This window comes from Corythoichthys intestinalis, chromosome 17, assembly GCF_030265065.1.
Source record: "Corythoichthys intestinalis isolate RoL2023-P3 chromosome 17, ASM3026506v1, whole genome shotgun sequence".
NCBI lineage: Eukaryota > Metazoa > Chordata > Actinopteri > Syngnathiformes > Syngnathidae > Corythoichthys > Corythoichthys intestinalis.
Genome location: NC_080411.1, coordinates 10213919 through 10358097, shown reverse-complemented (window position 1 = coordinate 10358097; position 144179 = coordinate 10213919). Strand labels below are relative to the sequence as shown.

Genomic DNA, 144179 nt, shown 5'->3' with positions numbered 1-144179 from the left:
GCGGCTTAGAGGAGGAAGGACAGCAGGACTTCCAACATGATTTCACATTAACGTGACTATCATCCGTCACTTTACACAAAATTTAAAGTAAGTAAGCGCTGTCATGAACATTTCGCACCAGCTTTGAGAGTTCACTCCAGCGTGCTTAGTGCGTCTGGAAAAACAAATACTCCAACGGAAGCTTGTTAACTCATTTGCTCCCAAAAACGTATAAATACGTTCTGCTTTTAATTGTTTCAGTGTCTCAAAGACGTTTTACGTTTTTTGTTCTGATACAACGTAGCTCTAAAGCACAATGCTGAAAATCCATTTTAAAGCAATAAAACTGGCCACTGGAGGGCAGTTGCGCATTTGGTAAGACCCGCAACCCGATTCAACGAAATGAACGGCCGGGCCGCACGGCTGGGGCGCCGGCGGAAGACGACCGAATGGACGTCCAGGATGCCAGGCGGCAGACGACCGAGCAGAACAACCGGGACCGCCAGTGCAGCGGACGATGCCGTTGAGTCCGTGCTGCTCGCCGAGCAAAGCCCCCCCCAGGAACACAAGTTCCCGAGGCGAACTCAGCCACGAGGGAGTGGTCACCACAAAAGAAAGACTCAAAAAAATCCATCTTTATGAAACAGACGGCGATGAGGGAAAAGTTTACCCCAGCTGTCGCAGCCACAACAGCGTCATCTCTCAGTTCAAATGTGTAAATAAATTGTTACTTTGCTATCAAAGCTCTATTTTTCTTGTTGTTTATGTCATTTTGTAAAAGGAAAACATTCAGATGTTTGAGATGTCACAAAAGCTAAAAATAGCTTTGTTAAAGTCAAAGTTATGTTTGAAATGTATGCTTTTACAAAAAGCTCAATTTCTCTGTTTTTTTCATCAGAAATTGGAAAATTGCTCAAACTAAGCTATTTTCTAATGCTGATATCTAAAGAATGGAAAAATATATGAACTTACTTTTTTCCTGCTGAAAGAAGAGAGTCTAATCTTTCTTTTGGTGGGTTCCATGTTTATATAGCAATAAAACAGAATTTTCTGTGGGCCTTGCAAAATCAGTCAAAATCCAGTACAACGGCCGGGAGCGAAGGGGGTTGCTCCGGTGAAAATGGCTGGGAGTCAATGAGTTAATGAGGCCGATAACGTTGCTAGTTAGCATGCCAATACTTTTGTAAAGTCTTCCACCATTGTAAACATCTGTTCAAAATAAAATTTCACAATAAAGCCTGTGGTGTTTTTTCTTCTTTGGCAACTTTCTGTGTTACGAGAAGGTGGGTGTGTGAGCATAATGTGTAAATAATAATACGAGTCATACACACGTGCACTGTCTCTTACTCTCGCTCTCCATTAATATTCAACTAATTAATGTTAACAGTAGTAGTGGTATGTGTTTTACATAAACAATATATGATCAAATTGATTTTAAGTTCCAATGTTGAGAAACTTGAGCTGTGGGTAAGTTCTATTTATTTCAATTTTATTTAAAATATGTGTTATTTATTTAACAATGTATTCATGTTGATGTTCCAATTTGCAAATATATTGTGAAAATTTTAAAAAATCCTGTTCAATGGAAAAAAAGTTTTGTTTTTTAACCCGTACATCTCAAAATAACACATTTTAGAGCTATATTTGCAATACCGTGCAACCGCGGTATTTTTGCTTAAGGCTATCAGACCGTCAAAATCTCATACCGGCACATGCCTAGAGTAGACTACGAGTTACACCATCAATGTTCTTGTCATAAGTTGATCCAAACCTCTCCAGATCCACCAAATCTAAAACAACACTTGACACAACACTCGAGGCCAAGACTCAAAGTTTTGGTATTGCACCCTTTGAAGTCTTAGTCTGGATTGGGCTCGAAAGCGCAAATCTTTTTTGACATTCTAGACCAGGGGATGGGAACCTTTCTAACCGAGAGAGCCAAAACACCCAACATGTTTCATCCCAAAGAAACAAGACGACACCTTTTCACCAATGTAGTGTCTTAAAAATTTAAATAGTTGATTGCAGTCAGGTGCTGCTTGTTTTAGCTGAAATCTCATTGGTTAAACTGTCTGTGCTCGATCGTTAAGAACAAAAAAACAGGACCAACATTAGCTTTGAGGACCGGTTTGAAAACCCCTGATCTAGACTATGAGCTACATCATGAATGTTCTTGTCTTTAGTTGGTCGCAACCTGTCGAGGTCCACCAAGTCTAAAACACTTATTCACAACACCTGACACTAGGAGCGGGAACCTCTTGTTACTTCTCGATAAGATACGATTTGCGATACAAAGCTCACGATAACGATGATCTGATGATATGGCGATACAGCGATTGTCGATACATTGGTCAGGAAATCATTCTAGGATATTCTACAAACAACTAATTAACAGAAAAACAAGCTTCTAGTGTGAATTGGAATGAGTTTATCACTAGTAGACGTCCAATCCATTTGAACTGGGAGGGTGGCAGCCAATGAACGAATTCATTCGCTGCCATCCCTCCCATTTCAAACGGAGTGAACGTCTATGGCTGTCAGTGGCAGTCAATGCCAGGCAATTAGGTAATTTTGGACCATTTAAGGTCTCACTGGAACGGCACCAAACAAAATTTCCAGCATCATCACCTTGTCAAAAATCTGCATTGAACAAGGTGATGATGCTGGAACTTTTGTTCGTTCATTAGCTGCCATCCCTCCCATTTCAAACGGATTGAACGTCTATGGCTGTCAGTGGCAGTCAATGCCAGGCAATTAGGTAATTTTGGACCATTTAAGGTCTCACTGGAACGGCACCAAACAAAAGTTCCAGCATCATCACCTTGTCAAAAATCTGCATTGAACAAGGTGATGATGCTGGAACTTTTGTTCGTTCATTAGCTGCCATCCCTCCCATTTCAAACGGATTGAACGTCTATGGCTGTCAGTGGCAGTCAATGCCAGGCAATTAGGTAATTTTGGACCATTTAAGGTCTCACTGGAACATCATCTCATCATCACCTTGTCAAAAATCTGCACTGAACAAGGTAATGATGCTGGAACTTTTGTTTGGTGCTGTTGTCATAATAAACAAATACAGTACTTATGTACTGTATGTTGAATGTATATATTCGTCCAAGTTTTATTCATTTTCTTCTTAATGCATTGCCAAAATGTATATGATCTGGAAAAATTATCGGGAATGATTGGAATTGAATCGGGAGCAAAAAAAAAAGCAATCGGATCGTGAAATATTGGGATCGGCAGATAATCAAAGTAAAACGATCGGGATCGGATCGGGAGCAAAAAACATGATCGAAACAACCCTATTGATAACCTTTTGGGATACAAAGTATCACGATATATCACCATTTCGATATTTTTTCACACCCCTACTGGATACAACATTCAAAGAACAAGACTCAAAGATTTGGTCTTGATACTGGTATTGCACTCTTTGATGTGTCGGTCTAGATTGGGCTAGAAAGCACAAATCTTTCTTGACATTCTTGACGAGGGGTCGGGAATGCACCATCAGCTCATCGCAAGTCATTCATGTCAAACGAGCCGGCTGGTTCCACATTTAAGATTACGGGTTGGCAACGAGCCAGATGCCCTCATCAAAAGAGCCAGATATGGCTCGCAAGAAATAGAATTTCGACCTCTGGTCGAGACTCATGCAATGCCTTGTTTTGGTCTCGCATGGTCCACAATCTTCATAGTCTTCAAACTCCTCAAAGTCTTGGCCTTGACTTGATCTGAACCATTCAAAATCTTGCACTGGAGTTGTTCTCTACTTCGTTAAAGTCTTGCTCTTGACTCAAGTCTCCATTCTTCGACTCTGTCCACAATACCTAGATCCTGTTCTTTCTTCAAAGTCTTGGTCTTGAGTTTAAGGAGCTGCAACCAAACTCTTGATTACTAAACCTGAAACTCCTGATTATAACTTGATCTCAGCTCAAGGTCTGTCTCCTGACATTGTTCTGTCTCTGTTTATGCAGTCTTACTCTTTAAGACAATAAAGAACAGTTTCTCGTTCACTATAACAACTCGACATTGCCCCTTCTGTCATTTCGACACCTTAGTTCAGGACTCGACTCCTGCCCTTACACAACAGGGCAAATAACTCATCCTGTGATAGATTATCTAACGGCATCCTCCCTCGTAATCATAAAGTAGCCAGAGCAACACGCGGCAAACAGCTGGCTGAGCAACTGCTTTAAATATAGCTACTTCTACCCCCTCCTTTCTCCATGTTCTGTTCCCTGTTTTAATCGTATTATGCAATTTTTGTTTCCGCAAATGTTTCCCCACAAACGCACTTTAAGGACAGCTGAGATCTCCCAAAGTTGACATTCACTAAATTAGGTTGACAAGTTAGTGACATTGTTTGTTCATACTTTAAATGGGACTGATGCTAGCATGCATGTAGTTCTCGGGATGACACGTGTGACATTGAGTGTTGCCTATGTAAATGTGATGATTGAAGATGCGATATTTGCCATTCTGATGATGAGCAGGGTAGGCGACAGCACTCGGATTTCGTGCCGTCACTCGGCCCCAGTCCGCAGCCTGGATGCGTTTACAAACCACACCCGGCACACCTGATACTTTGCATGAAATTGTAGATGCCGCTCGCCATGCTTGCAAAGATAGACTAGATTCAAAGGAACTGTAGACCTTAAACAACCTGGCATATTTCATTTTCATTAGAGTGGTGTGGAGTGGCATGACATTTAAATCTGGGGCATAATTCCAGGCCACGGAGTAGAATTTCAAGAGAGGAAAATATGTACATTAGTAGTAATTAGTAAGGCCTGATTGATATATTTTTAGGGCTCGAGCACCAACTGGCGCTAGAGCCCTATTGGAATGCAAAGGATTATTATTATTTTTTTTTTTTACATGGCAAATGAAAGTGGCCAATTTGGAGGACTCAACATGCTCGATAACTCACCAAAATTTGCACAAACATGAGGCTTGGCGTAAATTTTGATAATTTTGCAACCTTGAGAAAAAAAAGCCTCTCCTAGTCCAACGGAGAGCAATGAAATTTGGGGAGTCGATACCTTGTGCAAAAGTGCCCGAAAAAGTCTTCTACACCCAAATTCATAACCCAACAGGAAATCAGGTATTTTGGATTGAATGTGAAATTTATATCGATTTACAAGGGGCATATCTGAGACATTGGCACCAAGGGAGTTAGTTGGATCCTCCTTGAAGTTGGTGGGACTGTTCATGAGACATATGTGATCTTCAGTAATCAAAATGGTGAGTTTTCAGAGTTAGTTTGATGCCCCTCTCAACACTGGTGCGACGGTTCATGACACATATGAGATCTTAAGGTATCAAAATGGTGAATTTTCGTTCACGGGCCTGACCTGGACCTGGTGCCAGAGTTGGACATTTTTTTGGCCAACACTCCAAATTGGGTAAATGACTAATAACTCCCTGATACATGGTTCAGTTTTTTTTTTTTTATATATGTGGCATGTATGAGAGGTCTCCCAGCCTGAACATGACTGCATTGAAATGTTAACCACTAGGCCTAGCGCCCACTGCTGGGAACAGGAAACGCCCTTTTGTACGAGACAGGCTCCTCCTCAAAGAGAAAAAAAATCAATTGACCTCAAACCTAGATCAGGAGAGCCTTAAGACATGTGTTCAGGTGCCTGATGAAAAATACTGAGTTTTCGTTGAAGCAGAGTCGGGGTCCAAACAGGAGAGTGAAAATGACCGTCGCCATTCTGTCTTGCCACAAATTTTAAACAGTCATGACTTGGCAGACATACAACGTATCCGCACCAAACTTCCCATGCTTCGTGAAAGTCGTACCATGAAGGGTCCTATAGGGGTCATTTGCGTCAACCCTACAGCGCCAACCAGTGGCAACAGAAACTCGTTTTAGTTGGTTATACATGCCCAGTTATTTTCAGGTTGGTCATTGAAGGTACAAGACCTTCTGTAATACTACATTTTAAGGCCCATGTCCACATGTCTCTGTCTCTGTTGCCGTGACGACCCTTTGTTCGACATTAAAAGGAAGTAGACTTCTTCAGGGAGCTTATAGAGCACGGAACTTGGCCCACTTGGTCGAATTGGCTCAATTAGAAGATTCATTTTGGTTCAGATTCATTTTGGTTTTGAATAAAGACGTGGCGGCATGGCTCAGTAGCGCCTCCTTTTTTGGAGGACCCTCTTCAAAAGGGATTTTTTTTCTCCTAGGTGTGTGAATGTATTTCTAATCCCAAAATAAGAGGCAAGTTTCGAGCATGTTAGGTTTTCATGAGATGATGAGAGGGGACGATCTGCCACCACTCAAAACTGCGTGCTGTCCGAGTTGCGGCAAACTTCGAGGGCCAGTTCAGACCTGCTTGCAGGCCTAGCTAATATTTTGTTCTCCTCCCCTCCAACAACTCTTTGCATTTTCTGAATAAGCACAATATAAACAACCACAATGGGAGTATGCCAAACCCACATGTGGCACGTTAAAACTGTCTCAACCTTTAAAGACTCTCCCTGTCTAAGCAACAGAACAGGACAAGTTTAGAAAAAAAAAAGTTAATAACCCTTAGAATATACTTTAGTAGCTCTGTGTGCTAAACTATAAAGTCAAATCTTAAAAGAAATACTGCTCAAGACCTATTCTTGAGAATGTCACACCGACAAAATTGTCCGTATTCGTTAATTCGCTGACAATCCCTCACAGTTCAAATGGATTATCGAAGTCAATGGCAGCAGATGAGTTAAACTGCATTAACCAAAAAACTCATGACAACACCAATACCAACATGGGGTGAACATACCTACGCACTAAAGATGGGAGCCTATAGAGTTTTTTTGTAGATTATATGGGAGGCATAGTTCACGCCTTGATTAATGCTGCCGTTAACCATGTAGCGGAAGAATAAATCACGGGCCCCCTGCTTAAAATATAATCTTGGCGGCTTTGTCGTCAGCACGCAGCTGCATACAAGGACTTTTATGTAGGTCAGGTTAACAAATTACACTTCCGTGACTTGCTGTGTAAGGTCACACGAGGACAAATGTAAAGTTTTTTGTTTCATACACGCTAACTTTCTCACTAATCGCTAGCATACCGCTAGCTTCCCCCCAAATTTTTGTCATACATTTTGGTTTTAAAATGGGTCATACAATAACTGGAATTCAGATATTACATTTTTAATGGGTAAAACCAAGTTCAAAAAGGCAATATGTACTTCTCAGTCATAAAACACTGCACCAATTTGCAACTGTATGTGGCATTGCTGGATTTAGTTAATATGCAATGTGGCTTAGGGTTAAAATTGGTTGAATTTGAGGTAAACAGCTGATGAGGTCTCCTGGCACTTATCACCATACACAAATAATTTAGTCAGTGGATATTGCATCAACAGCGCTTACTTGAATGAATCTGCAACCCATCTGGAGCACACTTGTCCACCCACCCTTGAGGCTAATGCAATGCTGCAGAAGCCACTTTTGGATCCGACGAGTTTTGCACGCACTTTGCATTAAAAACATGAACATTTTCAGATTTAGTGCAAACTAATGAGTGTTTTTTTTCTTTTCTACAGGTTTGACTAAAAATAACGAGAATTTACAACCTATGCTAACATTAGCTTAGCCTGAATACTGCAAAGTTATACTCCGCCTTCAATTTTTTTTTTTTTTTTTTTTTTTTTTTTTTTTTTTTAAAATGGCGCCTGTAAAAGAGGCCATATTTGCAAAACATTTATTCCATACCACAGAAGCCTACTTTTGCAGGTATTTGAAGTATGCAAATATACAGCAGGTCCCTTGCCAACACTGCCTGCGTCATCATGCTTCCCTCACCCGACAGCGTGTGGAATGTGGAAGTAGCACAGGTGCAAAAAAATCTTTCTCTCAAGCCTTTTAAAATAAACATCGGAACACACACAAATACAGTAACTACAGCGAAACCACACAAAGTCAAGCACATAATATTCTAGGATCAAGCAATTTTATAATACCTTTTAACGTTATCAACTGTCATACAGATATGATAAAAGAATTACCCTTGAAAGATACTGTACATATCAACGAGATGCTATTTACCAGACTGGAGTCGCAAATTTGATGACTCTCACCTCGACTCAGACTCAGACTTGACTCGCTTGTGCTGGAGACTCAACTCGAGTTGTGAGGCTTGAACTCCAGACTCGACTCAACTCATGAGACAAGAACTCGAAAACTGACAAGCTAACTCGAAAAAATTGAATTGTAGATTGGTTCCCACCTGCTGGCGATCCGCTTGGAACACCTTAATGCTGTTTTATTCCCTGCTGACTATACTGCATATTTAGTTTTTTATTTTATCTTTTACATTGACTCACATTGTGAGGAAGGTTTTCCTCAAAGAAAAAACCTGAGTGCTTTGTGGGTGGGCTAGGGAACAATGGTGAAAGCCTTGACTAACCAGTGACTCGACTCGACATGAGCCCTTGACTCGACTTGACATGACCCCGTGACTCGACTCGACATGACCCCGTGACTCGACATGACCCCGTGACCTGAGTAGACATGACCTTGTGACACGACTAGACATGACATAACCTCATGACTCAACTTGACATGACATAACCTTGTGACTTGACTCAACATGACCCCGTGACCCGACTCGACATGACCACGTGACTCGACTCGACCTCGTGACCTGACTCAACATGACCTCGTGACAAGACTCGACATGACCTTGTGACCAGACTCAACATGACCTCGTGACTCGACTCGACATAACCTCATGACTCAACTCGAAATGACATAACCTTGTGACATGACTCGACATGACCACGTGACTCGACTCGACCTCGTGACCTGACTCAACATGACCTCGTGACCAGACTATATAATCTCGTGACTCAACTCGACATGACATAACCTCGTGACCCGACTCAACTCGACATGACCCCGTGACCCAACTCGATATGGCCCCATGACCCGACTCAACTCGACATGACCCCGTGACTTGACTCGACCTCGTGACCTGACTCAACATGACCTTGTGACCCGACTCGACATGACATAACCTCGTGACTCAACTCCACATAACTCGTGACTTGACTCGACATAACTTCGTGATTTAACTAAACTTCACATAACTTTGTTAATCGACCTGACATAACTCGACATAACTTCGTGACTCGACTCGACATGACCCTGTGACTCGACATGACTCCGTGACCTGACTAGACATGACCTTGTGACCCGACTCGACATGACATAACCTCATGACTCAACTCGACATGACGTAACCTTGTGACTTGACTCGACATAACCTCGTGACTCAACTCCACATAACTCGTGACTTGACTCGACATAACTTCGTGATTTAACTAAACTTCACATAACTTTGTTAATCGACCTGACATAACTCGACATAACTTCGTGACTCGACTCGACATGACCCTGTGACTCGACATGACTCCGTGACCTGACTAGACATGACCTTGTGACCCGACTCGACATGACATAACCTCATGACTCAACTCGACATGACGTAACCTTGTGACTTGACTCGACATAACCTCGTGACTCGACTCAACATGACCCCGTGACCCAACTCGACATGACCACGTGACTCGATTCGACCTCGTGACCTCACTCAACATGACCTTGTGACCAGACTCGACATGACCTCGTGACTCGACTCGACATGACATAACCTCATGACTCAACTCGAAATGACATAACCTTGTGACTTAACTCGGCATGACCACGTGACTCGAATCGACCTCGTGGCCTGACTGAACATGCCCTTGTGACCAGACTCGACATAACCTCGTGACTCAACTCGACATGACATAACCTTGTGACTTGACATAACCTTGTGACTCGACTCGACTCAACTCGACATAACCTCGTGACCCGACTCGATATGGCCCCATGACCCGACTCAACTCGACATGACCCCGTGACTCGACTCGACCTCGTGACCTGACTCAACATGACCTTGTGACCCGACTTGACATAACCTCGTGACTCAACTCCACATAACTCGTGACTTGACTCGACATAACTTTGTGACTAAACTAAACTCTATATAACTTTGTTAATCGACCCGACATAACTCGACATAACTTCGTGATTTGACATGACATAACCTTATGAGTCGACTCGACTTGACTCGACCTGACTTGCCCACAACAGGTAAGACTCGGGAGTTACTGGTGACTCGGATCATACTGAATAGTGCAGGCTAGTGTGCTTCCACATGTTAGAAAAATAATTAGAGGATGTAATTTACATTTTGAGAGCATTTGATAGCAGAAAATGGTCTTAATCACGATCAAATGCAGAAGGGATTGTGTACATATAAAAATAGGAAATAAACTCTTACACCTGTGACCATCATTCAGGTAATTTCATTTCATTAGGTTTATAGTGTTGTGTATTTTTCTTTAAATTTCACGGTTATTTTCTTACTTATTCACCCACCTGGGGGGGTCACACTTTGTTATATTGTTGTTTGGCTTGGTAAGGTGTTGTGTTGTCTACTATGTGGTATCATGATTACTGCACGACCGAAACTCCTAATGGAATAATAAAGTTCTTTGAAGTTGAATTAAACTATCTTTGAATGAATTGAATGAATCAAAACTGGGCTGTTCCGAGTTCTCAGAAGACGTTTGTCCTCTCATCGGAAGCGCTAACTCATCATAGGAAAGCGCCAACTCTCAAAAAAGATCATTGGGTGTAACAAGGGAACAATTCTAAGTCATTGGTAAAGATATATCCAAGCAAACACTGTGAAAAATTCTCGAAATCATTCAGCTATACACATATGCATTGATCGGACTCTGTCCCCTCTGCTTAATGACAGTGAAGCCCATTAAACAACAACATGGACAGATGGTGCACACCAGATGTTTATGATTACTGGGAATAAAAAATGCTTATTCCAGCATCATTAGCAAATAGAAAATGTAAAGGGAGGGGGGAAGAAATTCCTGTTCTTGGCTACCGGTCAAAGTACATAGGAATGCCCTTCATGTTTTCATCCCACTGAGGGTGGGCGGGATTGCTGTTGATGTAATCACGGCTGGTTTAGGAAGGAGGGGGGGACAGTTGTCCCGAAGTCCCTTGTCCAGATGTTGTTGCATAAGAGCTCATTGAAACTGAAAGCTGTGTTGTTTAATATTGGCTTCAATGCTCAGCGGATGTCCACTGCCAGTCGAGGAAGGTAAATCCTTAACCACCACTCCCAAAGAATGGCGTCTGGAAGCAACATGATGGATGTTTACAAGCCTGAGACAAAGACAACTCCGAAAGGACCGCACATGACACGTCATAAATAATCTGCTGTTTCATAAGTTTCTCCATTAACCGTCAAAACTGTCCTATAAAGACTGTGCCTGAACGTGAGAAGACTCTCAAAACCAAAAACTGATTCGTGTAACAACAAAACACCCTGTTGAATCGGCGCTTCAGAGTCACCATCGAAGAGCCAGAATTTACATGCCTTTGTGTGTCAGAGAAACAAGCCATTGCAGGATATTGCCACAACTGTGTAAAACATCCCTCAAAATGCTAATTAAAGATTGTGTCTGATGCAATGCCATGTCCTCTAAACTCTGGAGACTCAGTGCAGTCCGCACTGTTGAAAAAGCCACATCATAATCAGTGATAAGAAGCTAATTTTGGACAAAAGTTGATCGTGTTGTAGCGCATATTTAGTCAATGACACTTACACGCAACATTATACATTTGATCATTATTTTTTGACATTTTGGAGGAAGCTGAGCTTCCCTTGCAGTCTTAGCGCAATCGCCTCTGGTCTGATGTGTCTGGTTTATGGGGAAACAGTAAACATGCAAATATAACAGAAAGAAAATCAATATATTTGACGAGGCCTTCTAAAAGGGTTTTTTAATTGCCTAAACATGCCACAAAATGGTGGCAAGACATCTTACCCCATTGTCAGTCATTGACGACATCAAATTCATTTAAACTGGGAGGATTGACTGTGAATGCCATTGAGTAAAAACCGTGAGGAGTTTTAGAGACCAATTTCAACTAAGTTAGAATACATGTTACTTTATTAGTTACATTCAACAGATGCCAGGAACACTACTGTTTGACAACCGGTTTTGCCAATAATTATATCTGACGTTTTTAATAGCTGTGCATAGTCATCGGTTCTTGCTTGGACACTAGCTTAAAAACACCGGTGCAAAGAGACTAACACGGTCAATACACGAGTCACTATTATTCAAGTCATAAGTAAGTCCCGAGTTGAGTCAAGTCACGAGGTTATGTCAAGTAGAGTCGAGTCTCGAGGTCATATCGAGTCAGCCGACTTACAAGGTTGTTAAGACGAGTCGTGTCAAGTTACGAGGTTATGCCGAGTCGAGTCACGAGGTTATGCCGAGTTTAGTCGAGTCTCGAGGTCATATTGAGTCGAGCAGAGTTACTGTACAAGGTTGTTAAGACAAGTCGAGTACAGAGGTTATGCCGAGTGGAGTCGATTCTCGAGGTTATGACGAGTCGAGTCACAAGGTTATGCCGAGTCGAGTCACGATGTTATGCAGAGTCAAGTCACAAGGTTATGCCGAGTCGAGTCACAAGGTTATGCAGAGTCGAGTCACAAGGTTATGCAGAGTCGAGTCACGAGGTTATGCCGAGTTTAGTCGAGTCTCGAGGTCATATTGAGTCGAGCAGAGTTACTGTACAAGGTTGTTAAGACAAGTCGAGTACAGAGGTTATGCCGAGTGGAGTCGATTCTCGAGGTTATGACGAGTCGAGTCACAAGGTTATGCCGAGTCGAGTCACGATGTTATGCAGAGTCAAGTCACAAGGTTATGCCGAGTCGAGTCACAAGGTTATGCAGAGTCGAGTCACAAGGTTATGTCGAGTCGAGTCACAAGGTTATGTAGAGTCGAGACACAAGGTTATGTCAAGTCGAGTCTGAAGGTCATATCGGGTCGAGCTGAGTTACAAGGTTGTTAAGACGAGTCGAGTCACGAGGTTATGCCGAGTCGAGTCACCAGGTTATGTCAAGTCGAGTCGAGTCTCAAGGTCATAACGAACAAAGCTGAGTTACAAGGTTGTTAAGACGAGTCACAAGGTTTAGCAGAGTCGAGTCACAAGGTTATGCCGAGTCAAGTCACAAGGTTATGCCGAGTCGAGTCACAAGGTTATGCCGAGTCGAGTCGCCATGCTATGCAGTCGAGTCACGAGGTTATGTCGAGTCGAGTCACAAGATTATGTCGAGTCGAGTCACAAGGTTATGTTAAGTCGAGTCTCTAGGTCATATCGGGTCGAGCCGAGTTACAAGGTTGTTAAGACGAGCCGAGTCACGAGGTTATGCCGAGTCGAGTCACGAGGTTATGTCAAGTCGAGTCGAGTCTCAAGGTCATAACGAACCAAGCCGAGTTACAAGGTTGTTAAGACGAGTCACAAGGTTTTGCTGAGTCGAGTCACGAGGTTATGTTGAGTTTAGTCGAGTCTCGTGGTCATATCAAGTCGAGCCGAGTTACTGTACAAGGTTGTTAAGACAAGTCGAGTCGAGTACAAAGGTTATGCCGAGTGGAGTCGAGTCTTGAGGTTATGCCGAGTCGAGTCACAAGGTTATGCAGAGTCGAGTCGAGTCACGATGTTACTCCGAGTCGAGTCACGAGGTTATGTCGAGTCGAGTCACAAGGTTATGTCGAGTCGAGTCACAAGGTTATGTCAAGTCGAGTCTCAAGGTCATATCGAGTCTAGCTGAGTTACAAGGCTGTTAAGACGAGTCGAGTCACGAGGTTATGCCGAGTCGAGTCACGAGGTTATGTCAAGTCGAGTCGAGTCTCAAGGTCATAACGAACCAAGCCGAGTTACAAGGTTGTTAAGACGAGTCACAAGGTTTTGCTGAGTCGAGTCACGAGGTTATGTTGAGTTTAGTCGAGTCTCGTGGTCATATCAAGTCGAGCCGAGTTACTGTACAAGGTTGTTAAGACAAGTCGAGTCGAGTACAAAGGTTATGCCGAGTGGAGTCGAGTCTTGAGGTTATGCCGAGTCGAGTCACAAGGTTATGCAGAGTCGAGTCGAGTCACGATGTTACTCCGAGTCGAGTCACGAGGTTATGTCGAGTCGAGTCACAAGGTTATGTCGAGTCGAGTCACAAGGTTATGTCAAGTCGAGTCTCAAGGTCATATCGAGTCTAGCTGAGTTACAAGGCTGTTAAGACGAGTCGAGTCACGAGGTTATGCCGAGTCGAGTCACGAGGTTATGTCAAGTCGAGTCGAGTCTCAAGGTCATAACGAACCAAGCCGAGTTACAAGGTTGTTAAGACGAGTCACAAGGTTTTGCTGAGTCGAGTCACGAGGTTATGTTGAGTTTAGTCGAGTCTCGTGGTCATATCAAGTCGAGCCGAGTTACTGTACAAGGTTGTTAAGACAAGTCGAGTCGAGTACAAAGGTTATGCCGAGTGGAGTCGAGTCTTGAGGTTATGCCGAGTCGAGTCACAAGGTTATGCAGAGTCGAGTCGAGTCACGATGTTACTCCGAGTCGAGTCACGAGGTTATGTCGAGTCGAGTCACAAGGTTATGTCGAGTCGAGTCACAAGGTTATGTCAAGTCGAGTCTCAAGGTCATATCGAGTCTAGCTGAGTTACAAGGCTGTTAAGACGAGTCGAGTCACGAGGTTATGCCGAGTCGAGTCACGAGGTTATGTCAAGTCGAGTCGAGTCTCAAGGTCATAACGAACCAAGCCGAGTTACAAGGTTGTTAAGACGAGTCGAGTTACAAGGTTTTGCTGAGTCTAGTCACGAGGTTATGCCGAGTGGAGTCCCGAGATTATGCCAAGATGAGTCGAGAGGTTATGCCGAGTCAAGTCACAAGGTAATGCAGAGTTGAGTCGAGTCGCGAGGTTATTTCGAGTCAAGCAGAGTCACAAGGTTGTAAAGACGAGTCTTGTAAAGTCAAAAGGTTGTCGAGTCACAGTTTACTCAAGGCCTTCACCATTGTTCCACAGGACACTCACAAAGCACTGACGTTTATCTTTGAGGGAATCTTTGCTGTCAATGGAAAAATAACAACAACTACGCAGTATAGTCTGCAGGGAATAAATCAGCATTAAGTTGTTCGAAGCAGATCACTGGCAGGTGGGAACCAATCTACGATCCAATTTTTCGAGGCATCTCGTCGAGTCTCGAGTCATTGTCTCATGAGTCGAGTCTAGAGTTATTGGCTCACAAGTCGAGTGGAGTCTCGAACCCTTCCAGCTCAAGTGAGTGAAGTCCCAGTCTAGTTGCGAGTCATCAAATTTGCGACTCGGGTCTGAGTCCCTGTGACTCAAGTCTAATTGTCTGAACTAACCTAATCAAAAGGTATGGAAGAGGCTTTTGTTTTACTGAACAAAGATGTAACCATTGTTGAACATGAACATAATCTTTGAAAACATTTCGAAAGAAATGCTATTTTTATGAGTAGCAGAGTCTGACTGATTGCTGAAGGTCAAAATCAGGTGGCTAAATGCACTATTAAACTACAAATTATGCTCATTTCAATGTATCATCCTGGCATTGCAAGTGCTCTGCAAACATGCTGTTTTATTAGATTGCCACCCATCGTGACAAGTCAGAAAGACCATAAATGTGTCAGCAATGTCGTTATAAGAGTTACATGCATGCCATGTCCTCCCTCGGTCACAGCTATTTTATTTCAAGCATAAAACAGCAAAGCCGGCAGTCTAATAACGGTGACTCGTGGATAGCATGTTTTCCTTACTGTCAAGAGGTTGGACTCGCAGTTTGGCCAAATTCCAGTTCAGCCATAACCCCTATTGAGGACAAGTTCTCTAGAAAAGGGATTAATGGATCATTTAAATCACAAACTCTTTTGGGAATGTTTGGACGTATTTGATGAAAGCAATTTATCAGAATCCTGATGGCATTTGTTTCCTCAGTTAGCACGTTTGTATGTCAAGATAATGCTAAATTGCTAATACATGGAGGCTAATTCCAAAACAATCCTCTTCTCGGAGCAAACATGATGGCAGGAATATAAATCTTCTTCAGGCATTGATTTTGTCTGATGACACTCGTGGGAAATAAGCTTGTGTTAGCAATAATGTATTCTAGCTTATGAGAGCGAGAAGAAGAGCCAGCGCAAGTTTTCTGGTCGCTAATTGCCATCACGTCCCATGCTTAGTCTTAACACAACTTAGCAGCGGCAATTTGAGGTTGACGGATAAAAAATAGGCATGAAATCAATATGGCACACGATCAATAGCGACATTTTTTTAGTCATATAAAATTAACTGGTGCCGCAAATGGCACAGTAACAGATTGACCATTGTTTCAGTGCATCGTGAGACTTGGTGTTATACTTATATAGCGCTTTTCCTCAAGGGAGGTAATCTATGATGAGGAAAGCTCACAGCAATATTGTAGCAATATCTCACTTATGCTGTTTCTGTCTAAATAAAATGAAGCAGATACATACAGTGCGGCAAATAAGTATTTAGTCAACCACCAATTGTGCAAGTTCTCCTACTTGAAAAGATTAGATAGGCCTGTAATTGTCAACATGAGTAAATCTCAACCATGAGAGACAGAATGTGTAAAAAAAAAAAAAAAAAAAAACAGAAAATCACATTGTTTGATTTTTAAAGAATTTATTTCCAAATTAGAGTGGAAAATAAGTATTTGGTCACCTACAAACAAGCAAGATTTCTGGCTGTCAAAGAGGTCTAACTTCTTCTAACGAGGTCTAATGATGCTCCACTCGTTACCTATATTAATGGCACATGTTTGAACTCATTATCGGTATAAAAGACACCTGTCCACAACCTCAGTCAGTCACACTCCAAACTCCACTATGGCCAAGACCAAAGAGCTGTCGAAGGACACCAGAGACAAAATTGTAGACGTGCACCAGGCTGGGAAGACTTAATCTGTAATAGGTAAAACGCTTGGTGTAAAGAAATCAACTGTGGGAGCAATTATTAGAAAATGGAAGACATACAAGACCACTGATAATCTCCCTGGATCTGGGATCCATGCAAGATCTCACCCCGTGGTGTCAAAATAATAACAAGAACGGTGAGCAAAAATCCCATAACCACACGGGGGGACCTAGTGAATGACCTACAGAGAGCTGGGACCACAGTAACAAAGGGTACTATCAGTAACACAATGCGCCGCCAAGGACTCAAATCCTGCACTGCCAGACGTGTCCCCCTGCTAAAGCCAGTACACGTCCAGGCCCATCTGCAGTTCGCTAGAGAGCATTTGGATGATCCAGAAGAGGACTGGGAGAATGTGTTATGGTCAGATGAAACCAAAATAGAACTTTTTGGTAGACACACAGGTTGTCGTGTTTGGAGGAGAAAGAATACTGAATTGCATTCAAAGAACACCATACCCAATGTGAAGGATGGGTGTGGAAACATCATGCTTTGGGGCTGTTCTTCTGCAAAGGGACCAGGACGACTGATCTGTGTAAAGGAAAGAATGAATGAATGGGGCCATGTATCGAGAGATTTTGAGTGAAAATTTCCTTCCATCAGCGAGGGCACTAAAGATGAGATGTGGCTGGGTCTTTCAGCATGACAATGATCCCAAACACACGGCCAGGGCAACAAAGGAGTGGCTTCGTAAGAAGCATTACAAGGTCCTGGGGTGGCCTAGCCAGTCTCCAGATCTCAACCCCATAGAAATTCTGTGGAGGGAGTTGAAAGTCTGTGTTGCCCAACGACAGCCCCAAATCATCACTGCTCTAGAGGAGATTTGCATTGAGGAATGGGCCAAAATACCAGCAACAGTGTGTGGAAAGCTTGTGAAGAGTTACAGAAAATGCTTGGCCTCCGTTATTGCCAACAAAGGGTACATAACAAAGTATTGAGATTAACTTTTGGTATTGACCAAATACTTATTTTCCACCATGATTTGCAAATAAATTCTTTAAAAATCAAACAATGTGATTTTCTGTTTTTTTTTCCACATTCTGTCTCTCATGGTGGAGGTTTACCCATGTTGACAGTTACAGGCCTCTCTAATATTTTCAAGTGGGAGAACTTGCACAATTAGTGATTGACTAAATACTTATTTGCCCCACTGTATGACACATATGAAGTCAAGGGCGTAGGTTTGGTCTCAACATTACTAGGGACCATATAACAGCATAACCTGCACGTACACTTTTTGCTGGGGATGAGACTTTAATAACACCAAACTGAATGGGTGAACAGGTGTAAGGACTACATTTCTCACGAATATGAACCTAATTGATAGGCTGAATGATCGAAAGAAATTCTGTATTGACTTATACTAACTTTCATATGTATTGATTCAGGTGATACACCGTTCGATTCAAACCTACTAAAGAAACATTTTGAAAACTTCTAGAAAAAATATTTTGGATTTTATGAGCAAATTTTAATTGCAATATTTAAACAAAACCCATATTATATTATCATACACAATTAATAGACACTTGCTAATAATCCTATAAATATCCAGGAATGCAAAAAATAAACATTTGTCTTAAGACCACTCAACATTGTCTGTCAAGATAAAGAAATTAAATATACTGTAACTGAAAAATGATAAAATACTACTATTTTTGTCCACAAGCACAGCCAAACCAAAGAAAAATGAAAGCTTCTTTGGGCTGCTTTAAGACCACATAAATAAAATCAAAATGAAAATTGGGGAGAAGGGGGTAAACCTCACTTCACTAAATTTCTCACGGTTGAATTAATGTTAACAGTAGAAAAGGAGGACACGTCTCTCTAAGTAGCTTCCTACTCTAATTTTGTATGTTAGCAAATACACGCAGTTTAACGTTATCCTAACTCTGATGCAGGTCGGACTTTCATTGGAAAATTAGTGGTGTGTTCCCCACCTCCACAACATTGACGTCTTTTTATATTACTTACAGTGGCTGCTGCTGGCTGAAAAAAAAACTTTAATATCCCTTCTCTTCGAAGGGTGCGAAGGAGGCGGCATGTTGTTGACGTGTTGCATTTCTGTCGGGGCTGTGAGTGTGTGTGTGTGTGTGTGTGCGTGTGTGTGTGTGTGTGTGTGGCGGGGGTGTCAAGTCTTCAGCCAATCGAATGTGAGTTTGAGGAAAAATAAAATGGACTGGCATGCTCAGTAAGTGAAAAGGTGTAATGAAAATAATTCACTTAATAATGTTAGGGTCAATTTTATCCTTACAATATATGGGAAGACAATCTAAATGACTTACATAACTGAAGTCATTATACATATAATGCAAATAGGTTGCTTAAAAGTTGGTGGGGACGATTTGAGCGTCCTGAAAACTTGGTTGTTTTATGTCCGTACCGTCCCTATGCAAACTTAGACCCTTGTATGAAGTACATTCGTAGATCTTTTAACAACCACGACAGCTCTAATAAATGGTTGTTTATACACGCGTATATCCAGAAAGCATTTTGCCAGGATATGAAAGAAATAGTTTTGAAATTTGACTTATGCATCTGCTTGCGTTAGCTTGTAATTTTTTTCCTAGGTCCTCGTCCTGTTTGAAAAGTAATAAAGAAAATAAAATAAATAAATAAAAGTTCTTGGATCACCACATGGCTGATTTTGATGTACATTTAAACATGAAGATATGAAACAGTGACCCCCTGTGGCTCCACTGCTATGAAAAAAAGAGTGAATAATTTATTGTTCATTTACTTAATTGATGATTGGGGAAGTGAACTCTAAATTATTGAAGCCTCGGAGAGTGTATTGGTAATCCCAACATGGTAAAAAACGAAGGGGCTTCAAATCTAACAAGTTAAACAGGTGAACCCGATCCAATTGCTCGAGGAAGAAAGGTTCGGTGGTATCTGGGGATTGTCTTCCAGCTTCAGACGCTGCTGCTGCATTATTTATCAGAGCAGTCTCACTGGCTGCCCCCCACAATCACTGAGTGCCTCCTAAATCCCCCTTAAATCTCAAGACACACTTTAACATTTCCCTCCAGGGGGCGATTCAGGGCCAACCTCCACCAGCACTGCGCGTCCAAGAAAGGTCGCTAACTTGGAAGGAGCAGCACGTGCTTTAGTGCAATGTTTTTCAACCACTGTGCCGCGGCGTAATGTCTGGTGTGCAGTGGAAATCATCCACTTTCACCTAATCGATGTTAAAAAAATCAATCCGCAAATGCGCAAAATGTGGTGTCTGTGCTTTCCAATGGTCAGTAATCATGCAATATTCTTTCAAATCAGTAGGTGCCAATAGGAAGCTAATAACTTAGTTTAGTGATGCATGAGAGGTAAGAGTGGCATTGCAGCTAGCCGTAGCGGCTAGCTAGCGAAACTATAATGTGACAGCGATGGTAAGTATCTGTAATAATGTGGTACCTCGACATACGATTGCTTCAACACATGATCTTTTCGACATCCGACGTAAGATTTGACTCACCATTTGTTTCTACAGCCGACGACATGCTTGAAATATGGCATGACAGTATCGCAGACGGACGCACGGCTGATTTTCCTGTGAGAGAAATCAACACAGGTTTCAAAAAGGTTGGTGCAGGTGGTGAAACAAAGAAAAATGTGACGCTTACCATTGAACTTAAGATGCAAATGATGAAAACATACGAGCATGGGGTGTGCATCCGTGAACTGGCTCAACAATACGGCCGAAGAATGCCTACGACAGGGGTCTCAAACAGATTCCACAAGGGGCCGCAGTGGGTCCTGGTCTTTGTTCCAACAGATCCAGCACAGACAGTTTAACCAATAAGGTTTCTGCTAAGATAAGCAACATCTGACTGCAATCAAATGGTGTTATACTTATATAGCGCTTTTCCACCTTTCAAGGCGCTCAAAGCACTTTACACTATCTTGCCATTCACCTACTGGTGACACAGCACCAGGAGCAACGTGGGGTTCAGTATCTTGCTCAAGGATACTTAGGCGAGTTCATCAGGGCGAAGAATCGAACCCACAACCTCTGGGTTGGGGGACAACTACTCTACCACTGAGCCACGCCACCCCACGTAATGTGATCAACTGATTACAATTGCAAGACACCAGATTGGTTTGAAATTCAGTACCCACTGCGGCCCTTTGAGGACCGGTTTGACACCTGTGGTCCACGATCTCCACGGTCCTCCTCCGACCACTGTTCGCCAGTCTTTATAAGTGAAGGTGACAACTGTTAGTGTGGTAACATCGCCAAAAAAATCTCCAGCTTCGTTAGGTTTTATGTATTTCAGAACTTGTCCAACACAAAACGCCTACTGTCCGCCGCAGTTGACGGTGTTCTCAACAAAACTTTAAAAGTGAAAGTAAACTAACCCACATCGCTCCCTCTTTCCATCACGTCAGCCCCGCCGTGTGTTCAGCTATAGCCAAAAACATCCGCCACATGAGAACCCAATTCGTTACATTATTTATTACAGGAATTATTAGTATTATTATAATTCAGATTTTTATTTATAGTTTATTTGTTTTGCTATGTATAATTGATTCGTGATAGTACCAGCAGTATCTACTAAGGATTTAGCTTTGGTTTTTGGGCTGTGGAACGAATTAATGGTATTATAATGTATTCTTATGGAAAAATCCTGCTCGATATACGACCATTTCGACTTACAAACAAGGTCCTGAAATGAATTAACTTTGTATGTAGAGGTACCACTGTATTATATGTGTATGCACTCACCGGTCACTTTATTAGGTATACCATGCTAGTAACTGGTTGGACCCCCTTTTGCCTTCAAAACTGCCTCAATTCTTCGTGGCATAGATGCAACAAGGTGCTGGAAGCATTCCTCAGAGAGTTTGGTCCATATTGACATGATGGAATCACACGGTGCAGATTTGTCGGCTGCACATCCATGATGCGAATCTCCCGTTTCACCACATCATAAAGATGCTCTATTGGATTGAGATCTGGTGACTGTGGAGGCCATTTGAGTACAGTGAACTCATTGTCATGTTCAAGAAACCAGTCTGAGATGATTCCAGCTTTATGACATGGCGCATTATCCTACTGAAAGTAGCCATCAGTAGTTGGGTACATTGTGGTCATAAAGGGATGGACATGGTCAGCAACAATACTCAGGTAGCCTGTGGCGTTCCAACGATGCTCAATTGGTACCAAGGGGCCCAAAGAGTGCCAAGAAAATATTCCCCACACCATTACACCACCACCAGCAGCCTGAACCGTTGATACAAGGCAGGATGGATCCATGCTTTCATGATGTTGACGCCAAATTCTGACCCTACCATCCGAATGTCGCAACAGAAATCGAGACTCATCAGACCAGGCAACGTTTTTCCAATCTTCTATTGTCCAATTTCGATGAGCTTGTGCAAATTGTAGCCTCAGTTTCCTGTTCTTAGCTGAAATGAGTGGCACCCGGCGTGGTCTTCTGCTGCTGTAGCCCATCTGCCTCAAAGTTCGACGTACTGTGCATTCAGAGATGCTCTTCTGCCTACCTTGGTTGTAAAGGGTGGTTATTTGAGTCACTGTTGCCTTTCTATCAGCTCAGACCAATCTGGTCATTCTCCTCTGACCTCTGGCATCAACAAGGCATTTCCGCCCACAGAACTGCCGCTCACTAGATATTTTTTCTTTTTCGGACCATTCTCTGTAAACCCTAGAGATGGTTGTGCGTGAAAATCCCAGTAGATCAGCAGTTTCTGAAATACTCAGACCAGCCCTTCAGGCACCAACAACCATGTCACGTTCAAAGTCACTCAAATCACCTTTCTTCCCCATACTGATGCTCGGTTTGAACTGCAGGAGATTTGTCTTAAACCATGTCTACATGCCTAAATGTACTGAGTTGCCGCCATCTGATTGGCTGATTAGAAATTAAATGTTAACGAGCAGTTGGACAGGTGTACCTAATAAAGTGGGCGGTGAGTGTATATAGATAATACCGTATTGGCCCGAATATAAGAGGGTATTTTTTGCATTCAAATAAGACTAAAAAAGTGGGGGTCATCTTATGTTCGCTTTCTAGACATTATACCCATTCACGACGTTAGATGGCGCCAGATATCATTGAAGCGATGTTCTGTCATGACAGATCTCAGCTACTCTCAAGTTTAACCAGTTTGCATTATTTTTATTGCAATGTTTTTCCTTATTCAGATTTGTTTCAAGACTATAGTTACAGTTAGACTTCACCTTGATGGTTGTTGTTTTATCACAATAGATTGGTTTATTTACATTTCAAAAACCAGAAGCCATTCATTTACGAATGTGATTGCACTTTAGTTTACATATTTAAATGTTCCGATATTAAGATTTGAATGAGGCAAAATAACATGCCTTTTCTCTCAAATATATTGTTATAATCATTTGTTTCAGATGTACTGTAATTATGTTCTGTATAAAAATTAATTTGGTGTTCAAAAAGTCTTTTTTCAAACTTGAGTCTTGAAAAAGAGGGGGTTGTCTTATTATCAGGGCAGTCTTATATTAGGCCAATACTGTATATATGTGTATTATAATAGTACAGCTAAAACCGTTTGACCCACCGATGCCATTTAGTATGTGATGATCAAAACAAGCAAGCCTGGAAAGGACACTGGTGAGTCGGGGGGTGGATTTAGGGGGGCTGGCGCATCATCTCACATGAGTGATACAACCAGACACTGCAACGATGCAGGCTAACTACACATTAAAAACATGTGACGTAAGCTATGGGACATATTCGTCTCATTCTAGTCTCATCAGACGAAAACCGGCATTCATCACGTTCTGCTTTAGTCTCCCAAGACACGTTTAAACTCGTTATCGTCTCGGAAAAAAATTGTTTTTCGAAGAAATTTTTTCGTTATCGTATGTTTTGACATGGTATCCCGTTTTAAAATGTGCACCCTCATCTTATAGAATGAAATATGCCTGCTGCAGAGGAATTCGGCTCTGATAGTTTTTGCAGAAAAAAATATCTATTTTCCCTACAATTCCTATAGAATGTATGTTTCAGTTCTATTTGTTTTTCTTTTTAATTTGAATTGCTGTTGTTCTTTCTTGAATGGCCAATGAGACGAGTGATTCAAAAGTAGTGCAATCCAGCACAGCACAATCGATGAAATTGTTAAAAATGAATTAAAAAGGTTGATGCTTTTCACAATTTATAGTCATTTTAGGCTAACTCGATGTTGTCTAAACTGATTTTGGAGGTTTAAAAAAAATAAATCAAAAACTAAGACCCGGTAAATACTGTCAAATCCTTTCATTAAGTACTGATCTCCTTTCTGTAAGCGTCACAACGTCAGTTGGCAGCAGATGACACCAGCAGCTGAAACTATAGTCTGAAGTCTAAAGTGTCAGCAAGGTGTGATGGTCAACATGCAGTCTGTCCTGTAATCAGAGAAGCGGGAGATGGCAGGCGCGAGGGGTCCGCAGGTTACGCGTCACATTGCCGCATTACCTCAACGACGCATTGACCTGCGAGCCTCGGTTGCCCTTGTTTCGACGAGTTCATCCAATCTCTGACCGGGTCCTCTGATTTTGGGAGGGGGAGAGATCAGGTGACTAGTTACACACCGATTGTGACACTATGTAGGTCGCATCCTCCTTTGACTAATTAAAAATTCAGGATGGAGAGACCTGCTTTGCTTTTTCAGGGGGATGAAAACAAAAGCAAAAGGTTACCTGAAATAAAACATCTCAAGTTGCCAACATTGCTGAGAACAGATTTTGCATTAAGAAATGAACACAGTTAAAACGTTCACGACAAAAGTTCACAGTTCAGTTCACATTGGAACAAAAATGTTATGTAGAGTTGCAACAAACCATTAGTTTAATAATCAAATAATCTGCTGATTATTTTTTTCAATTAAGTGATGAATGAGGTAGAAAAACAGGATTCAAATTTGATTCCTTGATTAAAAAACTGGAGAATATTTGAAATTGACAGGGTTTTGGACTATAAATTATTGGACAAGATGTACAAATTAGGGGAGCACGATATCCATTTTTTTGAAACCGATATCGATAACTTCCTGCTCCTTAAGGCCGATACAGATACGATAACCAATAATATATATAATTTTTCGATGTATATTCACGTGAGTTTTTGAAAATTCAATTCAGCATAGATTTGCCTTGGACCCAACCAGAATTTTCATGATGACATAAACATTATCATAATGAACAAAACAAAGACAAGAACAGTTTTGACTTCAAATTAAGTGCCCATATTAATTTTTTCAAATAAATATGAGTCAATCACAATCAATCAGTCAACATCATTGATGATGTGTTCCCCTGAACAATAAGCACAAAACTAAAACAAACATAAACCCAACAGGTATTGTGCTTTGTCAGCAGATAAAACATTTGGTGCAACAGGGAAGGAGACTTTTGTCGTCTTGGTCCACGAAGCAATTTTCTTAACCTGGCAATTATAGGACAGCAAGCCTATCAATAACCAAAAGACCTCTCAGTAACTTGTAAACGTAACACTGTAAAATGCAAGCATTTGCTAAATGCCATAGTAAGGTTCATCACTCAGTGATGGAAAAATAAGGCCTCTAGAACAGTAACAAATCTTTGCATACTGGCAAAACAGGAGTGAAAACAAACACACACATCCCAATCCACCGACACCGTGCCAAAATTAATATTAATAGGCCCGATAATATATAATGTTATTATATTTATTGGGATGATGTCATAATTCCTATTATTGGATCGATGATTATCGGACCGATAATTATCGTGCACCTCTAGTACAAATAAATGTTGATCATTGATTTCTCAAATGTTTTTTAATGTTATATTTTGATGAAAAATGATCTGTTTGCCTTCATGGAGGTAGACAGAACTCTAAGAATATTTCCTGTTGAGTCATTGAAACTCTGAGGATTGAAAAACAGACTATAGAAAAAAAAATTAAACAATAAAACTGCAATACTTGACTTGGTTGAAGGATGTGGTTTGAAATTTTGGTGTATATTCCAAATGATAACGATGATAATTGTCTACTAGCACCACCTCCGTTAGACATTCCACTTGGGGGTCCCGTTTATGCTCATCGCACCCAGGCCATGTTCACATTTGTTCTGCCACTGCACATTTATATTCATTTTTGAAGAATAGTCAAAACGTGCGAGCTCATTTTATTCTCTTTAGACATTTCTTCCTCTCTTTTGACAAACATTTTGGATTATTCAAAAGCACTATGTTTCTGCAAACCTTTTATTCAACCAAAAATATATGTATAAACTGTAACTTGTATTCTTCCATTGAACTAAATTGAGTATCTTTTCTGTGTTGAGTCACTGCTCTTATCGTTTGCGCAACAACCATACCGCCCCCTTGTGGAATTAAAGTGCAAAACATTCCTGGTATCTTAAAAGAGAATGAAATTCAATAAAATTCACTTCCAACTGATTTATGCTATTTCTGTTTAAATTGCTGTATAATTCACACATGTATACATCCCCATACTACAGAACTAATAATAGCTAGGACGCGCTGGCATTTCCCCAACACTGGCCTTTACCTGTGATAAGTGTAGCCTTGTTAAGATGATGTATGGATGTTATTTTTGTCCCTTCTCTCTGCGAGACTGCTGACTGCAGGTAGAATTCTATACTGCCTGTAGGGGCATAATAATGTTAATCAAATCCTTTCAGCAACACACTAATGGCAGACTAGATACAAACACAAAAAATATATTGTATAAATAGCAAAGGTGGGTAGAGTAGCCAAGAATTTTACTCAAGTAAGAGTAGCGTTAGCGTTCAAAACGATATTACTCAAGTTAAAGTGAAAGCTGTCATCCCAAAAATTTACTCGAGTACAAGTAAAAAAGTATTTGGTGAAAAGAACACATGTACTAAAATAATGAGTAACATTGTGAGGAACTGCTTACACTGCATGAAACTGCATTTTTGTTTTTTTAAATATGGTTTATTATGTCTTTCTAAAGTCAACGTCATGTATATGAATTACTATTATACTGTACTCGCTATAACGTATTGCATGACCATATTAAGCCAAAGAATACAAAAAAAAAATCAACAAATTTTGGCTACAAAATGAAGAGAAATGAAATTTCGAGAGAACGAGTGGCCTCTAGTGGAGAAAATATATTTCCTAAAATGAAATTAAAACGATCATATCTCTGGTTTTCCGTGGTCTATCGGAGCCAAATAAAATCTAGGAGACATGTTGAAATCTGCGCTTTCGAGTAATGTTGACGGCATATAATGCGAGGTATATGTGAAATTGTTTATTTTTAACGGTGCTTTAAAGGCGTAATTAACAGGCTGCGAGTTCCAAATGCAAGCTTGTGTGTGGTCATGTCACGTGATGTTGCGACGTCTCAAAAATACGATTCAATCCAATATGTAGAATTAATAGGGAAATTTTAAAGACTAGTGTAGCTTAGACATGTGCGATTACCAGTTTGAAGGTATACCGTGGTATGAAAATGTCACGGTTTCCAAACCACAAAAAAATGTCTGCCATACCGTCCCTACGGTATGAGCTATTTTTTTATGTCCCAAAAATGCAAGGCAAAATCCCTTGCTTGCAGCTGCAAGGTTCAACCCTCCCCCACTGGTTGTTGCTCAGTGTCATTGATTCAGCTGTGCTACATGATGGCTGGAGGAGGTTAAACTCCTCAACTTTTTGCCCCATCGAAGAAAAATGTTAGGGCTCCTTGATTGCAGGCTGGAAGCCAGATTGGGGGAGCGATCACAGATGCTAGCCATCACAATCCCCTGCCTTCATAAGCCTGCTTGTTGTTGCCGCTCGTCGCCAGACCAACTCTTTCGGCATTCCCGTCAGTCACGTCCAGCACCCACGTATTTCTCGACATATATTCACCCGGCTAATCTGACCTTTGTTCCGTCCCAGGATTCCCCGTGCCTGCTCCCTGACCTGTAAAGTCGCCTGATTGATCTCCTGTCTACGCTTGCCAGCTATGTGCGCTGCTCCGACCCTCGTGCGCGCTTCTGTCAATAAACCTTGCAAACAATTACTGACATTCTCCCTTGTCTGCTTTGGGGTCCTATTCCCAGCACACCCCAACAACAAAATCACTGGTATGGGAATAATTTGACTATGAACATGTTTGCCAATGGTGGCTGCCTAGGAGGCAATACCTCCAATATAATTTTGCATTTATACAAAATTAAAGGTTAGTAGACACTGTCATGAACGTTTCCCACCAGCTACGAGAGTTAACTCCAGCGTGTTTAGTGTGTCGAGCAGTGGTAAAACATTTGTTTTGATCTCTCTGGCAACTGTATGTGTTGAGAAAGAGTGTGTGTATAATGTAAACATGATACAATTCATACACACATGCTTTTTATGAAAAATAATTCAATTATTTTTGTTCTGATGGTAATGTTGAGCTGTAGCTGTGAGTTTAGGCTCACCTCTAGGACTGTATTTATTTTAATATTCTTTAGAATATTTATTTCAGTTAATTTTTGATATTTAAAAAAATATATTTTAAATTTAATGTTATACTTATGATCCAATTTGCTAATATGCGTTGAAAAAAAAAATCCTGTTCATTGGAAAAATTATATATATATATCCTGCTCCATCTGTGTTTTGTTCCAGTAGCCCACTTGACATCAGGTTGTCCTGGTCCCCCAACATCTGACGCAAACTTTGTTAGACCGGGATACGTTCGAGCTGGTATGACCCTATCATTGATTGTTCCGCTCATACTGAGGTATCGGCATACAGCGTGAAGGGCCTTGCCTAAGGACCCACCTGGATGTCACTATGCCCTGACCGGGGTTCGAACCCCCGACCTCACGTACCTTCCTCCAGAAGGACCTTCCTCCAGAACTCAATGTGGCTGTGGAAGACAACTCTAGAAGCCAACTTAAAGCCAGTTGCACATGTGAGCATCAAATGCAGTATCTACCAAAGAGATGCTCTGTCACCTCTGCTGTTCTGCATAGGCATAAACCCCCTCAGCCAGATCATCACCAAGAGTGGTTTCGGGTACCAGTTCCGAAGTGGAACAATCATCAGTCACCTCCTCTACATGGGTGATATCAAGCTGTATGCCAAGAACGAGCGTGACATCGACTCCCCGGTTCACCTCACGAGAATATACAGCAATGACATCAGGATGTCATTCGGATTAGATAAGTGTGGGCGAATGGTATCCAGAAGAAGGAAGGTGATCTCAACTGAAAGGGCTGAACTACCTGAAGCAACATAACAGATGTGCAGGACAGCTACAAATACCTGGGGATCCCACAGGCAAATAGAAACCATGAGGAAGCAACTAGGAGGTCCGCCACAACCAAATACTTACAGAGGGTGAGGCAGGTCCTCAAGAGTCAGCTGAATGGCAAGATCCAGGCCATATACAGCTATGCCCTACCAGTAATTAGATACCCTGCTGGCATCGTATCCTGGCCACTGGAAGAGTTGCAGACTACCGACATCAAGACAAGGAAGCTCCTAACAATGCACGGAGGGTTTCGCCCTAAGTCCAGCATCTTGAGGCTCTACACAAAGCGGAAAGAGGGAGGCCGAGGAATAGTGAGCTTCAGAGCTACTATCCAGGAGGAAACTACATCCCTCCAAGAGTATATCATGAAAATGGCCCCCAGTGATGACCTGCTCGGCGAATGCTTCAGGCAACAGAAGCCCAGTAAGGAGGAGGACCCTGAGGAGCTATCACGGAAGGACAAGCCCCTGCATGGTATGTACCATGTACACATACCAGTGGCTGGAAAAGGCCGAACTGAAAGACAGCACGGAGGCACTGATTATGGCAGCACAAGAACAGGCCCTAAACACAAGATCAATAGAGGCCGGGGTCTATCACACCAGACAGGACCCCAGGTGTATGCTGAGCAAAGAGGCCCCTGAGACAGTCCAGCACATCACAGCTGGGTGTAAGATGCTGGCAGGCAAGGCATATATGGAACGAAATAACCAGGTAGCAGGCATAGTCTACAGCAACATCTGTGCCGAGTACGGACTGGAGACCCCAGAGTCAAGGTGGGCGACACCTCCAAAGGTGGTCAAGAACAACCGAGCCAAGATCCTGTGGGACTTCCAGATCCAGACAGACAAACTGGTGACTGCCAACCAGCCTGACATAGTGGTGGTGGATAAACATCAGAAGACAGCTGTAGTGATAGATGTAGCAATCCCGAGCGATAGCAACATCAGGAAAAAAGAACACGAAAAGCTGGAGAAATATCCAGGGTTGAAGGAAGAGTTGGAGAAAATGTGGGGAGTGAAGGCAACAGTGGTGCCTGTAGTGATCGGGACACTAACCTCGAAGCTGGGTGCATGGCTCCAACAGATACCAGGAACAATGTCCGACATCTCCATTCAGAAGAGCGCAATCCTAGGGACAGCTAAGATCCTGCGCAGAACCCTCAAGCTCCCAGGCCTCTGGTAGAGGACCCGAGCTTGAAAGGAGAGACCATACCGCCCAGGTGGGAGAGACGACAATTTTTTAAAAACCCAGATATCTCAAAGTAACACACTTTAGAGCTGTAATTGCAATACCACGATACTGTGAAATTTTGGCTTAAGGTTATCATACCGTCAGAATCTCATACGGGCACATGCCTAGCGTAGCCCAAAGTAGCGGAGTAAGAGTAGCATTTCTTCATAAACCTACTGAAATAACGTAAAAAGTATGGTGTTGTAAAACTACTCTTAGAAGTACATTTTTCTCAAAAAGTTACTCAAGTTAATTTCATGGAGTAAATGAAATGAATGTGTCAGTACTCACCTCTGATGAATAGTACAGTCAACCCATTTGGGTGACACAGTATGTACCAGGAAGTAAAATACAGTGGTACCTCGACATACGATCACTTCGACACACGATCTTTTCGACATCCGACGTAAAATTTGACTCGCCATTTGTTTCTACATCCGACGACATGCTCGAAATACGACGACATGACAGCACTGCAAACGAACGCACGGTGGATTTTCTTGTGTGAGAAATCAACAGTTTTCAAAAAAAGTTGATACAGTTGGAGAAACAAGGAAAAAAGTGATGCTTACCTTTGAAATGAAGATGCAAGTTATAGAAAAATATGAGCTTGGGGTGCGCGTCCCTGAACTGGCTCAACAATACAGCTCCATGGTCCTCTTCTGACCACCGTTCGCCACTATTTATAAGTTAAGGTGACAATTATTATTGTGGTAACATTGCCAAGGAAATCGCCAGCTTCGTCACGTTTTTATCATTTATTTAAGAACTTATCCAACACAAAACGCCCATTGTCTTAAGCAGTTGACTGCTCTCAAGAAAACGAAAGTATTATCTCTACCGCACCGACCTATCTCACTGAGACGTCAGCTTCGCGGTGCGTTCAGGGACAGTAAAAAGTGTCCGCCATATTAGAATCCGATTCGTTAGATTATTTACAGGAATAATTATTAATTATTCTTCTTCTTATTATATTATTCTGAATTATTTATTTATAACTTATCTGTTTTTCTATGTTTAATTGCCATTTGGAACAGTGCCAGCAGTATTTATTAAGAATTTAGTGTATGTTTTTAGGCTTTGGAACGAATTAATGGAATTATAATGTATTCCTATGGGAAAATCCTGCTCGACATACGACCATTTCGACTTACAAACAAGGTCCTGGGACGAATTAAATTCGTATGTAGAGGTACCACTGTACTTACTTTACAAGTTGGAGCTATCTTGAATCTCCTTCATAGGTTGCATTGGGTCTATTTTTCAATAGCCAAAAATTCAATCTGCAATTCAAGGAAAATGCAATTTAAAAAAAAGATTAAAAATTGTTCAAAAAACACGGGCCAAGTAAGCACTCTTTATTTTATAGTAATACTTACAGATTCCTTGGACTTTTCAAACAAACAGGCACATTGTTTCAGTGGCTTATATGTTAAGAAATAATAGTCTATATTATCCCAGTGGCTTTTCTTTTCAAGCACTACAATAAATACACAACACCTCGCACAAGCGCAAAACAACAACACTCGTCCAGGTTGAAAATACATTAAAAAGTCAGTGCATTACGACGTAGTCACTCTTCAGTGTCAGAGGTCTCCAAGGGCTCCGTGTTGTGCGTCAGCATGTAATTGTCCATGTCGATAGAAGGGCAGTTGTGTATGGAGTAGCGCAGCCGCTCGGCCAGCACCGCCTGGCTCGTGTAAGGCGGAAGGCGCAGAAGAAAGAAGCACGTCTGAGCTGTCGGCAGGCCGTTGATGGGCTGGGGTAGAGGAGATCAAAAATCAAATACATGGGAACGCGTTATATTCTTAGGATGTATTGCAAAAAACAGTCCATTCATTAGGCAATGGTAAAACATTTCAAATTTCCCAAAGGCTACTTTTCCGACATTTTTTGTCAAATTTAATTCACACATCTAAACATTCGCAAAATCAAGGCGTACAAACATTATCAGGAGGTTTTTAGAAAAACCTACCCATACATTTTCAATGCCACATTCCCAGAAAAACATTTACCATTCACTCTTGTGTATTTTTAAGTGCAAAAAATACACATTGGTGGTCATCATTTTTGACACAGAATAAAAACAATCAAATTGCCCAAAATTTAACAGGAAGTGATCCAAAATGTAAACAAAGCGGCGCCTAAATGGCCCAAAACTAACGAATCCAAAACAACAGAAAATGCCCGAAAATCAAAAGGAAATTATCCTTAAGTACTCGTACCATAAAATTAACACGGAACTGACCCAAAATAGGGCGATGGGGCAGTGTAGGGTCGGTCGCCAACGGGCTTACACTCACAAGGGATTCATACGATTACTGGGTTCTAGATCACAGAGCTGATTTGTGTACACTCTACCCCTTTCAATCACTTAGCTTATAGACTCCCCCACCCCCGTCCACCTCTTTCCCTGGTCAACAGGCCTCCCACATGGTGTCAACCGGAAATACATCTAGCTGACGATAGCACCAACATATGAGTAGTTAGTGTAGACGTTCAATGTATTTCTTGTTGTTGTGTTTCTTCTCGTTTTCTTCTCTTGTGTTCCTTTTCTTCTGTTCCCCCATAACCCCTTCCTGTTCGCTGCTTTGTCATAATAAACGAGGTATGTTGAATGATCACAATGGGAGTATGTCATATACTCTCAATGTGAAACAACCGGCCAACCGGACACTTAGACTTCCATTCTCCGTGTCAAACAGCTGAACAGGACAGGTTTACAAAAAAATAAAAAAACAAAAACAAAAAGGAACTGACCCAAAATATACACAAAATGACTCGTAAGTACCCTAAAATCAACAGACAGCGACCCGAAATCAACAGAAGTGACCAATGAACAGGAAGCGACCGAAATTGCCCTAAAATCAACAGGAAATGATCCTTCAGTACCATAAAATTAACAAGGAAGTTACCCAAAATGCACACAAAATGACTTATAAGTGCCCCAAAACCAACAAGAAGTGACGCAAAATCAACAAGAAGTGACTTAGGAATGCCCCGAAATCATCTGGAAGTGACCAATGAACTGAAAGTGACTGAAAATGCCCTAAAATCAACAGGAAATGATCTTAAAGTACCATAAAATTAACACGGAAGTTACCTGAAATGTACACGAAATGACTCGTAAGTCGTAAAGGCCCCAAAACCAAAAAGAAGTGACTCGAAATCAACAGGAAGTGACCTAGGAATGCCCCGAAATCATTCGGAAGTGACCAATTATGTAAAAGTGACCGAAAATGCCTTAAAATTAACAGGAAACAATTTTTAAGTACCATAAAATTGACAAGGAAGTTACCCAAAATGCACACAAAATGACTTGTAGGTGCCCCAAAACCAACAAAAAGTGACCCGACATCAAGAGGAAGTGACATGGGAATACTCCAAAATCATCCATAAGGGACCAATGAACCGAAAGTGACATGGAAATACAGTAAAATCAACATGAAATGATCCTTAAGTATCATAAAATTAACAAGAAAGTGGCGCAACAAATAGTAAAAAATTCCCTGCTTTAACAACAATAGATATACAACTCATTTAAACTGGAAGAACTGGATGTGAATGCTAATCTTTCAGTGCCATTGACGGTGCTAGATGTCCATTTTGACTGGGATGTCAAAATGGTCAAAATAGTCAATGTGCTCCCAGTCAAAATGGATTGGATGTCTAGCACCATCATTGGCAGCCACGAAGTTACTGGTTTTTCCAGAAATGGCATTTTCTACACAATCTGGCTGCCATCTTTTTATAGCCTCCACTCACCCGATCCACCTTGATGATCTGGAACTTCTGCGTCATATCCGCCGGGTTAGACGGCAGCCGTGACCTGCCGGAGACGAATCGGAGGAAGAGAACGCGCTCCTCGTTGGTAAACTCTTCCAAACTCTGCCAGAACCAGGCTACCAACTGGTGGCTCTCGGCGATGTCGCGGTAGCGCACGAGCTTCTTCAGCGTCTCCACCGACACCTCGGGCAGGCCGCACACCAGCTGCTCCAGCTGCTGAGCGGTCAGCAGGGAGAGGAGCGGCACGGGGATGATGGCCGACATGCCCTCTCTGACCGAAGCCACCTGGGCAAACGACTAGGTTAGCTTTGCTCTTGAACGCTAGCGGTGATAAGTAACAAAGAACTCCCTGAACCCCATGAAAGTTCCCTAGGGTGTAAATTTTTGTATAGTTGTATAGCCCCTGAAGGGACATCGACAGAAATAAAATACATTTAAGCAATCTGGTGTGCACCAGAAAGAATCTAGTAAACATTAGCATTATATAGCATTCAAGCTAGCGGACTTTTGCTATGCAAGTTAGCCAATAGCATACTGCACGAATGCTATTTTTAGACCGTGATGTCGTATCGTGAAGCGTAAGTGGGACATTATAGACACGCCCTAGCATACACACCATTATATTTCTGCTAGTTTTCTCCGGTAATCTTTCAAAAACAAACATGCCGATCAAGCACTGCTGATATGAAACTTGTAGAAATGACTCTAGACATTACGACATATGAAGGATGTTTTCTTCATATACTTCCCGAAACCAAAAACTCGGAGGGAAAAAATGTGAAGAATGGATGAGCTTGAGCAGATGTTTAACGGCAGCAAGGTGAAGCAAATTTCATATGCAGTAAACATTTTGTTGAGTTGGCATGGTCCTTCAGAGGACAAAGAGGTAAGCCATTTTTAAATTATTTACTTATTTTTTTAGCCTTGTGCTTTGCCGTGCTGCTTCTGTCAGACAATGAATGACCTGAAAAGAATTAAAATGTTATCCGACTACCACTGTCACCTTTTCTGTTGTAAAAAAATAACTTTAGTAAGGGGGAAGTGTAAATAAATTATAGAATTAAGATTTGTTATTAATGAAAAAATTCAAATGTTCGTTGGCTGTCAAAGAGTAGCATTTGCGATCGCTACACAAAAATAGCAATGTAAATTGCCCAAAAGAACGGTCAGAGACGTAAGACAACAAGACGGGTATAATATATAAGATAGACGGGGCATATGGTGGTAAAGGATAGATTCTTGAAACAGGAGAATGTCATTGTCAAAGTGGCGTAAGAAAAAGGTGTCGATAAAAAAGCTAAGGCTAAGCTTACGTCGGCTCGTTTCTTTTTTCTGTCTTTTTCAGCCCTCGACACTCAAGTCATCTCTTTAACTGAACATTTGTATGCTCTTCCACATCTTTACCTGTGAATTTGGCACCAGGGACATAATTTTCGGACAAAATTAGTAGGTTTAGCTCTGTAAACATCTCCTTCGTACACTATTTCCTTTCATTTACTATTGGGGACAAGCAGGACCTTAACGTCATGAATATTAATGAGCAGAAGTGACGTGTATCGTGCCGTACGCCATTGTTGCATTGTTGCAATTGGCTAACTTATATAGCAAAAGTCTGCTAGCTTTAACGCTACATAAAGCTAATGTTTACAGCAACTGGCTAACTTGCATAGCACAAGGGACACTCTTTGTCACGTATTATCGTGAAACTCAAAAATAGTGTCTTATTTGTAGAACAAATGAATACTTGTATGGTGCTTTACAAGAATATGCAGAAGAACGCATTCCCCCGCTTTTCCTGCTTTTTGACCAATGAGCTGACAAAACAATGACAATACGAAATCCCAGTCATCTCATTGGTCGAGGTACTGTCGCTTGCCATGATTATAACGGAAGACATTAACATGCTGAATGTGAAAAAGTAAGTAAAACAAATTTAATCTTCGACACAGTGGTTAAAATAGTATTTTGTTATTTTTGTTTTCTAACAGATTTTAGATTTTTCAGGTTTTTGGACAAGATAGCAAATTACTACTGTGATTCTAAAGACTTGTATAGCTACACAATTTGTAATGTGCTGGGCTGAATCATCAAATTTGGTTAAAATAACTGTAATAAACTGAAATTTAAGAAGTGGAAGCTCTGCTAACTGTAGAAACACGGTACCATTGTACCAATGTAAGAAAATAGAAGTGCTTAGAATACAAAAAAACGTTGTACTTTGCATTTCTGTAGTTGTCATACAATCTCTGACTTATGCAATCAAACTAGACCTTGAGTATATATTTTATGCTAATGGCACAAACTGAATTAGTTCAAAACTTCATGCAGGTAAAAGGAACAAACAAATAAACATCTAAAATAGCCATGAACAAGCAGACAAGGCAAACAAATCAAACTCAACTGAGAGTTAAACTACAAAATGCCATGAACTTTGAAAAGGAGTGTCACTGGTTCAAACCTGAGAGTCCATTTCATGAAGTCTGTACTGCAGGGCTCTTTCCACGTATTCCGTTCGGTTGGAAAAGTTGAGGGAAATGTTTTGGCCTCCTGGAACCACTGGCACAAGCCTTCCATCTGCACTGTAGGCCACGAAGGAATCCAGGGGGATCATCTTCACAAGGTGACGTGATGCCATTCATTAAATCAAAACAATGGAAAGGAATGAGGTTGAGACAGTTCTGTGCATCATTTGTTGCCCCTATTTTCAATTGGCAATAAAAACTGTTTGATATTATGAAATCAAACTACAAAATGCCATTCATGGAGAAATTGTGATAGTAGCTTTGCTGTGATGGTTAACACATCCGGTCACTTCCTGTTGATTTTGAGGCATTTCAGACTTCCTGTAGGTATTGGGTCACTTCCAGTTGATTTGGGGACAGTTCGGGTTCACTTTCTGTTGATATTGGGTCACTTGGTTTGGAAATCAATAGGAGTGAATGGAAGTTTTTGTGCTATTGATATGATTAGTGATTAGGGCCATTGGAAATCAATGGAACATTTTGGCCATTAGAAATGACTGTATGTCTTCTTCAAATTATTTTCCGAACCGTACATTTTAGGCACAAAACTGTACAGGTAGTCCGACGTACTCAACTTACGCGATTCCGACTTACGAAGCAGTCTCGTCTGCCATTTTGTCTTTTTTTTTTTTTTTGTCTCACAAACAGTACCTAATTGTATCTCCCACTATCTTCTTTTTTACTTTACTTTATGAACATGACTTTCTTTCCTCACTAAACGTGAAGTTGTTCAGCTTGACAGACAGTAAACAAAGCAATTGTGCTTTTAGAAGCTGTAACACGCATATGTACACGTCTGTTCAAAATGACACGCATTATAACAACACTCGTCACAAAACGATTGGTGCTCAAACGTCCGTCTAGTCTGATCAATATGTAAATTTAGTACATTAAATTAGCCTAATTTGCCTAGCAAAATTCCGCTAGCTTAAATGCGAAAGTATTTACAATTCGCATAGCAAATCGCTAACAAGTAACTCAACAAACTGTAGCTGTAAACTTAATTATCAATGCATAACAAACATATATTAGCTGAAACAACTTACAGCTTTATGTGGCCCAAACCAGAGCGCAGCTTTATTTTATCCATGTGACACGTCTGAGTGCTCCTGTTTAGAAGCATTTTTGAACGACAATTCAGCCAAAACCAACGCTGCCACCAGAGGGCACTGTCCCCTCCACCACTAAACAAAATACAATACTTTTGGCCTTTTTGGATAGCTATTTTGACATTTTAAAGGGTTAATTCCGACTTACGCGGAAATTCGGGTTATGTTGGCAGTGTAGGAACTGAACTCGTTCGTAACCCGGGGACTACCTGTGTACAACTTTTGTGCCCCTTAGCATCCTGAATTGTTTATGTATAAATGATGTGATTTTGATAAAAATTGTAGGACAAGTAGTATTTGAAATGTACTTTTTTTTTTTTCAAAAAGCTTGTGTTTTTGGGCTAATGGTCATTTTTGGGGTGTCAAACGATATATAAATGGTAGCTTTGAAAGAATGCCATACTTTTCAGGTCTACACGTAATGGAAAGAACATACTGAATTGAGATATCTTACCACATGGAAATTCTCCTCTGTGATGCCACTATTCTCCAAATGGAGAATGCCATGTAAAGTGCGGTAGGTGAGAAGGTCAACCTCCTCCAGGTCGGGCTCTCCCAGCGGCATGGAACAAAGTTGTTTCCACACCCACGGTGCCAGATGCAAGTCCAGAGGCTTTTTGGTACGGATCGCTACCGCCATGAGGATGCCTAGGAAGCGGAACTGAACCATGTGATCTTTGGAGAGAGCCGCTGGGTTGAGAAGGAACCTGTAGGGAGTGGAACAGAAAGTTAAGAAACTTAAGACTTGGATTTACGGTCAAAGAAATGCACACCTGTCAGTGTGACTGCCCACGTCGGCAAAGCTGTTGGGTGTACGAATCAAAAGATCCACCACAGTCGACTGCAACTCCTGACACATCTCTGTGATGGTGTCATCAAACACTCCACCGGCATCATCCGCTCCCTCTCCAACGAGCTTAACCTTCCAAGCCCGGGATGGTAGTCGCAGCTCCAGAGGGTTCAGGCTCACCACTTGCTTGGCGATTTGCACAAAGATGGGCTTGCTGGAGCGCCCTCTGCAGGTTATTCGGTCCAAAAACAGAAACGTCAAGAAACTTCCCTATTTCAGAGCACTAATAACAATAGTCAGTTAATCACTATTTTCAAATCTCCTGACAATATACATACCTTGTGGAAATTCGTTTCACGGTGATCTGTGGCCCGTACGTTTTTCCTTGGGTCATAGTTCTTCCAATGGAGCGCACCAGTGGCAGCGTGTTGACTTTAGGTGAGAGAAGACCTCTGAGCTCACCCCGGACAATTGCTGTTGTCCCTAAACTGTACCTTGAAGTGGACACCTGAATGGAAAAGAGGTATGGATACAGTATTTTCTGGAATATAAGTCATAGTTGTTTGACAATAGTTTAGCTGGGTATGAGACTTGTACTGGGGCACAATCTGTAGGTTTTTTTTTTTTTTACACTGACTGTGGCGAGATTGCCCTCATTTCCTGTTTCTTAACCCTTTATACTGCCTCATTTAACTCATAGGCTGCCAGTGACGGCACGAGATGTCCAATCCACTTTGAGTGGGAGGGCTGCTGCCAGTTGCGGGGAAGTAGCGTGCTGTGAAAAACGAGAACTTCCACTGAAAAGTGCCTATACTGTACCACTATATTTAGTTTATAATTCATTATTTTTCAGTCATTTATTTTTCATTTAATTTTTGCACCATGAATGCAAATGGTCTGCTGACATAACAAATCACAAGCATCTTAGTTTGGAGACACGTAGTGGTCAATAAGCATAACTGTTGTGCTAAGCTGTGACCAGCCCTTGTACAATTGCAGAAGGCAGAAGGCTTCTACATTCACTTTGAAGGCATAAAGCAAATGGGCCCAAAACCGATAATGACAAACAGAAATCATTTTAAAATGCTAATATGGGGCAACTCTAGTTAAATGTTTGATATATGAAATATGATTACCATGTTCTTGGTGTCAAGGTTCAGCAGCCGCCATGACTTGTACATGAGATCAGAAAAGTGATGCAGTACCCTGAGGCGCATGCTGAGCAGATGAGGGCTGCAGCCTTTCAACGTGTTGTATTGGGGAGGGACAGACTGAGGAAGACCTAGCTGATAACTCCCAGAACCACCTAAAGGAAGATTTTTATATCAATTTCAAAGTTAACCTCTGTGTGAACCATGAAAGCGTGCAAGAACCTGAAGTTTTAACAGAAGGAGAGGGCGTCGTCCATGCAGAGCTGTGGCAGCGACCTGCTGAGATCTGCCGGATGTTCTTCCCCTGGAGGGACGTCACCAGTGTGGGCTCCTTTACTGGGTTTGAATGTCCCAGTCCAAGCTATACAAGGCATCAACGAGAACACAAAAAGCATACCATTTTTCTTTAATACATCCTTTATAAAAAAGGCTCCTCACAGTTTCAGAAATGTTACCTGTCCGTCACTATTGCACCCCCAGGCATAAACGTCTCCAGTGGAGGACAATGCGAGGACGTGCTCACAGCCCAGGGCCACATCCTCTATAAAATGGCCACTCAAAGCCGGAACCACCTGAGGACATGACTTGTTCTTGAGCATAGAATCCGGCAGGCCAATGTGACGCTCTGTTGTGATAACAAATAACAAATAAAACAACAACGACAACAATATTATTTTTATTTTTTATTAGATGTACCTTGTCCAAATGTGTACACATGTCCATCACAAGCCAAGGCCACAGAGAATTGAGTTCCGCAGCTGACCTTCTTTATTCCTTTATTGCACAGCTGCTCCACTTTCTGAAGAAACACACCACAATTAGGGCTGAGTATTGCCAACTAGTCACGATACAGTTTATATGTATTTATAATTTTTTTTAATACATGTGTATTCTGATACATGGACTACAAGGCGATACAAATCCCAATACAAGAACAAAAAATCAGGGTTTTTTGTTTTGTTCTAACGTAATGTGTTACATTTTGTCATTCAAAAGGCCCTTTAGTTATTTTACGAGCATTATGCTACATGATCCAAGTGTACGTCTTCCCCTGCAGACTTTTTACAAACGTGTATGTCTGTTGACAGCTTTGTGCTCGGAGTCCACATGGTTCTTCTTACTCTATGAACACAGTACGTCCCAGAAGAGGCTATTGATTGGCTAACATAGTGCAAGATGTCAGGGTAAGCCAATCAGGAACAGACAGTGTAGCGAGGATCTTACTAGTATGAATGTACTAAAGACAGACACACAAACCAGAGGCGATTGCTCGAAGGCTGCAAGGAAATCTCAGCTTCCCCCAAAATGTCAAAAAATAAGTGATCAAATGTATACCGTTACATACTACAGTGGGGCAAATAAGTACATTTAGTCAAACACTAATTGTGCAAGTGCTCCCACTTGAAAATATTAGAGAGGCCTGTAATTGTCAACATGGGTAAACCTCAACCATGAGAGACAGAATGTGGAAAAAAACCCCAAAAATCACATTGTTTGATTTTTAAAGCATTAATTTGCAAATCATGGTGGAAAATAAGTATTTGGTCCATACCAAAAGTTCATCTCAATACTTTGTTATGTACCCTTTGTTGGCAATAACGGAGGCCAAACGTTTTCTGGAACTCTTTACAAGCTTTTCACACAGTTGCTGGCATTTTGGCCCATTCCTCCATGCAGATCTCCTCTAGACCAGCGATGTTTTGGGGCAGTCGTTGGGCAACATGGACTTTCAACTCCCTCCACAGTTTTTCTATGGGGTTGAGATCTGGAGACTGGCTAGGCCACTCCAGGACCTTGTAATGCTTCTTACGAAGCCACTCCTTTGTTGCTCTGGCTGTGTGTTTGGGATCATTCTCATGCTGAAAGACCCAGCCACGTCTCATCTTCAATGCCCTTGCTGATGGAAGGAGATTTTCACTCAAAATCTGTCAATACACGCCCACATTCAGTCTTTCCTTTACAAAGATCAGTCGTCCTGGTCCCTTTGCAGAAAAACAGCCCCAAAGCATGATGTTCCCACCCCCATGCTTCACAGTGGGTATGGTGTTCTTCTGATGCAATTCAGTATTCTTTCTCCTCCAAACACGAGAACCTGTGTTTCTACCAAAACGTTCTATTTTGGTTTCATCTGACCATAACACATTCTCCCAGTCCTCTTCTGGATCATCATTCACTAGGTCCCCCCGTGTGGTTCTGGGATTTTTGCTTACCGTTCTTGTTATCATTTTGACGCCACGGGGTGAGATCTTGCATGCAGCCCCAGATCGAGGGAGATTATCTGTGGTCTTGTATGTCTTCCATTTTCTAATAATTGCTCCCACAGTTGATTTCTTTCCACCAAGTGTTTTACCTATTGCAGATTCAGACTTCCCAGCCTGGTGCAGGTCTACAATTTTGTCTCTGGTGTCCTTTGACAGCTCTTTGGTCTTGGCTATAGTAGCGTTTGGAGTATGATTGACTGAGCTTGTGGACAGGTGTGTTTTATAACGATAATGAGTTAAAACAGGTGCCATTAATACGGGTAACGAGTGGAGCCTCGTTAGAAGAAGTTAGACCTCTTTGACAGCCAGAAATGTTGCTTGTTTGTAGGTGACCAAATACTTATTTTCTACTCTAATTTAGAAATAAATTCTTTAAAAATCAAACAATGTGATTTTCTGTTTTCTTCACCACATTCTGTCTCTCATGGTTGAGGTTTACCCATGCTGACAATTACAGGCCTCTCTAATATTTTCAAGTGGGAGAACTTGCACAATTAGTGGTTGACTAAATACTTATTTGCCCCACTGTAAATATGCGCTACAATGAGCTCAACTTTTGTTCAGAATTAGTTTATCACTAGTTACGATTAGGTATGTACCCGTTATCGGTTTCAAGGTTTATTGTGGTATGAAAACGTTTCAAAACCACTAAAATTTTCAGTCATAACGTAGTACGGTATTAGCTATTTTTTATGTATATTGTGTTGAGCGATGGTAAAACAAATACTATAACGTAAGCTTGTTAACGAGGCTGTTAACATGGCTAGTTAGCATGCCAAAACGGCGAACTAGTTTCCGCACTATTAGCGTACTTATTTAAGTCTTTGCCATTGTCAACATCCGTTCAAAATAACATTTTAATAATACAGCCCGTAGTGTTTTTTTCTCTCTGGCGACTTTCTGTGTTGAGGGTGTATGTGTGTGCGTATAATGTGTAAATAATGATGCGAATCATACACACATGCTCTATCTCTTGCTCTCACTCTCCATTAATATTCAACTAATTAATAATAATAGCAGTAGTGGTATATTAACCCAGAAAAGGTAAACATACTCACATTCCGTCATCATTACTTGGACTAAAAGAGAAATATGTAGAAAATGTGTCTCTTTTATGTTTATGTTTTATGTTGTTATCTATGTATTTTTTAAATTTTATTTAGAAGTGTTTTTCCTTTATTAAGGAAAATAATTCTTTTTGTTCTAATGTTTAGCAACTTGTTTAGTCTACAAGTTCTATTTATTTAAATTTTATTTAAAAATGTTCCAATTTGAAAATATGTTGTGAAAAATAAAATCCTGTTCCATGGATTTTTTTTTTTTCAATAATTGCAGTACTGTCATACCGTGAAACCACGGTATTTTTGCTTAAGGTTATCATACCGTCAAAATCTCATACCGGCACATGCCTAGTTACGATGCAACTTGCTTTTCTTAATCATCCTAGCGACTTTTGCTTTGTTAAAAATGACTAGCGAAAAATCGAGTTTCTATTTCTGGTGTTTTTTGTATTGTAGCTGCTTGTGTTTGGAAACTTGACATCTGGCACTCTAGTTTCTTATCCTACTGAGTAGTGGGTGCCACTGAGCTCCTCCAACATCACAAAGCACTCACAGGCAGACATACTTTGAGCTTCCACTCATTGAAAGACCAGCATCCGCCATTGACACACACACAAGACTCTAGTTGAACGAACACTAACCCACTGCAATGTCAAATGCGCATGACACTGAGAATGGAGTCATTTTAGGGTGGAAATACATTTTAAAAAAATAAAAATAAGTAAAGTAACTTAATGTACATAATTTCATATTTGAATGACTAGTAAATTAATTTGTAATTTTTTCAGGGAAATAAATATAACTATTTTTCAAAAGAAACGTTGAGCAGAAACAACAAATGTTGTAAACAATTTGCCTGCGAGGTAAATTGTAATGAATGGACTTGAATGGATACAAAATCTTAGTATCAATTTGTATATTGTCAACAGGCCCTTGACAATATATTCTGTCACTGGACACTGTAAATGTAATTTTGTTTAATGGATGAAGAGATTATTCTGAGTAAAAATACACTCCCCCTAATCAACATACCTGAGGGTAATATTTCGCTGTTGCAGAACCAATCCCTAATTTTCCGTAATCTCCGTCTCCGAATGCCCATACAATCGTTCCGTCAGCAGACAAAACCAGAGTGTGGTTGAGACCACACGACACCTGTAAAAATGTCATTTGTGTCATTGAATTAATCTGAAATGGTCAGGAATTGAGCAATAAGTCTTTACCTGTCCTACGTGGTAAGCCTCCAGTGCAGCAACCCTCTCTGGCAGCATCTTGTTGGATGTCGACCGCTGACCCAGACGTCCGGATTCACCACTACCGAAAGTGAACAGTTTGCCGTCGGACGTCACCACGGCGGAATGCCGGAAACCACAGGCGAGCTGTACCAAAGGAAAAAAAAAAAAGATAATCAACCCATTGCCTTCTGTTGACAATGATAGATATCCAGTTCATTTAAACTGGGAAAACTGGCTGTGAATGCTCATGTTTCAATGCCATTAATGGCGCCATAATGTTGTAAAAGTCTAGCACTGTCAGTGGCAGCCAACGAGTTAAAGGCAGAGTTGTTCAATATTATCCGCGGATTAATTTTTAAAAAATGATATTGGATATAATCGACATCGTTTTTTCATTATTGGTTTTGGGCCAATATGCATGTTGCCTTCAGAGTGAATGTAGAAGCCTTCTGCCTTTGTACAAGGTCTGGACAAAGCTGAGATAGCAGTTGTGCTTATTCACCATTAGATGTCTCCCAACTAAAATGCTTGGGATTTGTTATCTGAGTATTAACATTATTCAAGCATCCAGTGGGGCATCACAATACAATTAACCATTATATGTTAAGTCCACGACCGCATATATCGGTATCAGTTTTGATATTGGTATCAGATTTCAATATCTGTAAATTGATGATTGGTTAAAAAGTAATTATCGGACAACTCAAATTAAAGAAACAAAATACAGCAGACATGTAGCTGTAGAACAATGCTCATATTTACCTGAATTACATCTTCCCCTTGCAAAGCCTCAATTTGTTTAGGTCTCCTCTGCCTTTCAGTGTTGCCATGTCCCAGCTTGCCGAAATCACCGTCACCCCAACTGAATACCTCCCCCGTCTCAGTTAGCGCCATGGAGTGTCCATCCGACCCACAGGAAGTCACCAGTTGGGTCACCACGTAACCTGGTTGAAGAGAGAAATGTCCATTTTTTTCTTGTATTGTGGCTATTGTTATTTTTTTCAACTAACTCATGCTGCCTATATTAAGTCAGGTGTGAGGTTTTTTTTCTTTACCTTGAAAAGCACAGATAATAGTAGGGACATATAGATCATCGGAATTTCCTTGTCCCAACCTGCCATACTGTCCCTCTCCAACGGCTAGAACGGTCCCATTGGATTGAACGAGGAAAGTGCAGTTCTGACCACACACCACCTTAAACACAACCAAAGTGAAAAATTAGAAAATGCAGTCTTCGGGGGTTTTAAACTTGGACATACCATACCTGTTGCGTCTGTAACAGAGAAGGCGCTAAAGTAGGTGTCATGGGGTTTGTCCCCATACCCGCCAGCTGTCCGTAGCGGCCATTCCCCCACAGGTACACCTCACTCTTTCCCCCTCGCTGCCAGTCCTGTGGAAAAATGGGGTATGAAATCTCCAATTTCATTTTTATGATGCGTAAAACTAGAGTAAAACAAAAGCCAATTTCAAGGAATTAGGCAAAATATCCATTGTCAGAGGTTTCATATTCCGGTAAAATGTCCTACATCGGCGAAACTAGGGGTGTGACAAAATATCGAAATGGTGATATATCGTGATACTTTGTATCCTTAAAGGTTATTGATATGCTCCTGCAAGAATCGAGATATCATTTTAAAAAGGTGTCAAAAAAAAAAAAAAAAAAAAAAAAAAAAAGGGAACCAACAAGTTGCTTCCAAAATCTTCCACCATAATAGTGTCTCAGTTACTCTAAGGTTGCCTTGACGGTGCTCGACACGCAATCCATTTAGACTGGCAAAGTTCGTTCATTCGAAACCAGAGCAATCACAGTCATTCTGTCAGATTTTCAGGCCATTTATAGGTCACTTGCTGTTCATTTTAGGGCATTTCCAGGTCATTTCCTGTTCTGTAACACAAAATGAACAGGAGGTGACCCATTAAATACCCCAAAATCAACAGGAAGTAACTGAAAATCAACAGGTAAATGACCTTAAATGGCCCAAAATTACCTCATTGCTGGGCATTAGCTGTTACTGACGGCCATAGACGTTCAATCCGTTTGAAGTGGGAGGGATGGCAGCAAATGAACTAATGTTCATTCGCTGCCACCCTGCCAGTTCAAATGGATCGGACATCGACTCGTGACAAACTCATTCCAATTCACAGCAGAAGCTTGTTTTTCTGTTTTTTAGTTGTTTTTAGTATATCGTAGAATGATTTCCTGACCAATGTATTGATAATCGTTGTATCGTCATATCATCGTTATCGTGAGCTTTGTATCGCAAACCGTATCGTATCGTGAGGTACCAAGAGGCTCCCACTCCTAGACGAAACGTCCTACAAGAGGCGAATTTGACACCCAAAGTACTACCGTGCGCTTTCAACTTTTGTTTAGATACATACAAGCAGAACGTACTAAAAATATATTTAAATAGTTATATTCGGGTGACCATATTTTGATTTCCAAAAAAGAGGACACTCAGCCCGGCCTCAAGATACTTGAATTTTACTCGAAGTTCACTCAAAGACGCCCATATCACTTTAATATATTTAAAGTGTGCCCCCTCAGTCTGGATGGAAAAATGCAGTTTGAAAAAAAAAAAAAATAATGTAGTCCAGTCAATACACATACACACAGTAGGCTATGTGCCAACTAAACATTTTTATAAATTACCTAACCCTAACCCTATTCTCATTCAATGTTCTAGATTGCACACAAACAATAACCGAAATAAACTGACAAACTATTCAACCAGCATGTTTCCAAACCTAGCAGTTCAAAACTACGTTTCCCATAATGCCTAGCGTGGTTTAGCTTACTGATAGCTAGCAAAATCTAACTTTGCTATAAAAGTTTACAATCATCAGCAGCGCAACGATGCAACACCAAACGGGATTTTACAGTCAAAGCTCCGACAGAAGTCAACAGTTGCCATTATATACGTATTTATCATTAAAAACTTAACAACTGGGCAGTCGTTGTGGCCAAATCGTCAACCCAGTAGATGGTGGTAATACCTCATGATAGGGGTAAACTGCCAACAAAAACAAGAAGAACTACTCCTTCCCTCCCTTCTAGTAGGAGCCATGCCAACTGCTGCCACCCAGCGGCCGGAGAAATTCTCTTCAAATTGGACCCGTGAAAAATCATAAAAACCGGACATTTTTATGAATTTATAAAACCCGCCCGGACGACGAGGATACTACGTGAAAGTAGGACTTGTCCGGGCAAAAGAGGACGTTTGGTCACCCTAAGTTATATCAAATAAGAATGGTTTAAATACGCTATGTGACTAATGTGGTCAACAGATCAACATTCTGCTTTAAAGCTACCACATGAAAACACAATGGTTAAAAGTATGAAAAGGAAATACATGCAAAAAGTATTTTTGAGGCAATGAAAAGGTAATAAACTCAATAGAAGCAAATATAGTGAGTACTCGCGGCTTTTAACCGATGTGTGTCTCGCTGCGTAGCAAGGAATTGCAGAACACCGGTACTCTTTTATCCAATCAAAGGCAAGGATTTCAGACTGTCCTGCTACAGGGCTATATTATCAAAAACAAACAGACTGAGAGATAGTTTCTTTCCAAGAGCTGTCACCATACTCAAGTTTGCACTGAAATGTCACTATCATTACACTGCTAATGCCACAATATTGTCACATGCATCTCACTAAGTAATATGTTCTCCAACATTTGTCTCAATCTGGGCACTGCATATGCAATTTTTGCACTGTTACATTAACATCTATGCACAAACTGTCATTGTTTTATGTGTTGCACGTTATTGTGAAGCTTTAAATCTTGTTGTACTTTGTAACAGACAATAAAGGCTTTCTATTCTATTATTTTAAGTCATTTACTTTACTAAATAAAGCAAAGTAGTAGCACCTTTTGTGATTTTATGATTATGCATTTACCTCTGGTCGGGTGGTTGCCCAGGACATCAACTGTTCATCCATCTTGTAGCTCCACTTACTGTTGTCCTATAAGGCACAACAAGTGTAACAGCAGCCATGTCAAAGACTCACTTAATAGTATTCTCCTCTTTGTCTTGTAAGTACAGTGATACCTCAACATAATATCGGAGGTATTATGCAATTGTTTTGACACCCGACATAAAATTTGACTCGCCATTTGTTTCTACATCTGACGACATGCTCGAAATACGACGATTTATGACAGCGCTGCAGTTTCTTAGTTTTCCTGCAAGACTGACGCACAGTGGATTTTCTTGTGAGAGAAATCAACACAGATTCCAAGAAGGTTAGTGCAGGTGGTGAAAAGGTGATGTTTCCTATTGAAACGAAGATAGAAATGATTTTTTTTTTTTTTTTAAATGAGCGTTGTGTGCGCATCCGTGAACTGGCTCGACAACACGGCCATACAACGTCTACGATCTCGACGGTCCTCCTCTTACCTCCGTTCGCTAGTCATTATAAATTAAGGTGACAATTATTATTGTGGTAACATCACCAAAGAAATCGTCAGCTTCGTCAGGTTTTTAATCATTTATTTCAGAACTTGTGCAACACAACACGCTTACTGTCCGCCGCAGTTGACGCCAACAACAACAAGAAAAAATTAAAAGACAAAGTAAAATCTCTACCGCACTTTCTGTCACGTCAGCCACGTGGTGCGTTCAGGTAAAGCGCGCAAAACACAACCTCCACATTAGAATTATTAATATTATTATATTGTATTATTATTCCGATTCTATTTATAATTTACTTGTTTTGCCATGTGTAGTTGCCATTTTTAATAGTACCAGCAGTATTTATTAAGGATTTAGTGTAGGTTTTTGGGCTGTGGAATGAATTAATGGTATTATAATTTATGGGAAAATCCTGCTGACCATTTCGACTTACAAACAAGGTCCTGGAACGAATTAACTTCGTATGTAGAGGTACCACTGTATTATAATAAGGTAAATCACTTCCTACCAGGGCCTTTGAAATTTCATCCTCATCCCCCTCTTCTAACTCTGGAACTGCAAAGGACTCTGGGAAGACAATGCCACTGGCGATGGCCTCGGCGCTGCGCACGGTAGTGGCGTAAGTAGCGAGCCATCTCCACTCAGCTGGGCAGGATTGGCTGTCGGGGTCAGCGTGATGTGGCGGGCACGGGTAATGACACAGATGGTCCTCCAGGGACAAACCGACAGCGAGGGAGGCTAGGCTCTGCAGGAAGGCACTGTGGACTAGTTGGTCACCGATGACTACGTGTGCCTGTGTAGAGAAGGGTGGCCAAAATCATCTGGATTGACGAGGCGTGAACATGTATCTAAAGTGTCTTCCATGCCAATTAAATGTTCAGTATAGAGCAAATAATCATTAGTGACCCTCTCATAGGCATACTGCTCCTGCAACAACAAGGGGAGTCTCTCCAGTAGCACTGCCAAACAAGGAGCCCGATGCAAACCCAGGATGCTCTGGCTTCTTAGGACCATGCGGCAAGAGGCCAGCACATGATTCTGAGTGATCCAGTCGGGAGTGCAGCAGATCAACAAGACGTCCTGAGTGGGGAAAAAAAAGGTGATAAACAAGTTAAGACATTAAAATTATGGAAACTCCAATATCGACCTCCACTGAGGTTGTAGAATTCACCATTGCAATGAATTGTTTTCACACAAAAAATACAGTACATCAATCAACTTGTGTATTTTTGGAATGTGGGAGCAAGTACCTCAGGAAAAAAACAGTACAGGGGGAACAAGCCTAAATTTAAATCAAAATATGCTTAAAGATTATCCAAATTACCTTAGACCTTCCAAAACAGGCGACAACACCCATTTTGGGGATCCACGTCGTACTGATGACTGACCCCAAACCTGTAACGGTCTGTAACACTGAACCATCCTGTAAGCAAACAATAAACCGACAATGAGAACTCCAGTATTATAGAACTTTTGTGCCCAGATTTTTATGTGATATTTACTGTTATTATCATTATTCATACATCTCACAGATTTTCAAACTACACTTGGTAACTTTTCAGTTTGAATAGATTTTAGCGATGCCGGTGGACAAACGCGGTAGTGTTTTGCCTTAAAGAATACCGCGTTTCCCATGAGGACCTGTGCACACCTGCGCAGCGTCGTAAAATCATCAATCAATCAAAAATAAAACTCCCGGTCGCCTGTGGATGGATTAAAAAACATTTCTGCTTCTAGCAGCAGTGTGAAGGATGAATAGTAATAGGTAATGAATCCAGTTGTGGCTAAACAATAGCATATGATGATTAGCAACTGTGTGGCTTTGTGTGGCTAATACCCCCTGCCCCACCCGAACTCGTCAGACTGGAGGGAATCATGTCAGCAATTGAAAGCTGGGCCAATGTTTATTCTGTATATCCTGGTAGCCTCTCTTTTTTCCTCCTTAGACAAAACTTTTTGTCTCTTTTGTTGCTCTGCCATCTTTGCAGAATTCGCGTGAACGCGTTCGCACGGACTTCCATCTTTATAATGAATGCGGAAAGGGGGAAGTGACGTAAGCCGTAAAGCATTTGTGGTTCTTTTTGTGTCGCAGGGTTCCTGCCACCCTCTCCAAAATTAATTAGTTCCGGTGAAAGCGATACAGACCCCCTCAATATATAAAAGAGGTGTCATTCAACTAGTTGTCAGCCATATTTTATCACAAATGTTATGAAAATATTTTATAAAGGTTAAAAAAAAGTTACCTAATGTTCCATTAAATGTGTGCCCTCAATATACAGTATATGCATTAATTAACTTCAGTAGTGTCGAATACTCTTTAACCTGTAAGGACCAGATGTTGAGTAGTCCCCCAATTCCTCCAGAAACCAGAGCCAAACCACTGGGGCAAAACGAGAGTGACTTCACTGCTGTGATGTGACCATGAAGGGCAAAGACACACTTTGCACTCTCCTGAAACAAAACAACCGTACTATTAAAATCCTGATTTTAAAACGTATTTATTTAGATCAATGTTGTTTTCGTCAACAATGGCGAAAACGAAAATATTTCGTCAACGAACAATTTTTTCGTGATGATGACGAGCTAAAATTGTGCCTTGCGAGACTAGAAGATAATGAGACGAATGCCAGTTGTCTGACGAGGTGACAACGAGACAGTTTTTGTCATAATTTCACAATGCGTGAGATTTTTATATTGTACGTGGAGTATGTCAGCTTGCATCTTGTCAGTGTTTCGGTTGTGTCACTCATGTAAGATGTGCTTCAGGCTAGGCTGCACTCCATCTTGCTTGTTTGGAAACACATGGTAAGATTTTTTTTCTTATCTTGGGAAGAGAGAATATACTATGTTGCTTTAGCATTTAAAGGTCTGTGCTGAGAGAGCATCACATGCTAAATGTAACTCCTAGCATTAGTGTTAGCATTAGGAGTAGCATCAACTTTGGCGTGGCGAGCATCCTCTTAACTCATTTGCTCCCAGAAACGTATATAAAGGTTCTATTTTTAAATGCTCCACTGGCCCACAAACGTATTTATACGTCTTTTGCGTTAAATTTAAAAAAATTTTTTTTTAATAAGAAGCAAATATAGCTTCCGCTGTATCTGAGAAACTAAGAACAACACTCCAAACCCCTTTTAAAGCAATAAAACTGGCCACTGGAGGGCAGTAGCGCATTTTGGAAGACCAGGCAACCGATTCAACAGCAGTGAACGGCTGGGCAGCTTTGTCAGAGCGCTGGCGGCATGAAGCCAGGCGGCGCTCCGACCGGACAAAACAACGAGAGGACGCCTGGGACGCCAGGCGCTGGACGACCGTGCAAAACGAGTGAAACCCCCCGTGGAGCGGCTCGCCAAGCAGACCCCGCAGAAATGCAAAAATAATCCATCTTTGTGAGACAGACAACGATGAGGGAAAAGTTTACACAGCTGACGTGGCGACAACGACGTCATCTCGGCGACAAACCGTCATCTCTCAGTAGTCGTGTGTGAATAAATTGTTACTTTGCTATCTAAAGCTCTATTTGTCTGGTTGTTCATGGTATTTTGTAAAAGGAAAACATTATTCAGATGTTTGGAATGTAACTCAGGCAAAAAATAGCTTTGTTAAAGTCCAAGTTATGTTTGAAATGTATGCGTTTACAAAAAGCTCATTTTCTCAGTTTTTTCATCAGAAATTGGAAAATTGCTCAAACCAAGCTTTTTTCTAAATGCTGATTTCTAAAGAATGGAAAAAGATACGAACTTACTTTTTTTTTCTGCCGAAAGAAGACAGGCTAATCTTTCTTTTGGTGGGTTCCAAGTTTATATAGCAATAGAACATAATTTTCTGTGGGCCTTGCAAAATCAGTCCAAATTCAGAAAAAACGGCCGGGAGCGAAGGGCCTTGCTCTGGTGAAAATGGCTGGGAGTGAAAGAGTTAAAACCTCAAACATTATTATTATTATTATTTTTTTTTAAATACAGTTCGTGGCTTCTATGTGGTTTTAACCGAAAATAATGTACTGCTTTTTGTGCTGAGTATGCAATATCATCACAAAGTTGTCGTTGTCCTTGTAGACACTACAACATGTGTTCGTCTGTCTATGTTGATTCGAAATTGTTAGAAACCTTTGTTCCATTTTTGGACTGAAACTTTTGAATTTAACAGACGAAAACATTTTAAGTAGCTAAATTTTTTTAAATGAGTAAAAAAAACAACAAAAACAACACTGACTTAGATATAACAAAAAAGCTAGAACTACCATGATATTGGCCCTTCTAGGGCTGTTCAGTATGGGTGACTGCGAAATGCCAGCACTTCCTTGCGGTAACGTCCACACATGCACAGAGCCGTTCTGACAACCTCTGTAAGGGAAAGAATTACATTGAATAACACAGTATTTAGGGAAAAATAATGAAACACTAAAATGCTAAACTGCAGATCTCTGTTAAAGAACTTAAAGAGGCGAAGTAACTCACGTCGCCATCATAAGCATAGGGTCGGGGGTTCGGCCAGTGAGGGGGCACCATTCAGCAACGTTGACCGTGCCGGAGTGCGCAAGCGAGTGAAGAGTCACCCACTTGCCCCCCGAGGGTCCGAGGATTTTCACCACCTCGGACCTGCCCAGACACAGCAGCAGGTTCCCCGTTGGATCCCATTTGAGGGAGCTTACACCATCCTGCATTTGCAATACAGCAAGCGATAAAGTAACACTTTTTCACTTAACTAAAGTAACACTTCATATTTTTTACTTAACTAATTGGCTGCCATTGAAGACAACTGTATTTCTTGGACTAAAAGTCACAGTTTTTTTTGTTTTTTTTCTCCCCAAAGTTTGGCCGGGGGTGCGGCTTATACTCTGGAGCGATTTACGTGTGACATTATTAACACATTATTACATCATTTCACATGTTATTTTCACCCTGAGCCGCAAGATGGCCCTCAAGGCCTGTGTTTCAACATTGGCGGGAACTTATAAAAACAATAGGAATAACTGAGAAGGGCCCAACAAAATGGCACCGAAAAGAAAATCATATTCCCCAGATTACAAGTACTGTAATTTTCGCACTATAAGGTGCACCTGACTATAAGCCGCCACCCACCAAATGTGAAACGAAAATGGCATTTGTTCATAGATACTGTAGGCTGTACTGGACTCCAAGTCGCAGCTCTCCTCACTGTATTATGGGATTTTCACACCAAAAGATATTAACCGGTAACGCTTTATTGGACAGCGGCATCATACAACTGTTATAAGACCAAATGAACCACCACAGAGGTTTGAACCAATTGGCTGCAAAGCTTTATTGCTTCAAAAAGCTTCATTTGGCCATCAATTTTCCCTTGGGGGAGACAGTCAACCTCTTCTGCCACCTGCTGACAACACTGTCGTTGTCCAACATACCTCCTAGCATGCATTGCAGCACTACAGATGGAAATAAATAAAACTTCATGTTCTGTGCTAATTATTTATACAGTTACTGTTCCAGTTGTTTCATTCATAGCTAGTTATGGTATTGGGTAACACTTTATTTGACAGTGGCACCATAAGACTGTCATTAGACAATTATAACTATGACATGACACTGTTATGAGCATAAATGAATGCTTATAACATGTCATTTAGTGTTATCCAGCAAATTGTCTCAATTTTGAATGGATGTAAAAGATCCAAACTGGACATAAATGGAGTTAGTAACATAATTTGCCGGATGACACTTAATGACATCTATCATAAGCATTCAGTAATGCCCATGATAGTGTCATGTCATAAATATGACCGTCTTATGACAGTCTTATGATGCAACTGTCAACTAAAGTGTTACCAAATACCATAACAAGCAATTAATGAAACAAATGGAAAAGTGACTGAATAAACAGTTAGCACAGAACGTTAATTTGGATTGTTACTTACATCTGTAGCACTGCAATGCATACTAGGGGGCACGTGTTGCCTATTAACCCAAATAAATCAACAAATAAGCCGCACTGGACTATAAACCGCAGGATTCAAAATGAAGGGAAAAAGTAGCAGCTTATAGTCCGAATATTACACTAGTAAAATATGCAGCTGAAAACGGTAATCAGCAGAAAGAAAATTTGGAGTTAGCGAGTAACTTGTAAGGGACTAGCAAAATTCAGCCAGTTGCTCTCTGCTCTATTTTTATTTAATTGCCTTTCAAGATGACATGCCTGTTCTAGGTGTTGGATTTTATCAAAGAAATTTCGCCCAAAAATGCGACTTATACTCCAGTGAGACTTATAGTCCAAAAAAAAACGGTAATTTAAATTCAGAGCAGAAGGATTTAAAGAGCCACGAAATGTTTTTCCCATCTGGAGACATTTCAGTTTATAGGAATTCATTGTATTGTTTCCCACCTCTGCATGAAGTTAATTGTTAATTATAGTGAAGTCAGACCTGGTACATGGGCAGCACCGCTAAGGGTTCACTCTCATAGGTCTCAGCTGTCCCCACTAGGATTTTTCCGCTTGGGTAGCCGACTGCAAATGGCTTTTCCTCACTGTGCCACGCCACGCACTGTGGGGCTGGGAAAGACCAGAGGACGAGAACGCCCCGCTAAAGACAATGTAGGAATTTTACACATCAATATATACATAAACTCTGTATTTTGGTGTTTCCTCACCCTCCGTCCTATTGCAGTGGGTTAGCTCTGTGGTCTTCACAAGCAAATCGAGCTCCTGCATGGTGACACGAAGCCAGCACAGAGAGCCGTCCAGCCGTCCCACTAGCAAACTCTCGGTGGGTCGGATTTTGTACGCCTCAGGCTGATCAAGAAGCCATAAACTAAAGGCTGCGGCCCAACACAATGCTGTAACCCGGGACGTCTGAGCTTCTGTGTGACAGTGAGAGCCTGCAGGCAATGGGAAATACATACAAGGCAACAAGTGATCAAAGTCTCCACTAGGGTTGCAATGATTAATCGATTAACTCGCGTAATTCGATGAGAGAAAAGCTTCGAATTAAATTTTGCTGGTTCGAGGATTCATATAATTAGACTATAGTTGCAATGGTTTATTTTGAAAGTGTTTGGATTTAGTTTTATTGATTTGGGTGGATACACGGCCTCTAGTGGCAACAGTGAATATGACATAACTCATTTAACTGAATCCAGCTGCTCCCTGTTAAGACCAACAAAAGGTATTTGAATGAATGAATCGATTTTTTGTATGTATTCGTAATTTATTTAATAAGTATATATAGCAGGTTTTTTTTGGGAATGTGTTTGAACAATTTGTTAAGAGCATTGCAAAAAAAAAAAAAAAAAAAAAAAAAAAGCATTTTATAGCATTAAAGCTAGTGGACTTTTGCTATGCAAGTTAGCCCATTGTTCTCTTGTTGTACCTGGATTCTCATTGATTTTTTTCTACCGTTTAAAGCTAAGCTTAGGTGTTTTAAATTATTTTTGAATGAAAATGCAATGCTGCATAGTATGGAGGAACACTCGCATTTAATGCTCTTTTGAAAATGCAATCTTAACAAGCCTTTGTTTTATATTTCCTAAAATTTATTCTGCAACACATTAAATGTTTCTAATCAAATTGCTCGATTATTTTAACTAACTAGTTGATAGATCAATAGACAACAAAAATAACCGATAGCTGCAGCCCGAGTCTTTCCATATTCATTCATTTGAGCTATTCTTCTGCACGGATATTACAAGCCCACATTCTGTATTTCAGGTCCAGTCGAACTAACTTTATTATTCCATGAAGCAAAACTATAAGCTGACGCCTGTCAACACTATGTAATATTGCCATTGAAGGGTACACATAAGCTAACCATATTTTTAATTCTATTTAAAATCAATTTTATTCTTTGCATTTATTTAATAATTTATTTTGTATCACGTACGTATTATATTTTGAGGTTCATATGTAGTGATGCAAAACACATTAAATATACAGTATAGGCTACCTGATGTAAGTAGCGTTCTTGTCTCGATATGACTACTCTTATCGAGGGGATACAACGTGGGGAGGGGATACCTAGTAATCGAAGGATAATAGGAGGGACGATAGGCCAGATAAGAGTGTGATCGGTGAATTTGAATGTGCAAGTGTAGTGGGAAACCCAGTATAAGACAAATCGCCTGTTAGTATTAATGAGGTGACACCCGCAGTGTTTTCGTCACCAATGAATAACGAAAATATTTGGTCGAAGAACAATTTTTTGATGACGATGACGTCAAGATGACAAGCTAAAAACGTGGCTTGGGAGACCACAACATAACGACAGCAAGGCCAGTTTTTGTCTGACGAGACGACGAGGAGACGAAAATGCGACCTAGTTTCTGTCATATGTTCAAAATACGTGACATTTTCATATTGTTCGTGGAGTACGTCAGCTTGTATCGTACTAGTGTTTGGGTCGTGTCACTCATGTGAGATGTGCTGCGCCTCTCCCTCAGTCTATTTTATCGGAGTTTAGGATGTGTTTGCTTTGGCCTTTAAAGGTCTGTGCTGAGTGATCATTAGGCGCTAAATGTAGCTCCTAGCATTAGTGTAGCATTCGCGTTAGCATTAGCTTCCGAAAAGTGAGCCTCCTCTTAAAACACTGGCCAGTTTAAAGCAGAGCCACTTGACTTCTCTGCTCAGTAAGTGTAGAGGAGAGCCAGTAGGCGAAATGGCATTTAGCTAATATCCCACTTCTGCTGTTTTGATTGGTAAATGAAAAATTACTTGCAAATAAGGATTGCTAGCAACTTCTGGCTAGACTATTAAAAAATCCCAGACTTCCCAGTGTTAAACGCTCTGATATATATTTATTTATATTTATATATATATTTTTTAACATACAGTTCGTGGCTTCCAAATGGGTTTAATTGAAAATGATGTACTGCTTTTCCTGCTGAGTGTATATTATTATCACGAAGTTGCAGTTGCTCGTCTGTCTATGTTCATTCAAAATTGTTGGACACCTTTATTTATGTTTGGACTAAAACTTTTTAATTTTACAGATGAAAACATTTGGAGTAACTGTCGAATAAATTAGATGAATTTGTATGAGATTTAGTCGACTAAAACTAGATGAAGATGAACACATTTTGAAATGACTAAAATATGACTCAAAATAATAAGTATTTTCGTCCAAAAGACTAAAACAAAAATGAAAAGGGATGCCAAAAAAACACTGGTTGACACCTTACTTTTTGTTCTGTGATCACTTGTCCTTGTACCAACAGTCTCATATACCAGATTGCGTCTAGTGGCACCTAGACATTCGTGTACCCACTCCAACATGTGTGTTAGTCATGCGGACAAATAATAATGTGCACGTCTATTTTTGTGTATTCCTTTTTATTTATGCATATAATCTTAGATATTTTTTGAGGAGGGTAAAATTAACTCCTGACGTTTTTGTTTACCTCTAATGTTCATGATGGTGATGTGTTTGTTCTCAGGGGCAGCCAGGAAGTCTCCGCCTGTGCTCCAGTACACAGGCAAGGACATATGATGACATCTTGCCGCCCTCTCGGAGCTGGTTCTGTGTGTTTTACTGCAGAGAAGGCCAAGGAAAATATTAGTTTTTCTCTTTAAATGACAGGAGGGTTAGTGATGTAAAAACGTATGGTCATAATCATGGAACTTTCATTTTATTTTAGAGTATTATTACCTGGTTATACAGGAGAAGGTGGTGTGCAACTGGGCGTTGTTCTCACTGATACTCCACAGTTGCACAACTTTATCCTGGGAGCAAGTAGCCAGCAAATTCTGCTCACTGTTCCATGAACAGGTGGCAATCTAAACGACACCCCAAAACAATATGTTAAGCTTCACTCTCTGTTAAGATTCGCTCCCATTAGCAAAACTGGCACTCTCTCCATCACCTACTCTCCAGAGTTAACATTCACCATCTCATACATCACCTTATTATAGTGCCCTTCCAGCCTTCTGATGGGACATTTGCGCAGATCGCCGGCAAGGTCGCTGTAAGTCTGAGCTCGCCCAGGTCCGTCTCGCCCTGCTGCGGCTAGGGCTTGTACAAGCCGCCATGCCGCCCACTGGCGGTGCTGGCTGCTCAGCATGGCGGACAGGACGCATGCAGCTAGAGCATTGGCAAGCTCGAGAGGGCCCACTCTTGTGCCACGGTGTGTGGAAGGGCCAGTAGAAGATAGCCCCTGGTGTCCTGCATCTTTGTTGGAAAGATTCAAGTATTTTCTTTTTTGTATTTATTTATCATTCATCCATCAATCCATCCATTTTCAATAACACTCATCCTCAAGAGTTTTGGGGGCAATTTGGGTTGTTTGATTTCGTTCTGCATCTACAATCAGGCCTTTTCTGATGCTTGTGAGTAGAGATGTCCGGTATAATCGGTTACGGGTAGCGGACAACATCGGCTGATAAAAGCATTTTAAAGTGATATCGGATAATGCCGATATCGGTTTTTCATTATCGGTTTTGGCCCAATCTGCATTTTGCCTTCTGCTTTAGTACAAGGGCTGGTCACAGCTTAGCACAGCAGTTATGCTTATTGACCATTAGATGCCTCCAAACGAAGATGCTTGGGATTTGTTATGTGAACATTATCATTATTAAAGCATGATGTAATTAGTCATTATATGTTCAGTCCATGACAGCATATATTGGTATCGGTTTGAAATCAGTAGAGCTTAAACGATTACTTGAATAATTCGAGTAACCCGATTTTTAAAATTAATCGAGGAATTTTCCCCCCCTCAACGAATCGTTTAATTTTGCCAGTTCTTAGCATGACGTTTTGCCCCGACTACTTTTAATGCGGTACAACGCGCTGACGTCACTTGCCTACAGAAAGAAGACAGAGGCGGCGGATATATTTGATTTCAACTATGCATGAATATAGAGGTAATGACTAAAAAGCCGACGAAAGCGAAGAGAAAGGCACCGAGAAAAGGCAGAAAATGTCAAAAGTGTGGGAGCATTTCAAGCTGGAGACCAAGGCGAACACTGTTTCATGTATTCACCGTAACACAGTGCTAGCATAACACTACAACACGTCTTCAATGATGCAGCTCCACCGAAGGCACCCGTTTACTCCGACAGCGGAGGAGCGATACTCGGCACAAGGTAAAATTAAGTTAACGTAGCGCTGATAAACAAGATTAACGTCACTGTACCTTGCTAACGTAACGTTAGTCCTGCGGAGGGCTAGGTTTCTATTAATTATGAGTATTGTTGATGCGTGGCTAACGTGTCTTTCATACAGGCTTTATTTAATCTGTAAAAACAGAGCGCTGTAAAGTAGAGATGTCCCGATCACGTCATTTTCAAAGTATCGGAATCGGCAAAAAAATATCAGCCATGCCTTTTTTTAATATACACTATATATATTTAATTAAGTCGTTTTCTAATTGTATTTAACGTTACAGACATAATATGTTTCACTCTTCCAGAGTCTTGAGTTTAGGCTTAAGGTAGTGTTATCAAATTTATCCTAATAACGGCGGTAATTAATTTTTTAAAAAATGTATCACATTAAAATATTAAATGCAATTAATGCATGCGCTGCACAACCCACTCACGCATTGTCGCGCTCAATCTGTAATGGCGCCGACTTACATATATAGAGAGATAAAAGGCAGCGTAAAATGAGTAGAGTGAATTTTGGCAGCCTTTGGAGCCTTTTTTTAATTTGCTAAAGCCTTACAATCCCTCTCCCTTCGATTAGAACTATCATGGGAAGCAATGTGGGGAAGCAAGGTAGCAATTTATATTTATCTTAACACCTTATGTTATTTGCCAACGCAGAGAAGATATATCAATTGGTAGCACTACGCACAGTCATGGTTCCACTTCCCATCATGCATTTGGGCATGACTACAGTATCTTTTACTGAAAGCTCAATAAATACACTGGATGGCAATATTTAGTCACAATATACAAAGTCACAAGTCTTTCTATCCGTGGATCCCTCTCACAGAAAGAATGTTAATAATGTAAATGCCATCTGAGGATTTATTGTCATAATAAACAAATACAGTACTTATGTGCTGTATGTTGAATGTATATATTCGTCCGAGTTTTATTAAATTTTTTCTTAATGCATTGCCAAAATGTATATGATCGGGAAAAATTATCATGAATGATTGGAATTGAATCGGGGGCAAAAAAAAAAGCAATTGGATCGGGAAATATCGGGATCCGCAGATACTCAAACTAAAACGATCGGGATTGGATCGGGAGCAAAAAAACATGATCGGAAAAACCCTACTGTAGAGTGATGAGCATTTAAAATAAAAAAATAATAAAGCTAACTGTCAATTTTATCTCAGTGATCACTGCTGGATAAAACACCAAGTATTACTGGTGCCTAAAGTGCTCCAATACAGCAGGTATCTTACATTTATTTTGAACGCTGCAAAAACTTGAAATCCTATCGGGACTTACAATTTAGACTGAACTTAAATCTTAACGAGAACTTAAAAGCGCTTGATACAAATAGAAATTTAATTGAAACGCGTGGGGAAAAACATTTAAGGGGTGTGTGTCATTCAAGCATAATGACCTTTTTAGGTAAGAAATAAGAATTTCTTTTATAAGCTTATAAGTTTTTTTTTTAGTAAAAGGAGTGAATTTGCTGTTGTTTTTTCTAGACATATCTGAGACCCAACTTGGCTGTTTTCAACAGTGTACATCTAAAATAAAGACATTGGTTGTCGAAAAATTGTTCAATATTAGGTGAAATGTCTTGTTTTCTCATGTTTATAATTTGGGCTGTCAAACGATTAAAAGTTTTAATCGAGTTAATTACAGCTTAAAAACAATTAATCGTAATTAATCGCGATTCAAACCATCTATAAAATATGCCATATTTTTCTGTAAATTATTGTTGGAATGAAAAGATACGACACAAGACGGATACATACATTCAACATACAGTACATAAGTACTGTATTTGTTTATTATAACAATAAATCAACAAGATGGCATTAACATTATTAACATTCTCTTAAAGCGATTCATGGATAGAAAAACTTGTAGTTCTTAAAAGATAAATGTTAGCACAAGTTATACAAATTTTATATTAAAATCCCTCTTAATGTTTTCGTTTTATTAAAATTTGTGAAATTTTCAATCAAAAAATAAACTAGTAGCTCACCATTGTTGATGTCATTAGACCATGCTCTCTCCCCAAACCCATAAAATCATTTGGAACCAAGCGCCAGCAGAGGGCACCAAACAACAAAAAACAAGTAACAAGCGGACATTACACTGCTGTCATTTTATTCTGAGCAGGGCATTTGCGTTAATTGCGTCAAATATTTTAACGTGATTAATTTTAAAAATTAATTACCGCCCGTTAACGCGATAATTTTGACAGCCCTATTTATAATTTCTCTTTACCTAAAAAAAATAAATAAATGATTTATCCGATTACTCAATTAATCGATGGAATTTTCAGTAGCATGTTCGGTTACTAAAATATTTGATTGCTGCAGCCCTAGATATCAGTGTTGGGTTTTTGGAGTTGGACAGTATCGGGATATCGGTTAAAAAGCCATTATCAGACAACTCTACTTGTGAGTATTGTTATGTTGTCTTCCAATATGTTGAGTGCTTGTGTTACAATATCATTAAATGTTTCGAAGAATGTTAGCTACATATCTGCATAATTACATCACGGCCATGTATGTCAAATCTATATATGCTAATGTACTTGGATTCCATTGACGCATCTGTGAATCGATGCCATTGACGGCCATGGACGTCCAAATTTTTTCCCATTCATTTTCAATGGGTAAAAAAAAATCAATCACACGTTAATAGGACGTGTTCCCCAAATGTCCCCGAATCCATTGACGCTTATGGAGGGTGCTGCCAAACTTCCCATTCATTTCCAATGTCATTTAATCATGTTTTTTCATTCTATTGATGTTAATGTACTTGGATTCCATTGACGCCTATGTAAGCCCATAGCATTGACTTCCATGGACGTCCAAAAATTTTCCCATTCATTTTCAAGGGCAAAAAAAAACAACAATTTCCACTCAACAGGAAATGACCAGATATCAATACGACGTGTCCCACAAACGTCCCCGATTCCATTGACGCTTATGGAGGGTGCTGCCATTGACGTCCATAGAGGTCCAAACTTCCCATTCATTTCCAATGGCATTTAATCATGTTTTTTCATTCTATTGATGCTAATGTACTTGAATTCCATTGACGCCTATGTAAGTCGATACCACTGACGTCCATGGACGTCCAAATTTTTTCCCATCCATTTTCACAGGCAAAAAAAATATATATTTCCCCTCATCAGGAAGTGACCAGATATCAATACGACGTGTCCCACAAATGTCCCCGATTCTATTGACACTTATGGAGGGTGCTTCCAATGACGTCCATGGACGTCCAAATTTTTTCCCATTCATTTTCAATGGCAAAAAAAAAAAATGTCCCCAAATCAACAGGCAGTGACCTGATATTGTCCCCGAAATATGCCCAAGCCAACCTGGGTGGGGTTAAGATCTTTATCACCACAGAGCAAAGACCCAGGGTAATTTCTCCAGAAATTGCAGTTTCTAGTTACACATTGCACTCTTTTCAGCACACAAGCCAATACAAAAGTTACCTGTCAATTTATCGGTTGTATGAATGACTCACCATGAGCCTCATGTTCTGGCTTGTCAGCACTCTGGCAATAAGCTCCCTTCTCTGTGAGCAAAGCCACAAGGCTCTGCGTGACCAAAAAGGATGCTGGGTGCTCACTACAGTCCCTCGCCTGCTGTTGCTGCTGCTGGGCCGCCAGACTGACTGTTAATACAGCTTGCTGCTGTGCAATACTACTGGATATATGTACTCCTGTTGCCGCTGCCATCAAATCCTACAAGATGAAATGATGATTAATTTGCTGGTAGTCACATTTACAAAAAGGATGGGTTCAATACTCATGTAAATAATTTGTTCTTCCTGTGGAGAAAGCCATAACGCGAGTTCTCTGAATAAGGTTTTACTGACCTGAGTGCATATCTCCACTAGCTGCCTGTAGGCAGCTGGGCTGTGGGACACCACGCTGCCTATGGCTGCCGTCAGGAAACTGAGGCAACTGGAGTTGCCGCGCTCAGAGGCTAGCTCCTCGCCGCCGGATCGTCTGTCCGAACATGTGTTAGCCCTGCCTGCCGTGGCGAGCGTCATCAGACGCACCAGGATGCGTATGTCCGCAAGGCCCAACGAGTCCAGTCCGCTGGACGGGCTGACAAAAATGAGGTGTAGCTTCACATGAAACCAGAAATGTATGGGCGGATTTACCTGCAAGCAGTCGTGGAAAGGGCTCGCATCACCATGCCATATGCTAGCAAGATCTGAGCTGTGGAGGTCACTCTTCTTAGAGCTTTTAGTCGGTCGTGAGAGTCTCTCAGAGATAAGGCCTGTTGCCCCAAACTCAGTGAGAACTTCTGCTCAACAATAGCGTTCCCTAGTGGTGAGACATAGTACAGAAAATTGTATGGTCCGTGAAGTTGGCACTCTATCAGAGACAAATTTAGAGAAAAAAATGTCATTCGTTTGTGCTAGGTTTGTGCTCATTTGTGCTGATCTTTTTTTATCTGTGCTGCAATCCTTTTTGAGATTTTAACAATTCTTTTATTGGTCAATCTGAGGTCAACCGACCCCCATTTTCATTAAAAATAGCTAAAAATGGTGCTAATCATTTGTGCAACGTGTGTGCTGTAAAAATTTTCGTTGGTGTTGCTATCGTAATTGAAATATTAATTTCGAGTGATGATGTCACGCAGCCCCCCATTTACTGCAAAATGGACCCAAAATGGTGCCATTTGGTTATGTTATGTGCTGTAAAAATTTTGGTTTGTATTGCTATTGTTTTATAGATATTATTTTTGAGTGAATCGGAGCACCTCCGTCGCGGCTGACGAAGTGTACCAACTCTCTCAATAACAGAGGGGCGTCCCAAAAACTAGCGCAAACGTAGCAAAAATGAAGAGCACCGCTTTGGGTCCATTTTGCAGTAAATGGGGGGGCTTGATATTAATTTCGAGTGATGACGTGATCTGCAGCCCCCCCATTTACTGCAAAATGGAGCCGAAGGCGGGCTATTTGTTTGTGCTAGTTGTTGGGACACCCCTCTGTTATTGAGAGATTCGGTACACTTCGTCAGCCACGACGGAGTTGCTGCGATTGATGTCATCACTCGAAATTAATATCGCAATATCTATAAAACGATAGCAGCATGAACAAAAATTCTTACAGAACAAACGTAGTATAAAGGAATTGCACCATTTCGGGTCCATTTTGCAATAAATATGGGGTTAGATAACGTCATCACTCGAAATTAATGTCTCAATATCTAAAACACGATAGCAGCACAAACAAAAATTTTTACAGCACAAAGCAGCACAAACATAGCACAAACGATTGACACCATTCTTAGCGATTTTTAATCAAAATGGGGGGGCTGGTTGACCTCAGATTGACCTATAAAAGAATTGTTAAAATCTCAAAAAGGATAGCAGCACAAAAAAAAAAAAAATAAATAAAAATTCAGCACAAATCAGCACAAACCTAGCACAAATGAATGACAATTTTTTTGTAAATTTGTTGTTTGACCTATAAAAACTGCTAATATCTTAAAAACGATAGCAGCATAAATACATTTTTTCAGCACAAACGAATGAAATAATTGTTCTATAAATTTAAATCTGATGGGGGGGCAACTTCATGGCGGTTTTGCAGTTTATAGCCATTACTGCCATAACTTAGTGAAAAACAGGTTACTCTCTTTTATTAGCACCAACTGTAGGTGAAACCAACAGAAGGTGGAAGCTATGTATTCAGTTCCGAATTTCTATCTTTCAGACAACTCCAGAACAAATAAAGGGATTATCAAACTTGGTTGTAGTAAGAATCGGAAGAGGTGATTAAATTTTGAGGTAATGAGGTCAAAGGGGTCAGAAAAGGAACTCAAGGATGAACACACAACATAACTAGTGTGTGCAAACTAATACGAGACGGTATTGTTGGCCAAACTACCTTTGGGATTAGCCTTCAGGGGGTCTGCCGAAGTATAAACCATAGCTCCCAGTGGATCAGGCTCTGTAAAGGCAATGGGGTCCGGTACCAGCTTCTTTTCATTTAGTCCTAACGGTCTCAATAAAAGCCCAAAGTCCTCCAGTCCTGTCAGTCTGTCTTCGTCACACTCTTCTTGGAGGTTAATTTCCCAGTCATCTGAGGAAAGGCATATTGTTCACATTAAACAGTATGGTAACAATATTATTAAAAATATTTCAGTAAATGTAGCCTAACTCACCGTCAGAGGTACTGTCCAAACGGCCGATTAGATCACTCGTCAGGCCTTTAACCCTAAAATAATAGGCAATAGTATTGAGGCACTAAATGGCAGAACTAGGATCAGGTGACTGGGACAAAGCACCAGTAACAATGTATTTTGTTTTGAGTAATATGTTTTCAAGAACTAGCAAAGACAACAATATTTAAGTTCAAGCTTTGTTTAAGTGGCATACCTGTATACATGTCAATTTCAATTCAATTTCAGTTTATTCACACGTCACAAAATACAATACACGGTGTATAAAAACAAATATATGTATATATATATACAATTACCGTATTGGCCCGAGTATAAGACGCTGTATTTTTTGCATTCAAATAAGACTAAAAAAGTGGGGGTCATATTATATTCGCGGTCTAGACATTTTACCCATTCACGACGCTAGATGGCACCAGATATCATTGAAGCGAATGCTGAACTTGAGTAATGTTCTGTCATGACAGATCTCAGCTACTCTCATGTTTAACCAGTTTGCATTATTTTATTGCAATGTTTTTCCTTATTCAGATTTGTTTCAAGACTACAGTGACAGTTAGACCTCACTTTGATGGTTATTGCAGTTATTGCAATTTTGTTGTTTTATCACAATAGATTGGTTTATTTACATTTCAAAAACCAGAAGCGATTTATTTATGAATGTGATTGCACTTTAGTTTACATATTTAAAGGCTACTTAAAGCAATTAATATGGGGTCGTCACACACTTTAAAGGGCAAGTTCGGAATTTTTGGCATTAGGCTTAATCTTCGAGTTAGCGAAGGTTTAATTAGTCGGTGGACAGCAAATTCCGTGCAGTTAGGTATTTTTTAGTTTCAGGGCTCCGGAGTAGCTAAGCTACTGCGAGTCAATGGGCCCGTCCTAGAATGCCAATAAAAAAATGATATTAACAGCTCTAACATAGTCTAATTCAAAATGCAGATCGTTGTTTAAAATACTCTTGCGGCCAAAACAATGTCACACCAAACTGCAGTAATTCATTTATTTCTGCGGGACTATTTTTTGTGCTTCGGCCACTCATGCTTATGCTGCATTCGAGAAAGGTGGGAAGTCAGACTTATCCCACTCAGATGGTACCAGTTGCGACTAGCTTAGCCACTCCGGGGCCGTGAAATTAATAGACAGCTAACAAACTGCACGGAATTTGTTGAAATCAACTCTACCAACTAATTAAACCCCCGCTAACTCGAAGATTGAGCTTAATGCTAAAAATACTGAACTTCTGCTTTAAAAGCACTGAAAAATTAACACTTACAGCCAATCCTCCCAGTTTAAATAAGCTGGACGCCTAGCCTTTGTAAATGGCAGACAATGAATTAATAATAAATATTCTCTTTATTTAGAAAATAAATAAATAAACCTAGTTTTCCGACTGGTTGGCGACAAGTCCAGTATCTATCCCACTACAGTCAGCCCTTTTCAGAGATGTCACTCAACGTCCGGATGACTTCCGGGTTAGCGATAAATCCCCAAAGACCTGAATGTTCCTGTGTCTAGCGTGCCCAGCGTCATCAATAAGTGTCATGGCACTGTGGCTAACCTCCGTAGAGAAAAGAAAAATTGAAGAGAGAGTTCAACGAAAGATTGGCCAGATGGTGGATAAAGAACCTCGAGTCCGGATGGTGGATAAAGAACCTCGACTAACATCCAAACAACTTCAAGCTGTCCTGCAGTCCGAGGGTACAACAGTGTCAACCCGTATCTCTGGTCAGATGAGCCAAATGTAGAGCTTTTTGGGAAAAGGCATCAACATGGAGTTTACAGGAAAAAAAACAAGGCCTTCAAAGAAAAGAACACGGTCCACACAGTCAACATGGCGGAGGTTCCCTGACGTTTTGGGTTTGCTTTGTTGCCTCTGGCTAAGGACTGCTTGAACGTGGGCATGGCATTATGAAGCCTGAAGACTACTAACAAATTTTGCAGCATAATGTAGGGCCCAGCGTGAGAAATCTGGGTCTCCCTCAGAGGTCATGGGTCTTGCAGCAGGAAAATGACCCAAAACACACTTCAAACAGCACTAGAAAATGGTTTGAGAGAAAGGACTGGAGACTTCTAAAGTGGCCAGCAATGAGTCCAGACCTGAATCCCCATAGCACACCTGTGGACAGATCTGAAAATGGCAGTTTGGAGAAGGCCCCCACCAAATCTCAGAGACCTTGAGCAGTTGGTCAAAGAAGAATGGTCTAAAATTCCAGCAGAACATTGTAAGAAACTCATTGATGTATACCAGAAGCGGTTGTTCGCAGTTATTTTGTCTAAAGGTTGTGCTACCAAGTACTAGGCTGAGGGTTCCAAAACTTTTGTCCAGCCCATTTTTGGAGTTTTATCATGATTTTATTTTTTTCCCTCCATTCTCTTTTGTGTTTTTTAATTGAAAGCAAAATAAATGAAGATATTACTACCAAAGCATTTGTAATTGCAATCATTTTCTTTGAGCATTATCTGACAGAATTGCAGGGGTGCAATACTTTTGGCCAGCACTGTAACAAAGTGAGGCTTTACACACAAGTGGGTCGCTACTAGCTTTATTAACGTTACTTAGCTTCTCTTACCTCCTAATCTAGAGATGTTCAATATAGTTCAATCTGAAATATCTATACACATAGCAAGACAACATACAGCCTTGTCGTAAATAATATTAATCTTCATTATATCATTCGAAATGTTATGTTTTTTTCCTTGTAGATTCCGGTGGTCCATATGAAGTCAACGGAGTTTCACAGAAGGATACACTCCTATCGGCAAAATTATATGGGAAATATGATACTGTCTGTCATTTCATCTGTTTACTGTACCTTTCACTCCTGGAACTCGGGTCATTGGAATTGGTAGCAAGGTACTTTTCCCTGCAGGAGGTGCAGAGGAGGTAGAAGGGGAAGTTGGAGCCGCATTCCCCTTTAAACCAGACGTCGACGTAGGCGCCGGTGCTGTCGTATCCCTTGCGAGCTGCACTCTGGCCACATCCAGGATGTCGACGCTTGATGTGGTTATTAAATTGTAGGGTGAGAGTGCTGCATAGTTCGCACTTCACCATTGGACTGTGTTCTTCCCCGCTCTGATAGGAAAAGATACATAATTTATTTCATTTCATTCATAACTCTCAGTGCTATAGACCCTACCCACGTGACGTCACAACTCCTTCCTCCTGACTGGTGCCGCCCAATTGTCCGTCAACACATTATGTTTACCTGTTACGGCTACGTACATTCCTCCTATTTACGACGTGTTTTTCTGCTCGTTAACATTAATAATCAAAATGGTGAAGGCGTGTGTGGCGGTTGGTTGCAATAACAGAGAAGATAGACTGAGAAGACGGAGAGACTTGAAGTTCTACCGGATTCCGAGAGACCCGGAGGGAAGAGAGCGAGATGGGCTGCTGCAATTCGACGAGAAAACTGGGCTCCAAACGATGACCACAGATTATGTAGTAGTCATTTTATATCTGGTAAGATCCATTTAATATATATTTAGAGGGTTTTGGGCTGACAACCACAATTAAGATCATTGCTAGGCTAATCGCCGACAACATACACGTATGTATGTAGTGAGAGTGCTATCGCTAAACCATATAAACATTAAAAGCCCTAACTCCATTGACAAACGACATGAAATACATTAGACTTGACAGTGGATGTTAGCAATAACAAAAGATTTTGAATTGAAAATTTCGTAACTCACCTTTCCAAGCACAAGATAGATTCCTGCCGAATTTTCGTGGACGAGGACCTGTTTCACCCAACCAGCAACAAAGTATTTATAAGCCTCCAAGCTCTTAAAGTTTTTCAAACTTTCATGAGAATAGGCTGATTTTGTGTGGACAAGAAAGTTGTACATATCAGGGTAGCTAGCAGATGTCAGGCAAATACGGCGGAGACAGCGGGTCGAAAAACATCGATTTAGGCATCAAATATGGATCTGGCGAATGGATAAACTGAAGCTTTTCCACATAACGCCTTTTATGCAACGCATCAAGTGAGTTCACGGCATCCGAAAGCACCGGGTCTTCCATGAAATGCATTATAAATTGCTCGATCAATTGAGACCATTGATAATACAGACACAAAATGACGGACAAGGGGGCGGAACCATACAGCGAGCACGTGATTTTGTGACGTCTGTGGGTAGGGTCTATTGACAATGATAGACATCCAATCAAGTGGCTCTTATCATCTTTATGCTGTGAATTTAATTAGTTTGTACTAACTAGTAGCTGTCCAATACATTTCCGATGTCAGCCACCCGGTTCAAATGGATTGGACATCTATTGGCGTCATTGAAGCCGATGAGTTAGATTTGAGTAAAACCTGTTGCATCAATACCTCCGCTATGTGTAGAGTATCTCTCTCCAGGCTGAAAAAGGGGGTTAGCATGTCCTCGTACGTCTCTTCGTGGTATACGTCGTCCATATATCCAAGCTCGGATTCCTCCTCCGTGGAGAAAGGATGAAACTCCACGTATTCCGGCCAATCGGTTGCGTTTTGCTGATACAACTGCGGGATGGGGCTGGGTGACGGCAAATCTGAAGAGATGGGAACTCCTTTAAAACAAAAGATAGAATGGAAAATGATAAAAATTAGTTGTAATTCATCAAAATCCTATCATTTGAGAGGCAAACTACCTAATACGACCCTAATTGTTCATCTGTTGTTTCATTCGATAGCTGTACTAAGTGGTTCCATACCATACATTTCCCTGCTGCTTGAATCCCGTTTCAGTCGGTCGTTTTTTCTAAAGCTGTGGCACTGAGTTTGAATTTCTAACACTTTTTTTTTTCAGCTTTAAAATTCAGCCGCAAAAAAAAATCACGAGCAAAGAGCCGGTCGCCAAAAATTCTGTTACAAAAAAATTCAGTCACAGGGAGAAGCAATCGGTCATAGTCTCATTTCATTAGACATCCAGGCCATCAAGTTAGGGTACTCGCGCTCCACTGGTCATGTGACACAGACTCAAGGTTATTGGTGTCATCCCGCAGAGAAGAAGAAGTAGAAGAAGCGGCCACAGCAGCAGACATTAGGTAAGCTATGTCTTTAGTGAGTATGATGACTCACAGTACATTAAAAGTCATATCATATCAAGTTGTGATTCTTGCGAGTATGGAAACGAGACAGTGATCGATTGCTTTTCTCTGGTGACCTGGATGTAGCAATTGAATTTTTTTAGGATGAATTTCGATGCTGAAAAAAATATTCTGAGTTATAATTTCAATGTTGAAAAAAAAAAAAAAAATCAGTGTAAAAAGTTAAAATTCAAACTCTAGTAGCACAGATTTACTTCCATAAGCTGCTTTGCTCCTCTACGCCACACTCAATGAATTTCGGTGTGAGGCTTTTTGGATTTCCAAAAGATCCTGTTCACCGCGAATAATGGGGAAAAACATATCCGACAATCAAGAGATCATTGGACGAATGACAAAGTGAGTAAGCTCGGTCCGATAATAGGAATTATGACGTCATCACGATAAATCCAATAACATTATTAATAGGACCGATAATATGTACTGTGCTGGCTTTACAGTTTAGACTAAAGTTTACACACTAATATGGCAAATCAGTTGAGCATTTGCGGGGCATTGCTGCCACCTGCTGGTCAGAATAATTCGCTGCATCTATTTTTTTGTTACAATAGTTTGGTTCATTCACTTACACATTGCAGTGTCTAGCGGTAGCATTGACAGTCGTGAATTCTTTCTATTATGTTTCCGCCTCGTTAATATATGTCTAAGTATTTTATGTTTACTACAACACAGGGGTGGGCAATTAATTCCACAAAGGGCCGCAGTGGGTGCAGGTTTTTGTTGCAACCCATTAAGAGGACACCTTTTCACCAATCTGCTGTTTTACAAGTGCAATCAGTCGATTGCAGTCAGGTGCTTCTCATTTCTGCTGAAACCGCATTGGTTAAACTATCTGTGCTGGGTCAGTTGGAACAAAGACCAGGACCCACTGCGGCCCTTGAGGAGCGTTTTGCCCACCCCTGCTATAACATATGGATGTGCAACATATGTTTACTTCTGTGGTGAAGGGTCATATGTACAGAACTTCATAAGTTGTTGTGTTATAGAAGCCAGCCAATGCTTTAGTAGCTCAAGCTAGTGTGCTATGCTATACATATAATAGTTGTGTATATAAGTGTATTGTGCAGTTTGTTGTATATTGAGTATCTAATATGTGTATTTTTCTGTTGTACTTTCACAATATTAAGACGAGTATCTTCCCATAAAAGCAAGAAAAGACCAAGCCTTGTGGTTTATGGAAGTGCATTCATTCTTAGCTGGTTGTCGGGTAGTGCAGAAGTGAAACGCACTGTTTTGTTCATGTCATTATGAAAAAATCTGGTGAGATCAAAAGCTAATCCATGTTGAATCCACCACTAGATTTTTTTTAAACCTCCAGGTGTTCAAAAACACAGGTTATACATTTAAAAAATTATATATTTATTATCGGTTATCGATATCGGTATCGGCTTTGAGGAGCAGGAAGTTATCAATATCGGTTTCAAAAAATGGATATCGTGCACCCCTAGTGACAATGCTCCCTTTCCACCGAGAAGGCCACTCGGCCGACGACCGGCGGCTTGTCGCGCACCATGGTAGCCGGCCGATAAAGACGTGCCAGCCTATAGAGTGCTATACTCGGCTTGAGCTCGGGCAGCCACGCACTCCGACGTCGACCAGTTTGTCCACCGACAATGCACCATTTTTGGCGTTCATGCCCCTCTGCGTCCCCGGCGACGAGCACTGTCTGCGTGCTGGGGCCGCAGCAGAACGACGAGCCGAAATTTGCTCACTATCGGGGGCTGACCAATCAGTGAGGACAATCAACCCCCCAGCCGTGTGTGACATGAGTCGGGATAGTTTTGTGTGATTGTTTGTTTTCAAAATGCGAGGAAAAGACTTGGAACAGCCGCTGAGTTCGGGTTAGAATGTCGCCTTGATCTCATGCCTCCTGTTTTGTTTACACTCTTTTCTCGGTCTCCAAAGACGGGCAGGGAAATGACAAAAGCCGGACTAACGCCGGTGGCATAAAATACCATTTGGGAGGATTAAGAAGTCGGCAGTTTTTTTATGCAGTAATTTAGCCCTGCCGTACTGAATAAATGCATTTATAATATTTCATATTCCATTTAGTACAAAGTTGTTATTTGTCATGACCATACAATTTATTGCGCAATTGGGTAAAATACTTAGATGAAAAGAATATCCTGGAAAAAATATTGGAGTAGAAAGATAAAAACAATGATGACATTTTGCTGCTCCCTGTCACATTTTCCTCACTCTGAATCTTCCCCTCATCTTCCACTGAATCTAAAATCAGCTGAAATCGTTACTCTGCCCACGTCATTATCCAGATGGAGGCGCTAAACGATATAACCACAGGCGGAGCTAAACGGCAGATTCAGAGGCTCATTTTCGTCATCCGTGCTTTGCCAAAATGTTCTATATAGTCGAATCGTCTCAAAATATGATTTTGATTCACATAATAATGCTATTTAAGATTTTTTTTATCGTGTCATAGGCACTTTAACGTGACAACACTGTCTTCAAACTGGTTTCTGTGCAGTTAAAACAGTTGCAATTACACACCAAGCATTTCGCTCCTGCTCATATTCAGTTTTTAGTCTAACGACAGCTAATTTAATCTGTAGTAGAGCATGAAGTCAATGTACCGGCGTGCTTTTTTTTTTATCCCTAGCCGGGCCAATTTGTTTGCCATGCCATCATTTTTTTATTTTATTTTTTTTGGTAAGCCCATTTAGCAATAAACAGCTGCAGTCTGAATGTAATGTGTGTAATTGTTGTTTGTCCCATTCAGAATTGTTCCACAGCAAACATGTTGTACCAGTGTTTAGGTTCTCTTCCAATCACTATAACAGTATGTTAGGTAGTAAACTGTGAAGGTTTGACTATTTACCTGGCCTCCGAAAAGAAGTCCTTTGAGTTGGGCCTGAACGCCGCCGCCTTGCAGGAGGAGGTCTGTTCCTTGTCAGGTGGAAATCTAAGAAGTTCTCTCGCTCGATCCAGTCAAGACGCGCTGTAAAGCTGTTGACATAAAATTCATATGGTGTTATGATTTTATTTGTGATGAAAAAATGTGCTGTAAATCGCAGACCTCTCGGTAGGTTGACTCGCTGGGCGTTCGGGGCACTGCACCGTCTCTGGTCCATCGGAGGACGGTGTGTCGGGGTCAACCTCCTGCCTGGGTGACTCGGCGGTCTGTTGTTCTTCCGTCAGGGGGTGCTCCAGCATCCAGCTGGCTAACACCTCAATGGTGCGAGAGTCCAGCTCACCCGCAACATCTATGGGACGGTGTTGGAGTTAAAAACAAAAGATGGATGATGGAGTACAGGAAAGGACTTGCAGATTGACGTTGTGGCTTTACCTTCAGAATAATCAATGGAATCAATACTGAGCAGCAAATTCTTTGATAAAACTTGAAAATCATAATAAAGTGGTACTTCTACTTACGAACGTCACTACAAACTAAATTTTCAGGTTACGACACATACTGCCTCTTGTTACGAAAGAAATTTCAGGATGCGAGAGGCATCCATTTGGCCAAGAGGGACCTCTACTGTATGTGTGTATCTAGACATGTGCCGGTTACCGGTTTCAAGATTTACCGTGGTATGAAAACGTCACGGTTTCAAAACCACTAAAATTTTCCGTCACACCGTAGTACGGCATTAACTTTTTTTTTAGGGCTGTCGAAAGTATCGCGTTAACAGGCTGTAATTAATTTTTTAAATTAATCACATTAAAATATTTGACACATTTAATGCACATGACCCGCTCAAACAGATTAAAATGACAGAACAGTGTCATTTGCACTTGTTATGTTTTTTTGTGTTTTGTCGCCCTCTGCTGGCGCTTGGGTGCGACTGATTTTATGGGTTTCAGCACTATAGTGTAATTATTGACATCAACAATGGCGAGCTACTAGTCTATTTTTTTATTTAAAGTTTTACAAATTTTATTAAAACGAAAAAATTAAGAGGTGTTTTAGTATAAAATTTCTATAACTTGTACTAACATTTGTCTTTTAAGAACTACAAGTCTTTCTATCCATGGATCGCTTTAACAGAATGTTAATCTTGTTGATTTATTGTTATAATAAACAAATACAGTACTTATGTACAGTATGTTGAATGTATATATCCTGCTTGTGCCTTATCTTTCCATTCCAACAATAATTTACAGAAAAATATGGCATATTTTATAGATGGTTTGAATTGCGATTAATTACGATTAATTAATTTTTAAGCTGTGATTAACTCGATTAAAAATTTTAATCGTTTGACAGCCCTACTTTTTTTATGTCTCAAAAATGCAGCGAGAAATCTGTGGCTTTGAGTGGCAGCGCTCACCCCCCTCTATGGTTGTTGCTCTGTCCTGTGTCTGTCGGTGACAATGAACTTTTTCCCCCTCAAAAAAGACAAAAGTCGCTCGTATGGGACTACTTCGCCTACCGAAAAGAAACTGACTGTCGCAACTTAGAGCAGGAAGGACAGCCAACATGCTTGCGGACGGTGGTTGCCAAGGGAAGCAACACCTCCAACATGATTTCACATTTACGTGACCATCATCCGTCACTTTACACAAAATTTAAGGTAAGTAAACGCTGTAAAGAACATTTCCCACCAGCTACGAAAGTTCGAAAGTAAAACAAATACTACAGTACAACGTAAGCTTGTTAATGAGGCAGATAACATGGCTAGTTAGAATGCCAAGATGGCTAAGTAGTTTCCGCTCTACCATTAGCCTACTTTTGTAAGGTCCTCTGCCATTGTAAACATCTGTTCAAAATAACATTTTCAGAATACAGCCTGTGGTGTTTTTTCTCTCTAGCGCCTTTCTGTGTTGAGAGAGGGTGTGTGTGTTGTGTATAATGTGTAAATAATGATATGAGTCATACACACGCACTCCGTCTCTTACTCTCGCATTCCATAAATGTTCAATTAATATTAGTAGTATTAGTGGTATGTGTTTGACATAAAATCAATTTGATCATATATTGTTTAAGTCCACTCCTATATTACCAAAGATTCTTGTTCTAATGTTGAGCAACTTGAGCCGGGCTTTAGTCTATAAGTTCTATTTATTTCAATTTTATTTAAAATATTTCAGTTACCTATTTTTTGTTATTGAGTTATTTTAACATATTCATGTTGATGTTCCAATTTCCAAAAACAAAACAAAAAAAAATCCTGTTTAATGGAAACATTTCTTTATTTGTATTTTCACTAGGGCTGTCAAACGATTAAAATTCTTAATCGAGTTAATCACAGCTTAAAAATTAATTCATCGTAATTAATCGCAATTCAAACAATCTATAAAATATGCCATATTTTTCTGTAAATTATTGTTGGAATGGAAAGATAAGACACAAGACTGATATATACATTTAACACACTGTACATAAGTACTGTATTTGTTTATTATAACAATAAATCAACAAGATGGCATTAACATTAACATTCTGTTAAAGCGATCCATGGATAGAAAGACTTGTAGTTCTTAAAAGATAAATGTTAGTACAAGTTATAGAAATTTTATATTAAAACCCCTCTTAATGTTTTCGTTTTAATAACATTTCTAAAATTTTCAATCAAAAAATAAACTAGTCGCCCGCCATTGTCGATGTCAATAATTACACAATTCTCATAGTCATAAAATAAGTCGCACCCAAGTGCCAGCCGTGGGCGACAAAACTCCAAAAAAACACAAGTAACAAGTGCACATGACTCTATGCTGTCATTTTAATCTGTTTGAGCGGGGCATGTGCGTTAATTGCGTCAAATATTTTAACGTGATTAATTTAAAAAATTAATTACCGCCCGTTAACGCGATCCAAAATAACACATTTTAGAACTATAACTGCAATACTGTGAAACCGCGGTATTTCTGCTTAAGGTTATTATACTGTAAAAATCTCATACCGGCACATGCCTACTCACATTGTAACATGTATTTGTTACATGTTTTGATTAATTTTTATGCTTTGTAAAAGAGTTATGTCTGAATTTTGGGGGGCTTGGAACGGATTAGGGCATTTACATGGAAAATACGTCTCTACTTACAGAATTTTCTGTTTACTGAACGGCGCATCACTACAACTATTATCTACTTTGTAAGTAGTGAAAAAAATGGAGTTTGTGGATATTCAACAGCAATTTCTTAAAATATTGTGAGCCATTTTATTTGTATGAGTCAATAAGAAACACAAAAACGCAGGGCTAAATATGACACGAGAAAGCATGCGAAACAGTGTGTTGGCACTGTATACAAAGCAATAGTAGTACCTGCAGCCTCCATGGCGCAGTAGATATGTCTCATAGTGAATCCCATTTCTAGCAAGCGGCTGGTGACAAACATTTGTGTCCGCTCTGGTGATGAAACAGAAAAAGAAAAGTGGACTAACACAAAAAGAAAAAAGAAAAAACAGAAAAATGACGCCATATTTTAATTTGCAATGTCTTTCATTTAAAGCAACACTTGATAACTTTTCAGTTTTGGTAGATTTTAGCGACGCCGGTGGACAAAAGCAGTAGTGTTTTGCCTTGAGGAAGACTGCGTTTCCCATGAGGACCAGGGCACACCCGCACAGTGTCGTAAAATCATCTATCGATCAAAAAAATAAATCTCCCGGTCGCCTGCAGATGGATTAAACAACATTTCTGTTTCCAGCGGCTGTGTGAAAGATGAATAGTAATAACGTAATGAATTCAGTTGTGGCTAAACAATAGCCTTAGACAGTTAGCAACTGTGTGGCTTAGCCACCCCACTCCACCCAAACTTGCGCAAAGGTTCCTGCCACCCTTCTCAAAGTTAAATAGTGCTGGTGAAAGCGGTACAGACCCCCTCAAGATCTAAAAGAGGTGTCATTCAACTATTTGTCAGTCGACATATTATCACAAATGTTATGAAAATGTTTTATAAGGGTTGAAAAGCTACCTAGTGTCACTTTAATATACAACAGAAAAAAGTGATGAGGACTAGGGATGGGAATTGATAGGATTTTTACAATTCCGATTCCATTATCGATATTGCTTAACGATTCGATTCTCTTATCGATTCTAATTTGGGGGAAAAGAAGAACAAACGTTTTGATTGGCATCGAGTTTGTTTAATCAGAAGTCACAACCTTACAAACTCACAACGAGATCAAAAGAGGCCCAAAGCCTCAATGTTAACTGTGGCAATAAGTGGCAAATACACAAGAATGTGTAACATTTTACTGAAACATTTATCTAATAGAAAAAAAAAATATTGGTATATATTGGCAGATAGGTTGTTGTTCTGCCTTTGGCAATATGTGTTAAAGCAGGGTTCCCCAAACTTTTTCCTGTGAGGGCCACATAACTTTTCCCTTCTCTGATGAGGGGCCGGGGTCAGTTTGTGACAGAAAAAGTGTGACGATTGCAGACGTGCATAAATGTAAAAAAATATTGTTTTTCAGAAAGCCACAATCAAATAACCCTTTCTGGATTCTTCACGGAATGAAAGTAAATAAAATAAAAATAATAATATAATATAATAATAATTATTAATAATAAAAACACTATTAATTAAATAGATAATAACCAAATAACCCTCTCTGAATTCTTCAAGGAAAAGGCCAGGAAATAAATAACACGATTGAGAAAAAAAATAATTTCAAAATGGCCGGACCAAATGTGGAGGCGGGCCGTATTTGGGCCGTGGGCCGCAGTTTGGGGACAGCTGGGTTAACGTTTATTATGTATCATTACATTGAAATGCATGCCTTTTAGTTTTTGTGGCGCTTACACGCTCAAGTGGGGGCGCCCTTGCGCTTCCTCACGCGAAGAAGAACGCGCTCACGTGAAGAAGAGCGCGCTTACACCCGAAGAAGAAATGCCGCATCCAAGCGGGTGAGCGAGTTAGTGAGAGAGGGAAAAACTTCTACGAGCCTACGTTCTTTGTTAATGTTAATATCTACAGAGGCAACGCCTGTATGTATCATCTTTTGTGTTGTTGTTGTTGTGTTTCCACTCGCGATCGGACACTTAAATCCAGTTGTGTAGTGGTTTGAACGATGTGCTAATGCTAGCGAACGAATGCTAACCATTTGTTATTACTGTTATTAGCAGCTAATCATCGCTGATTTACGTTGATGCAAATCTGTTTGTTATTGGGGACGAAATTGATTTGTTTCATTTCTATTCTTAGTTTCACTCTTCAAGTGATGGTTGAATAAAGTCAGCAAATTATACCAATGTCTTCTGCATCGTCATTTGGGAGCTTAGCTTGCTGTATAGCCAGGACTGAGCCTTAGCCTCTCTGTGAGGACAGCGCAGTCATATTCCCTCCCGATGCAGTTATCTCCACCTTGCAATGACTGCAAGTCGGTTTGTTGTAGTTTTTCCTCGTGAAGTGAAGACACACTTTCGAGCGTTTGAACCTACATGCTGTCATTGTTATGTTTATGGCTGCAATGCTCATGCTTACCCGTCGTAACCTTTCATTTTCACACTCTTTCCTGGTGAAGTGTAGTCAAACTTTGGAGCGAGTGGTTCTTGGCGCCATGCTAGTTTGATGCGTCTGGACAACAAGACACGTCACGACGCAATACGCGTCTTTAGGAATCGTTAAATGGATTGTTAAGGCTTTTTCATTGTGATGTCGAGGCCTCGAAACACTCGGAACCGGCTCCGAATTGGAATCGGATTTCGATTCCCATCCCTAATAAGGACCGTGATGTCCAAAATGTGGAATTAAAACCATACTTTTTTTTTTTTTTTAAAGGAAATAACACATAAAAATAAGTTATATCCTTGATCGATCTGACTCCTTATATAGAAAAACTTGTAACAGTGCTATGCACAGAACAGTGACAGTTAATTAAAAGAAATAAATTTAAATTTTAAAAAAGGCAAATGAAAAACTGCAAGGATTAATTCGAGACTCTAGGACAGACATGTCCAAAGTCCGGCCCGGGGGCCAAATGCGGGCCGTGGTCAAATTTCATCCGGCCCCCAGCCTCTGTCATAAATTCAATAACGTCTGGCCCGCACACAGACTTAATGAATTGGACAGCAGCACTGCTACCAGCATATGAAGTAGCTTACACACTATATGCTGCTCCTCATTTACCCACTAAAAGGCAGCAGCACTCTAAGCAACATTACCCCTTGTGACCCTTTACTTACAATTTTCTAAAATGGTGATAATCAACAACAAAAAAAAAAAAGTTGACTGCGTTGGCCGACGCTACAAGGATAGGTGGAAATTTGACTATTTCGTCATTAAAATACGCAACAACTGTGTCTGCCTCATTTGCAAAGAGACAGTCGCTGTTTTTAAAGAGTTCAATGTGAGCCAATATTACCAAACAAGACACGCTGACATGTACGACAAGATAACAGGGAAGATACGCAGCGAGAAATTGAAGCAACTTGAAGTTTGGTCGCAAGAGCCCAAGAGTCGAAAGAGAACGCCACACAGGCTAGTTGCGAGATTGTTGAAATCATTTAGAAAAATAATAAAGCAAATGTGACACACAAAATGGCTTGCTAAAATTTGCCTAAACATATTGTTCTACGTAAAGGACGTCAGCCAAGGTCGGCCCCCCACATTTTTACCACACCAAATCTGGCCGCCTTTGCAAAACGTTTGGACACCCCTGCTTTAGTATATGTGTAGTGCTTGTGTTGGTACTACTCAAACTGAAAAGCAAACTGAAAAGCAACTTTGGGGGAACAAACTAAGAAAACAAGCTATGAGAGGCTGCATGAACGGCCGCTATGAAGCTGATGCTACCTTCCAGACTAAATTTCCAGGACGTGTTCCCCGATTTTGTGTTAGTGCTAGAAAAATGTCGGTTTTTACAGGCAGTGTAAAATCTCAGCTCTTACCCAGGCTGCTTCGAGCCTGTGTGCTGCATGGACCGGGTTCCATGAAACTGGTCTGCTGCTCTGTGAAGGCATCACACGAGGCTGAACTAGCCAGGCTGAAAGAGGATGCGGCACAGGGAGGGGCACTAACCAATCCGGTGAGCGTGGGGAAACGTGTTAGCACCATGTGTCTGAAATTAGTCACAACAGCAGGCTTAATACGTACTTTAGTATGACATACTGCATAACACAAGTTTATAATAAGTTGACTTTTACTATCTTTTACCATTTACAATCTAGGAGCAACAAAGAAAATGATAAACACCTAAGCTAAATACATTAATTAAGAAATGAACAATTACTGATAATATCGGGCGATAAAAGCATTTTAAAATGGTATCGGATCATTTCTACATTATATGTTTTGGGCCAAATATGCATGTTGCCTTCGAAGTGAATGTAGAAGGCTTAACACAACAGTTACGGCTATTGACCATTAGATGTAGGGCTGCAGCTATCGATATTTTAGTCGTCGATTAATCTATCAGCTAGTTAGTTCGAATAACTGAGTAATCGTATAAGGAACATTTGATAATGCGTTGCAGAATCGATTTTAGGAGATGTAACACAAAGGCTTGCCAAGATTGCACTGTCAAAATAGCATCAATTGTGAATACAAAATAAAATTCCCCGAGTGTTTCTTCAAACTATGCAGAATTGCACTTTAATTTAAAAATACATTAAAATACCTAAGCTGAGCCTGAAACGGTCTAAAAAATACATAAATGAGGATCTAAGTATGACAAAGAAGAATTAGCTAACTTGGATAGCTAAAGTCCGCTAGCTTAAATGCTATAAATGCTTACATTTTTTTACAATTCTCCTAAATCATTCAAACACATATTCCCACAAAAAAAAAAAAAAAAAAAAAAAAACGGCTACATAACCTATAAACTAAACTACGAATGCATTAAAAAAACATTAGCTCAAACAAGAACTTACCTTATGTTTGACTTAACAGGGAGTAGCTGCATTCAGCCATGTTAAAAGAGTTATGTCATATTCACTGTTGCCACTAGAGGGCAGTGTATCCACAAAGGCAAACACTTTCAAAACAAACCATTACAACGCCACTCTAACTAAACGAATACTCGAAGCAGCAAAATTCGAAGCTTTTTTCCAATCGAATTACTCGATTGTTAATCGATTAATCGTTGCACTACTAATTAGATGTCTCCAAACTATGATGCTTGGAATTTGTCATGTGAGCAGACCATTTGACCTAGTGATGGTGGAAAATATTACATTATGCCTTTGTGATGTATGATTGCTTCTGTGACATAGATTGTAACAACTTCTATTGTTTTTCACCTTGTTCCCATAGTTAGGAGACGCGCCTGAGTAGGGAATCGCACGAGATAACTTGTTTTGGACCATGGTACGCGCTTGAGTCCCATAAGTTAGGAGGGAATCTCACGAGATAATTTGTTTTGCACTCATAATATTTACCGTGGGAACACAACATCTGCTACCGGACAGCACAACCTCGGAGCCACGCAAGGAAAAGCCCCTTTTTCGAGGGGCTGAACCAAAAGTAGCTTTGTCATTGGACGGGGCCGCGCCGCCTGGGGGGGGAGGCTGGCCGTCTCCGCCCCCGTGTGGCGCGTCCCTACAAAAACAGGACATTTCCGGGCGACCCCTGAAGTCCACTAGCGGGTCACGTACGGATCACCTGGCTTTGTTCCTTCGCCGCCTTACCGGAGCGTTGGCTCCCGCTCATTTGTCACGGTAAGCGATTTTAATTGCTAAAGGAACACCTGGTTGTGCTGTAACGATAACGTGGGGATTCTGGGATTGACAAACTCAAATCTAGCGTCACGTTACCATTGTTTTTGATACTTGTTGCTTGCTCTTGTGGGATTATAATCAATAAATCTCATTTATTCTGCATTTTCTAATCAATAAACATTGTCTATTTTGCAAAAGTGTGCCTGTTACTGATTCACCACGAACCTGGAAATTTCGGAAAACACCTAGGCATCACAAATCACAATACGTTTAGCTATATTATGTTAAATCCACGACCGCATATATTGTTATGGCTATTGGATTTTTTGAGTTGGAAAATATCGTGATATCGGTTAAAAAGTAATTATCTGGCAACTCTAAATAAAATGCAAGCCGTCCTGCACCTCCGAACGCAAGCGCACGATGATGCCTTCGAGAAGATTCAGTCCCAACTTCTGACAGACGTACACTTTTTAATTACGGATATACAAATAGGCAAGTTGGTGTCAGCCCACAACTTAACCCCGCGAGGACTCTTATCAGGCTTACACTAGTGGAAATTCCCATGCAGCTGTGCACCAAGACCACAACAACTAATCAGCAACACAAAGCAGCTCCCATTCATATCTCATCAAAACAATAGCAGTCGCAGATCACAGCCACCCAGTATGCCACGCAATGTGAAAATAAACGAAGTGAAAATGAACAAATATGTGATTATACATGAATAAATGGAAAGATAGTAGAACAACACTTTATGTGATATTATCATGTAAGCCAAGTACTGCAACTTATTTCGTGACTCACTAACCCAAATACTCACTGAAGAAGGCTGATGGGTAGGAAAGGATTGAATTGATCAAGACTATCAGCCTGCAGGTTTGTCGGTAGTGATGAGGCCAGCTCCATGTTGGAAGACGATGCAGAGGCTTGGTTAGACTGGCCAAAGATGGCGGTGCCTTCTGAGCCAATGCTGTATAAAGAGATGGAGCTGGAGGACTTAGAAATGGGCTGGGAGGCTGAGTGGTGTCCAGATTCTGCAAAAATAAGAAGCCACTAAACGATTACAGAAATACGTAAACAATTCCAACAGTAAGATGTGTTAAATGATACAATTCACTTGCATGATTTAAAAAAGCTCCCAGTTGTCCAACTAACACGTTTGAGACATGTTTCTATCAGAATATCCTGAAGATAAACGTGAAAGCCTGCTTTTTAAATCACCTGTATGGAGGGCTCCAGATCTCACACGCTTTGCTCTTGTTGAGGACACCAACTAAACACACATTATTCGTGGACAGTATACTCTAGGGATGTTTACGCATCAATCCCTGGAGCCTGATTAATTTTTTTCGTCTCAGTGTTGATTAATTACAGATTTATTTTTTGCCTGTTGGTTGCAAGTTAGCCAAAAGAGGGCATGCATGTTCTTCAGGTTTGCTTATCATGTCTCTAGTTCTGTTCGAAAACATAAGATATTCTTCCCGCATAGCTGTTTAGTAGGCATGTGCCGGTTACCAGTTTCAAGGTTTATCGTGGTGTGAAAACGTCGCGGTTTCAAAACCACTTAAATTTTCCGCCATACCGTAGTACAGTATTAGCTATTTTTATGTCCCAAATGGGCAGCGAGAAATCCGTGTCTTGGAGCGGCAGCACTCGCGCCTCCCCCTTCAGTTGTTTCTCTGTCCTGTGCCTGTCAGTGGCACTACATCAGAAATTTTCCCCCCTCAAAAAAGACAAAGATGCTAGTGTGGGAGTACTTTGGCTACCGAAAAAAAACAGACAGCATCGGCTTAGAGGAGGAAGGACAGCAGGAACTCCAACGTTCGTTCGTTCAAAACCAGAGCATTCACAGTCGTTCTGTCCGATTTTCAGGGCATTTACAGGTCACTTGCTGTTCATTTTATGGCATTTACGGGTCATTTCCTGTTGAGTTTGAGTCACTGCCTATTCATGGGTTATTCCCAGGTCCTTTCCTGTTCTGTAACGCAAAATAAACAGGAATTGACCCATAAAATACCCCAAAATAAACAGGAAGTACCTGAAAATCAGCTGTTAAATGACCTTAAAAGGCCCAAAATTACCTCATTGCCTGGCATTGGCTGCCACTGACGGCCATAGACGTTCAATCCGTTTGAACTGGGAGGATGGCAGCGAATAAACGAATGTTCATTCGCTGCCACCCTCCCAGTTCAAATGGATTGGATGTCTACTAGTGATAAACTCATTCCAATTCACAGCAGAAGCTTATTTTTTTCTTTATTAGTCATTTTGTAGAATATCCTAGAATTATTTCCTGAGCAATGTATCGCCATATCGTCAGATCATCGTTATCGTGAGCTTTGTATCGCAAATCGTATCGAATCGTGAGGTACCAAGAGGTTCCCACTCCTAGCTAAGAGAGTTCACTCCAGCGTGTTTAGTGTGTCTAGCGATGGTAAAGCAAATACTATAACCTAAGCTTGTTAAAGAGGCAAATAATGTAGCTAGTTTCTGTGTTGAGAGAGGGTATGTGTGTCTGTGTAATGTGTAAAAAAATGATACGAGTTATACACATGCGCTCCGTCACTTACTTTCGCGCTCTATTAATATTCAACTAATTAATATTAATAGTAGTGTTGGTATGTGGTTTATATAAACAATATATAATCAAATTGATTTTAGTCTAATTTGCAAATATGGTGTGAAATATTAAAAAATCCTGTTCAATTGATTTTTTTAAAAAACCCATACATCTGAAAATAACATACTTTATAGCTAAAATTGCAATACCGTGATCCATTGAAACTGCAGTATTTTTGCTTAAGGTTATCATATCGTCAAAATCTCAATGTCATCTCGGCACATGCGTACTGTTTAGTCATGAGCAGAAAACACACTGCGGAGCCGCTGAAAATTCAGAACAGTTTGCTGATGTACGTTTTCAGAAGCAGTTCACAAAAAAAATACTTATTTGATTTCGCACTTGATGACTTGAGTCCCTGATTTGTGACGACCATTGCAACATCCAACGTTTCAATCTTAGGAACAGCACAGTGAACTTGCGTGCGTTCCGCTGTACTTGTTTATTTCTTTTGAAAATATTCTAAAAAATATTCACAGGAATTGTAATTGCACATCTAGTTTTTGACACCTTTATTATGTTATGTAATAATGTGAGCTCCAATCTATATGTAGGTTATCCAATTGTAAACTAAGAAATATACAAAGTTCCCTGGGTCGCTACTTTTTAAACCGATCCACTGCTATCCATATCCACCACAAAAAGCAAGGGGTTACAGTAAAAACATTGAAAATTAAGTAAATTATTAATTAATAAATTAAGATACCTTTGCATTCTTTATCCTGGAGTCCACTCAGTGCACCTTTGTAGATCATGACTTGAGCCCTCTCTAGGTCTGCCAGCGACACTCTTTGCTTTATGGGACACGGCCGGACTGCCCACTTGACCATGCTCTGCACCACGTACTGCAGCACGGAGCTCAGTTCGGCACTCTCGTCCCATTGCTCACCACCACTACTTCCACTTTTTTCCCGGTCGGATCTAGGACTAGACGAAGTTGCGTTCTGCTTGGACCCGGAGAGCAAATCTGACAATTTTTCACAGTTGAAAATGACAGCGAGGGATTTCAAGGCCCCGGTGAGAAGGTATGAGACTTTGATTGCTCTGAGCTCCAAGGCGAAGGTATTTAATTTGGTCTGCGTAGGTCCCGTCGGATCTTCTCGGACATTCATTGTATCTTTGCCGGACGCCTTCCCATCGTCTTCAACCTTCTCCTTGACTTCTTCTTCATATGAGGTGAGATCATCTACCTCATCCAGGCAATATTGCATCCCGCCCTCTTGAGACAGTTTTTCGGCGATAGCAACACGAGCTCCGAGCCAGCCGCGCTCCTCCAACAGCCCAATAAGATAAATGAGATCCAAGAGCACTGCTGGTTTGATGCCTCCGAGCCGTGCTGCATCGCAGCAGGTAGTGTCGCAGGGCTCCAGCGAGGAGATGGGCGTGTCGCTGGGTGACCAAGAATTCGTGGAGCTTAGTTATTTAGAGAAGGGTTGGCGAGAAGCCATAGAGACAGCAAGCGACACAAGGATGGATTAGTGGATTTACAAATGAAGGGGATGAAAATTAGTAAAATCATGGGGAAGAAAAACAGAAAAGAGTCAAACACAATAGTCACAAGAGTTTCCTTATAAATGTTGATGACACTTAAAATATTTAAATATGTCTGCTACTGTCTGGTTGATCTCAGTTAGACATAAATGTCAAAAAATAAAATTGTAAAGATTTTATCAATACTGTAGCTATTAGGAATGTCCCGAGCGCATATTTTTGCACCTAAGCGCGCCTCACCTGTTTTGAGTCCTGATCCAATAACGAAAAAAGTTTTTGTTTTTTTAAATTTGAACAAAATTTCCAAAAATGTTACTGTCCCACCGTGCCGCCTTATTATTTGTGAATTAAACAAGAATAACGTAGAAAAATGGTGGTCGTCATTGAGTGCATCACTGAGTGAGTCCACTCATGCTTTGACGCTTACGCTGCTGAGAACAGCCTCTCACTTACACAATGATTTGCCAGACCACACTTATGACTAGGCTGCAAGTTTTTCGATGATTGACACATTTATGCCTTTGATCGTAGCGCTACCAAGCTACTCTGGCAAGATCAATGCTACAAACCTGTCAATCATCGTCAACTTTAAGTACCACATGCAAGATGCACTAAACACTTTGGCTGCAGTTCTTAACAGGAGGAAGGGTGTGGCGCTGTATGAGCATGAAGCAGAAAAACATTTTTTTAAATTAAAAACCCTAGCTTTTTCACCCAATTCCGATCCTCTGAAAAATGGCCTAATCACCGCAATTTCCGATCATGTAAGCGTATCAGGACATCCCTAGTACCTACAGTCCATAGTAGGTATTAGGGCTGCAGCTATCGATTATTTTAGCAGTTGATTAATATATCAAATAGTTAGTTCAATTAATCGAGTAATCTGATTAGGAACATTTGATGCTTTACAGAATAAATTTTAGGAGATGTAAAACAAATGCCTGCTAAGATTACACTTTCAAAAGAGCATTAAATGCGAATACAAAATAAAATTCCCGAGTGTTTCATCAAACTATGCAGAATCGAACTTTCATTTGAAAATTAAAATACCTGAGCTTAGCCTCAAACGGTATAAAAAATAAATAAATAAATAAATGAGAATCTAAGTACAACAAAAGAACACTTGGCTTGGATTAAATGCTATCAAATGCAAACTTTTTTTTTTTTTTTTACAATGATCTTAACAAAACGTTCAAACACATATTCCAACAAAAAACGGCTCAATATATAAATAAATTGTGAAAGCATAAAAAACATTAGCTCAAACAAAAACTTACTTTATGTTGGTCTTAACAGGGAGCAGCTGGATTCAGCCATGATAAATGAATTATGTCATATTCACTGTTGCCACTAGAGGTCAGCGTATCCACCCAAATCAAAATAACTAAATACAAACACTTTCAAAACAAACCATTACAACGCCACCCTAATTAAACGAATACGCGAAGCAGCAAAATTTGATTTGAAATTTTTTTCTAACGAATTACTCGAGTTAATCGATTATTCGTTGCAGCACGAGTAGGAATGTTAAAAAAAAAAAAATTTTTTTAAAACATCGTGCTGGCTATAGTCTCCAGTGTTAAGAGCCAGTTGAGATTTTACAGTACGTTACTGTCACCTTGTGGTCATAGTAATTCATTGCATCCATCGTGTGACGCAGTTTGGAACGCAGGCTCATTCATATGCACAGTACACAGCTTGTCGGTTCGCGTTGACACTGTTGAGTGCTGTATGTTACCTTTCTGCCTTGGAAACGAAATGTAAGTATTTTACTTTTTTGTTTTTGGTGTCGGTTCGGGACTGTATCGGCAGATTCTCAAAATCAGGTGACTCAGACGCAAAAAAAAAAAAGCAAGATCGGGACAACCCTAGTCCATATTGGTGTTAAGTAAATAGATTTCGTCAGGGACATTTTCAACCAAATACAATTCAACAGCAGACTACAACTATAATACGGTTTTAACATGCATTAACATCCATTAGGGATACCTGATAGAGAGGTCAGGTTCCTCCCACTGAAGCTTGGCCAGAGAGCTCCTCTCTTTCAGGACACCGAGCAGGACGGCCTTGCGCCCACTGGGCTTGTGTAGACACAAGCCTCCAGCACGGAGACCGCCATCCACACCGCCGATCAATGCCAGTACGGGCCACACTTTAGTGCACAAAGCAGATAGTTTGGATTCTGATAGGAGGCTTGGATGAGGGTCTTCTTCAGGTGGAGCAATTTCACAGTCACTTTCCTTGTAGGATGAATCAATGTCTGTCGATGCATGTCCTATAATCAAATAATTATGATGAAACAACTTAAATCTGCTAAATCCTGCTTATCTTCTAACCAACCTGAGGCAAAGCCTCCCAGGTTTTCCTCTTTTAACATGGGACCGATAAGCTCCAGATTGGTATGGATGTATTGGTTGATGTGTGGTGTCCACTGGTCGTACTGGTGGAGCCGGCGCAGGAGTTGCACTGTGGACTCTATCAGAGCTGTGCTCTGCGGGCTGCAAAGTGGCTCCCCAGGTAGCAGGTTGGTGGGCATGCCTCGCATCTGGAGGTCCCCTAGTGTCACCTGTGACGAATGGATTAGTCTGCTATGTTTATCATTTTGTTATTGGAAAAAAAAAAGCATGTACTGTAGTCATATTCTGGTTTGTGCGTGCGCCTGTTTTTGTTGTTTTTTAGTTTAACTATTTCAGTCAGTTACATTTATCTTTTTCATGCCTACGTACTACGGTATGACGGAAAATTTTTGTGGTTTTGAAACAGTGACGTTTTCATGCAGCGCTACACCTTGAAACCGGTAACTGGCAAATGCCTAGATTGCCTAATTTGCCCCCAATGGGTTGGCGGCACTTTTCATGGCAGCAGTACCATTGGTGTGTGAATGTGTGCGTCAAAGGGTAAATGTGTGCTAATATAAAGCACTTTGGGCATGGTAAAAACATGTAAATGCACCATACGAGTACTCTCCATTTACCATTTCAATACCCCCAAAATCTCAAAATAACTATCCAAAAACATGTATTATGTCATATTAATAAAATAAAGTAAAAGATAAGATGTTGCACATACCAGTAGGGCTGCTGCTATCGATTAATCTATCGATTAGTTAGTTCGAATAATCGAGTAATTGGATTACGAACATTTAATGTGTTGCAGAATACGTTTTAAGAGATGTAAAACAAGGAAACAAGTGTTTATCCCTACAATCTCAGTCTATCTCTGTTTTTATTATTTATGGCCGCTAGGCTTGAAAAGCTCAGAATTATCGGACAGGGAGACTTTAGCAATGTCTTAACTGCATCAGGGCCGAGCATCTCGCTGACAATGGCTTTGCAGACAGGTAGTAATAATGTCCTTGTCACAGTGTGGGACATTTTGGATTTGGCAACAAGTTAAGCAACAAGCTAACTGGCTTTGAGGGCTTTCTCATTTACCTTTGTAGTTTTGCTTAAAAAAAAAAAAAAAAAAAAAAAAAGCTGCCAGTTTCACAAAGGCGAACAAAATAGTCCATAGTTTGAAGCGACGGGTGTTTCGTTTGGAGATGATGCTTAAGCTTGCTTGGCACAATGGCGCTGTTGAACAGCTCGTGTCATGTATAAGAACTGCCTCGTGTCACATTCAAGAACTGCTCGGATTTCTAGCCATCAGCCAAGTTGGTGTCCTCGACATTGCGTTGGAATAAAACACAGGGGGAGGATTGATGGTCGTCACAGATGGATGAAATGGAATAGATACTTTTGTGTATATCGACACTTAAGTCTAATCAAATGGTGTACAGTAGATGTGCTAAGTCCACATTGTTGCGGATAGCAACATAGCTGATGGCTAGAAATCCGAGCAGTTCTCGAATGCGGCACGAGCAATACCTCTCCTATCTGCACAATACAGAGATATTTCTAACTACTCCTTCCTTCATACTACAACCCCGTCCGACGACGTAAAAAAAACATGTGTGATATTGGATAATTTCTCACGGCACACCTGACGATCTCTCACGATCTCTTTTTTTTGACAAAGCTCTTGACAAATCATTCAAACACATATTCCCACAAAAAAATGCTAAATATACTTCTGAAATAAATTAAAAATGTATAAACAAAAATATTAGCTCAAAGAAAAACATTCTTTATGTTGGTCTTAACAGGGAGCAGCTGGATTCAGCCATGTTAGATAAGTTATGGCATATTCGCTGTTGCCACTAGAGGGCAGTGTATCAGCCCAAATCAATAAAACTAAATGCAACACTTTCAAAACAAAACATTACCATGCCACGGTTTTCTAATCAAATTACTCGAGTTAATCGATTAATCGTTGCAGCACTAATTAGATCGATGACACTGTTACGCAACTAAAAAAACCTTTAACATAGACATTTATATAATGAATGCTTCAATTACCTTTTATATTCAACGTGCTTTTAAAAAAAAAAGTATATCGGCCTCAAATATCGGCTAAAAAAATCGGCTTTCAACATAAGCAATTGGCTGAATTATTTTTTAAAAATCGGCTTTACAAACAATAAAATATATTATTAAGTACCTTCTCTCCAGGATTGCTGCTGTAGAATAGCACGCAAGGGTACAGCTCGGAGGCAACAACACCTTCAAACGCCAACTTTGGCTCCTGGTATAAAAATATGCACAATACTGGAGAATATTTGCCAATAATATAATAATAATATTTGACCTTTGCTCCATCTCCACCTAGGACATACCTTGTCGTTTTTAGCGAAAGACACCGTGTGAGCCTCCATGTCTAGGATGCACGTTATGGTGTCACCCTGCGTGAAGGAAGGGAGCGTACGGACCAATTCGCCACCGTGGTACAGGTTACCGCTGTAGGCCCGATAAAGCCACATGTCGGTGGTGGTGTGGTGGTTATAGTCGCGGACTGGCCAGCGTGACACACCCACACACGTACCCTCATTGCCTCTGTGTTCTTTGGCAATGTGGAACTAAGAGTGGCAAAGAAGGTTAGAAACCAAGCAAGTCACCAACCACATTAAAAAAATATATAGTTAATATATAGAAATGAGTAGCCAGGATGGAGCAAATAGCTTTTCACAGTCTTGCAAGTTACTTTACCTTCCATATAAAGCATCCAGAGGAAATGGCTGTGGTAGCAAGGCCATAACCTTTTCCACCAGTGCCATGCGAGAGGACGTTCCCGCTCTCTAGGGAGCAGCACGTTATCTTATGCGGATCAAAGGAAAAATCGCCGATGGAAATACATTCATCGTTGCTGCCGGCATTCTACCCAAAACAAAAAAAGCACAAATTTGTACCTTATATAGACTATAGACAATTTGTAATGGATGTTTTTTTTTTTCCCCAGAACGGCACGTATTAAAATTATCAACATTTTGCATTTTTGTCAAATTACATTCAATTGTGCAAATCGATTATTGATCCGCACTCCAATGTCAATATGTGGTAGATGTGTGCACATATTGAATCTGAGTTTGCTAAGTAATCATATATGTAGACACTACAAAAAAGCCCAAGTGATATTTACAAACTGAAATACAGAAACCTAACTGAATATACAGAATCTTTTTTGTATTATTATTATTATTATTATTATTGTAAGGATTCTCACTGACACCAGTACTTAATTGATGGCAGAAAATATCTAATTGATCGGAGCTTTTTTCTCTTCTTTGGTGCCAACTGGGGTGGCAATTGGGATGGGAAGCCTGTCTTTTACAGTGGCAGTTGCCACCCCAGGACACCCTGATGGATCCGCCCGTTTATAGTGAGTTTACTCTCGACTTTTAAGAAATTTACCCCCGGATCCTTTACAGTCGTTTCTTTGTGGCTCATGTCAGCCAGAGGCTGCTCCCACATGTAAACAGACATCAGCTGGAAGAGTTGTTTGACAATCTAAAAAAAAAAAAAAAAAAAAATACAGGAAAAAACATTTTAAAAAGTAACATTCACCGATGCTACCTGAACTAGTGCATTCTGTTAGCCTGTTAATAAGCAACAGTCAGAAAATAAGTATTTGAACACCCTGCTATTTTGTAAGTTCTCTCACTTAGAAATCATGGAGGGCGCTGAAATTTTCATCGGAGAGGCATGTCCACAGTAAGAGCTAATATACAGTGCCTTGCAAAAGTATTCGGCCCCCTTGAATCTTGCAACCTTTCGCCACATTTCAGGCTTCAAACATAAAGATATGAAATTTAATTTTTTTGTCAAGAATCAACAACAAGTGGGACACAATCGTGAAGTGGAACAACATTTATTGGATAATTTAAACTTTTTTAACAAATAAAAAACTGAAAAGTGGGGCGTGCAATATTATTCGGCCCCTTCACTTTCAGTGCAGCAAACTCACTCCAGAAGTTCAGTGAGGATCTCTGAATGATCCAATGTTGTCCTAAATGACCGATGATGATAAATAGAATCCACCTGTGTGTAATCAAGTCTCCGTATAAATGCACCTGCTCTGTGATAGTCTCAGGGTTCTGTTTAAAGTGCAGAGAGCATTATGAAAACCAAGGAACACACCAGGCAGGTCCGAGATACTGTTGTGGAGAAGTTGAAAGCCGGATTTGGATACAAAAAGATTTCCCAAGCTTTGAACATCTCAAGGAGCACTGTGCAAGCCATCATATTGAAATGGAAGGAGCATCAGACCACTGCAAATCTACCAAGACCCGGCCGTCCTTCCAAACTTTCTTCTCAAACAAGGAGAAAACTGATCAGAGATGCAGCCAAGAGGCCAATGATCACTCTGGATGAACTGCAGAGATCTACAGCTGAGGTGGGAGAGTCTGTCCATAGGACAACAATCAGTCATACACCGCACAAATCTGGCCTTTATGGAAGAGTGGCAAGAAGAAAGCCATTTCTCAAAGATATCCATAAAAAGTCTCGTTTAAAGTTTGCCACAAGCCACCTGGGAGACACACCAAACATGTGGAAGAAGGTGCTCTGGTCAGATGAAACCAAAATTGAACTTTTTGGCCACAATGCAAAACGATATGTTTGGCGTAAAAGCAACACAGCTCATCACCCTGAACACACCATCCCCACTGTCAAACATGGTGGTGGCAGCATCATGGTTTGGACCTGCTTTTCTTCAGCAGGGACAGGGAAGATGGTTAAAATTGACGGGAAGTTGGATGCAGCCAAATACAGGAACATTCTGGAAGAAAACCTGTTGGTATCTGCACAAGACCTGAGACTGGGACGGAGATTTATCTTCCAACAGGACAATGATCCAAAACATGAAGCCAAATCTACAATGGAATGGTTAAAAAATAAACGTATCCAGGTGTTAGAATGGCCAAGTCAAAGTCCACACCTGAATCCAATCGAGAATCTGTGGGAAGAGCTGAAGACTGCTGTTCACAAACACTCTCCATCCAACCTCACTGAGCTCGAGCTGTTTTGCAAGGAAGAATGGGCAAGAATGTCAGTCTCTCGATGTGCAAAACTGATAGAAACATACCCCAAGCGACTTGCAGCTGTCATTGGAGCAAACGGTGGCGCTACAAAGTATTAATGCAAGGGGGCCGAATAATATTGCACGCCCCACTTTTCAGTTTTTTATCTGTTAAAAAAGTTTAAATTATCCAATAAATTTTGGTCCACTTCACGATTGTGTCCCACTTGTTGTTGATTCTTGACAAAAAATTAAAATTTTATATCTTTATGTTTGAAGCCTGAAATGTGCCGAAAGGTTGCAAGGTTCAAGGGGGCCGAATACTTTTGCAAGGCACTGTAAAAAGAAAAATCCAGAAATCACAATGTATGATTTTTTGACGATTTATTTGTGTGATACAGCTGAAAATAAGTATTTGAACACCTGAGTAAACGAATGTTAATATTTGGTACAGTAGCCTTTGTTTACAATTACAGAGGTAAAACGTATGCAGTAGTTTTTGACCAGGTTTGGACACACTGCAGGAGGGATCTTGGCCCACACCTCCACACAGATGTTCTCTAGATCAGTCCGGTTTCCTCCAAAGGTTTTCTATTGGGTTTAGGCATAAGTGGTGGCCGAAAGTGTCATTGCATGACTTTCCTATAAATATAAAAGTTGTAGACCAAAATGAATGAAATGAACAAAAAAACTTATTTTTATAATGGGTCGAAATTATTTTTACGAGCACCTTTGATGGCCATTTGCTTTGCATATAATTAAATAAATATATATATATTAGAGAAAAACATATTTAATTTTTTTTTTTTTTATTGAATTTTTTTTATTCTTTGAAGCAACTTTTTAGGGGATTGAATGATTTAGACCAGGGGTGCCCAAGTTCGTTCCTCGAGAGCCGCTATCCAGCTTGTTTTCCATGTCTCCCTCCTTTAACACACCTGAATCAAAAGATCAGCTCATCAGCAAGCTTTGCAGGAGCCTGACAACGATCCTTATTATTTGATTCAGGTGTGTTGGAGGAGGGAGACATGGAAAACAAGCTGGATAGGGGCTCTCGAGGACCGGACTTGGGCACCCCTGATTTAGACACAAATGTCCTAATCATAATATGGCCCAAACACAAAAAGGATTTCTTCAATCAAAGAAAACTTTTTCGATGAAAACTTAAGTGTTCAAATGCAAGTTTTTCAATCACAAATATTTTTTCGCATTCAAAAAAATTTTCTATGATTGAAATTATTATTATTTTTTTTTTTTGAGTGATTCTTCTTTTTGAAAATATATTTTTTTGAAGCAACTTATTTTTTGATTGACTAGTAAAGACTCTAGCCAAAATATGGCCCAAACACAAATCAACATTACTTCAATCAAAAAAGTTGCTTCAATCAAAAAAAGAAAAAAGAAAAGAAAAATAGCTTTCACATGCATTTTTTTTTAGTTTTTTGAGTTTCAAATTTGCATTCAAACACATTTTTTTTAATTGAAGTGACTTTTATTTTGGTTGAAAATATATATTTTGATTGAAGCACCTTTTTTTGATTGAATACTAAAGACACAAATCTACCTCCATATGGCTTTACCCAGGGGGTACAATTTTTGACTGGGGTAACTACATTGGCACGACACCGGCGGGCGTACCATATTCAATGCATGACAATCTTGGCTAAACGTATTGCCTAAGGCTTCTGATTTAGAATTCCCCTCAAAGAATGATGGGAAACAAAAAACACTCATTGTCAACTTATTATTATAAATATTCCTGTAAGTTAATTTTATTGCTGACACTGCGTTTCGGGGTCATCAACATCTTGTGCCACCCCCCAAAGTCAAACTGCGCCTATGGATTTAGGTCTGGAGACTGGCTAGGTCATGATAGAACCTTGATATCCTTCTTACGGAGCCACTCATTGGTTTTCCTGGCTGTGTGGTTTGAGTCATTGTCATGTTGGGAGACCCAGCCACGACCCATCTTCAATGCTCTGACTGAGGAAAGGAGGTCGTTCCCCAAAATCTCAAAATACAGAGCTTTAGTCATCCTCTTTAATACAGTATACTCGTCCTGTCCCATGCGCGGAAAAACATCCCCAAAGCATGCTGTTACACCCCCATGCTACACAGTAGGGATGGTGTTCTTGGGATAGTACTAGAGCTGGGAATCTTTGGGCACCTAACGATTCGATTACGATTACGATTCAGAGGCTCCGATTCGATTATAAAACAATTATTGATGCACCCCCCTCCTTTTTTTTTTTTTTTTTTTTTTTTTTTTTTTAATGTTTTGTACATTAGTTCCAAAATAGTTCAAAAATACTCTCAGGCTAAACCAAACTACTATTTCAGTATCAAGTTAACATATAGCAGTAAACAAATATACAAAAATAACAGTAAATAAAAAACTCCAGTCCCCATTCTGTATCAGCAGCTTTAAACTACATTCAATTAATTTAATGTTGTCAATCAACCGTTAAAGCTGTTAAAATTGGTCCTGTTATTCCATAATTTCCCTTTTGTCTACTTTTGGCGTGTGAAACTTTTAAAACTATTTTAAAGATAGATTCAAGTCAATATTTTACCGATTTAGGAGTATTTTAGATAAAAAGGTAATTAGGTTTGCTTGGAAGGTTCGCTACAACAGCCTTGCAGGGAAGTGTACTGCTTTAAGATGGCGGCCGTTTACTAACGCCCGCATCTAGCTTTTTGTAGATGTGCTGCAACGCTACCGAATCTATAGTGCATCTAGTCCTATATAAATGATATCTATTATCCATTATGTGGATGTACTTGTAGCAGCTTTTCGGCAGCAGTCAGGTATGTTGTTGTGTTATTTTATCTCGTGGCATGAGTTGAGGTAGAGCCGTGAGTTGAGCATTGGCATTACCCGAGGGGCCGGATAATGAGAAGCATGATGTTTATCTACTCTCGCTCCGTTCTTCTTCATTGCGTACCGAAGAGCGCCCGGCGAGCTGAGTGTGTTGTACTTCCTCTTTACTTGGCATATTTCAATAATCGGAATTTGGATGTTTGTGAATCGTTCTCGAATCTTCCACGGCCGAATCGCGAATAATCTAAGAATCGGAAATTTTGCACACCTCTAGATAGTACTCATCATTCTTCTTCCTCCAAATATTGTTAGAGAAATTATGACCAAAAAGTTGTATTTTTTTCACATCTGACCACAAAACATGATCCCATGAATCCTCTACATCATCCAAATGGTCATAGGCAAACTTAAGACGGCCCTTGACATGTGCTGGTTTAAGCGGGGGAACCTTCCGTGCCATACATGATTTCAAACCATGACGTCTTAGTGTATTACCAACAGTAACCTTGGAAACGGTGGATCCAGCTCTTTTCAGGTCATTGGCCAACTCCTGCCGTGCTGTTCTGGGCTGATTCCTCACCTTTCTTAGGATCATTGAGGTGATATCGTACATGGGGCTCCATTACGATTGAGATTGACCGTCATGTTTAGCTTCTTCCATTTTCCAATGACTGCTCCAACAGGGGACCTCTTTTCACCAAGCTGCTTGGTAATTGCGCCATAGCCCTTTCCAGCCTTGTGAAAGTGTACAATTTTTTCTCTGTCTTTGGACAGCTCTTTGGTCTTGGCCATTTTATGGATTTTTCTTTTAAGATTATCTCTCTCTTAGTGGACATGCACCTACGATGAAAATTTCAAACTCCTCCACGATTTCTAAGTGGGAGAACTTTCAAAAAAGGGTTCTCAAATACTTGTTTTCTTCACTGTATATACAGTACACACATGCTGTAGGACTATTTACTGTATAACAGTAATACCTACACTACTACTTTGTGAGTACATGAAGAAATACTTTCGAATACCACTTCCTATGTCCTACCTTTTGAACATATTCAGGCTCAGAGCAAGCAGGCAACAATCGTTCCAAAACATGGAAGGCCAAAAGCTTTGTGCGAAGGTTTTGGAAGCATGGTGATCCTGGTGGTCAAACAGTGGTCATGAAAAAAAGGAACAATAAAGTCATTTGTTCTCTAATGCAATTACCTAAAGTGCACTTGTAGGAAATAATGGCCATGAGCGGGTCCACCCACTTAATGAAGGATGAGAACGTTTTCATTACTCGTGAGGACAACACCCGCCTGAGGAATACCAAGAAGTCCGCAAGCTGACATTCAAGTACTCGGCTGCTTTCTGATCCTGGTAAAGAGTGACATTTTTAAAAAATGAAGTTGTAATGGGAAACGTTTTACAGGTAGAAAATGTATTAATATTACATTTGAATGTATACAAACAAATAATAGGTCAGTTAATATGAGTTTTTTTTTTTTTTTTTAAATCAAATTAAACTACAGAAACGCCTAAGGGAAATTTGCACTCAAGGGACAATAACATCGACGCAATTAACCAGTTAACTAACAATCAGTTCGATAACTACCATATTTTTGGGACTATAAATCGCACCTGAGCATAAGTCGCACTCACGAGCCAAAAAATGTGCAATGAAGAGGAAAAACACATATAAAAGTCACACCATGGTATAATTTGCATTTTTGGGGGAAATGTATTAGCTAAAGTACAACATCAAGAACAGACATGTCATCTTGAAAGGCAATTTAAATTATAAAATTGAATAGAGAACAACAGGCTGAATAAATGGCTGAATAAATGTACTGTACGCTAACGTTACATGACGCATAAACAACGAACTGAGAACGAGCCCGATATGTTAACATAACAGGACAATCAGGAGTTATTCAGATACCTATAGCATAATGAACATGCTATCAAGTTTACCAAACCATCAGTGTCACTCCAAATGCAGCCCTTCTCAGTTGTTTTTATAAGTTACCGCCAATGTTGAAACACAGGAGCGCCCTCTTGTGGTTTCGTGTGAAAAAAAACATGCGAAATGACATTATAATGTGTTTATAATTTCACACATAAGTCGCTTCAGAGTTTAAGTCGCACCCCCGGTCAAACCATGAAAAAACCTGCAACTTATAGTCCGAAAAAGTATTTCAATCTCTAGCTAATGGGATAAATGATCATATTTTAGTGATATTACTTATTTTCGTTAACAGTAACAGACATTCAAATTATTTTGGCTCTTAGTGCTATCAGTTTTGGTCACCAACATATGATTTAACTAAGAACTAAATTGCCATTAATTAAACAACTACACTTTCTAGTACACTAGTTTATTAGCTAACTGAATAACTGTTATTTTTTACATTTTCTTTTAACTCTAGTTTCTTTTTTCCATCGCCTTCACAGACATTTTGACAACCAACATGAATCGGGATCATGATAAAAACTCACTTCATAGAAAATAATTTAAAAATGTTTTCCAAACCTTTTAAACTCTTCTCATCCTCCTCCATTGACACTGTCTCCTCTCTTGCTCTCTCTGCCGCCTGCTGTTGCTGGAATGCATGCAGTACATTTTGAAGGTGTTGGCACATCACCTCCATGAGTGCGTGGGAAATCTCAAGGGGCAGGAGATCTTCGCAGGAGCTGAAAGCCCACAGCCGGTTAAGTCACACTGTCTCGCTCTCAACGGCAAAATTCAAGCCTCACCTGGAAGCGACTACAAGGATCTGCAGCAGCCGCGTACACGCCAGCTTGACAGCGCCACTCAGCAGCGCACATCCCGATGTGGAGACAGCCAGCCAGCCCTGGTTCATGAGGGCGCAGCTGTTGTCGGTCAGCATGCAGAGCAGCTCCAGAATGCCGCGCTTTACCACTAGCACCAAGTCTGCTGGCTGATAATTGAAGTTCAGTGCAAACATGGTGGCAAGCAGGAGGTGCTGGCACGAACCTGACAACAGATGAGACGATATTAGTGACCAGGAAGGATATGTAATGACTCTAAAGTGGCTCTTTAAATACAAGCCTTAAAGTACATTATTAAATCATAGTATTTAAACAATTTACTACACAAATATGAGTTAGCAATCACGTTATTAATCATCAACATTTTAAGGGAACCTCGTTTTTAAAGACTTAGAGGCTCTACTAAACCACAATTGTTCTCTTTTACTAAATTATATTATTAGAAACACAAAAAATATTGCAATTGATTTAAAAATCTAGAATATTTAGTACATGTTTTGACCTATGGAGGGAGCCATGTTTTATGCGTGCAATGGAGGCTCGGGGTGATGACGTAATTTGTCACTCACTAGACGAACACTACCGGGTAACTCCAATTCCTTCTATGTGGCGACCAACCAACACATGCGTACATCGGTTAAGAGCGGCGAGTACTTAGTATTTGTGTTTTTATTTCGTCTTTTATTGTCTTTTCATTGCCTCAAAATACTTTTTGCATGTGTTTACTTCTCATACTTTTGAGCATTGTTTTCTTGTGGTAGCTTTAAAGCAGATGGTTGATCTGTTGACCATATTAATCACGTAGCATATTTAAACCACCCTTATTTGATATTACTATGTTTAAGTATTTTCTTAAGGCATCTTTAGTATGTTCTGTCTGTACGCATCTAAACAAAACAAGCTTAAAGTGGTACTTTGGGTGTCAAATTCCCCTCCTGTAGCATATTCCGCCAGTGTAGCACATTTTGGCAGAACACCATTTTTTTCCCTACTCTCGTCTCGTCTCATCCCATCTTTCCTGTTCATTTTGCTTTCACTGCTCGTTTTGTGAAAATATCGACAGTGCTGTCAAGCTCATTAATGTTCCTCTCGGGTTCAACTTGAAAAGGTTGAACAGATGACATGTTTGTGCGGCTAGAGTCATACTCTGGAATCCCGGCAGCGTAACCATGTGACGTCACCGCCCTGCGACGTCAACAACAATGGTGACCTAGTAGTTAAACTAATTTTACAAATTGTATCAAAACGAAAACTTCAAGAGGGGTTTCAATATCAAATTATTTAACTCATAATAATGATTATCTTTTAAAAACTACAAGCCTTTCTACCCGTGGATCCCTTTAAGGTTCAAACTAGGGCTGTCAAATTTATCGCGTTAACGGGCGGTAATTAATTTTTAAAAATTAATCACGTTAAAATATTTGATACAATTAAAGCATGCAAGGAATGACCCGCTCATGCATTGCCTCAAACAGATTACAATGACACTGTTTATGCACATTGAGAGCGAAGAGAACACCACCGGCCTCTTGGGGGCAGCGCCGTTCCAGACTAATGTTAATACTCCTAATAGTGGTAGAATTAGTAGTTGTTTATGCTGTTGAATTGTGCTATTTGTGCTCCACACATATTTTGGTAAGTTTACTTTCTTTTAGTGGCAATTATGTGTCTCTTGTTGTATTTTGGGTAAGATAGGCACAGAGATATATATGTTATAAAGGCGAGTGGACACAGGCGTTCATTGGACCGCGCCGTTTATTGGCATAAGCTTCAGCACCTCCTTCACAACAAACATAAGTGATAGCACAACAAAAATAATATTCCTATCTCTCAAAAAAAATAATGTTCAAAGAAAGAAAAGCACTTCAGTTTGTCTTAATGAGGCCCTATTATCACACAGTTAAACAACTATGCAAAGAGAACTGGCATTCCCAATCAAAATAGCTATGCAAAATACACATAAAACTTACTAAGACTTTGGTAACTCTATTCTTATTATTGTCATTTTTATTCTTATTATTATTATATAAACTCTTGATTGAAAATTTTACAAACTTTACTAAAACGAAAACATAAAGAGGGGTTTTAATATAAGATTACTATAACTTGTAACTATAACATTTATCTTTTAAGAACTACAAGTCTTTCTATCCGTAGATCCCTTTAACAGAAAGAATGTTAATAATGTCAATGCCATCTTGTGGATTTATTGTTATAATAAACAAATACAGTACTTATGTACAGTATATTGTATGTATATTATCCATCTTGTGTCTTATCTTTCCATTCCAACAATAATTTACAGAAAAATATGGCATATTTTAGAGATGGTTTGAATTGCGATTAATTACGATTAATTAATATTTAAGCTGTGATTAACTCGATTAAAAATTTTAATTGTTTGACAGCCCTAGTTCAAATATACACCATCATCATGACACTCGTGTGGCATTTTGACACTGTATCATAAGTTTCGTAACTTTCACAGTACTAATGATGCTATAGTCCAGGGCCGGAGCTTAGGTGGGTGATGGGGGTGCAGCCGCATCCAGGCCTCTAGGAGGCGTGGTTGGGCGGGGGAGGGTCAAACAGCAAGGGCCGATGATGCGTGAAGCTGTAATATAACGTTTAAGTGATTAAACAAAATCCCCCACGGGGCCCGGTTTGTGGACATAAATGGGGCGTGGTTTATGATGATGACGCGTGGAGCTGTAATATAGTTTTTAATTGTTAAATTTTCGTAATACACCACCACACCCCTTGCTCGACTGGATGACTGGAAGAGCCTGCTGAAAATTTTCCATTAGCACCGCCCCTTCTCTAAATATCGGACGAACGCCTTGAATAATCATCTCAAATGACCCCCACCCACCACACGTTCACCTCGGGGGCCCCGTTCATACTTATCGCACCTAGGCCCTTTTCAAATTTGTTCTGCCACTGCTACAGGCCATGTAAATATAAGCCCCGATATGAGACAAAAATCATAGATGATTTCACTTGGCTGAGGTAATAAACCTGGATTTTTTCTCTCAAGCAAGACCCTCTGTCTGAGGACGTGCACCACTTGCTGGTAGAAAGCATGGGCCGCATATTGCAACTCCCTTTGTTTGCCAATGGCGGCTGAATGCGTGCCAGCCTGTATGGAGAAAATGCATTAAGTACTGTATTAATCCAGTAGTGACTAGCAAACAATAATGACTTGACCGTGACCATATGATGGGATACCGTGTAATGGCACATCTCGTAATGAGCACCCATGGGAGGGCCCATGATTTGCGTTCCTAAAGCGAAGCATCCGGAGAGAAACTGGAGCTGCACTGACTGCAACAAGGCGGGAGAGTGTGGAGAGCAGCTCTTCTCCTCCATCTTGGAAAGGAAAGCTGACATCTGATGGAAGGCATCCAGGCGCACCTGATCAATACAAATATAGTGGATTGAGCTGCATTCAAAAACACACTAATTTAATTGGGAAAATGCTGTATGTACTATCCATTTTCAGTTAGAATTTTAAAAAAATATAAAAAATATTTTAAAAAATAGATATCGAGGAAGAAATTGAGGCTCCACACAATAAAATGCAAACAGGTCTAAAGATTGAACTGCAGGTAGGTAGGACTTTACTTTATTGTATGCTGTATAGGACATACCTCGGCCCTGTGTTGCTGCTGCAGGATGGCAAAGGCAATGGCTTTTGGGTCAGCCTCATGACAAGCCTGAGTGGGCTCTGTAAACTTTAATATGTTCCCACACACAAACCGGAGAGCTTCATCAAGGATCGGCAAGGTGTTGTCCCCAAAGTGGGCCGCGGCTGGGGAGTTTGGGCTGATGCACTGACGCAAACGATCCCAAGCGTCTTTCATGACGTCCAAAGAACAGAGAGGCAACCCTGGAAGAATAAAAACACGATCAGCTTTACAGATACTTTTTTTTTTTTTTTTTTTTTTTTAATTTATGACAAGCGCACACGCACATACAGAATGGCTGAAACAATAAAATTTACACCAGCATATTAAATCCAGCAATTCTACCTTAACAAATGTACAGTAATAATTAAGTCATCAATATTCAAGTATTATTCATTTACGGAAAAAAAAATCCAATTCTCTCGAGATCCACTCTCTTTTTTCATAACTGTTTCATAACTAGCTAGATGGCAAATTGACCGAATATCAAGGCAACCAACCAACTAGCTAGCTTACAAACAAATTATGTAGCTAGTCAACTAGTTAGCTTACAAACAAACTATGTAGCTACCTAGTTGACTACAGTACCAAGTTGCTTACTGACTTTAAAACAAAAGTACTCACCAACCAACGAGCCAGCTATTTAACAACCAAATGGCAAGCTAGAAGCCAACTAATTTGTGAACAAAGAAATAAAAATCTCTCGAACTAATAAGATAGTTTTAGTAATTGATCTTGAACTTTGAATCCGATTCAGTAAATAACAACTTAGCTAATAAACTAACCCGCTTACAAGTCAGCAAATTACCGTATTGGCCCGAATATAAGACGGCCCTGATTATAAGACGACCCCCTCTTTTTCATATCTCAAGTTTGAAAAAAGACTTTTTGAACACCAAAAATAATTTTTATACAGAAAATAATTACAGTACATCCGAAACAAATTATTATAACAATATGTTTGAGAGAAAAAGCATGTTATTTTGCCTCATTCAAATCTTAATGTCTGAACATTTAAATATGTAAAGTGCAATCACATTCGTAAATGATGGCTTCTGGTTTTTGAAATGTAAATAAACCAATCTATTGTGATAAAACAACAAAATTGCAATAACTGCATTAACCATCAAATTGAAGTCTAACTGTAACTGTAGTCTTGAAACAAATCTGAATAAGGAAAAACATTGCAATAAATTAATGCAAACTGGTTAAACTTGAGAGTAGCTGAGACAGAACATCGCTTCAATGATATCTGGCACCATCTAGCGTTGTGAATGGGGAGAGTAGCTGAGATCTTTCATGACAGAACATCGCTTCAATGATATCTGGCACCATCTAGTGTCGTGAATGGGTTTAACGTCTAAACCGCGAATATAAGACGACCCCCTCTTATTTCAATGCAAAAAACACAGTCTTATATTCGGGCCAATACGGTAAGTACCGGTACCTGACTGAACAAATACCTACCAAGCTAATTAATTATCAACCACATAACTAATTACTGAACCAATATTAACTGATTTACAGCTAGCAGATCAATTTATAAACTATCAAATGAATAAATTGACCAATTTACTCCGGAATAAAACATACCTATTTTGTTTGTGTATGATCCCAAGGAGGTCTTTGATTGGTCAGACTGAATGAAAAAACATACGTGAAATAAGAGGAGTCAAACGACAATTCAAGTTATAGAAAATATATTTTTACCTGCTGTCTCAGACCAAAAGAATCAGTAGCTGCCCTGCAATGTTGATAAATGGGAACACAGCCTTAGAATATTGGATTTAAAACAAATTAAACATTCATTAGCAGTTTACCTGGAGCCAGAAATGGTGGCCTGACTCACTTCCCCTTCACTAGGTTCTACCCAGGCAGCGCGGACCCCCAGCAGGAGAAAGAGGCAGCGGGAGATGAGCAGCCGGCAGGCAGCGGGGAAGGGCAAGCTCTCCTCCACCACCTCTTTCCCGTTGTCCCAATGCTGTCTGTCCACCTCCCTGTGGGGACTGACTGGGCTCTCCGCGGTGCCCGGAAGTGTAGAAGTCCCGAAGGACTCGTACACAGTCACATCCTGCTGTACGTGCATGGCTTCGCGGGTTGCCATGAAGGATTCCAGGACTTCTACAAAGACAGGAATTTACAGAATCTATCAGATGATATTGCTTCCCCAACAAAATATTGGCTCCCTTACTGCCACCAAATGTTAAATGCTCATAAATTAAATGGGAGTTCTAAACGGTATAAAAAAATATATATAAATGAGAATCAATGAGAAGTACAACAAGAGAACAATTGGCTAACTTGCATAGCAAAATTCTGCTAGCCTAAATGCTATAAAAAAATATATATATATTTTACAATGCTCTTAACAAATCGTTCAAACACATATTCCAACAAAAAACGGCTAAACATACCTATAAACTAAATTACGAATGAATGAAAAAACATTAGCGCAAACAAAAAACGTACATGTCCTTATATTGGTCTTAACAGGGAGCAGCTGGATTCAGCCATGTTAAATTAGTTATGTCATAAACACTGTTGTCACTAGAGATCAGTGTAACCACCCAAATAAATAAAACTAAATGCAAACACTTTCATAACAAACCATTACAACGCCACTCTAAATGAATACTCGAAGCAGTAGCTTGGTTCAAAGCTTTTTTGTTGCAGCACTATTTGCAACGCTGTCATAAATCGTCATATTTCGAGCATGCCGTAATATCGAGACAAATGAAGAGTCAAATTTTACGTCGGATGTTGAAAGGATATGTCGATGCGATCGTATGTCGAGGTAACACTGTAATTAGCTACCTGTTGTTGCCACCTTCTAATATGGAAGAGTATTACACGATTAACGACCAAAAAAATGCACCAACCTGTAAGATCTATCCGATTGCTTCCAGATGGATCCTCTGCTGTGTTTTCCTGGTCCTGATTATGGTTGGCTTCAGGTGGCGGTGGCACTTGCACCTCCTGATTGCACTGCCCTACAAGCAGCCGCTCGCTATCTTTCACCAATGGAACTCCTGGCTCTTCTGCACCAGGACTCTGACACCAAGAGGTAAACCAACAACCAGAACAACAATATTATTTTTTTAATAACCGACCTTTCTAACTCAAAAACGGTACCTGCTTGGCAGCAGCGAGGACCTGTGAGGTTCTAGGAGAGTTTTTATGGACCAACAGAGACATTCTGATTTTGTAGACGCGTTCAAAGACGTCTAACAGCATTTCGCAGGGCTCATACCTGAAAAACAGCAGAATATTAGTATAATTCTGCTTTCCAGATAATAAAACAACAATGCAACACAACAATACATACAAACATGCACAATCTTAGATCCAGTGCCTGTCCCCAAGTTTTTCTTTCACTCAATTGTGTATTGGAAAGCATAAAACATCTGAATTAATTAAAGGTTAGAGATTAAACATTTGGTCTCCCAAGAACTGAACAGGAAGTAACGAACTTAAAAATATATTAACAAGAAAAAAACAGTAATAATAAATGACCATCTAAAGATGAAAACAAAATAATAGGCACTGGAATAATGTAAACCCTCACAAAAATCTCTTCTTAACAAATAAATACTGCTGTAATGGTTTGTTTTGAAAGTGTTTGAATTTAGTTTTATTGATTTGGGTGGATATACTGCCCTCTAGTGGCAACAGTGAATACGACATAACATTTCACACAGCTGAATGCAGCTGCTCCCTGTTTAGACCAACACAAGCTAAGTTGTTTGTTTGAGCATATTTTTTTAATGCATTCATAATTTAGTTTATAGGTGTATTTAGCCGTTTTTGTGGAAATATGTGTTTGTAAAAAAATAAAAAATAAAAAAAAAACAGCATTTATAGCATTTAAGGTAGCAGACTTTTGCTATGTAAACTAGACAATTGTTCTTTTGTTTTACTTAGATGCTCATTTATTTTTTTTTTTCATACCGTTTGAGGCTCAGCTGAGGTATTTTAATTTTTTTTTATGTTCATTATCAGATTATTCGAACTAACTACTTCATCAATTATTCGACAACTAAAATAATCAATAGCTATGTGTGTTTGTAAATTGTAAAAAAAACAACAACAAAAAAACAGCATTTATAGCATTTAAGGTAGCGGACTTTTGCGATGTAAGTTAGACAATTGTTCTTTTGTTTAACTTAGATCCTTTTTTTTTTTTTTTTTTTTTTAATACCGTTTGAGGCTGAGCTCAGGTATCTTCATTTTTTTTATGTTCCTCATCAGATTATTTGAACTAACTACTTCATCGAATATTCGACAACTAAAATAATCGATAGCTATACGTGTTTGTAAATTGTATTAAAAAAAATAAATAAATAAAATAAAGTAAAACTTAGCATTTTATAGCATTCAAGCTAGCGGACTTTTGCTTTGTAAGTTAAGACAATTGTTCTTTTGTTTTACTTAGATCCTCATTTATTATTATTATTATTATTATTTTTATACCGTTTGAGGCTCAGCTCAGATATTTTCTTTTTTTTTTTGTTCCTTATCAGATTATTCGGACTAACTACTTCATCGATTATTCGACAACTAAAATAATCAATAGCTAACACCAAAACAAATACAAAAAGGACAATTATAAATTGAGTTCCATGAAACAAGTATTGCAAACAGAAGAACAATTTTAATAGAAATAGAACAAATACTAAAAGAAAAAAGATTCTAAAAGGTTTCAAAATATAAAATGAATACTAACATTGATTCAAAAAATAAAAACAAAATGAATAAAACATTAATAGAAAAATGACAACTAAATTAAATGAACAAAAAATGCATTATTTAAACATTAAATAAAACAATTTTTTAAAAAAACTAAATCCAACTATATAATAGGAGGACATTGTGTCCTTACTTACCTGTCCTGCCAGCAGGCTTTATCTGGTATCCCTGTGTGCTTGAGAAGTGCTGCCAAGCTGCAGCGACAGACAGCTTCCAGCAAAGCATCACCCAATGTTCCTCCGCTTTCCCACTCTACTCTCAAAGCAAAAAAAAAAAAAAAAGACCATTTTATTTATGTAACAATTTGAAAAACCACCACCAGAAGGTATGTGTGATTTCATGGTAAAATGAACAAAAAAATTGCAAACGGCAAAGTACTCTACCTCTGCTGAGCATGTACTCCTCCATCTTTTGCAGCAGGTACCCAGCAGTTCCCCTGGAGGAACCCAGTGCCACCTCCAATAATGCCAGAGATTCCTGGTTCAGGCTCAATTCTGTCAGCCTTGCATCGCTACCACCCAGCACCACCGTTTCGGTCAGCCATGCCATGCTTGAGTCTAAACAAGCATCACAATGACATGAACGAGTTGTAAAGTCTTTTAAGGAGGAATTAGGCAATTTAGCCTACCCAGCTCTTCAAAGTCCATCTCAAGGCCGTTCCGGAGAAGCATACTGGATAACCAGAACTCAGAGGTCTTTTCCTGAGGGGTGGGTGGAAGCCCTTGCATCATCCCGCCAAGGCAACGGCCGACCGCTAGTGCTACAGAGCGCTCCAGATCTAACAGCCAAAGCCATGTACACTCATCCTCCTCTATCTCCTGGTCTTCTCTTTTATCTAAGTGATGAGTCTCAGTTCACCATTGGTGATTAAAGTAATGAATTATACATCATATTAAAATAGCAAGTACACCACATACCTGAGGGGAGTGTTGATCCTTCTACCTCTAACTCCTGCTCCTCAATCATACCAGTCTCCGGCAATAACCTGTTGAAACTGTCCAGGTCCTGCAGCAAGTCCAACAAATGGCCAAGCAGAGGTTGGACCACGCTGAGGGGTAGCAGCAGCAGCGAGTACATGACCTGACACAGCAGGCTACCTGCCATGGAGTTGTACAACACCACTGTCCCGGAAAGAAAAGATTGAAAAGGAATGGACAAAGCGTGATCCCTCATGTAAAAGTGACTTTTTGTTGATAAACCTCTGGGTAGCTCACGATACGAAACGATTTGCGATCAAAGGTGGGTATTAATTAGAGGTGGGAATCTTTGGGCAGCTAACGATTCGATTATGATTCAGAGGCTCCGATTCGATTATAAATCGATTATTGAGGCACCCCCCCCTTTAATTTTTTGTACACTAGTTCCAAAATTGTTCAAAAATCCTCTCAGGCTAACCAAACTACTATTTCAGTATCAAGTTAACTGTTAAAAACAGTAAATAAAATACTCAAGTCCCCATTCTGTATCGGCAGCTTTAAAATACATTTAATTAATTTAATGTTGTGAATCAACCGTTAAAGTTGTTAAGTTAGGGTTAGTTATTCCATAATTTCCCTTCTGTCTACTTTCAACGTGAAAATTTTAAAACTGTTTCATCATTTAAAGTAGTGCTGCAACGATTAAACGATTAACTCGAGTATTCGATTAGAAAAAAATATTCAAATTAAATTTTGTTGCCTCGAGTATTCGAGTAATTAAAGTGGCGTTGTAATGTTTTATTTTGAAAGTGTTTAGATTTAGTTTATTGATTAGGGTGGATACATTGCCCTCTGGTCTGCCTCATTTCACATGGCTGAATCCAACTGCTCCCTGTTAAGACCAACGTAAGCTAAGTTTTTCTTTGGGCTAATGTTTTTTTAATGCATTCGTAATTTAGTTTATATGTATATTTAGCCTTTTTTTGTGGGAATATGAGTCTGAACCATTTGTTAAGAGCATTGGAAAAAAAGTTGGCATTCTATACCATTTAAGCTAGCGGACTTTTGCCATGCAAGTTAGCCAATTGTTCTTTTGTTGTACATCAATCCTCATTTATTCATTTTTAATACCGTTTGAGGCTCAGCTCAGATTTTAATTTTTCATGTTCCTTTTCCGATTACTCGATTATTCGAACTAAGAAGTTCATCGATTAATCGACTACTAAAATAATCGATAGCTGCAGCCCTAATTTAAAGCTAGATTGAAGTCAAGATTTTGCCGATTTGGTTTTTTTTTTTTTTTTGATTAAAAAGTAATTAGGTTCGCGACAAAAGAGCCTTCTAGAGAAATCTACTGCTTTAAAATGCCTATTTACTAGCGCGAGAAAGTGTCATTTCACATCTAGTTCTAGATATAGTATGTGATATCTACCATAACCGTATGTTGCCGTATGTTTGTAGCAACTAGCAACTGGGAGCTGTTTGTAGCTGCTGACGGCCGCAGTCAGGTATTATTGTTTTGTTTTTGTTTTTTTTTATCTAGCGGCATGAGTTGAACATGATATTTACTCTCGGTCCGTTTCTCATTGCATCCTGAAGACCGCGCTGACTGTGTTTTATTTCCGCTTTACCTGGTATAATTCAATAATCGGAATTTGGATGTTTGTGAATCGTTCTCGAATCTTCCACGGCTGAATCGCGAATAATCTAAGAATCGGAAGTTTCGCACGCCTCTAGTATTAATGCATTATTTACTTCGTTATATTTACTTGAGTAACTTTTTGAGAAAAATGTACTTCTAAGAGTTTTACTAAGCCATACTTTTTACTTTTACTTGAGTACATTTGTAAAAAAGAAACGCTACTCCACTACTTTGGGCTACACTAGTTGTTATATTTTTCCTCTTAATTCTACATATTAGATTTCACTTTTTTTTTTTTTCAGCGATTCCAACAGTAGCTATACCAGTTTCACCGATGAGACGTCACAAAAAAAAAAAAAAAAAAAAAAAAAAAAAAAAAATCACATAACTCCATTATACCAATTAAACTCAAGCTTGCCATTCTATGATCACACCGGCCTGTTCAATCACGTGGCGTCTTTAAAGCACCGTAAAAAATAAAGTATTTGACATACAGCGCTGCCCTCAACATGACCTGAAAGCACTTTAACTTCGCTCCCAGTTTTTATTTGCCACCAATTGATCACGGAAAACCGGAGATATGATCCTTTTAATTTCATAATAGGAACTGTGAAGGAACGATTCAACTATTCAAACTAGAAATTATTTTCTTCACTGGAGGGCACTCATGCTCTTTGGACAAATGATGCTTCAGTTCTGCAGATTTTTTTTCTCTCGCCGGAATTCAGTGATTTTTTTTTGCATTTCTTTGGCTTAATGCAGTTATGTAATAGGTCATAGTAGAGTATAATAATCACAGTTCATAATGATAACTTTTTGTTGAGAAAAAAAATACCATTGTTAAGAGGAAAATAATTCAAACAATTTAAGCAGTTACTCACAATGTTACTTGAGTATTCTTTTCCCCAAATACTTTTTTTACTTGTCCCTGAGTAGATTTTTTAAAGATGATTACTTTTACTCTGACTTGAGTAATACTATTTTGTAACACTACTCTTACTTGAGTAGCTTTGACTACTCTACCCTCCTTTGTTTGCGATACAAGGCTCACGATAACAATCTCACGATATGGCGATACAACAACTATTAATACATGGGTCAGAAAATCATTCTAGGATAGTCTACAAAACAACTAATGAACTGAAAAAAAGCTGTTTTCATCCTTCCGCTGTGAATTGGAATGAGTTTACGACTAGGAGACATCCAATCCATTTGGAGTGCAAGGGTGGCAGCGAACGAGCATTCGTTAATTCGCTGCCATCCCTCCCACTTCAAACAGATGGCACATCTATGGCCATCAGTGACAGCCGATGACACGCAATGAGTTCATTTTGGGGCATTTCACGTCATTCTCTGTTGATTTTCAGTCATTTTCTTTTCCTTTTGAGGCATTTATGGGCCATTTCCTGTTGATTTTTGGTTACTGTAAAGGAATAATGTCCCCAAATGAATAGGAAGTGACTCAAAATCAAGTAACCTTTAAATGTCCTAAAATGAAAAGGAATTGACCTGTAAATGCCTACAAGGCTGGCTGTGAATGCTCTGGTTTCAGTGCCATTGGCGGTGCTGTACTTCCAATCCAGTCAAAATAAATTGGATGTCTCGCGCCATCAATGGCAGCCAGAGAGCTAACGTAGACACTATTCTAATACAGTAGATTTTGATAGCAATTTATTGGTTCCTTTTTTTATGTTTAAACAGTGACACATTTTTATAATAATATATCGAATCTTGGTGGAAGCATATCGATAACCTATTGGGCTACAAAGTATCGCGATATATTACATTTCAATCTATTTTCACACCTCTAATAACGATAATATAATAATAGATAGAATAGTATTTTTTTCTTGCGGCTTACGATGCAGCTTCTTCATCATCTGCTTGTCCACAAAGCTCTTCTTCAGCAACTTGGCAGATCTTCGAAGTGTCTCTGCAGCGCACGAAAGCATCAATTGAAGATGCTCACCAAGTAATTTTACACTGCTGTCGTCCTATCAGGAGTGAGAACAGAAGGCATCAACATGGGTGATCAAGTCAACTGAAGATTTGTCAAAATATAGAATAGGGTCAGAACATAGCAAATTGAGTCAGACTTTTGTGGAATTTTATCAGCAACTCTAAGTTGGAGAGGTTCTCAATTTTACTGCATGGCAGCAATCGTAGCAATACACGAAGTCAAAACAATGCAATAAGAAATTGGCATAAGATTACTAAAAAGCAAAGGCGTAGGTTTGCATAGGGACATAACACTACCAACTTTTAAGGATGCTCAAATTATCCCCACCATCTTTAAAGCAACCTTATTTGCATTATATAATGACTTCAGTTATATAGGTCATTTAGATTGTCTTCCGATATGTTGTAAGGATCGAATTGATCCTACCATTATTAAGTGAATTACAGTACTTTTATTATGGTCAGACTTACACTGACCACTTTCTACTCGCTGAATGTGCCAGTCCATTTTTTCCCCTAAAACGCACGTTTAATTGGCTGATGACTTCACCCCCCCGACACACACCCCCATTAACAGCCCGACAGAAATACAACATGCCGCCTCCCCCGCCCCCTTCAAAGACGAGGGATATTAGAAGTTTTTTTCTGCCAGCAGCAGCCACTAAGTAATATAAAAAGACGTCAATGTTGTGAAGGTGGGGAACACCACTAATTCCGCTACTGCTACAGTGCTTCAAGTCGATTTTATTCATTGAGATTTTTTGAAATAAGAAAACAGCTACCTGAAAATAAGCTTAACAGACCTATTTCAAGGAACAAGTTTGTATATTTAATCTTAAAAGAAAAACTTGTTTGTCAGAAATGTTCTTAATTCAAGAATAATGTTCAAAACATTATTTGAAAGAATTTTTTTCTTGATTTAGGTGAAAAATGACCAACTTTTAGATGTATAGGGTCAATACGAACAAATAGTAATATTTACTGAAAGTAGGTGGAAGAATCTGACACATTAATCTATTAACTAGCCTTTAACACTCAAAAAAAGTTGGAGAAAATTATTTTAAAATTAAAATTATTTGACTAGATTTAACAAAAATTATCAGATTGAGACGTTATAAATTTGCAGTGTGAAAGTTAGTATAGGTCAATACAGATTTATTTTGCATTAATTATTTAGCCTATCAATTAATTAGGTTCATTAATGGTGAGAAATGTAGCCCTGACCCCCATTCACCAAATATGTTTTGTCTTATTAATGTCCAGTCCGCAGCAAAAAGTGTACATGCAGGTTATGCTGTTATATCGTGCCTACCAATATTAAGACCAAACCTACGCCCTTGCTAAAAAGTAACAAGTATAAAAGAATAAAAAGAATCAAATCATAGTTAGTAAACCAGTCAAATTATTGAAAGTTTTGTGCAATTTCTTGTCAAAATACACAAAGAAGCAGTAACCTGAGTGCAAAAATTAGCCCATCAATAATAATTAAAAACAGAAATAAACACACAAAGAACAAACAAATTTGGTAATGGCAGATTAAAAATATATATATATTGTACATGCAGAAGTTGACCACTGTTTTCGTCAACGATGATGATAGCGAAAATATTTGCAGATGAACAATTTTTTCATGACCATGATGAGACGATAAGCTAAAAACCTGACTTGGGGAGACTAAAACATGAGAAAAATGCCAGTTTTCATCTGACGAAAATGCGCCATCGTTTCTGCAATATGTTCAGAATTTGTGACACTGCAAAAACTCAAAATCTTATCAGGACTTACAATTTAGACTACAGGGTGACCCCCAAAAAAGTTTACACTGCCATAATACAACTTAAATGCCATGTTTATTCAGCTTAGAATTAGAATTTAATCACAAATTATACATTATTGTGAAGAACATATACAGTACACTCTATTTTTCAATGTGTCCTCCTCCCTTAAGTGTCACAACAGCCTCCAGGCGCCTGCGGAACGCTTGACAGGTCTTCTTTATGTAGGATGCTGTCATCTTTTCCCAAGATCTAACAATGGACCTCTCCAAGGCTGCCACAGAAATTTGTGGCTTCTTACAGGCACTGTCCTCCACAGTTGCCCATATGCTATAATCCAGGGGATTGAGATCTGGACTCTGGGGTGGCCACATATCACCTTGTCAATCAACTTTTTGGTCAGCACAGATCGGCACTTCCAGACCCAGGTTTTCGTGAGGCTGTTCCAGTATCTTTTAGCTTCTTTTTAACTTTGTAGACTGCACATCTGGATATTCTCAGATTTGCTGCAATCTCAGTAGGTGTCAGACCGGCACGCAGCAATTCAGGTTCAGATAAAGTTTTCTTCATTTTCAGCAGAAGCACAGGAATTGTAGAGATGAGAGATTACCAGCTGCATTGCGTGACCTTAAAGAATCACTTAAGCATGACAACCTATTTAGATATGTTTCAATGGCTTTTAAACAAGCAGTCAACTGAGTGTAAACTTTTTTTGGGTCACCCTGTAACTTGACTAAAACTTAAAATTAGCTTGACACAAACGGAAATTCAATTGAAACACGTGGGAAAAACACCTAACTTTTACGTGGTGTGTGTTATCAAGCGAAATGACATTTTTAGGTGAGAAATAAGATTTTTTTTTTTTTTTTAATAAGATCTTAAGTTTTTTGAGTGAAGGCAGTGAATTTATTTTTTTCTAGTCACATCTGAGATGCAATTGTTGGCTGTTTTCAACAATGTACATCGAAAATAGAGACCACGATTGCCTAAAAATAGTTCAATATTAGACAAAATGTCTTGTTTTCTCATGTATATTTATAATTGTTCTTTACCTAATAAAAGGTTTTATTCAAATACTCGGTTACTAAAATATTCGAAAGCTGCATCCCTAAAGAAGACTAAAAACTATTTCATGCAAAAGACTAAGACGAAGATTAAAAGGGCTGCCAACAACACTGAAGTTGACTGTAATCCTAAAAGGAGAATTTTAATATACACGCTGCACTAGAATTACACACCACATAGTTCACAGTACCTCGGGGCTGAAGTGGATGTAGCAGTGAGCCAGCATGTGTTTGTGAAGTCCGGAGAGAAGCTGGTGAAAGTGTGAAGGAGGCTCTGACTCTCCTTCACCATCGCTTGAGAGCAGTTTATCACTGTTTTTCTCCAATTCGCCAAAAGATTGCTCCTATATGATCATACACGACAATAAAGTGAAGCTAAGAAACCACGACTCATTGCTTGCGTAGCGGAACAGTGTCTGTTCATACCGTGTAAAAGCCAATACTGAGCAGGAGTGTTCTGAGCAGGACCTCTGCTAAATGAAATGGGTCGTAGGCTTCGGATGACGTGGAGGAGGAGGATGGTCTGGCAGACGAGGCGGCCATCAGAGGTGGTGCGAGGTTCGCCACATCCCCAAAATTGCTGTAGCCCAGCAGAGATGCCATGTGACTCTGTTCCTGGAGGCTGCTGAGCACCATGTCCAACTGAAGACGCTAGAAAATACGTACAAATAGTCAGCAATGTTTAGAGCAGTTACACAAAAATAACTTGGGATGATCATTTGATAGAAGTCCAATCCATCTTGACTGAGAGAGCTAATCGAACCCCAGTCAAATTGGCTTGCACGTCTGACGCCGTCATACTGTTTGTGAAACTTTTTTATCTTAAAATATAACTTTATTCTTGAGAATTCCAAGACATTCCCTTAGAAAATGAATCGTGGAGGTTGAGAACATTTATGCAGAATGACAGTTTTCTCACATATTTTCTCCTCACAGCTTTGAGTCATTCACACAAACTGTCAAGCGACACCGGACTGGTGTGATTTTGTCTAAATAATAATGAATTACTCTGCAATTGTCCAATTTGTTTCAAAACTTAATGTATTCACCCCACAACTGCACTTACTTGCCCTTTGGAGAGCACATTTAGACTTTGCGGGCCCTGAGGTAGGAGGGAGAGTAGCAGTTCAGTCCGTTCCCTCAGTGGAGGAAGTAGGAGCGAAGCGCCGATGGAGAGCGTATTCATAACCGCCTCCACAGACGGAAACAAAGAAAAAAAAATTATACACAGTAATACGTTCATTCATATGACATCACGACAAACAAGTGTACCTGTTGTATGGAGTCAGGCATGTTGGTGTCTATAAGTCTGAATAACAGGTTGCGGAGGGGCCTGCCTTGGGCTCCCAACACCATAGCACCAGTCCCCCCGGCATGAGCCAGGGACAGATGGACAGAAAGCAGCTTCATGCATAGCAAAATGAACTGATGATGCTCCCTGCAATAAAATAGACAGTGAGCCTAAGTGCTACGAAAAAATCTAAATGTGCATGTTGTATCCGATAATGTGATTTTGAGTTAATGCAAGACTTTCATTTGAAGGGAATAGTTACCTTTTTCGCACACACCATATAACTGTTTACATTACTCTAACACACTTAATATAATCAATCAGGGAATAGTACCGTTTCTCATATGTACTGTAGGATTGTTTGTACTACTCTAACACACCTAAAATAAATAGCACTCCATAGTTTAATGAAAAGAAGCAGAATAGATACACAACGCCATCTTATCACAGAAACCCAACGTCTGCGTCACGAGCGAGATTGACGCACCAACTCTTGCAATCAGTTCTCCCGGCCACTCCAAGGACAAAGAGCAGGGCGCTCTGTCCTAAAATAAGTAGCGTCTCGCCCAGCCCGGATAACAAGTTGATCGTGGGCGCTTGGGACGTCAAGACCGGCGTCGGTCGCTGTGGCAACCACATCCCAGCCACGAAGGAGGACGCACGAACCTAACCGCCCAAAACCGGCCACAGAGGGATGATCCCAAAACAACACCCAGCCACACCTTCGGCCCGGCCCACTCCACCGCAGCCTTCAAAAAGACTGGACACTGAGATAACAAACAGTTCGTTGCTCGGAAACATTGCTATGTAGCCGGTGTTTTGATGACCCTGGATCCAGAATTGTCCCTCAGTCGTCTGTTTTTGCCTTGTTTGTAGACCATTGCCAACGAATAAATTGTCAACCTGTTTTCGGTGAGCCTTCTTCAAACTTTTGGAACATGGAGTCAGTACAAAGGGTTAACACAGGAAGGGAACGCCCGGAATATTGACCCCCACCGGTTGACTCACGGAGGCGGCATCAGCAGAGCGGCACTTCGTTTGGCTGTCACCGTTTCCGCAGCTTGGCAGGGCGGGCCAAGTTCCTTCATATTAAATAAGCTTCTATGGGAAATTCAGCACGCATCCTAATAAAATTCTAGGCCAGTGTTTCCAACCGGCGTGCCGCGGCCCACTACGGTGCCATGAGAGATCGTCGGGTGTGCCGCGAGAAATGATCCAATATTGCATTTTTTTTAACGTCTAACGTCGTTGGGCGGAGTAGGAAGGAAGGAGTAGAGAGGTTCTGGTCCATGGAAGATCAGCGAGGTATAGCTCGTGTCACGTTCAAGAACTGTTCGATTTCTAGCCATCAGCAACTTTACTGTCCGCGACAATGTCGACCCCAGCATGTCTACTGCATATCATTTGATTAGACTCGTCAAGTGTCGATGTACACGAAAGTGTCCTTTCCATTTTATCGTGACGACCGTCAATCCTCCCCCTGTGTTTTATTCCAACACATAGTTGAGGACAGCAAGGTAGCTGATGGCTAGAATTCTGAGCAGTTCTTGAACACAACACAAGCAGTTGTCCAACAGCGCCATGGTGCCAGGCAAGCTTCAACATCTCCAAACGAAACACCCGTCGCTTACTCGCTTTTAAATAAGTCGATGGATTTTGTTCGCCTTTGTGAAAACACAGAGAAAACCTACGAAGGTAAATGAGAAAGCCTTCAAAACCAGTTACCTTGTTGCTAAATCCAAAAAGTCCCACACTGCGGTTGAGACATTAATACTACATGCCCGCAAAGCCAATGTCAGCGAGATGGACATTGCTAAAGTCCACCTGTCTGAGCTTTTTAAGCCGAACTGTTGTATAAAAAATAAAAACAGATACAAACTGAAAGCTGTTGAAGAAGATTCCTGCCAGGATATCGGCTTTGTGTTAATCTAAACAGGCTCAAGTTTCACACTGAGATAGTTAAATATACAGTACTGTACAGAAAGTAATTCTGGAACATTTTTGGTTGGTGGTGCCCCGCGAGATTTTTTCCAATGTAAAAACGTGCTGTGACTCAGAAAAGGTTGAAAAACACTATTCTAGGTTATGGTATTTTTCCAGTATTGCAATATTTTTTAAAAATATTTCTTAACAAAAATGTTTGCTTTTGTACTGATGCACATGTTCAAGTACATACATTTTGGAGATAAAATGTTTTGGTAAAATTATTCCTTGGCTTATAGCATGAAAAATTCTAACACATGACGCTGCTCTGATCTCAAACTTTTGTTAAAAGGGACTATACAGAGTTTGTCACTTTTTTACTCGCAACTGCCCCCTCTTACCTACAGCGTAACGGCAGCTTGAGCATGGTGCGCATGCGTGTACAAGCACGAACATAAAGTAACGAGCGTTAGGCTCATTAAATCAACACCAGAAAGGAAAAAACAGTTGGTAGCAAGTCTTTAAAGTGGGTAATAAAGGTGTTTTTGCCAAGAAAAGACTAGGCAGCGGCTTGGTGAAACAGCGCTGCTGCCGCGGGGACGCACGTGGATGTGCACAGGTGCGTGTTCGCCCAGAGTGGTTGACCCGAACCAGGTAAGAAAAAAGATTTTTCCATGGAGAAGAAAAATATTTTAAAATAACTTCCCTGTATAGTCCCTTTAAGGCATTTTGTTTTTCCAAACAACATTAGTTGGAAGATCCGCTGTAGGATGAGGCTGAATTAACAGCCCCACTGCGCTCCTTCAATGCTTGACACTCAATTAATAGAGTAACACATCCATACCGTTGGGATAAGAATGGCGCCGGGGGCGTGTCATCCCCGATGCCGTCACAGTAGCTTTCAAGGAAGCTGCGCAAGTAAGTGAAGGTACTTTCTTCCAGATCCACGCAGAAAGGCCTGTGCCACGCCACCAGCTGCCTGACAAGACAAAGAAAATCACTTACTAACAGATTAGCATCACTATAAGTAAGTAGTGAACATGAATCAAGATTTAAATCTAGCACGATAAAACAAGTGCCTGTCTTTGCATGTACCTGTCAGTCGGCACCGCAGTCCAAGCCAAGCTGTGGGAGGTCCCCGCAGTGATCTGCTGGATGGACACCCCCTCTAGACCTAGCACTTTTTTTGGTTTGGAAACTGGCGTTGAGGTGTGACCTTGCCCGCATTGGCCCATGGTGTTGTTGCCCCAGGCATATACTTCATTCTCTGCATAAAAAGAAAACAAAAAATACACTCACTGCCAGGGAGAGGAATGATTGGAAAAATCTAGGCCAGTCTTTATCGCACCATGTGACAGTGCCAGGCAGTGGCTATCCCCACATGAGATATCGATGACCTTTGTGATGCTCAGGTCCTCTATGAATCGGGGTCTCAGGGAGGTGGTCTCAGACGAGCCACACCCTAAACATGAGCCGCAGCCCCACGCGAACACCTTAGAACAATCACACAAATAGAAGTCATCAGTAGCGGTACTGACCACTGTCATTTTTGGCAGCCATTTTCATTTTTGTCTTAGTCTTTTGGACAAAAATACTTATAACTGTAATTTTCAGACTATAAGCTATTACTTTTTTCCTTTATTTTGAATCCTTATAGTCCAGTGCGGCCTATTTGTACCATTGTTAGTAGCTAAAACTTTATTTGACAGCAGCATAATAAGACTGCCATAAGACCGTCATAATTATGAAATGACACTATCATGGGCATTAATGAATGCATATGACAGATGTCATTAAGTGTCATCCGGCAAATTATGTCACCAACTCTATTTATGTCCAGCTCAGATCTTTTAAATACTTTCAAAAGTGACAGAATTTTCCGGATGACACAAAATGATATCTGTCATAAGCATTTATTAATGCTCATGGGAGTGTCATGCCATGATTATGATGGTTATATGACAGTCTTATGGTGCCACTGTCGAATCAAGTGTTACCAAATACCATAATGAGCAATTAATGAAAAAACTGGAACAGTAACTAAAGAAATAATTAACACAGAACATGAATTTTGGTCGTTATTTACATCTGTAGCGCTGCAATGCATGCTAGGAGGCATGTTGGATGACAAAATTGTCGATAGCAGGTGGCAGCAGAGGTTGACTGTCTCCCTCAAGGGAGCAATGATGGCCAAATGAAGCTTCTTGAAACTTTGCAGCTCTTTGATTCAAACCTTCATTGTGTTTCATTTGGACTTATGACAGTCTTACAAATTACTTCTCCCAAAAAGTAATTGTGTTAGTAAGTCAGTTACCTGAATGTAAGAGTAATTAGTTACTTGGCAAAGTAATTGGTGATAATTTTCATGTTTAAAAAAAAAAAAAAAAACAGGTCGCACAATGTGAAGTTTAAAGGGTTTTTGGGACAATTGGCAAAACTAGCCCAATTCTTTACCCGAAACTTAACTAGACACAGGGGTATTGCGGATATTGCGATAACTAGATAGTAACCTTTGCTATGTGTGGAAGTCATTTAATGTAGTGAATCAACCGTTAAAGTTGTTAAAATTGCTCCCGTTATTGCATTAGTTCCCTTCTGTCTATTTTCGACATGAGTAGGTTTTAAAACTGTTTCATCATTTAAAGATAGACTTAAGTTACGTTTTGCGAATTTAGAAGTATTTTAGATAAAAAGGGACTTAGTCTACTTAGTCTACTGCTTTAAGATGGCGGCTGTTTACTAACGCATCTAGTTCTTTATTAAACATGTTGCTAATGCCGCCGTGTCTATCATTTGCATCTAGTTCTGTATATATGTGATATCTACTGAAGCATCATGTGGGCATAGTTTGTAGGCTACAGTCAGGTATTATTGGAGCCACCTGGCATAGTAGCATCGCGTTTGCAACGGCGTCACACTTCCTTGCCTCCTCCCCACTCCTGCTCTGCTCTCTCGTCTCCGTGAGTCTTTTTCAGACTTTTCTCACGTCAGTCAACCAACATCGTAATGCATAGTAACGCACGCCTTTCCCACCTCAGTAACAGTAACAGCGTTGCCAAGATAAGAAAATTAATTAGATTACTCACTACTGAAGAAAATAACACCGTTAGTAACGCCGTTATTAGCAACACTGATGCTAACGCGAATGATATGCTAATGTGACGAGTTACATTTAGTGTGTGATGATCACTCCGCAGACCTTTATAGGCTAAAGCAACATTGCATATTCTTCCTCGCCAAGATAAGAAAACAACTCATACCATGTGTTTCCAAACAAGCAAGATGGAGCGCAGCCTAGCTTGAATCACATCCTAAAACTGACATTCCTCTCGTTATGTTTTAGTCTCCCAAACCACTTTAGCTCGTAATCTTCATGAAAAAATTGTTCGTCGACGAAATATTTTCGTTATCGTCATTGTTGACAAACGCAACTATTATACTGACAAAAGCCCTGTTTTAACTTAGTGCATGAAAACAGTGACTCAAGTTGGCACCATCTCTGCAACCCTGTAGCAGAAATTCTATCCAAGTAAGGGTTTATCTTTCCCAACTGTCCCAAACTGTACTAGTTTGTATGCAAATCCTCTTTGCTCCTATGATTAATTCAGCAAGTTCTGAGCCAGATTCTCACCTGTCCTGCAGAGGTGAGCGCCAAAGATGACTGACTTCCAGCACACACTTTCCTGATGATGCATCCATGCAGGGCTTCGATGATTTTTGGCCGATAAACACGGTTAGTGTCACCGTGGCCGAGTTTACCTACAAGGGCGGCAGCTAAATTATAGTACAGACACCACAGCTAAACCAACAGAGGCATCATCTGTAAAAAGCATACCGTTATCGCCTCCTCCGAAGGACCACACGGTGCGTCCGTCCTGAGCAACCGCAATGGTGTGCGAACTGCCACACGCCACCTGGCCGACGCCGCTGATGTCTTTCACAAGCGTAGGCGTGTTGCGGCTCTGGCTGTCACTGTGGCCTGCATGATGGGTGTGGAAAACAAGTACAATGTTACTAATATGCTACAAGACTCAAAGAAATATAAAGCTTCGCACCAAGTCGGCCAAAGTCGCCTTCACCCCACGTGTAAAGCTCGCCGTCGTTGGTCACGGCAGCACTGTGCCTGTAGCCAGCAGACACGCACACGACAACCTGAAATAGAGGCAGTAAAATTGCATTTAAAAGTGAATCATTGAAGCACTTAGCCAGAAAGCATTTTCCATTACTTTGCCTGACAAAGGTCCTTGGATGATTTTGGGGTATTTCTGCGTAGCACTGTTGCCGTGTCCTAGTTTCCCATATTCTCCATCACCCCAGCTAAACACCTAAAGTATGTATTTTGAAAATGTCAAGATTAATACAATGACGCTCTCTACCCTTTATTGCACACCAGCAATCAAAACCATTTTCCAAGCAACAACTTTTAACTCTAAAAACTTATTTACCTCTCCCTCTATGGTGATGGCCAAGGTATGACCATCCGATCCCTTAGAGGAGGACACCTTCTTCATGTTCCTGTGGGGCTCGAGAACCAGTTTCTTTGGCATGGACTGGTTGTTGGAGTCGCCCAGGCCCAAGCGGCCATAGCTGCCTTTACCACATGCCTTTACAGCGCCATCCGCCGACACTGAGAAGGTACAGTATTGGCCGGCCTCGATCTGAAAGAAGGGTATGAACTTTTCATTTCTCCAAATAGTAGCCTCCAATCTCTCGACATCCATCTTCATTGGAATGCTAGGTACATTGTCCACTTAAGAAAAAAATAATCATTAAACCTTGAATTAATGCTTTACTCAGGAAAAAAAAAAAAGTGCCGTGCAGATTTGAAAAAAACAAATTCCTCTCATGACATGCGCCATTTTATACGAATACATCGATAAGCCGCGACGTAATACAATTTTAAGCATTTAGTGAAGAATTATACAATAAATACGACAAATTTCCCCACACTCAACCTAAAACTATCCAGTGTAAAAAGATGCGATTGCTAAGGAATCTAATTAACTACTAATACTTGTGGTTAATTAAATGTGTTGCTATTTTCAACTGTCTTGCATGCGGTACTCGCGTGCGGTTGGCAGGGGGATCCAATTGGCCAACTACTGATAAGAACTATCGATATCTTGCAGCTGACTGATGGTAATACTATGGCATAGGGAATCCCACAAATGCAGCAATTCAGTGCTTACTGGGTGCCATCTGCTGGCCAAAATGGGCACTGTAGGAACAGGTCTATTTATGGCGATGATGATAGACATGTAAAATGTCCATAGTTTAATATCGTTTTGGCTATATATATTGCCATATAGATATATTATTATCCAGCACTAATAATAATCATAACTAGAGTTGTCCGATAATGACATTTTAACCCAAAACCAAAATCCGATACCAATATCAAACCGATACAGATACTCTATACCAGGGGTCCCCAACCTATTCCACAAAGGCCCACTGTGGGTGTAGGTTTTCATTCCTACCAAACAAGATGACGACACTTTTTCCCCAATCTGGTGTTTTACAAGTGCAATCAGTTGATTGCAGTCAGGTGTGGTTTGTTTTAGCAGAAGCCTCATTGGTTCAACTGTCTCTGCTGGATCGGCTGGAACAAAAACCAGGACCCACAGTGGGCCTTGAGGACTGGGTTGGGGACCCCTGCTCTATACTGTATGCTGTCATGGACTTAACATATTATGGCTAATTGTATAGTGATACACCACTGGATGCTTTAATAATGATAAATGTACCAACTTTAAGGTTTTCCGAATAAACATTCGGTGAAAAATAAGAGAACAACTGAAGTTATGGAAAAAGTTTCATGATTTTTCAATCGTTTATTGTTCATTTAATTTGAATGCAAATGGTCTGCTTACATAGCAAATCACAAAAATCTTAGGCTACGTCGACACTGGGACGGATAATAGCCTTAAACGTATAATTAGACTATATGGCATGTTGAATACACTAGTATACCTGTTATCCGGATTAGTTGTTACATGGATAATGTAGGCGGGTAATATTTACCCACCAAACCTCAAACATAGTGCGGACAGGTATAAAAATAGTCAGCAAAATATCCCAGAGAAAATTATCTGTCCTAGTGTAGATGTAGCCTTAGTTTGGATACATCAAATGGTTCAAAAAGCATAACTGCTGTGCTAAGCTGTGACCAGCCCTTCTACAAAGGCAGAAGACAGAACAATTCTACATTGAAGGCAACATGCATATTGGCCCACAACCCATAATGAAAAACCGATCTCGATATTATCCGATATCATTTTAAAATGCTTTTATCAGCCGATATTATCGGCTAACCAATAAAATCGGACAACACCAATACTAACAAAAAAAAAACAGTGACTAATTATTATGACATCTGAATCCAGAGTGTTGTGGTAGATTCTCCTACTATAAACATAGGTAGCCTGCAAAAAAGACAGCCTCTATAAAGTTGGGTTTCGCGGTGGCCTACATCACTCGCCTATGTATGGCAGTGGGGCCAGTTACATGATTTGAGGGGAACAGCATCCCATGAGTCATGTTATGATTGTTTTCGCCTTAGCAGAGTTCTGTTGTTACTCTTACCATTTGTGCGTCATTAAAGCCCTGCGTTGGTTTGGGCAGCAAAATTTTCTCCAGCGTTCCTTCTGCTAGCTGATGGCTGCTGTTGCTGCCCCACACGTACACCACCACGGCGTCACTGTCAGCGCTTGGAGCGTCCGCGTTAGCATTGCAGGAGCACAGGCAGTAAGATGCCAAATTACAGATCTGCAAAAGACAAGCGGAAAGTGAGTTCTTCTTGAAGTTTCAAATATTCAGTTTCAAAATAAAAGTGACTCTTATACCTCCTCGAAGAGACAAAGGGCCGCCTGGGAGAGTCGGCAAAGTCCGTCTGTGTCCTTTTGGAGGATTGGAGTGTTGATGGTGTCTCCAGTCAAACCCTAGAGTATTCACATTAACATATTGTGAATGTGAAAGCACGGTACAGTATCACCTTTATTAGGCAAGTAATTGATCACCATTTGTCAGAGGTGGGAACCAGTAACAAAGTAAAATTTAACGTATGAAAGAAAACTGCAGGTATTGTAATGCCTACAAATAAATATGCACATGTACCTTTTTTGAACTTCAGCAAATAAGAATTAAGGCTGCAGCTATCGACTATCAACTATTTAGTGCAAATGATCCAGTGATCGGATCAGGAACATTTAATGCATTGTAGAATAAATTTTGGGGATGCAAAACAAAGGCTTGCTAAGATTGCACTTTCAAAATAACATTTCTGAGTGATTCTTCAAACTATGCAGAACTGCACTTTCATTTAAAAATAAAATACCTGAGTTTACCCTCAAATTGTATTTAAAAAATAAAATAAATGTGGATCAAAGTACAACAAAAGAACAATTGACTAACTAGCATAGCAAAAGTCCGCGAGTTTGAATGCTATAAAATGCGAACTTTTTTTTAAACAACGCTCCCAACAAATCGTTCAAACACATATTCCCACAAAGAAACGGCTAAATATACCTATAAACTACACTACGAATGCATTAAAAAAACATATTGGCTCAAACAAAAACTTGTCGTGACTCCATAAAGTGTAGTATTTGTCTTATCAATAAATAACTAATAATAATTAATAGGGCTGTCAAAATTATCGTGTTAACGAGCATTAATTAATTTTTTTAATTAATCCCGTTAAAATATTTGACGCAATTAATGCACAAATGCCCTGCTCAAACAGATTAAAATGACAGCACAGTGAAAGCTGTACTTGTTGTGTTTTTCGGAGTTTTGCCGCCCTCTGCTGGCGCTTGGGTGCGACTGATTTTATAGGCTTCAGCACCCATGAGCATTGTGTAAGTAATTATTGACATCAACAATGGCGGGCTACTAGTTTATTTTTTGATTGAAAATTTTACAAATTTTATTAAAACGAAAACATGAAAAGGGGTTTTAATATAAAATTTCTATAACTTGTACTAAAATTTATCTTTTAAGAACTACAAGTCTTTCTATCCATGGATCGCTTTAACAGAATGTTAATAATGGTAATGCCATCTTGTTGATTTATTGTTATAATAAAGAAATACAGTACTTATGTACCGTATGTTGAATGTATATATCCATCTTGTGTCTTATCTTACCATTCCAAGAATAATTTACAGAAAAATATGGCATATTTTATAGATGGTTTGGTTTGAATTGCGATTAATTGCGATTAATTACGATTACTTAATTTTTAAGCTGTAATTAACTCGATTAAAAATTTTAATCCTTTGACACCCCTAATAATTAATAGATACCTGTAGAAAAGAAACGTGTACACGAAAAATCATGATCACTTACTGGCAGCACCACACCTAACCCTAACAATCCTTCTGTCTCAATAATTTATAAAACACAAAACAGAAAAACTGTTTTTAAAATCAAGACTTTCAAATGTTTTGAATAATACTCTACAATAGAGTTGTCCGATTATCGGCCTATTAAAGCATTTTAAAATGATATCACATAATATCAACCAGCGTTGTTTTCGTCAACGATGCCGATAACAAAAATATTTAGTCAACGAAGAATTTTTTTCATGACGATGACGTCACAATGACGGGCTAAATAGGTGTCTTCGGAGACTAAAACATAACAAGATGGATGCCAGTTGTTGTCTGACGAGACGAGAACGAGACGAAAAATGAGCCATAGTTTTCTTCATAAGCACGCATTTTAGCAGTGTTTGGTTGTGTTGCTCATGTGACGTACTGTGCCTCCTCCGACTCCCCGCCCCACACACAGGCTTAAGCGTGTGCCCATTCCAAGCGCCTTTTGTGAAACATGTATCAGGTGCTGCTTGGTAAGTTTTGTTTTATTATCTCGGCTATGCTATGTTGCTTTAGCCTTTAAATGTATTTGCTGAGTGATTATCACACACTAGACTAACTTGTAGCATTAGCATAGCGTTCGCGTTAGCATAGCGTTCCCATTAGCATTAGCATTTAGCGCGGTGACTCGGTGAGTGTTTTCCTACTCTTGGAAAACTTTATACATACAGTTGTGGCGTCCAGGTGAGTTTAATTGACTGCAAATATGTGATATGTTAACCTGCGGTGTGTGTATTATCATCATGAAGATGTTGATGTCCTTGTAGAGTCTACAATTATGTGCTCGTCTGTCAATGTTCATTTGAAAATTTTAAAAACATTTTTTTAATTTATATATTCATGGACTAAAACATTTTGAGAATTGTCGATTAAAACTTGAAGAAATTGTTTTTCGTTGACTAAAATTAGACGAAGAAGAACACATTTTAAAGTAACTAAAATATGAATAATAAGTATTTTAATCCAAAAGACTAAGACTAAGACGAAAATTAAAAGAGCTGCCAAAAACAACACTGATATCAACATCGGTTTTCATTCGCGATTTTGGGCTAACATGTATGTTGCCTTCAAAGTGAATGTAGAAGCCTTATGCCTTTGTACAAGAGCTGGTCACAGCTTAGTACAGCAATTACGCTTATTGAGCATTAGATGTCTCCAAACTAAGATGCTTGGGATTTGTTATGTGACCATTTGGCATACATGGTGCAAAAATTAAATGGACCATAAATGATTGAAAAATAATGAATTCTAAACTCATGAATTAGCCATAATATGTTGAGTCCACGACCGCATATATTGGTAGCGGTTTGATATCAGTATGGGATTTTTGGAGTTAGACAATATCTGTTATAGATTAAAAAGTCATTATCGGACAACTCTACTTTCGATTATAGCATTGATACACGAAACGGTAACTTGCCGAAAACTGTCTCATCTGAAGTAGAGTTTGTTGGATGACATCAAATCCCACACCAGCGGGTTGCTTGGAGCTCAGTGCAGAGGACGATGGCGCAGAGGTGCGTGAACACATGGAGGCCGCCAAAGCCACCTCCACCCACTCCAGGAGAAACTTGAGTGAACCTCTTTGCATGGCCAGGCCCAGCAGCAGCTCCAGGGCCAGCCTCCTACCAGTCACGTCAGCACCGCCGCTCCCGCTGCTCACTGATGTCTTCTTTAGGAATTCAGCCACCTGCGTGAGGCAGTCTAGCCCAACTGAGGGGATCTTACTCTCATTGGCGAGGGATAGCGGCGGGAGGGACGCCAGCACGGACGAGGCGGTGGCCAGTACGTCGTTGCACAGCATCGACTCTGGCTGAACGGAAGCCGCGTACCTCCAGTTCTGCTGCAGCAGTGAGAAGAGCAGGCTCAAACCTGTCCTCACGCCCATCTCGATCAGAACATCCGTGCCCGACTTGACTCTGGGCAACACGCCTGGCACGCAAGGCTCAGAGGCCAGCTCGAGGTGTCCACAATCCGTGCCGCTGGGCGCGGCGTGTGGGGGAAGCTGCGCTCGGAAGTTGTCGTGGTACTTGGTGTGAATAGCGTAAAAGATCCTTTGCAGAACGACCAGTTTGTGGTGAAGACCCTGTGTGTATCGGGTCTGCGTCAGCATGCGGCGAGCCAGCCATCGTTGACTTTGCAGCAGAGACAAAAGATACTCTTCTTTCTCCGCGGCAGCGCAGGACTCGCACTCAAAGTCAGGCAGTCGAGGGCTAACGAGTTCATGGACGGGCTGGGCTAGACTCACCACCTCCTTGTTGTGGAGGAGTCTGCTGTAAAGGGTGGCCGCCCCATGCCTGGTGGCCGTCTGCAAGCTGTCCTCCGCCGCCCAGGAGCTGTTGAGGTGTTCCTGCCATTTGAGCAACACATGAGCCTGACTGGGCATCATATCTGAGCATTATCTTCACCCTGACGAGGACCTGAAAACGAGGAGAACATCAATTTACAGTGACTGGCCAAGGAAACCTGACATTAAAAGGATGAGGAAAAGGTTGAGCTTGAACCCAATGACAAGCATAGATTAGCAATTGCTTTTGAAAGAATTGAACTTGGGCTCAACTTTCAACTTTGGCACACTTTCAACAGGATTGCATATTTGCGACTGAGCATTCTGGAGGCACATTTACTTGAATAGGTATGTGACAATATATTGAAAAGGTGACGTATCGCGACACTTAGTTGCCCAAAATGTTATTGATATGGTCCCGCCAAGAGTCGATATACAGTGAGGAAAACAAGTGTTTGAACACCCTACTATTTTGCAAGCTCTCAAACCAAGAAATCATGGAGGGGTCTGAAATTTTCATTATAGATGCATGTCCACCAGGGGTCGCGTTAACCGAATATTTTCCGTCGTTGACCGGTTTTTTAAAACGGTGACGGAAAAAACTGAAGTCCGTCCGTCATTTTGACAGGTTGCAATTCACACCCCAGACCACAGGGTGGGGAGTGAGCATATTAATTAGCTATTGTCTCTCTTGATGCATGACGTCGTTGGCTATTCTGTCAGAATATTGTAACGTCACCGGGGTCTGGCGGCGGCACCGTGATTGACACATCAACGCAAGGTTCTTATTGGTGCACCTGGTGTGCCAGCGCGTCATCCAATTGGTGGACTAGATTGCCGCCTGTGTATTGTTAGGTCTAAACTCACTTTTGTCATTAATTAAAGATCTAAAGAGGGAGAAGACCTGGAGAAGGATCAGACTAGGAATGAGATACGTTTTTACGCTAACGGCCATCAGGAGAAAAGGTTGATGCGAAGCGCGTGGCTTACAACAAGCTTATCTGACTTTCCCCCTGAGGAGCGCAGCTTTTATTGACAAGTGAGAAAGTTTCAACATACATGTGTGAGTTTCACATCTTGAGAAATAGCTGTTATCTTGAGAAAAGAATGCGGGCAGTTATTTGTCTTGTCTCATTGTGTTGAAACTTTATGGTCAGCAATAGAAACCTAAAACAGGCCTCTGGGTCATACTGGCATCTGTCCTTCAGTTGAATGTGACCTTCCGCGACACATTCTTTCTTTTGTAAGGCCTTAAGACTGTTAAATAAGACTGTAGCTATAACTATTAGTTTTAAACACAAATTATTAACCTTAGCACACAAAAGCATTAAAGCACATCTTACAGTATAGACCCCAATCACATGACGTCACAACTGCGCCCCCCTGACTGGAGCCGCCATATTGTCCGTCAGCTTGTCGTGTTTACACATTACCGCTACGTACATGCCTCCTATTACGGCGTGTTTTTCTGCTCGTTAACATTAATAATCAAAATGGTGAAGGCGTGTGTGGCGGTTGGTTGCAGTAACAGAGAAGATAGACGGAGAGACTTGAAGTTCTACCGTATTCTGAGAGACCGGAAGAGGAGAGCGAGATGGACTGCTGTAATTCGACAAGAAATCTGGGCACCAAACGATCACCACAAACTATGTAGTAGTCCTTTTATATCTGGTAAGATGCATTTAATATATATTTAGAAGATTTTGGGCTGACAACCACAATTAAGATCATTGTGTGACGTTGGTGATTGGGGTCTATATAGTTGCCTCTTTTTCTTTGGGGGCGGAGTTGTTGTTTCGTTGGTGTTGTTGGCGGTAAGCAGAGTAAAAAGAGGGAGAAAAATACCACGACTTCCGTGTCTAATTTTTCGCCGCCAATCAAGCGTTACAATATTAATTAAAAATGAATGAAAACTAAATACTATTGAATATGTCATCATTATCATTTTAAAAATTTAAGTGACGGGTAAAAATAGATTATGACCGAATTTTTATGACCCTGTCAGTCAAAATGACAGACAACGAAAATGTCTAGCACAACCTCTGATGTCCACTGTGAGAGAAATCATAATGTATGATTTTTTTGATTTTTTTTTAAGGATTTATTTGTGTGATACGTCCGCAAATAAGTATTTGAACACCTGAGAAAACGAATGTTAATATTTGGTACAGTAGCCTTTGTTTGCAGTTACAGAGGTCAAACCGTTCCTGTAGTATTTCACCGGGTCTGCACACACTGCAGGAGGGATCTTGGCCCCCCATTCAGTCAGGTTTCTTGACTGTCGCTGAGAAACACTGAGTTTGAACTCCCTCCAAAGGTTTTCTATTGGGTTTAGGTCTGGAGACTGGCTAGGCCCTGCTAGAACCTTGACATGCTTCTTACAGAGCCACTCCTTGGTTTTACTGGCTGTGCTGTGCATGATGCTACCAACTCCATGCTTCACGGTAGGGATGGTGTTCTTGGGATAGTACTCATCATTCTTCTTCCTCAAACACGGTTAGTGGAATTAAGACAAGACATCTGACCACAAAACTTGTCCCGACTACCCCTCTGCCTGATCCAAATGGTCATAGGCAAACTTAAGACGGACCTTGAAATGTGCTGGTTTAAGCAGGGACACCTTCCGTTCCATGCATGATTTTAAACCATGACGTCTTAGTGTATTACCAACAGTAACCTTGGTAACGGTGGTCCCAGCTCTTTTCAGGTCATTGACCAACTCATGTCGTTTAGTTCTAGGCTGATTCCTCACCTTTCTTAAGATCATTGAAACCCCACGAGGTAATATTTCACATGGGGCTCCACTCCAATTGAGATTGACCGTCAAGTTTAGCTTCTTCCATTTTCCAATAATTGCTCTAACAGTGGACCTTTTTTAACCAAGCTGCTTGGCAATTGCTGCGTAGCCCTTTGCAGCATTGTTGATGTGTACAATTTTGTCTCTGGTGTCTTTGGACAGCTCTTTGGTCTTGGCCATGTTACAAGTTTGAGTCTTTACCGATTGTATGGGGTGGACAGGTGTCTTTATGCAGCTATCAACCTCATACAGGTGCATCTGATTCAGGATAATACACGGAGAGGAGGTGGACCTTTAATAGGCGGACTAACAGGTCTTTCAGGGTCAGAATTCTATCTGATAGACAGTTGTTCAAATACTTATTTGCAGCTGTATCACACAAACAAATTGTTAAAAAAATCATGCATTATGTGTTCAGAATTTTTCTTTTTAGATTATCTCTCTCACAGTGGACATGCACCCAAGATGAAAATTTCAGACTCCTCCATGATTTCCAAGTGGAAGAACTTGCAAAACAGCACTGCCTGTGATGGTGGAGGAGCGCAGCGGGTGCTCAGTAGGGAAAGAAACTACAGTGCCAGAAGTCAAGCCTCCAAACTCAAGCAGCTACAATAATAAATAAAATAATAATCATCATCATCACTGAATGACTCATTTAGCTGTCAATCAAAAATGGATTCCGCCTCAGACACATCATCCGATCATCATGCAGAGAAACAGAGCGTCCAAGCCAGCCGAGCCCCGCCCACTGCCCATAGGCGCAGAGCATTCAACGGGCAGGACTCAATGCACAATGCACTCTACATTCGGGAGATGTCGTGTCCACACTGTTGAAAGGATGCGCAAATGAATGAAAAACAAGCCGCTTCATAACCAATGATAAGAAGCTAATTCTTGAAAAAACAAAAAGTGTTCTAGCGCATATTTAGTCCATGACATTTACACACAATAGTATACATTTGATCACTTATTTATTGACATTTTGGGGGAAGTTGAGCTTCCCTCGCAGTCTTAGAGCAATCGCCACTGGTTAGGTGAAAAAAAGCAATCATGACGAGATGAAGGTGAACCAGTCAGAAAAAAAATGCTCTTAATAAGCTTAGTTAAACATTGAGTCATTGCTTCAAAGGCCCAACTTCCAATGCTACACAAGCTGAGAAGACTCAAAGAGACTTCACGCATGTGCGCTCAATAACCGCAAAGCTAGGGCTATATGGTTTCCACTCTGGACAAAAATAACTATCAGTGGTACAGTCATGTCAGCTGGCAGCCACCGGGAGCAAAACTAAACCAGCTACTAACTTTCTGGACTTGTCATAAAGCAAATTTAATGGAGTGGCTTCTTTAAGTTGCTCCATGTATTACTGAATTCAAACAGTGTTACCAAAATTATTATGGCACAAATAGTCATAAGACTTATTTCAGTCATACTTCCAATAAATCCTGTGCCTGCAGTTATGACCTCAAGTTGTTATAACAATACAGTATTGTTTCCAACTGAACAAAATCCATTTCTAGTGGTCGGTTAGAACACGAACGCAGAATATAAATTATTTGTAATCAAATAAGCAGAATTTTTTTCTAGTATGAAAAAGAGGTAAAAATACGAATGCCAGTATAAAACCACCAAGCGTATTTCGCCATGAAGCCTGCTTGATTTGTACTGTCAATGCCTTTGGCACCAAGATCTAACGCTTGCTCCAAGATCAACAATCAAATCACAATATCAATACTTTTGATATTTCAGTCATTTGAGTAGCTGTATTTGCACTATTGTATCAGAAACAAAACTGGGTAGCACAATTTCTGTGCACCATAAATGTGAAAGATGGAATTACGGCCTTAGAATAAATACATTTGACAATTTATGTCAAACTACCACAAAGACTTTAGAGATTTAGTGTTTGTTTGGCAACGGAAAAAAAATGTGAATTTGAGAAAACGATCATATTTTCGGAGTTGAACTTTATTTTTTTATTTTTTTCCCCACAGTTTAACATATTTTTATATTGTTCAGCCACATTGGGAACCATGTTCTATAGCACTGTCCAGCCACATCTGGGCTGCAAACACACTGGATGAGATTTGAGTGCAGTAACCGCGAGCCTAAAAGCTCGGGCCACTATTCTAAACGCCCACATCCTCTATTAGAGATTCCAAGGTAGGTTTGACTAATTTTCACAATACTAGCCAGCAGTTGTTAACTCATTTGCTCCCAAAAACGTATAAGTACATTCAATTTTTAATTGTTTCAGTGTCTCAAAGACGTATTTATACGTCTTTTACGTTTTTTTTTTTTTTCAAAAGAGACATCTCTGGGTGGTGATTCAATTTAGCTCCAAAGCACAAAGCTGAAAATCCATTTTAAAGCAATAAAACTGGCCACTGGAGGGCAGTAGCGCATTTGGTAAGACCCGCAACCCTATTCAACGGCAACGAAAGGTCAAGCCGCAAAGCCGGCGGAAGACGACCGAATGGATGCCAGGCGGCGGACGACCGAGCTGAATAACCAGTAGGACGCCAGGGATGCCAGGCGCTGGACGACCGAGCAGAACGACTGGGACCACTAGATGCCGTTGAGTCTGTGCTGCTCGCGAGTAGAGCCCGCAGAGACTCCAAAAAAAAAATCATCTTTTTGAGACAGGCATGATGAGGGAAAAGTTTGACCGGCTGTCGCAGCCAAAATTGCGTCATCTTTCAGTTATTTATGTGTAAATATATTGTTACTTTGCTATCAAAAGCTCTATTTGTCTTGTTGTTTCTGTTATTTTGTAAAAGGAAAACATTATTCAGATGTTTGGAATGTAACTAAAGCAAAAAATAGCTGTGTTAAAGTCAAAGTTATGTTTGAAATGTATGCTTTCACAAAAAGCTCAACTTCTCCGTTTTTTCATAACAAATTGGAAAATTGCTCAAACTAAGCTATTTTCTAATGCTGATTTCTAAAGAATGGACAAAGATATTAACTTACATTTTTTCTGCTGAAAGAAGAGAGTCTAATCTTTCTTTTGGTGTGTTCCATGTTTATATAGCAATAGAACACAATTTTCTGTGGGCCTTGCAAAATCAGTCAAAATCCAGTCATATGGCCGGGAGCGAAGGGTTTTGCTCCGGTGACAATGGCTGGGAGTGAATGAGTTAAAATGGATCTGACAGCTGTTTTTAACTATTTTTTTTTTTAGGTGTAGTCTATCATGTCAAGTCTTTGAACTATTGGATATCTATTTTCTTAATAAAAATTTTTGAGAAATACCCAATGATATGTGCTTGTTTTATGAACATTTTTAAATATTGACATGCAATGAAAAATAACTGCAATGTCATTTAACACTATTTTTATGTTTTACAAATTATATGGCTATTGTAATTATACAGTACGTGATTGCATGCAAGTAGTTAAGGCAAAAAAAATGTATACAGATAGTCCCTGGGTTACCACGTACACGACTTGCGTGATTTCGACTTTACGACGCCGTTGTCCTGTCCACCGTTTTCTCTCCAGTTTTTCTATTTATTTATTTATTTATTTATTTATTTATTTATTTTTTAATTTTGTTATTTATAAATCTAAATGGTTAATCTCTAATTACAATGCATATCTGGTATTTCATTATACAGGGTGATTCAAAAAGAATGTGCCAAAACCATTGCGCTATATTTAAAATAATAATAATAATAATAACTAGCTGGATACAAGTATTTTATATAAGTTTTTATTTCATGCTTTACAAGTGCACAATGTGACCACCACCAGCTGTACAGACAACATCAAGCCGATATGACTTAATTTGTTAAAATTAATTACATTTTAAAAAGACTTTTAATTCTTATTTTAATTCTCATTAAATTATTGATTAAATCATTTAATTTAATTAATAATTCAGTCTATTTCAATGGTTTTAAGGAAAAGGAACATAAATAATTAAAATACCTCAGCTGAGCCTCCAACGGTGTAAAAAAAAAATAATAATAAATGAGGATCTAAGCACAACAAAAGAACAACTGGCTAACTTACATGGCAAAAGTCCGCTAGCTTAAATGCAATAATAAAATGTTAACTTTTTTTGTTTTTGTTTTGTTTTACAATGCTCTTAACAAATGGTTTAAACACATATTCCCACAAAAAAACAACTGCTAAATATACAGTACTTATAAATTAAATTCCGAATGCATTAAAAAACATTAGCTCGAACAAAAACTTATCGTATGTTGGTCTTAACAGGGAGCAGCTGGATTAGGCCATGTGAAATGAGTTATATCATATGTCACTGTTGCTACTAGAGGGAAGTGTATCCACCCAAATCAATAAAACTAAATGCAAACACTTTAAAAACAAACCATTACCACGCCATTTTAAGCAAATACTTGAAGCAGCAAAATTTAATTTGAATCTTTTTTCTAATCGAATTACTCAAGTTAGTCGATTAATCATTGCAGCACTAATATGTATATATATATATATATATATATATATATATATATATATATATATATATATACAGTGGGGAGAACAAGTATTTGATACACTGCCAATGGGTTTTCCCATTGGCAGTGTATCAACTACTTGTTCTCCCCACTGTATTTTTTTTTTTTTTTAATAGTACCTGTCTGTCCTCATTAATGATGCAGGTGAGCCCATCTTTGCTGACTTTGGGCAAAATAAGGGTTATACCCTGGACTGGTCACCAGTCAATTGCAGGTTGAATGACAAATTCATACTTGGACAATTTAAAAGAAAGCAAGAACATCAAAATTTTAAATTAAAACAAAACCTCAAAAGCTGTATATATTTGTGTATGTAGGAGGCAGATGGAGGGGGGGGGGGGGGTGTTTCCAAGACAACCACAATTTTACTCAATCGCTGCCATTGACAGCAACAGACTTGGCATTGAAAGATCATGATTCAGACCCATAGACGTCCAATCCATTTTAACTGGGAGGGTTGGCAGTGATTGTTCGATAACTATGATCATATTTCTGTGCAATTGACGATGACATGTTTCTAATCCATTTTAAGGGAAGGGTTGGCAACCCCCCCAGTCCAAGTGGATTGGACGTCTATTGCCGTCAATGGTAGCCGATGAGTTAAAAAATAGAGCAGATAGATGCATTCTCATGCAAAAATGCGTGCGTCATTGAGCAATACATCAGTGCTAATGAAATTAGCCGGCTTGATGGTCCAATTCGTACATGACCCAGCCCCTTCCGGAGGGTAGGCTATACCATACCCAACGCACCGGTGACATTGCGGCTACTCACCTCGGTGACTGAACGGATAACCCGCAGTCCTAGCTTCTCGCTTCCCCGAATTAGCTCGTGTCCAGGGCGGACTACAGTGGCCAAACAAGCCCCCCACACTTGGGTTCGGTGGCTGGGTGACAGCTGGCGGCAAAACAAGCCCCGCTGCTCGGTGACGTCCAGGCGGGCGTGTGACGATGGAGAACAACAAGCGCTGACATCTATATTAGCTGCAATACATTTCAGACGTTTTGTAGCTTGAAGCAGCTGTCATGTTAACAAGCTCGGGAGCACCGTTAGTGCGTCGTCAGTCTACCTGTCCCGTAAGAGGGAGCTCCTACTCGGATAAATAGATCATCATTCCCCGGCTTTTCCCTCCTCCTCCTCCACCTCCTTCGCTCCCTCGTCTTCTTCTGGGGTTGTATCAACTGAAGACGAACGGCGTCGGATGGCTACCTTACCGCCATCTTGTGTCTCAAAGGGTCGAACTCCACCTCATCTTCACCATCCTTCATCAAAAATGGTCGTCATTATCATCAGCATAATTGTGAGTCCGTCAATTTGAGGTTTCCCCCCCCCCCCATATTAAACTCATTGCTCGTTGGAATTAACGTGTTGAATCTGCTAAAGGTGGAATTTTCCAAACATTTTTTTCCTGCATTGGAAAAATGATGACACTATACCAAATACTGTAAATATGCAGTTAAATATTTCACACAAATATATGTTGAAATTAATACAATTCATCATAATCTTTCTGTTGTATGAACAGTTGCAAACAGGGGTGCAGGGTCGGCCCAGCCTATACGCAGACTATGCAGCTGCTTAGGGCCCCTGACCACTAGGGGGCCCCCAATCTGGCAATTGGTTTATTTTTATTCTATTTTGTTTGCTACAGTTTGCGTTATTTGACTTTTGTGAGTTTTGATACTTGATTACAAGCTTAAAAAAATAAAAATTCTTCCTTAACTTCTTTCTTTCCACTTTTAGAAAAAGGTTTGGCGCTATTTACTGTAACTACTGACAATCATTTGGGGTGAGAAGTTTGAAGTATGCAGTGCAACAAAATCTGATTAATATACAAAATATGGACGTATGGATTGGATTGCATGTATGGGTTTCACAGTACACCGTTACGAAATGGTGGGCCAAAAATATGTGCCCCTTTGTATTATTTTGCTTAGGGCCCCCAAATGGCCTGGGCCGGCCCTGCAGGGGTGCCAATAGAGACCATTATAGCCCCCCCCACACCCCTGCCACTGGCTTTTCATGACAACATACTGTCAAGTTCAAATACGAATCCTTAGGTAGACATTTATAAGATTACCCAAAATAAGGAGAGAAGGCACTCAATTTGGTTGCAAAGCTAGCAAGGACAAAGCCGAAGCTAATTCGCTTCAGCCATCGTTCTCACTAGCCCGTACCAGTACTTTTAACGCTTTGCAGGGGCGGACTGGGACTAAAAAGCAGCCCTGGACTTTGACTCAGCCCAGCCCATAAGAATCGCTATACGAAGGGAAACACAGACCCCATAGGGGGGTCCGGGAACATGCCCCTCCCGGGAGAATTTTTTTTTTTTTACATTTTATTGTAAAATGCACCAATTTCGTGCACTTTGAGAGAAAAATGAAGAAAATGTGTCTAGACTGTGACTGTCTGACTACGGGCGCTCAAAGTACTGCAAGGCTGAACTGGAGTTGGATTCATTTTCTGTACTAGCTCTATGATCAACCTGAATAAACAAATGAAAGAATTTATTTTTCAAAGCAAGTTTTACGTATCCAATTGATTATAATATATCTCAATAGATCTCTGTCTATAAAATGACTTAATTGTTTATGCCATAATTCAGTGGTCTCCAAACTATTCCACATAGGGCTGCGGCGGGCGCAGGATTTCATTCCAACAAAACAAGACAAAACCTCTGCACCAATCTGGTGTCTTACAAGTGTAATCAGTTGATTGCAGTCAGGTGCTGCTTGTTTTAGCAGAAACTTCATTGGTTAAACTGTCGGTACTCGATCGGTTAAAACAAAAACCAGGCCCCACAGCGGCCCTTGAGGACCGGTTTGGAGACCCCTGCCATAATTAATCTTGCCATACAAATAATAAATTTCAATGAAAATACAATACACATTTCAAGACAAATCCTGTATACATAAACTTCATTGGAAAGTATTAACCAGAAAACAAAACGATATATAAATGATTAATAATGTATATAACATCAATTTAACTACCTAAACTTTAAAGTAAAACCATTCATTTTATTAATATTTTGTTATATTTCTTCTGAATTAATATTGCTATGCTGCGTGTGCATACATTGTTTTACGGCTAAAATATTTTTTCTTAGGAGAGGGATAGTAGGACTAGCATACTGTAACTTGACACGATTGCAAACGGGTACATCGACTAGCTGGCACTAACCCTTTAATTGTCATTTATTTGATTTAAAATGTAGCTACCTGATGGATAACAATTGCCAGTTTACAGAGCAAGTAACCCTCTTTGTAACAGCTGTCAAGTTGTCCCGCAACTTTTTTGTTTCGCCAGCAAGCAGAGCTGTTGAATCGCTAAAGTTAATTTAACTTTTACAAGACGTGCAACTTAATTATTTTTGTGTGCATTATTTTTATTTCCTGTTGTAATTTTACAATTCATGGAAGTACATTGTTAATAATAATTCGTTGAAAGGTTAAACTAAAATTGTTAAATTTCCAAGTTTAATTGCAGTGAACGCACAACCAATCAGGTCGCGTCCTGTTCTCCAATAAGGAAGTGAAAGTCCGATGCAGCAAGCTGTAGCATAAGCAGCACTAGCTCGTTCGAGTTGCTGAAAGTAAGCCGTATAAAAGCTAAATAAGTCAGGTAAAGTTCCCTGTTTGTTCATGAGCAGGCCAAAGTGGTATGTATATTTTCATTTGTGTTTTATATTTTGTATATGTTCATTTATTCAATTGTACACCACTTCATTGTATCACCAGTTCTACGGTGGATCTGTAGTAAAGGCAAGACTACAGTAAACATCAGTAAAACAAGAACTCTCGAGTCTCCATTCGTGAACAAGCCGGTATAGTAGAACACTTCTGCTTCGGAGAGAGAAAGTACAACACCTCTGCTTCGGAGAAGAGAAAGTAGAACATTTCTGCTCTGGAGAAAGAATTCCAGAGAAGGCAACATGGCGGTCGGAAGAAGCTGCAAGTAAGACATGCTACACACGCTTGGAAATGCATTGAAGAAGTCAATAAGCAAGCTAATAAGTTAAAGCTAATCAAGAAAGCACTAAGACTTGTGTATCGCAAGTATTACAAGTACTTCCAAGGTGACATTTACGCAAAAGGTTGCACATTTGCCAGCAAGATAAAAGTCACTGTATGCGTATAAAGTGAAAACAAGGCAAAATGGCAGAAGACAAGAAAGATATTATCCAGCCCGCTGAACAAAGCAGTGCAGGATTGTTTGTGCAGGATGAAAATAAAGAACAGCATTCAGAAGCTCAAGCAGTTGGAGAAGAAACACTTCTGTCATCAATGTTCACTGATAGCACACATCCAGAAGTTCCACGTAGAAGTCAGCGTGCACGCACTCTCACTGAAAAAGGAAAATCCTTACAAGAAGCCAAGTTCATTGATTTGGTAAAGGACTTTGAGCGAATTTATAAGAAGTGGAAATACCAAATTAACAGTTTTAAAAGAATGCTGAAATACAAGGACACTGATTTGCTACCTGAAGCTGTGAGTGCTATAAGCGCTATCAGGACTGAGATATGTGAAATCTATGACAAATTCAGAAGTAGGGATGAAATTCCTGATTTTGAAATAAGAAGAAAATGTGATATGTGCTGGTCTATCACTGAAGCAGCCAGAGCAAAAGCTCAGTGTCTTCTGGAAGAAAAAGGTGATCCAGATAGCATCGCCTGGCCTGACTCAGAGTCAGTTTTTGAAGGTAGTTCTTCTAGCGTTTCTTCTATACTGACACATAAATCAAAGTCCATGTCAGGAATGTCCCAACAGTCGTCTGTAGTTTCACTACAACAAAGACAAGCTGCAGCTGAAGTAGCAGCTTCTGAAGAAGTCATTAAAATAATGAAAACACAGCATCAATGTGAAGAAGAAATAAGAGAACTTGAAGTTGAGGATGCAAAGAGAAGAGCTCAATTTCTGACAGAAAGCACAACAATAAAGACTAAGTTAGAGGAAAAGAAAAAAGAAGTGGAACTATTAAAAGAAATTCAAAAGCACAATGCAGCTCAAGCCAGATTAAGGGTGTATGCTGAAAGTCTAAACAGTGAGTTTGAAGAAAACCCTCCTGTTTCCAATTCTGAAGTTAAACACGATAATTCTCTTCCACAACCGTGCGTTCTCAATGTCCATTCTAAACCATTTGTTCCATCTCAAGTTGCTGCTCTCACAAGTCAGCAGTTTGCACCTCAACAAGCAGCTGTGCATCAACCAGCAATGACAACTGCAACATCCATTGATCTCGTACAGACATTGGCTGAAGCAATCACGGCAAACAGAATTCCAATCCCGGAGCCTGCTATCTTCACAGGTGACCCGCTGCAGTTTAATGATTGGAAACTGTCTTTTCAAACATTAGTTGATCGTAAAAATATCCCAACTCAAGAAAAACTTTTCTTCCTAAGAAAGTATGTTGGAGGTTCAGCTAAAATGGCCATCGAAGGACACTTTTTAGTTGGAACAGATGCAGCCTATTCTGCTGCCTGGGAAATTCTCAATGACAGGTTTGGAGATCCATTTGTGATTGGCAAGTCATATCGAGATAAGATTCAGTCGTGGCATAAAATCGGCACCAAAGACAGTAAAGATTTACGCCAGTTTGCAGATTTCCTAACAAGTGTTGAATCAGCCATGCTTTGCATTAAAAATCTACAAGTGTTAAATGACTGTGTAGAAAATCAGAGAATAGCAGCAAAGCTCCCTGATTGGCTAAGTGCACGCTGGAATAGAAAGGCGACTGAATTCCAAGATGAACACAAAATGTTCCCTGACTTCAGTTATTTTGTGAAATTTCTGAATAAAGAAGCAAGAATTGCATGCAATCCAATCACTTCGTTGCAGGCAATGAAGCCAAGTGAACCAGATAAGTACATGTTCAAAGAGAAGCCAAGAGGGAACAAAATGCTGAATGCTAAATCACTCAGCACAAGCTCCAATGAAAAACCAAATATCACATGTCTTTTTTGTAAGAAACCTGGTCACACAATTCATAAATGTCGAAAGATCCTCGAAAAGTCGGTGGAAGAAAGAGTTAAGTTTGTGCAGTCTGGAAAACTGTGTTTTGGCTGTCTCAAGTCCGGTCATAACTCCAAAAACTGTACGTCAAGAAGTGTTTGTGACAAGTGCCAAAAGCCTCATCCAACGTGTCTTCATCAAGACAGAGAGAAAAGAGACAAGGAACAAAGACCAAAGAACGATCAAGTAAGATCAACATCAAATCAGGAAACAGTGTCAGAAGAACAAGAGTCCACACAAGTTACGTCTAACAGAGTAGTGCAACAAAGGTCACAAGGTTGTACTTCTTCAGTTATTCCAGTCTATGTCTCAACGGTGGATGAACCAAAAAACGAAAGACTTGTGTATGCTTTGCTTGACACTCAAAGCGACACCACATTCATTTTGAAGGACACAGCTGAGACCTTAAACACAAAGTCTGAGCCGGTCAAACTTAAGATCTCCACAATGACTTCTAAAACAAAGATCGTGTCAAGCCACAAGATGAAAGACCTACAAGTAAGGGGCATGAATTCCGAAACAAGAATCAAGTTGCCAACAACCTATACTCGAAACTACATTCCTGCCAACAGATCACATATTCCTACAAGTAAGACGGCAGAGAATTGGTCCCATCTGAAACATCTCGCAAGTGAGATGGCACCCAAGCTTGACTGCGATGTAGGGTTACTGATTGGGTATAATTGTCCTCAAGCTTTACTCCCACTAGAAGTCATTAGTGGTGAAAGAGACCAGCCATTCGCACTGAAATCCCTGCTTGGTTGGTGTATTATTGGCTACAGTGACACCGAGAGTGCATATGTAGATGAAATAGGAGTGAGCCATCGTGTTATTGTGAAACAAGTCATACCAGCTATTGAACCAAGCTGTAAACTCAAACCTGAAGTGCACTTTGTGAACAGAAACAAAGTCAAAGAAGTCACTCCTGCTCAAATAATTAAAGTGTTGGAAATGGACTTCGTTGAAAGAAGCATTGAAGAAGAGTCGATGTCACAAGAGGACATGTTATTTCTGACTAAAGTAAGAGAAGGCATCAAACAAAAGCAAGATGGTCACTTTGAAATGCCACTACCCTTTAAGAAAGAAAAACCTGAATTGCCAAATAACAAAATTTGTGCAGAACACAGGCTCAAGTGTCTTGAGCGGCGCCTCCGGAAAGATGAGCGCTACTACAAAGATTATGTGGCATTCATGCAAGACATCATACAGAAGGGTGATGCTGAAAAGGTGCCAGAAGCTGAGCTACACAACCAACCAGCATGGTACATACCTCATCATGGCATCTACCATCCACAGAAGCCACATAAGATACGTGTTGTCTTCGATGCCTCGGCAAAGTTTCAGAATACATCTCTGAATGAACATCTCCTGTCAGGGCCAGATCTCACAAACACCCTCGTTGGAGTTCTGTGTCGTTTCAGGAAAGGACAGGTGGCTATCATGTGCGACATAGAGCGCATGTTTCATCAATTTCATGTCGCCACACAAGACCAGGACTACCTTAGATTCCTATGGTGGGAGGACGGTA

At 40.1% G+C, this 144179-nt stretch overlaps 1 protein-coding gene across 2 annotated transcripts; it reads right to left on the bottom strand.

The window, feature by feature from the left end:
- Nucleotides 1-31682: 31682 nt before the first annotated feature.
- LOC130905372 (probable E3 ubiquitin-protein ligase HERC1) lies at nt 31683-137813 on the bottom strand. Of its 2 annotated transcripts, none has more exons than XM_057818705.1 (79): nt 137415-137813; nt 128492-129491; nt 125539-125634; nt 125279-125461; nt 123139-123351; nt 122920-123018; nt 122749-122845; nt 122529-122672; nt 122325-122452; nt 120042-120186; nt 119789-119960; nt 119538-119672; nt 116752-116917; nt 116546-116671; nt 115906-116130; nt 115671-115823; nt 112543-112675; nt 109040-109243; nt 108751-108957; nt 108506-108679; nt 108260-108374; nt 106509-106626; nt 106256-106427; nt 105197-105497; nt 105087-105120; nt 104970-105015; nt 103341-103579; nt 102919-103104; nt 102709-102829; nt 99655-99895; nt 99431-99591; nt 98122-98274; nt 97958-98055; nt 92492-92587; nt 91790-91957; nt 91420-91659; nt 91245-91328; nt 89046-89271; nt 88695-88980; nt 85921-86627; nt 83415-83628; nt 80825-80994; nt 77252-77365; nt 74062-74248; nt 73864-73991; nt 70273-70490; nt 68749-69008; nt 65915-65967; nt 65638-65832; nt 63901-64066; nt 63610-63844; nt 63256-63475; nt 58533-58798; nt 58280-58407; nt 58032-58162; nt 55290-55517; nt 55064-55191; nt 53124-53323; nt 52907-53009; nt 50989-51117; nt 49991-50089; nt 49573-49746; nt 49175-49459; nt 48152-48217; nt 45515-45640; nt 45306-45444; nt 45013-45194; nt 44239-44394; nt 44048-44170; nt 40390-40492; nt 40149-40318; nt 39916-40054; nt 39679-39848; nt 38881-39050; nt 38526-38768; nt 38207-38459; nt 36580-36732; nt 34101-34406; nt 31683-32094 (listed from the first exon to the last, which is right to left on the bottom strand). In XM_057818705.1, the coding sequence occupies exons 2-79, from the start codon at nt 129458-129460 to the stop codon at nt 31909-31911; spliced, it is 14277 nt and encodes a 4758-aa protein (XP_057674688.1). In that variant the 5' UTR covers nt 129461-129491; nt 137415-137813; the 3' UTR covers nt 31683-31908. The 2 variants fall into 2 exon arrangements, with proteins under 2 accessions (XP_057674688.1, XP_057674689.1); XM_057818706.1 differs by having other exon boundaries at nt 77252-77335.
- Nucleotides 137814-144179: the final 6366 nt, after the last annotated feature.

What these genes read in the sequence shown, in the direction of transcription:
- LOC130905372 (XM_057818705.1), bottom strand. Translation starts at nt 129,460, where the DNA reads ATGATGCCCAGTCAGGCTCATGTGTTGCTCAAATGGCAGGAACACCTC. An exon ending in ACGAGATGTGCCATTACACG is followed by an intron (nt 102,830 to 102,918) that starts GTATCCCATCAT and finishes TTCTCCATACAG; the next exon opens with GCTGGCACGCATTCAGCCGC. An exon ending in GGTGCAATAGTGACGGACAG is followed by an intron (nt 40,055 to 40,148) that starts GTAACATTTCTG and finishes TGCCTTGTATAG; the next exon opens with CTTGGACTGGGACATTCAAA.